Source organism: Salvelinus namaycush, chromosome 8 (genome assembly GCF_016432855.1).
Source record: "Salvelinus namaycush isolate Seneca chromosome 8, SaNama_1.0, whole genome shotgun sequence".
Classification (NCBI taxonomy): domain Eukaryota; kingdom Metazoa; phylum Chordata; class Actinopteri; order Salmoniformes; family Salmonidae; genus Salvelinus; species Salvelinus namaycush.
The window spans coordinates 25,948,162-26,092,340 of record NC_052314.1 but is presented as its reverse complement, the minus strand read 5'-3'; the positions used below and the strand labels follow the sequence as shown (position 1 = coordinate 26,092,340).

Below are 144,179 nucleotides of genomic sequence, written 5' to 3'. Positions count from 1 at the left end.
TGGTGTATCTCTGGAGGCTACTTCAACAAACTAACATGTAAGGCAACTTTCAAATAGCTTTAAACAAGTTAGCTAAGATTCAGTCACTTGCAGGATATCATAACTGTTAACTTACTTGCAGTAAAATAAATGACGTAGTTACTGCGTTTTGACTTTGTAGGGCAGTGTACCTATTTTTTATCTTATTTTTGTGCTACATTGATATTGATTACTGCATTGTTGGGTTTGGAGCTTGCAAGAAAGGCATTTTACTGTACCTGTGCACGTTACATAAACACTTTACATTTGAAACTATATTCTGACCTCAGTTATCCCTCTGAAGTGTGCATGGATAGCAATTGTTGTATCGTCATTTTGTCCAAAATATGCCGTTCTCTAAATATAAATGGTTGCATTTTAGCTTTCCGTCTTCCCGACATGGTATGTTCACCCGGACATTATTTCCAGCTGTACACAACAACATTCCGATTGGATAGTGCTGAATAGGCGGAGTTCCTGGCCTTACCCTGATTTGCTAGGATTCTTGGCAGTGGCCTGTCATTGGCTGATGCAGTGCCGGATGTCTTTGCGGTGCGGCGTGTTCTGGTCCGTTCGTGATTATCTTCCAGACATCAAGAGGCCTCAGCATGGCTATTCCAGCGGGGAGATCCGTTGTCTTCGTGACTGGAAACGCAAAGAAACTAGAAGAGGTGGGGAATGCTTCCGATCAATGCTTATTCCCTGTAGAAATGGCCCGGAATGAACATTGAAACGTTCCAAAGTGAGCTGTTTATTAGAGGCTCCAGCCGACTCCTGACAGAATGGAATGTCTGGCAGGGGTAAATGTGGTGGCCAAGTTTTAGATTACACCTGCTGAGTTCAAATGTTTTGATATATAATTCATCTAATTTTAGAGGCTACGTCAATAGGTTGTACACATTAACTGTATAACATGAACTGGGTTATTGGAGTCCTGCATGTTTAACAGTAAAGCACCATACCAGCAGGTGGCATCCAAGCCTTACACCAGGGATGGGCAACGTTGATGGGGGTGGGTGCCACAAAATATCAGAACTCCTTATTTTATTTAACTAGGAAAGTCAGTTAAGAACATATTCTTATTTTACAATGACTGCCTACACCGGCCAAAACCTCCCCTAACCCGGACGGCGCTGGGCCAATTGTGCGCCGCCCTATGGGACGCCCGATCACGGCCAGTTGTGATATAGCAGGATCGAACCAGTAGGAGCTGCAGTGGATTGCGGGTCTGCATACCCACATCCATGCCTTAGCCTTATCGGGGCCCTACGCAAAATGTTGTTGGGGGGGGCACATCCCCAACTTGCGAGCAAAACATTAACATTTCCTGCAATTGTACTCATTTCGTCATTGGGCGAAGAGAAAAATGTGCCGTTTTACAGCTAATTTCCTGCAATTGTACACATTTTGCTATAGGGTCGATATAAATGTTTGCAGTTTTTAATATGATATCTGAGTGAAAGTGACTAACAAAATCAACGAGTCTGTAATCGACCATGATTACTTCAAGTATAAATAGCTGGACGCTAGACTAATTTACCAATCTAAAAAATTTTCACTGACATGGACTAATTGAGTGACTGACATAAAGAAAAACTGCTGATGCACAAATCCATTTGTTTTATTGCACCTTGTGTATTCTACTATGCTAACTCTAAACAGTAAGTTGAGACCCCAGCTGGGTTCATAAAAAATCATCATCATTTTGAGGGGGTGGGGTGGAATTGATCTGCGGGGGGCGGCAGCTGCCAGTTGCCGGTCCCTGCCTTACAAATAACGCTGCAGACCAACTCACAAGTTCATGTCATCATAAAAGACTGCTGTTCTTTGTCCAACCAGGTGATTCAGATCTTGGGGGACAAGTTTCCCTACAAACTAGTGTCCAAGAAGATTGACTGTGAGTTAACTTTCTCAATGGAATGACGAGATAGATGTATACCTAATCAATACATCTCTGTTATGTCTTCACATGGGACTAAATTACTGTCCATCTTTCTCAGTGCCTGAATACCAGGGGGAACCAGACGAGATCTCTATACAGAAGTGTAAGGAAGCAGCAAAACAGGTGTGTCATTGTGGACTGTTCTTTTCCATGTGCTGTTGTAATGAGGTCTGGATAAGAGATACGTGTATAAATGCTCATCTGACCTGGTTTGTCCGTGTCAATTCTCTCAGGTTGATGGACCAGTCATAGTGGAGGACACCTGTCTCTGTTTCAGAGCATTGGGAGGTCTACCAGGACCCTACATGTGAGTAGGCCTCTATAACCTCTCTGTAGAGCTTGTGGTCGGATTCTCTAATATGACAATTCATTTATTGAAAATGTATCGTTTTTTTTGTGTGTGTGTAGAAAATGGTTCCTGGATAAACTTAGGCCTGAAGGTAAATCATGTTTCATCTGTGAATGAATGAGTACTGTTACTTAAATGTAATGTTTGAGTGTGCAGTGGAGGCTTCTGAGGGGAGGAAGGCTCATGATAATTGCTGGAACGGAGCTAATGGAATGGTATCAAACCATGTGTTTGATGTATTTGATACCATTCCGCTCCAGCTATTACCACGAGCCAGTCCTCCCCAATTAAGGTGCCGCCAACTTCCTGGGTTTGAGTTTGTGTAACCGTCCCTCCCTCTATCCAGGTCTGTATAAGATGTTGGCTGGGTTTGAAGATAAGTCAGCCTGGGCTCTGTGTACCTTTGCCTTCTGTCCAGGGAAAGAGGAGCCAGTACAACTCTTCAGAGGGATAACTGAGGTCAGAATATAGTTTCAAATGTAAAGTGTTTATGTAACGTGCACAGGTACAGTAAAATGCCTTTCTTGCAAGCTCCAAACCCAACAATGCAGTAATCAATATCAATGTAGCACAAAAAATAAGATAAAAAATAGGTACACTGCCCTACAAAGTCAAAACGCAGTAACTACGTCATTTATTTTACTGCAAAATCTGACTTCAAAGTATTTTTCTGTCTAGACAGACAGCCATTTCTGATACTCCATGGTATATTCTGATCAACTGGCTTGTTCTTGTGTCAGGAAAACTAAATAGCACATTAATCAGATAATATACCTTGCCATTACAACAGATGAAAGATTTTTGACCAAATTTCAGCAGTCTTATTTTTTATTTTATTTCACCTTTATTTAACCAGGTTGGCCAGTTGAGAACAAGTTCTCATTTACAACTGCGACCTGGCCAAGATAAAGCAAAGCAGTTCGACACATACAACAACACAGTTACACATAGAATAAACAAACATACAGTCAATAATACAGTAGAAAAAGTCTATATACAGTGTGTGCAAATGAGGTAGGATAACGGAGGTAAGGCAATAAATAGGCCATGGTGGCGAAATAATTACAATATAGCAATTTAACACTGGAATGGTAGATGTGCAGAAGATGAATGTGCAAAGGAGCAAGATAAATAAATAAATACAGTATGGGGATGAGGTAGTTGGATGGGCTATGGATAGACGCTGTTCAGGAGCCTGTTGGTGTCAGACTTTTATGCTCCGGTACCGCCTGCCATGCGGAAGCAAAGAGAACACTCTATGGCTTGGATGGCTGGAGTCTTTAACGATTTTCCAGGCCTTCCTTTCTCACTGCTTGATGGCAGGTCCTGGATGGCTGGGAACTCGGCCCCAGTGATGTACCGCAACACCCATTGTAGCACCAAGCAATCAAGGGTGGTGCTGTTGCCATACCAAGTAGTGATGCAGCCAGTCAAGATGCTCTCTATGGTGCAGCGTGTTCATCCCCCCCCGTTTCCTGTAGTCCACAATCAGCTCCTTGGTCTTACTGACGTTACCCAGAGCGACTGCATACTTTTCCGTAATTCTTCGTACTGGTCCCCGTGGGAATCGAACCCACAACCCTGGCATTGCAAGCACCATGCTCTACAACTGAGCCACACTAACTCTGCATGCTTGCTTTGATAAACATGTATTTTTCCCCTAACTGTTTAGGGGCACATTGTAGAGCCTAGAGGCCCCAGAGACTTTGGATGGGATCCCTGTTTCCAGCCAGACGGATTTGACAAAACGTAAGCAGGACTTTTATTTTACTCTCAGGAGTCTGTTTTTACGTATCACACTTTATTACTCCTTTATTACTCTCCTACTATACCACTGGGGGGCAGTAGATGTCTATTTTATGTATTGACAACATCAGTATGAAGAAAAGGAATGAAAGTGATTATTGCCAGCTCATTTATTGTTGCGTCTCTCACTCTCTTTCTGGTCCCTGTAGTTATGCTGAGCTACCTAAGGAGGTGAAGAACACAATATCCCATCGGTACCGAGCCCTGGCAGCCATGTGCGAACACTTCTCCTCTCAGGCCAACGACAATGGCATGCCAGACACCAAGAAGAAGAAACAGAACGACTAACCATGGATCTATGGTCAGACAACCCTACCCCCATTCTTAACCTTTACCATCAGGGGGATACAAAACCTATCTGACTCTGTATCCGTGGTTAGGGGCAACTTCTACCTACTCTGACCAATCGCTCAACAAACAGTCAGGACTCAGCTAACCAATCAGACTGGGACAAACTGGTGCAGATTAGACAGTTCCACACTGGTCAGCAAGTTCTAACCTCATCTGCCAATGGTTTAGACCACACTCCGTCCTCCATCATTTGTATTAAATAAGTCGTTTTTGTACCTTATCAAAAAATAAGGATTTGGTTTATTCTCTGTTCAGAGTCAAGTCGCTTGTATTGAACACTGAATCTGCTTTTCTCAAACTGAAAGAGCTCATCAAATCTGGATTATGTGGGTTTTATGCACCAAAATGTGGTTCTAGTTCAAGACTTTCTGCTTTCTAAAGTACAGTCCCCAAGCCAAGACTACAGTATTTGTGATTTGTGAGAGGCAGGCTCTGTGAGTGTGTGGAGTGCCCCAAGAGGAGTGTATAATAAACCACAAATATTCTGTCTTTCTGAGTATGATCTCTTTTTAAAGTAGTAACTCAATGTTTTCTCTCCTGTTTGTCACATTTCCACTCCCCTTTTCTTAGTCTTTTGCCATTATCACCCCCCCCCCCCCCCCTCAACGAAGGTCTCAGGAGTGGAAGTGTGGACAAGCAATCATGAATGCAGCTGATGGCGAAAACAACTTAACTAACAAGTCAACCTACACCTCCACTAAAATCAGTCAACATTGACCTGTGAAGGAATGTTCTTAAAATGGGCCTCTATGGTCCAAGGCCTTAGCTCTGTTTTCACATAAAGTACCTGAAAGACCTGAATGGATGGAGGGCTAGTTGGTGACTGATATGGAAGGAATTCCATTTCTTCCCCTTATGAGAGTAAGAGGGTATCAGACTGAGTGATCATCATCCTCCTAGCATATATATATACAGTACCAGTCAAACGTTTGGACACACTTACTCATTCAAGGGTTTTTCTTTATTTTCTACTATTTTCTACATGGCAGAATAATAGTGAAGACATCAAAACTTTGAAATAACACATGGAAACCTGTAGTAACCAAAAAGTATTAAACAAATCAAAATAGATTTTAGATTTTAGATTCTTCAATGTTGCCACCCTTTGCCTTGATGACAGCTTTGCACACTCTTGGCATTCTCTCAACCAGCTTCATGAGGAATGCTTTTCCAACAGTCTTGGACTTTCCACATATGCTGAGCACTTGTTGGCTGCTTTTACTTCATTCTGCAGTCTAACTCATCCCAAACTATCTCAATTGGGTTGAGGTCGGGTGATTGTGGAGGCCAGGTCATCTGATGCACCACTCCATCACTCTCCTTCTTGGTCAAATAGCCCTTACACCGCCTGGAGGTGTGTTTTGGGTCATTATCCTGTTGAAAAACAAATGATAGTCCCACTAAGTGCAAACCAGATGAGATGGTGTATCGCTGCAGAATGCTGTGGTAGCCATGCTGGTTACGTGTGCAGACAGTGTCAGTGTCACCAGCAAATCACCACCATACCATCACACCTCCTCCTCCATGCATCACGTGGGAACCAAACATGTGGAGATAATCCATTCACCTACTCTGCGTCTCACTAAAACACAGCGGTTGGAACCAAAAATCTCAAATTTGGACTCATGACCAAAGGACAGATTTACACTGGTCTAATGTCCATTGCTCGTGTTTCTTGGCCCAAGCAAGTCTCTTCTTCTTATTGGTGTCCTTTAGTATTGGTTTCTTTGCAGCAATTCGACCATGAAGCCCTGATTCACGCAGATGTTGAGATGTGTTTGTTACTTGAACTCTGTGAAGCATTTATTTGGGCTGCAATCTGAGGTGCAGTTAACTCTATCCTCTAACTTCTCCTCTGCAGCAGAGGTAACTCTAGGTCTTCCTTTCCTGTGGTGGTCCTCATGAGAGACAGTTTCATCATAGCGCTTTATGGTTTTTGCGACTACACTTTTGCGACTACACAAAGTTATTGAAATTTTCCAGATTGACTGACCTTGACTGACCCATGTCTTAAAGTAATGATGGACTGTCGTTTCTCTTTGCTTATTTGAGCTGTTCTTGCCATAATATGGACTTGGTCTCTTACCAAATAGAGCTATCTTCTGTATACCACCCCTACCTTGTCACAACTCAACTGATTGGCTCCAGAGCATTAAGAAGGAAAGAAATTCCACAATTTAACTTTTAGTAATGCACACCTGTTAATTGAAATGCATTCCAGGTGACTACCTCATGAAGCTGGTTGAGAGAATGCCAAGCGTGTGCAAAGCTGTCATCAAGGCAAAGGGTGGCTACTTTGAAGAATCTCAAATATAACATACATTTGATGTGGTTACTACATGATTCCATGTGTTATTTCAAAGTTTTCATGTGTTATTTCATAGTTTTGACTTATTCACTATTATTCTACAATGTAGAAAATTGTAAAAATAAAGAAAAAACCCTTGAATGAGTAGGTGTCCAAACTTTTGACTGGTACTGTATATACTGTATATATATATGCCATTTAGCAGACACTTTTATCAGTCACGTGTGCCTACTAGAAGTCATTGATTTTTATACAAAAATAAACAAGTCATTGTTATTTAGAATGGATAACTTTTATTTGACCTTTGTATGAATTTGTACATAATGTAATAGTGGTGTACAATGCACAGGTCAGAAGGAGTTTTATACACAATACAGTTTGTATGATGACCAATGATACAGTATGCAAGGAGTAAACTTCATTATTTATTCTTTGACCCCTCACCTCCCTTTCAACACTATACATCAAAACACAATAAAAGCCGATCTCTGACAACCAAACAGTAGAAAAATAATTCCTCTATAAACATGTTTGTGGACTGTGCCACAGCAAAAGCCTTCCCACTGAAACAACATACCTGCAGGGGGTTTAATTCATAACACAATTTGCTTGAAAAAGCTTCATCTCAATCACTGCTGTGGCCAGTTTTGGTAACTACTAAACCTTCGCATTGACGAAGGTGGTAAATAATAGCATTCTAACCACTGACTACCACACTAACTGCTCTAAAGACAAGAGAAAGTCTTTTGAAAGGTTTTTGTTGTGAGTTCCTCTACTGGTGACCCAGCCTGACGTCGTAGGAGACAATGTGGAAGTTGTCCCAGGCGTGTAGCTTCCTTTGGGCAGGGTTATAATCCACCATGCTGTTGTAGCGGTACTTATTCCTGAAGGGTAGCGCCACCTGCTTCCCCTGGCCAGTAGCTGTGTCGAACATAAAGTTGATGGTGGTGTTAGGAGCAGTGTAGCTGGCAACCGTGTAGAGACGGCCACAGATGACGAAAGCGTTAGCCACACTGTTCTTCCTGATGCTGGTCTCCCAGCTCCTCTTCACCGCCAGGTTGTGTGGGTTCAGCTGGGACACCACGATGGCTCCTTTAGCCTTGTTGGTGCTGTAGACGGCCCACAGGCCCTGCTCGTCCACCCCAAGATCCACATCGGTGTAGCCGCCCCAGGAGTAGGGGAACTGGCCGTGGAAGCCGGCGTGGGGCAGGTCTCGGCGGGCGGCGATGCTCTCAGATGCCAGGTCGTACCTCAGCAGGGTGCGGCTGCGGCGGCGCTGGTAGTACAGAGAGCCGCGGTACAGAGTCGCTCCTGTACTCTCCACTGGCTCCGGCAACAGCAACACCTTGTAATAAATAATGATAATACAGTCTGGTCATGGTTACAGACTTTACATTATACATCAATATGTTATCATCCCTTAATGGTTAAGGTGGGGTTGGTTAGGGGTAAGGTCATTTGATCTTAGATCTATGGTTAAGGTTAGCCTCTAGGTCTATCCCATGCCAGTCAGTCCAGTCACCCACCTTTGAGGGGTAGCCTTTAGAGAGCTGGTCCATGTCCTCGTAACCAAACAGCTGTCTGACCTCTGACCCCACTGTATCGATGCGCCACACCATCTTCCCTCCGTAGGGCGCCACAGCCTCCGGATCCTGCATCCACACCCCATATTTACCAGCTATACTATCAGCCTTACGATGGGACACTGGCTCTCCTATTGATATCAACTCCCCACAGCCTGGGAGAGAGGAGGGGGGAAGGGAGAGAGAGAGCAGTTAGAGAGATGAAAAGAGAGATGGGTAGATGGTGGGGGGGCAGTTATAGGGACAGGTCATTAGATGTCAGGGGTGATGATGCTATTTTATACTATTGCGATGCACCCTGGAAGAGAGAGAGAGAGAGAGAGAGGAGAGAGGTGTGTGTAGAGATAATCAGTGGTAAATCCTGTTTTTGGATAGGGGTATGGAGGGAAGAGGTAACGGCTGCTAAAAGATCTGAGAGATGATAATTTCTCATAATGGAGACAGATAGCAGGTTTACAACAGTTTGGCATCTCTGCTAATTAACAAGCCCTATGAGTGTGTGTGTGGTACCGAGTTAGTAGAAGAGCAGCTAAGCTGAGAGTCATCAGATACAGGAAGGAATCCTCCACCACTTCAAGCCTCTCACTGAGAAAATGATCAGGCTGCTGTATATTTACCTCTTCCTAAAATACCTTTAGGATATTCACGACAGAGTGGTGTGTGTAAGGGCGAGGGGTTATGTAATTATATACAGGCACGGTCATCAACGATATGAATAACTCCAGCACAAACATGAATCTCAACTTGTTAATTTTGTCGACGTTTCAGTCTTTTTCTAGATGTGACAGAAACTGCAGAGGAAATGTGCAGAGGTAAACGTGTATGGTGGAGATGATCTTATCATAGATGTGCCTCTCAGTATGTTCAGTAGAGCTTCAGTGGATCTCTCCCTGTCAGGCACTTAACATATACAAACACATGCAGTCCCTCATGTTCTGATGTTGGTATTTGCCCTGGTATTTAGTGTTATTCTTACCTGTGTATTAATAGCAATATTTGTTTTGGGGCTGTCAGCAGGGGGAAGCGTCGTGTTTGCAGGGTCAGCTGTGCAGGGGTGGAGAGGGGGTAACTGTGTAATAGTATTGGGACTGTTGGGACCGCATCAGGATAATGACCAATTTGATATATCCAGGTGTGTGTCTCACCTGTGCTGTCCTCAGTACTAGGAGCAGGAACCTCAGTCACCTCAGCCTTCAACTCCTGGAACCCTGCATTGCCATCATACCGCCATGCTGGGTCTGGAGGGGGGAGGAGACAGACAAACAGACAGACAGAAAACAACCGGTGATACAACGTTGAGAAGCTCTGATTGAGACACAGGCTTTAGGGTGTCGAGTTCTGCCTCCGTCAATGAATCAATCTTCAATTGCAGTGCTCTTCAACCCTGGACCTAGAGAGAGAGCTACAGAGTGGGAACTGTGCAGGCTTTAGTTCCAGCCCCGCACTAACATACATCACCTCCACAATGTAGAGCTTTGTGAGTAGATGTGTTTTACTCATGTTTATTAAGACTATGATTAGAAAGATAGGCATATGCACATTTTGTGGTTTTCATTCGTTTTTCATCATTACATCTCAAACAACCAGCCTAGTTTGGTCATTGCTCATGAAAAAAGTATACTCATTGCAAGTGATTGTAGCAAAACAATACAGTCACGATTAAAGGAACTGTGCAACTGTAACTGTGGGTGTGCAAATGAGCTGCACCTAATAGTTTGCACATGCTAATTCTGTTTTGATTATGTGACCAAGCTATATATCTACCGGAATGGGCACATAACGCCAACTGAATGGGCTCGGGCGCATCTGATCGTGCACTAAACAGTTGAATGCAAATATCTGCTGCTAAACGATTCTCCAATAAAAATAATGTTTTTTTTGTTGTTGCCTGAGTAAGCCCTGGGCTTTAGAAAAAGAGGACCTACTGAACATCCAAGTGCCCCTGTACCGACCCTCTACAACCTGCTCATCCCTGAGAGCTACCATGGCACAGCGAGTGGAGAGCTATTCCTCCAGCATGACAGCGGACCAGGAAAAGACAGGTTTCTCATCTTCACAACGACACGTAACTTGAATTTCCTGTGCCAGTCCGTGTCCTGGTGTGTACTGCCCTACAAAGGCAAAGTGCAGTAACTACCGTACGTAAAAAAATGTACTGCAAAATATCTAGACAGACATCAATTTCTGGTACTTCATGATATATCCTAATCGACTGGCTTGTTCTTATGTCAGAAAAATAAATACCACATTAATCACATTATAATATTACATTTAAAAAAATATATATATATGTAGTTACTGCACTTTGCCTACGTAGGGCAGTGTAGATAGATCATTCAAAGCGGCCCCACCCTTGTTACGGCAGTTGTACACCATTTTGGGACTGCGACAGTCGACCGTGATTCCAGCAGCCTATATTTTACTGCCCTATAAGTCTGAGGAAAGCATCAACAAGTAGCATACTATTGATGTTGTATTAAGGGTTCATTTTCAAAATGACAGCAATGTCGAGTTGAACATGCAATTCATCTAATGTCTATATATGAAATGTTTTTTAGGAGATACAGTATATACAGTACAATCATGCGTTGGAGGCAGTGTTGGGGAAGCTACTCTGAAAATACTTTTACTTCACACTGGAAGAAGTTAAGCTACCCTTAAGAAAAACATAGTTTACTTAGCTAAAGTTACTTTGAAAAAGTAGTTCACTACATCTAAACTATTTCTAAATCTGAAATTTCATAGACTACAAATTGTAGGAACAGATCACTCTCGAGTCAGCCTATTAAACACAAAAACGATGTTTCAAGTGAGAATTGGGCAGGTCTGATGCCGAAAAATAAAGGAAATTCTTGCTTACTTCAACCATATTTTATTTTTGCAAAAAAAATTGTGTAGTTCTAGTAGTTAGCGATAACGCTACATGGCAAAAAATGTATTAACTACTACCACCAAGATTTGAATTTAGTTCAACTACCACTAAGCCACTGCAAAATGTAATTCAATTACTAGTTGAATTACATGTAGTACACTAGTACCCGGCACTGGTTGGAGGCAATGAGGAATTTGCCCCAAGACAGCTGGCATCAATGTACTGCAGCGACCCCAATTTCACCCTCCACCTCAAAATGCTCCCTGCGCTCTTGTTCATTCTACCCGCTGATGTAGAGAGATGCTATGGAGATCTGGAGAAGCTGATATTCCCCACATCCTCTGAGGAACAGGAGCTGCGCAAAGTTGTGAGCCACTTTGAGGGACATACATTGGGCACTGGAGATCACTTTGAGGAGTCTTCACCAAAAGAGCACCGGCATTTGCCATAGGTATGTTTATTTCCGAAATGTGGAACTACTACGATGCTGTCGAGCAGCAAGATTTTGTGGAGATCAATAAAGCAGTGAAGGATTGGCATCGGGCCTTCAGGGCACTTGCTGGTCCCACAAACCCAACGGTTTTGGAGTTAATCGATGCCCTGCGACAACAACATGCTCTGACTGAACCTGACCTGGAGCAGTACCTCGCTGGCAACCTACCACCACCACAGAGTCCGCAGTAGCTTGAAGAAGGCAAAGCGGCTTGTGGAGGACTACCACGATCTACCCCTAATGTATTACCTGAGACCCAATGCCTACACATTCCAGCTGCAGGTGTGATGACTGCAACACAGCAACCCTCAGGAGCAGATTGAGCACCTCCTAGCACATCTGTCCATGACACTGGACTGGACACTGGACTGGACACTACCCACTGGACAAAGACTGGTTGAATCAACGTTGTTTCCACGTCTTTTCAACAAAAAAATTCAACATGATGACGTTGATTCAAAGAAGGAAAAGTGATTGGATTTGCAAAAAGTCATCAACGGAAGGGAATGTTGTATTTCTTTCACCCAACTTTGAACCTAAACCCAATGACATGGTGACATTTTTTGTTGAATTCACATTAGTTGACAACTCAACCAAAACAAGATGTTGAAATTACTTCATGGCCTAACTAGTCTGCTTTTATTTGAAATGTATTTTATGGCATATTTTTGTAATTATACTAATTTTGTGGTAATACTGGGATATTCGTGAATTAATAATAATTCAGAATTATTTGTTCATTATTCATTCTGTTGAAATTAGATTTGTACACACACATGCAAACACATACTCAGTGGTACCACAGAAGCTTACCTCTCAAACTGCCAGTGTCCCCTTGTCTTCCAGCACTGGATACCAGGTGAGAGAGAACACCAGCATCTGCAAACACATCATGGATGTAGAATCACACACACTTTTTAACATCACAGTACAATGACAGCACCAACCCTGACCATGCAGTGACCATCAAGCCCAGAGCGGCCTACATCAGCCAGCTGTCGGGTCTCTGAGTGTGTGTTGGGAGTGGTGAGGGGGTCTCTGGCAGCACTACTGACAGCAGGGAATGTAAGAGGAGAAAACAAACACTCCTGAGTGGATTCCCAGCTGCTGTGGAGTCTGCCGGACTGTTGAACACACATGCAACCTTTAGTCTTGAAGCCCCCGACCTGCCTTGCTACCACAGTTAGCCATTCCTCATACCAGTTTAGTTCAACTGGAACAAGGCCAAAATTTCCCCCAAGGCTCACCCATCCCTCCCCCTCTCCTCTGCCCCCCCCCCCCACTTCCCTTCAGCCCCTCAGAGAACCATTACAGTTGAGAGTTTCTAAACTAAACACTTCACCCGTGTTGATAAACAGCAGCAGTGACTGGGTCTATAACAGTGATGGATGCTAACATGTTAACGTGTTAACAGCCTCATAATTATGCAATGTGTGTGTGTGTGTGTGTGTGTGTGTGTGTGTGTGTGTGTGTGTGTGTGTGTGTGTGTGTGTGTGTGTGTGTGTGTGTGTGTGTGTGTGTGTGTGTGTGTGTCTGAAGAGTTTACTGGCTCCTAATGAGCCATAATGATGCAGAACATGTTAGTCTTAGCCTCTGGAAACTGATGTTGATTTCCTATTTTGACGGAGACCCACATGAAAAAATACTATAGTATTCACTGTAGTGTTTTTGTAGACTTTACTGTAGCATTCACTGTAGCATACTGTAGTATTACAGTTAACTATAGTATAAATACCATATTAAAGGAAAACTGTAGATTATACTGTAATAATGAATGTAGTGGTTTTGTGGATTGTAGTACACTGAAGTATTTACTGCAGTGTTTTTGCAGACTGTAGTATACTGTAATATTTACTGTAGTGTCTTTGCGGACATCACTGTCGTATTTACTATAGTGTTTTTGTTTTTATTATCTTTGACATAGAAGTGGAGGCTTTCTCCTTCAGGAAACCTACTGGAGAAATACTAAAAGAGCACATTTTCCAAAACCTGTAAGTAGGTAGGTAAGTAGATAAGACTGGGGTCTGAACGAATATTTCAGAACTTGTGGTCTTTTCTATAAACTGTAGGGAACACAATATATGGTCTATACTTGGCATGTAGGTTTCTCACTTATGGGTGGCACAAATTGCGATATTGGGGAGGGGAATGGACAGAGTAAAATGCAAATTTAATAAAGTAGTATTTAATATAGTTTAAAAAGTGTAGTGTTTTTGCAGACATTACTGTATGGTGTTTTTGTTGTGGATACTACTTCAGTATTTACTATAGTATTCTATAGCAGGGTTTCCCATTTGGGTTTTGTCCCAGCACTACACAGCTGATTCAAATAACCAACTCATCATCAAGCTTTGATTATTTGAATCAGTTGTGTAGTGCTAGGGCAAAAATGTGGCCCCAGGACCGAGTTTGGGAAACACTGTTCTACAGTATACTACAACATTCTATAGTAAGTACTACACATGTGGGGAGAAGGGGTGAGTTTGGGGTAAAGTTGGGGGAGAAGGAGGAGGAGAAGTGTGAGGGGTCAAGGTTGGGAGACCAGAGTCACGTTCAACAGGCGTAAACAGAAGAAAAGAGTTGTACTGCCTGAACTTGCTCAATAAGAATGGTTATTTACATTTGCTTCTGTTTATGTCTTGTATGACCTGGGTCAATGGATGCTGTCTAGGCAGAAGGGTATGGGAAGAGGAGGGTGGTGGGGTGAGGAGGGCTGAGGGAGGGTGAGGGGAAAGAGTCTCGCTTCCCTGAACTACAAAACAGTTCCCAGGGGGCAAGGTCATTCATCATCTCAGGTGTTTGTGTGTGTGTGCGTGTCTGTGTGTGTGTTTGATGGATATAAGGGCAAATCTGGCAGAACATCATGACCACAGCAAGTTCTCACAGACTGAAACACCAAAACACTCATACCCATGCTCCCTGAGGATGGCCCAATCAAGCCTTCTAACCCTGTGCTATTAGAGTTATTAGAGCTGAGAGGAGATAAAAGGCTCATATTTGGCTGAAGGTCTCCCTCAGTCTCAATCTCTCGGCACAGTCCACCTTCATGTTGCTGTGTAGCAGAGCTGTTGTTCTTGGATGCAGCCATACTCACCATGGGTCTCTTGGCTTGGCTGTTGTTGATAGCATTTATTCTACAACAACATTGCCTTTTCCTAAGCCATTAGAAAACTTGCGTAACATAATCTATTTAGGGGGAGGTGAGTCAGTAACTAAACATTAGTAAACTAAACAAAAAGAAGAAGAAACTATACTATGGAACAAAGATAAATTATACAAAGAATGATAGTAAAAAGCTCTGGAGGACCTTTAATGAAATTCTAGGCAGAAAAGCTAACTCAGCTCCATCCTTCACTGAGGCTGATGGCTCATTCATTTAAAAAAAAATTGATATTGCCAACCACTTCAATAACTTTTTTTGTTGACAAGATTAGACAACTTAGGCATGACATGCAAACAACAAATGCTGAGCCTTCATATTCATGTATAATGGACCAAATAATGAAAGACAAGCACTGTAGCTTTGAATTCTGCAAAGTTAGTGTGGAGGAGGTGAAAAAATTACTACTATCTATAAAAACCACCTGTAACTGACAACATGGATGGTAAATTATTGAGGTTGGTAGCGTAACACATTGCAACTCCTATTTGCCACATCTTCAATCTAAGCCTAGAAGATGGAGTGTGCCCTCAGGCTTGAAGGGAGGCAAGTGGCATTCAGCTGACCAAAAATAGCAAAACAGCCTTTAATAGTTCCAACAGCAGACCAATCAGCCTGTTACTGGTGCTTAGCAAACTTTTGGAAAAAATCTTGTTCGACCAAATACAATGTTATTTTACAGAAAACAAATTAGCATCAGACTTTCAGCATGCTTATAGGGAAGGGCACTCAACATGCTCGGCACTGACACAAATGACTGATGATTGGATGAAAGAAACTGATAATAAGATTGTGGGAGCTGTTTTGTTAGACCTCAGTGCAGCCTTTGACATCGTTGATCGTAACATATTACTGAAAAACATAGGTGTTATGGATTAACATCCTCTGCCTTATCATGGATGGACAATTACCTATCCAATAGAACACAGAGGGTTTTCTTTAATGGAAGTTGAATGTTGAGTGTGGTGTACCACAGGGCAGCCGGCTTGGACCATTATTGTTTTCTGTGTTTACTAATGACCTTCCACTGACCTGCGTGTCCATGTACACTGACGACTCAACAGTATACAGTACACGTCGGCTACAACAGTAAAATAAATAACGGACACCCTTAACATAGATCTCCAATCAGTTTTAGAATGGGTAACTAGCAATAGGCTGGTGCTAAATATAAAACAATACTAAAAGTATCATTTTTCGGACAAATCACTCACTCAACCCTAAACCTCATATGGATCTATTATTGAATAATGTGGCTATTGAGCAAGTTGAAGAGACTAAACTGCTGGGTGCCATGCTAGATAGCATGCTGTCATGGCCAAAACATATAGACTCAATGGTTACTAAAATGGGAAGAGGTCTGTACATGATAAGGCTTTGCTGTGCTTTCTTGATATCTCAGTGAACCAGACAAGTCTTACAGGCCCTAGTTTTGTCGCACTTGGTCTACTGTCTAGTTGTGTGTTCAGGTGCGGCAAAGAAGGACATTGGCAAATTGCAGTTGGTCAAAAACAGAGCAGCACGTATTGCACATAGATGTACACTAAGGGTGAATGTCAATGACATGCATCACTATATGTCTTTGTGCAAGGTGTTGATGTTATGAAGGTACCGAACTGTCTGTTCAAGCAGTTGGCACTCAGTTCAGACACTCATCGGTATCACACAAGACATGCAACCAGAGGTCTCTTCACAGTTATTTATAGGAAGAAGTTTGGTCCAAATCAGAAATAATTTCTTAACAATCTAAAATGGTTGGTGTCAAAATCCTTGTTCTTGCGCTCTTGAGTTGGAACAATCCTCTGTATGTTTTAGCCTGCAAGTGCTAACATGAGGATCAAACCAGATGCCACAGAGCCATGCAGGGAAATAATGAACTTCTTTTTAGGTTTAGAGTGTGTAGAAGGGCAGCACTGGGATAGGGGATGGGGAGGTAGTGGATGGGGAGTTGGGGAAGGAGGATTTATGTGGTGGTGGGCAATGTCAGCTTTACGAGACAACATAAACCCCCCCCCCCCCCCCCCCCTACCCACACAAACACCCTTGATGGTCTGAGTCAAACATCAGCAAAGCCTTAAGGTAAGATGGAAATGGGACTCTAACATGTCCTGCTTGTCTTTTCTCACGTCGGCATCACGCCCCCCCCCCCCCCCCCCCCCATCATAAAGAAGGCTCTGGTTGTAAATAAAAGACTAACCCTGGCTGTCCTCTAGAACCTTCTGCCTCCCTCCACTCTTTAAACAAATAATTGAGAAACCTGACACTACTTCGACCGCCTTGTGTTGCCCAAACACAGACATGCACAAGAACACACCCACCATTATCCACACAAACAGTTCTGTGGAATCCTCTATGTTACAGGAAAGCGCCTCATCATTGAGTGTGTGCGTCACATTTTTACTCAGGTCTTCCAGTTAACACAGAATCTCCTGACTCTCCTACAAAACCACAAGACACTTGATGTACAGCAAACACACAGTTGAAGTCGGAAGTTTACATACACCTTAGCCAAATATATTTAAACTCAGTTCTTCACAATTCCTGACATTTAATCCTAGTAATAATTCCATGTCTTAGGTCAGTTAGGATCACCACTTTATTTTGAGAATGTGAAATGTCAGAATAATATTAGAGAGAATGATTTATTTCAGCTTTTATTTCTTTCATCACATTCCCAGTGGGTCAGAAGTTTACATACACTAAATTAGTATTTGGTAGCATTGCTTTAAATTGTTTAACTTGGGTCAAACGTTTCAGATAGCCTTCCACCAGCTTCCCACAATAAGTTGGGTGAATTTTAGCCCATTCCTCCTGACAGAGCTGGTGTAACTGAGTCAGGTTTGTCGGCCTCCTTGCTCACACACGCTTTTTCAGTTCTGTCCACAAATTTTCTAAAGGATTGAGGCCAGGGCTTTGTGATGGCCACTCCAATACCTTGACTTTGTTGTCCTTAAGCCATTTTGCCACAACTTTGGAAGTATGCTTGGGGTCATTGTCCATTTGGAAGACCCATTTGCGACCAAGCTTTAACTTCCTGACTGATGTGTTGAGATGTTGCTTCAATATATCCACATAAATTTCCATCCTCCATGATGCCATCTATTTTGTGAAGTGCACCAGTACCTCCTACAGCTAAGCACCCCAACAACATGATGCTGCCACCCCATGCTTCACTGTTGGGATGGTGTTCTTCGGCTTGCAAGCATCCCCCTTTTTCCTCCAAACATAACAATGGTCATTATGGCCAAACAGTTCTATTTTCTTTCATCAGACCAGAGGACATTTCTCCAAAAAAGTACGATCCTCGGTCCCATGTGCAGTTGCAAACCGTAGTCTGGCTTTTTTTTGGCGGTTTTGGAGCAGTGGCTTCTTCCTTGCTTAGCGGCCTTTAAGGTTTTGTCGATATAGGACTTGTTTTACTGTGGATATAGATACTTTTGTACCCGTTTCCTCCAGCATCTTCACAAGGTCCTTTGCTGTTGTTCTGGGATTGATTTGCACTTTTCACACCAAAGTACGTTCATATCTAGGAGACAGAACGCATCTCCTTCCTGAGCGGTATGACGGCTCCATGGTCCCATGGTGTTTATACTTGTGTACTATTGTTTGTACAGATGAACTTGGTACCTTCAGGTGTTTGGAAATTGTTCCCAATGATGAACCAGACTTGTGGAGGTCTACAACGTTTTTTCTGAGGTCTTGGCTGATTTCTTTTGATTTTCCCATGATGTCAAGCAAAGAGGCACTGAGTTTGAAGGTAGGCCTTGAAATACATCCACAGGTACACCTCCAATTGACTCAAATGATGTCAATTAGCCTATCAGAAGCTTCTAAAGCCATGACATCATTTTCTGGAATTTTCCAAGCTGTTTAAAGGCACAGTGAACTTAGTGTATGTAAACTTCTGACCCACTGGAATTGTGATACAGTGAATTATAAGTGAAATAATCTGTCTGTAAACAGTTGTTGGAAAAATTACTTGTGTCTTACACAAAGTAGATGTCCTAACCGACTTGCCAAAACTATAGTTTGTTAACAAGAAAGTTGTGGAGTGGTTGAAAAACGAGTTTTAATGACTCCAACCTAAGTGTATGTAAACTTCCGACTTCAACTGTATGTCTCCGAGCCAGACTGGAGAACACCTCCACATGCCACAGTCTGTCTATAAGTGGTGTAGGTCTTAATCAGGAATCATATGAGCTTTCTCTCTCCAGTAGGAGAGAAGAAGGAGGAGAGAAACAGATGTTGTTACTTACCTCCGGCAAGTCGCAGACCACTGTCCTGCGGTGGGACGCTGGGAGGCACCAGAGGGGCTTGCGGGTAGCAGGGTCTGCTCTTCAGGCTCTCCGTCTCTCTCCTCATCTCCTCCACCCTCCTCTGCAGCCCCTCCACATCTCTCTCCAGATGCTCCTTCTCTCCCTGCAACAGGCTCCTCTCTCCCATGGCCTGGGTCAGAGCCTCCTGCAGACCAGCCTGGGACCCAGCCCCAAGCCCAGGACCCCTTGTCTCCCCTCCAGTCAGCCTGGCCACCAATACCTCCAGCAGGCTTAGTCTAGTCTTGAGCCCCTCCATCTCTGGTCCTCCGGAGGCTGTAGGGGGACAGCTGGTCTCGCTGGGGCTGGGCACGGTGAAGGTGTACTGGCAGTGCCCGCTACGGTCGTTCCCTCTCCAGAGAGTGGCCCGGTCCTGCCCCTCACCATATTGCAGCAGACAGAACACACAAACACTAAGCAGCAGCCACATGGTGGATACAAACACAACCACACAAGTGGGCTACACACAGATGTAGACTAGACACGGTTCTTCTGGTCTCTCTCACTCTCTTTGTCTCATCAATGTCTCTCCTATTTCACTCTGTGTTTCAGCTCTTCTTTCTCTGTCTTGCTGTGGTGATTGCCCCTTTATCACTTCACTTAGTTCTGGCCCAAATGTTCTCTGTCTCCTTATTTCTTATTGTTATTTATCTTACTTTATTTCCCTAATGTGTTACTGCTGATTCTTGTTCTTATTCTCGTATTATTCTGTCTGTTGTCTTGCTGTCTGCCTCTCTCTCTCTCCTCTCTGTTCTGGTCTGTTTGTTTCTCAGGTCAGGGTCCTCAGGTCTCTGAGTCCCTCTCAACAGCTCAGGGATATTTATACAATCTGGGAGGGAGGGAAAGAGAGAGAGGAAAGTGAGGAGAGGTGAGAGGGGGGCAGGAAGAGAGGGAGGGAGGAGAAGAAAGAGAAAGAGGGGGAGGAAGAAAAGGCAGGAGAGTGTGTTTTTCTGGGATTGTCTCAACAACAAATACATTCCAGCGCCCTAGGAGTGTTTGTATGTATTTGTGTTTGCACGTGCTTGCTGATGTGTGCATGCATGTGCAAAGAGGGTAAGCAAGGAGAGGGTGGCTCTCAGTTTCCTTTGCCCTCATCCTTTTGAAATCTGTTGATGTTTCTATATCCAGTAGCCCTCTCTGCCAGCAACCACAGGGCTGGGTTATCTGTAGCTATATGTGGTGTTTGATTCAGGGGGGTAGGGGGGCTTGGCAGGGGAGTCTCCCCAGGGAAACGAGGGGTAGGTGGGCCTTGGGGGATTGAGTTACCTCCCCCCAGAGACGGAGAGCTCCATGGATGGCAGGGTGTTCCCTTATGGTGCAAGAAGACGATTGGTTCGTAATGAGAAATACTGATCGCTTACAGGACACCTGACCTATGCTGTCCAGATTCCTACCACCATTAGGAAGGGCTGGAGGTATGAGTCAATCAATAGCTGGATTAATTGTGAGTGTGTGTGTGCATGTATGTGCATGTGTGTATGTGTGTGTTCACAAGGTGATTTTCCACTCAGCCACTGGGGTTTAAATCTCTAGTTTAATATAACATGAGTCACACGCCATAAAACCACACCTGCTTTAGACCCTTTTATCCCTCTCTCACTCATATACTCTCTCCCTCTCAATCCCTCTGTCTTTCACACAATAACAAAAAAACATTTTTTTTTCTTTGTATATGGTATCTATGTATTTATGTATATTATTTTACTGCTCTAGGGATGTAATTATTGTTTGGATAAACTTATTTACTATTGTCTTTTTTTTCACTCTTTATGCGATGCGCAATGCAGAGAAGACTGGAAGAAGAATGATCATTGAATTACCATAGTGAATTATTGTAATGTTTGTTTGTGTCAATTTTTCCCATAAGGGATGGATTGCCAATTGGCGATTTGACACGAAAATAAATAAATAAATTAATTCATTCAACAGGCACGCACAACCACTGCCCACCAGACAGAATTCTATCTCTCCCTCCTATCTCTCACGCGTTGCATAGTTTTATGATCCCTTGTTTATTTCCAGAGAGGGATGAAAGGGTAGCATGTTCACTCAGAGCCCAGAGAGTTGAAGGGGAGAGAGGGGGAGAGAGGAAGTGGGAGGGAGTGGGGGAGAGAGGGAAAGGGAAAGAGTAGGGAAGTGTGGGAGAGGTGGGGTCAAAGTTTAGAATGGTGAGAGAAGTTAAGAATGGCAAAGGGTGGGAGGTCAAAACATTGAGCTAGCTCACCAACTCTCTCGGAGGGCCCTCCATGTTGATGACGAAACTCCAAGAGTGACTTCCATAGAGTGGCGATGGGATCAATAAACCCATCAACTGCGGGACACACTCTTGACTTGAATGATCCAATTCATGTTCCACTTTTAAATAATGAAACAAGCATGACATTTAAATGAACAAATCTCCCCTATTGTTCTACAATCTATAAACCTCAGTAACAGTTAAACATTTAATTTGGGAGGTATTTCATCTGTTACATGTGTCAAGTCTCGAGATCAGACATAAACAAATGCAGGTGACATATAATTAGGCGCGCCTCTCCATTCTTTTGTAAGAAATTGAGCAAACTCCAAACATATCGCAGTGTATGTCGGGATAGCATTTCGCTCTGAAGCCTGGCTAGCTCAGTCGAAGTGGCTTTCTGAGGGTCTAATTTGCCTCTACACCCTCGATAATCTTCACTCCCTCAGCTTTTACATTTAAGTCATTTAGCAGATGCTCTTATCCAGAGCGACTTACAAATTGGAAAGTTCATACATATTCATCCTGGTCCCCCCGTGGGGAATGAACCCACAACCCTGGCGTTGCAAGCGCCATGCTCTACCAACTGAGCCACATGGGACACTTGTGCAAATGGCAGAGGTGCGCATGAATACACAAATGGAGGGCCGAGGGGATTGGTACAGGCCAGCTCTGTTTCCAACGGCACGATTTTTGTTAGCTGGCACAGCTTCAACAACACCTCTGATTGGATGACAGAGGAACTTGGCAGTAACACAACCCCTGATTGGTCGGAAGATTGGTGGGGTATGTGTCTGATTAAGGAAACCAGCCATTTTGGATCAGTATTATTAGCCTGGGCATGTCTTTACAGAACCCATTACAAATGGGCAAGGGAATAAGGGGAGGAGAGAGATGAGGGAGAGAGGAGAAGGAATGGAGGGAGTACAGTAGTTAAACCACAAACAAGTACTTTGTTTGTCTGTGTAAATCCTGGCTGGTGTTTCCTCCATGTTGTCACCCTGCTGAATATGTACGTAGTGCTACTGCTTAAGCCAACAGTATGAGTAGTGAATATCGAGTACAGAGTAGACTGGGTTGTTGTGATGCTTATTTATTCTCTACTACTTCCTCCAGGTAGCCACATCCACCTCCCCCAACTGTCTGACCCCTTCTGTGACTGGTAGTGTGTGTGTCTGCTTCCCTGGTCCCTCAATAGGCTCATGTGTCCTGTAGTGAAAAACAGGAGGTTGGCAGAGCAGAGAGCTCTCCCAGCTACCATGCATCTCTATGTTTCTCTCTTTACCGGTATGACTGCTCCTATGTCTGGAATCTGACATCATCCATCCGTAATTGGACCAACACACACTGTCCTGCCAAGGCGTGATAGTAGCCCACTAAAGGACAAAAATCTCTCTCTCCCGGAGTGATGAAGATTAAGGATGAAGAAGAGCCTGCGAGTGTCTCACAGAACTGTAACCTTTATAACCAGCAGTAAACTATACCAGGGGTTTTCAAAGTTTGGGGTCACTTAGAAATGTACTTGTTTTTGAAAGAAAAGCAAATGTTTTGTCCATTAAAATAACATCAAATTGATCAGAAATACAGTGTAGACATAGTTAAATGTTGTAAATGACTATTGTAGCTGGAAACAGCTGATTTTGAATGGAATATCTACATAGACATACAGAGGTCCATTATGAGCAACCATCACTCCTGTGTTCCAATGGCACGTTGTGTTAGCTAATCCAAGTTTATAATTTTAAAAGGTTAATTGATCATTAGAAAACCCTTTTGCAATTATGTTAGCACAGCTGAAAACTGTTGTGCTGATTAAAGAAGCAAGAAAACTGGCCTTCTTTAGACTAGTTGAGTATCTGGAGCATCAGCATTTGTGGGTTCGATTACAGGCTCAAAATGGCCAGAAACAAAGACTCTTTCTGAAACTCGTCAGTCTATTCTTGTTCTGAGAAATGAAGGCTATTCCATGCAAGAAATTGCCAAGCAACTGGATATCTCGTACAACGCTGTGTACTACTCCCTTCACAGAACAGCGCAAACTGGCTCTAACCAGAATAGAAAGAGGAGTGGGAGGCCCCGGTGTACAACTGAGCAAGAGGACAAGTACATTAGAGTGTCTAGTTTGTTTTGTACACTCAGTGTATTCAGTCACTTTCACTTTTTCCACATTTTGTTACGTTGAAGCCTTATTCTAAAATGGATTAAATAAAAAATGTTCCTCAGCAATCTACACACAATAGTCCATAAAGACGAAGAGAAAACAGGTTTTTAGAAACAGAAACACCTTAATTTACATATGTTTCCAGACACTTTGCTATAATACTCAAAATTGAGTACAAGTACATCCTGTTTCCATTGATCATCCTTGAGATGTTTCTACAACTTGGAGTCCACCTGTGGTAAATTCAATTAATTGGACATGATTTGGAAAGGCACACACCTCTCGATATAAGGTTCCACAGTTGACAGTGCATGTCAGAGCAAAAACCAAGCCATGAGGTAGAAGGAATTGTCCTTAGAGCTCCGAGACCGGATTGTGTCGAGGCACAGATCTGGAGAAGGGTAACAAAAAATGGCTGCAGCCTTGTAGCTCAAATAAACAGCAAACCTGGTTTCAAAAAGGGAAGGCTGCCTTCTGAGAATTTGAAGGCGATCGAATAAACCCCCACTTCCTTCCATTCTGCTAGCAAACGTTCAATCTTTGGAGAATAAAATCGATGACCTACGCGCAAGATTAAACTACCAACGGGACATTCAAAACTGCAATATCTTATGGAGTCGTGACTGAACGATGACACTATCAACATACAGCTGGCTGGTTATACGCTGTACCGGCAGGATAGAACAGTGACATCTGGTAAGACAAAGGGTGGCGGACTATATATTTTTTGTAAATAAACAGCTGGTGCACAATATCTAAGGAAGTCTCGAGCAATTGCTCGCCTGAAGTAGAGTATCTCATGATAAGCTGTAGACCACACTATCTACCTAGAGTTTTCAGCTGTATTTTTCCTAGTTGTTTACATACCACCACAGTCAGAGGCTGGCACTAAGACAGCATTGAATGAGCTGTATTCCGTCATAAGTAAACAAGAAAACGCTTACCCTAAGGCGGCGCTCCTAGTAGCCCGGGGACTTTAATGCAAGGAAACTTAAATCCGTTTTACCAAATTTCTATCAGCATGTTAAATGTGCAACCAGAGAGAAAAAAGCTCTGGACCACCTTTACTCCACACACAGAGACGCATACAAAGCTCTCCCTCGCCCTCCATTTGGCAAATCTGACCATAATTCTATCCTCCTGAGTCCTGCTTAACAAGCAAAAATGAAAGCAGGAAGAACCAGTGACTAGATCAATAGAAAAGTGGTCAGATGAAGCACATGCTAAGCTACAGGACTGTTTTGCTAGCACAGACTGGAATATGTTCCGGGATTCCTCCGATGGCATGAGGAGTACACCACATCGGTCTTTGGCTTCATCAATAAGTGTATCGATGACGTCGTCCCCACAGTGACCATACGTACATACCCCAACCAGAAGCCATGGATTAAAGGAAACATCTGCACTGAGCTAAAGGCTAGAGCTGCCGCTTCCAAGGAGCAGGACTCTAACCCGGAAGCTTATAAGAAATCCCTCCGACGAACCATCAAACAGGCAAAGCGTCAATACAGGACTAAGATCGAATCGTACTACATCGGCTCTGACGCTCATCAGATGTGGCAGGGCTTGCAAACATTATAGACTACAAAGCGAAGAACAGCCGAGAGCTGCCCAGTGACACGAGCCTACCAGACGAGCTAAACTACTTCTATGCTTCGAGGCAAATAACACTGAAACATGCATGAGAGCACCAGCTGTTCCGGAAGACTTTGTGATCACGCTCTCCGCAGCCAATGTGAGTAAGACCTTTAAACAAGTCAACATTCACAAGGCCGCAGATTACCAGGATGTGTACTGCGAGCATGCGCTGACCAACTGGCAAATGTCTTCACTGACATTTTTTAAATCTCCCTGTCCGAGTCTGTAATACCAACATGTTTTAAGCAGACCACCATAGTGTCTGTGCCCAAGAACACTAAGGTAATCTGCCTAAATGACTACTGACCTATTGCACACGTTTGTAGCCATGAAGTGCTCTGAAAGGCTGATCAAGGCTCACATCAACACCATTATCCCAGAAACCCTAGACCCACTCCAATTGGCATAACGCCCCAACAGATCTACAGATGATGCAATCTCTATTGCACTCCACACTGCCTTTTCCCACCTGGACAAAAGGAACACCTTTTGAGGTGTGAGAATACTATTCATTGACTACAGCTCAGCATTCAACACCATAGTGCCCTCAAAGCTCATCAATAAGCTAAGGACCCTGGGACTAAACACCTCCCTCTGCAACTGGATCCTGGACTTCCTGACGGGCCGCCCCCAGGTGGTAAGGGTAGGTAACAACACATCTGCCACGCTGACCCTTAACACAGGGGCCCCTCAGGGGTGTGTGCTCAGTCCCCTCCTGTACTCCCTGTTCACTCATGACTGCACGGCCAGGCATGACTCCAACACCGTCATTAAGTTTGCCAATGACACAACAGTGGTAGGCCTGATCACCGACAACGACAAGGCAGTTTATAGGGAGGAGGTCATAGACCTGGCCGTGTGGTTCCAGGACAACAACCTCTCCCTCAATGTCATCAAGACAAAGGAGATGATTGTGGACTACAGGAAAAAGAGGACCGAGCACGCTCCCATTCTCTCATCGAGAGCATCCTGACTGGTTGCATCACTGCCTGGTATGGCAACTGCTCGGCCTCCGACCGCAAGGCACTACAGAGGGTAGTGCGAACGGCCCAGTACATCACTGGGGACAAGCTCCCTGCCATCCAGGACCTCTATACCAGGCGGTGTCAGAGGAAGGCCCTAAAAATTGTCAAAGACTCCAGCCACCCTAGTCATAGACTAGTCTGCTACCACATGGCAAGCGGTACCGGAGCGCCAAGTCTAGGTCCAAGAGGCTTCTAAACAGCTTCTACCCCCAAGCCATAAGACTTCTGAACAACTAATCAAATGGCTACCCAGACTATTTGCATTGCCCCCCTCCCTCTTTTACATCGCTGCTACTCTCTGTTGTTATCATCTAAGCCTAGTCACTTTAATAACTCTACCACATGTAGATATTACCTTAACTAACCGGTGCCCCCGCACCGGTACCCCCTGTATATAGTCTCGCTATTGTTATTTTACTGCTGCTCTTTAATTACTTGTTACTTTTATTTCTTATTCTTATCCGTATTTTTTAAAACTGCATTGTTGGTTAGGGTCTCGTAAGTAAGCATTTCACTGTTGTATTCGGCGCATGTGACTAATACAATTTGACTTGAAAAAAACATATAAAGCAACACCTTACAGCACAACGCCTCTCCCCTAATTAACTGAAGGTTCCCAATAACACAGTGACCTCCATCATTCTTAAATGGAATAAGTTAGGATTCACCAAGACTCTTTAGTCGCCTGGCTAAACTGAGCAATCGGGGGAGAAGGGTCTTGGTCAGGGAGGTGACCCTTAACACAGGGGCCCCTCAGCCCCTTGGAGTATGCCAAAAGGCATCTAAAGACTCTCATACCATGAGAAACAAGAATTTCTGGCCTGATGAAACCAAGATTGAACTCTTTGGCCTGAATGCCAAGTGTCACGATTGGAGGAAACCTGGCACCATCCCTACGGTGAAGCATAGTGGTGGCAGCATTATGCTGTGGGGATGTTTTTCAGCGGCAGGGACTGGGAGACTAGTCAAGGTCGAGGCAAAGATGAATAGAGCAAAGTAGAGTGATCCTTGATGAAAACCTGCTCCAGAGCGCTCAGGACCTCACACTGGGGCGAAGGTTCACCTTCAAACACAATAACCACCCTAAGCACACAGCCAAGACAACGCAGGAGTAGCTTCGGAACAAGTCTCTGAATGTCCTTGAGTGGCCTAGCCAGAGCCCGGACTTGAATCCAATCGAACATCTCTGGAGAGACCTGAAAATAGCTGTTCAGCAACGCTCCCCATCCAACCTGACAGAGCTTGAGAGGATCTTCAGAGAATACAGGTGTGCCAAGCTTGTAGAGTCAAACCCAAGAAGACTCAATGCTGTAGTCACTGCCAAAGGTGCTTCAACAAAGTACTAGGTAAAGGGTCTGAATACTAATGTAAATGCGATATTTCAGTTTTTTACTTTTAAGAAATTAGCTTAAATTTCGAAAACCTGTTTTTGCTTTGTCATTATGGGGTATTGTGTGTAGATTTATCAAGGGAAAAAAAGACTTAATCAATTTTAGAAAAAGGCTGTAAAGTAACAAAATGTAGAACAAGTCAAGGAGTCTGAATACTTTCCGAAGGCACTGTATATATGGTACCAGTCAAAAGTTTGGACACACCTACTCATTCAAGGGTTTTTCTTTATTTTTTACTATGTTCTATATTGTAGAATAGTAGTGAAGACATCAAAACTATGAAACAACACATGGAATCATGTAGTAACCAAAAAAGTGTACAACAAATTAAAATATAATTTATTTTTCAGATTCTTCAAAGTAGCCACCCTTTCCTTCTTAATGGGTTTGAGCAATAAGTTGTGTTGTGACAAGGTAGGGTTGGTAAAAAACCAAGTCCATATTAAGGCAAGAACAGCTCAAATAAGCAGAGGGAGACAACAGTCCATCATTACTTTAAGACATGAAGGTCAGTCCATGTGGAAAATTTCAAGAACTTTTAAAGTTTCTTCAAGTGTAGTCGCAAAAACCATCAAGCACTATGATGAAACTGGCTCTCATGAAGATCGCCACAGGAAATTAAGACCCAGAGTTACCTCTGCTGCAGAGGATAAGTTCATTAGAGCTACCAGCCTCAGAATTTGCAGCTCAAATAAATGCTTCACAGAGTTCAAGTAACAGACACATCTCAACATCAACTGTTCAGAGGAGACTGTGTGAATCAGGCCTGCAAAGAAATCAATACTAAAGGACACCAATAATAAGAAGAGACTTGCTTGGGCCAAGAAACACGAGCAACGGATATTAGATCGATGGAAATCTGTCCTTTGGTCTGATGAGTCCAAATTTGAGATTTTTGGTTCCAACCGCCATGTCTTTGTGAGACGCAGAGTAGGTGAACGGATGATATCCGCATGTGTGGTTCCCACCGTGAAGCATGGAGGAGGAGGTGTGATGGTGTGGGGGTGCTTTGCTGGTGACACTGTCTGTGATTTATTTAGAATTCAAAGCACACTTAACCAGCATGGCTACCACAGCATTCTGCAGCGACACACCATCCCATCTGGTTTGTGCTTAGTGGGACTATCATTTGTTTTTCAACAGGACAAATGACCTAAAACACACCTCCAGGCTGTGTAAGGGATATTTTACCAAGAAGGAGAGTGATGGAGTGCTGCATCAGATGACCTGGCCTCCACAATCACCCAACCTCAACCCAATTGAGATGGTTTGGGATGAGTTGGACCGCAGAGTGAAGGAAAAGCAGCCAACAAGTGCTCACATACATTATGTGGTAACCCCTTCATGGCTGTTGGAAAAGCATTCCAGGTGAATCTAGTTGAGAGAATGCCAAGAGTGTGCAAAGCTGTCATCAAGTCAAAGGGTGGAAGAATCTCAAATATAAAATAAACAAATCAATCTAACACTTTAGTTACTACATGTGTTATTTTATAGTTTTGATGTCTTCACTATTATTCTACAATGTAGAAACTAGTAATAATAAAGTCCAAACTTTTGACTGGTACTGTATATATATTTGTTTTTTGTATTGGATAGAGAATGTCACTGACCAATAACCTGCATTATAAAGGGAATCCACGACATTTTAGTCACTATGCAAGCACCAATAATGTCACTCTCTCATCTTTGCAACAATACAGGACAGGTTCATGCGGGAAGCATCAAAGGGGAAAGGATAGGAGAGGAAAGAGGAACATGAGGGATTTGTTTTTTATATTTTCTTGTGAATATATGCCTACTACGAAGCTTGTGGATTGATCAGCACTATTTCCCCCCCGATTGCTCAGTTTGGCTGGGCAGCCAGCTCTAGGTAGAGTCTTGGTGGTTCCAAACTTCTTCCATTTAAGAATGATAGAGGCCACTGTGTTCTTGGGGACCTTCAATGCTGCAGCCCACCCTTTTTGAAACCAGGTTTGCTATTTATTTGAGCTACAAGGCTGCAGACATTTTTTGTTATCCTTCCCCAGATCTGTGCCTCGACACAATCCTGTCTCAGAGCTCTACGGACAATTCCTTCTACCTCATGGCTTGGTTTTTGCTCTGACATGCACTGTCAACTGTGGGACCTAATATAGACAGGTGTGTGCCTTTCCAAATCATGTCCGATCAATTGAATTTACCAAAAGGTGGACTCCAAGTTGGAGAAACATGTCAAGGATAATCAATGGAAACAGGATGCACCGAAGCTCAATTTCGAGACTGATAGCAAAGGGTCTGAATATTTATGTACATAAAGGTATTTCTGTTTTTTTATTTTAATAATAAAAACCTGTTTTCGCTTTGTTATTATGGGGTACTGTGTGTAGATTGATGAGGAACATTTTTTATTTAATCCATTTTAGAATAAGGCTGTAACGTAACCAAATGTGGAAAAAGTCAAGTGGTCTGAATTCTTTCCGAATGCACTGTATGAGAAGTTGTATCATGGCTCACTCTTCACATAAGAAAACCCATAAAGAATTAGAAATACTACAACAGAAAATCAACGACTTAGAAAGAAAACACAGTTTAAATAGAAATGCTGACAATAACAAACTGGAGGACTGAACTATCTAGTTACATCCATTAAGATTTGGTATATTATAGTGAAACAAAAGCCAGAAATATTTGATAGGCGTTTAGTTTGACATTTTTGTGTTTGTAGAGAAAAAAAAAACATGCAGAAAAGATATTGAACTATATATTTTTTTAAGTAATACCATCTTAGGGAACTAACAATCAAATAAAAGCCAGTCAGGGAGAATCAACAATTAAAAAAAAAATTGCACTCAGGGCCACATGCCATTTGATTTTATTATAATGTTTAAGCAGAGGAACACCACATTAGCCATGAAAAAAATTATAGAATTGCAGCAAATTAGCTTAACAGCAGCAACATTTTCTTTATGCCGCCAAGATACAACACCTTCACATTTCCAGCTAATACACTGTAGACTATATGTTAGACTTTACACTTCCTCTTCCAATGAAATGTGTGGGGATATAAAAAATTATGAAACTGTCTACCAAATGTAGTCATTTTAAAATGTTGATTACTTCTACTTGCCATTACCATTCATCCGGTAAGACATGAATTTGTTGCTAAAATAACATGGGGGTCTCTGGCTCACCGGTTTGCCTGGGCGGATGTCCCTGGGCATGAAAAGTTTGAAAACCCCTGAACTATACAATGACTGTACAACTTTCCACTCTGTCATTGTCTCTACCTTTATAAGTGTGTGCCAGGTACTGTAGTAAATAGTAATGGTAGCAGTGAAATGAGAGGAGCAGCAGGGACAGTATTATAACTCAGTCTGGGTTCTAACCCCAGGGACTTAGTTCTGCCCATTAAATCAAAGGGCTTTGAACGCCACCAATAAAAAGGGCAGATAATGAGATGTGAGAGAGGAATACCAGCAGGCCTTATTGGCTTGCTGAACGGGAAACCAGGCACCCATATGGTGTCACGTACCGTCTATATATATATACACACACACGTCTCTGACATGCCAGCCCAGAGGGGTAAGATGGCACACACAAACCACTCTTATGCCCCAACGATCACCCCCCCCCTCCTCCCCTATCCACCCATCACTTTATCATCCCTCTTCTCTCTTCCCATCCCCACTAAAACGTGTCACATCAACAAGACCAAACTAGTCCCTTCCAGTCAAATCCAGATCAATGCAAATACTCTTTCAAATAATTTTATTACGTCAGATTAACATTACAGTATTTCACAGTTTTCCAATGTAATGACAGAGTATAGTACATCATTACAGATCAATATTTACACCTCAAATAAATTACATTAAAAAAAAGGAATGATGATGTAGGGGTTATTGTATACAGATATGCTAGACACTGTGCTTTCATGACACTAGGCAGTGTTACACCCAGGGTCTTGCATAGACCTTTCAGGGGGAAGGTACTCAAAATTTAAAAAAAAACATACTATCTGCCTCTGTAGCAATTTTTTAGCATAGGACTATTTATTTCTGCAACAACTCACTCATCACAAATTATAAGCAAGCAAGTTACAGTGCCTCGTATTGGGAAAATAAGGTAGGTTATCAGCTGATAATTGATGTAAATATACTAGTTAGCTAGCTAGCTATATAAAATCACAATCGGTACAAAAATTATCTTCAATGTTAATAAATAATAAATTAACAATACAGCCTATATTCATAATCTTCTAACTCATGTTATACTGCATGGCTGACTGGCTAGTGGCTTGTGTGAGTATTTTTAGTAGGACTATATGGTGTTTAGCTGGAGTCTAGACTATGTTCAGTGCTTAATTTGTAAATCGGGAGGTGCAGGAACAAAAAGTGAGCGCGAGAGGGGAGTGACCTGGGGAGCTCTGAGGTACCAGAACGCATGGCAAAAAATATTTTAATGCTGAATAAAAATATAAAACGTAACATGTAAAAGTTCCATATGCACAAAAAGCTTATTTCTCTCAAATTCAAATCAAATTTAATTTGTCACATGCGCCGAATACAACAGGTATTGTATTACCATGAAATGCTTACTTACAAGCCCTTAACCAACAATGCAGTTTAAGAAATAGTTAATTTACTAAATTGTGCACAAATGTGTTTACATCCCTGTTAGTGAGCATTTCTCCCTTGCTAAGATAATCAATCTATGTGACAGGTGTGGCATATCAAGAAGCTGATTAAACAGCATGATCATTACACAGGTACACCTTGTGCTGGGGACAATAAAAGGCCAGTTTTGTCACACAACACAATGCCACAGTCTCAAGTTTTGAGGGAGAGTACAATTGGCTTGCTGACTGCAGGAATGTCTACCAGAGCTGTTGCCAGAGAATTGAATGTTCATTTCTCTACCATAAGCAGCATCCAAAGTCATTTTAGAGAATTTAGTAGTACGTCCAACCGGCCTCACAACCGCAAACCACGTGTAACCATGCCAGCCCAGAACCGTTTGCACAACCGAAGAATGTCTGCACAAACTGGCAGAAAGCTCATCTGCGTGCTCGTTGTCCTCATCAGGGTTTTGACATGACTGCAGTTCGGTGTCGTAACTGACTTCAGTGGGTAAATGCTCACCTTCGATGGCCACTGGCACGCTGAAGAAGTGTGCTCTTCACAGATTAATCGCGTTTTCATCTGTACCGGGCAGATGGAAAACAGCGTGTATGGCGTCGTATGGGCGAGCGGTTTACGGATGTCAACGTTGTGAACAGAGTGCCCCATGGTGGTGGGGTTATGATAAGGGCAGGCATAAGCTACGCACAACAAACACAATTACATTTGATCGATGGCAAATTGAATGCAGAGATACCTTGACGAGATCCTGAGGACCATTTTCGTGCCATTCATCCACCACCATCACCTCATGTTTCAGCATTATACTGCACAGCCCCATGTCACAAGGATCTGTACACAATTATTGGAAGCTGAAAATGTCCCAGTTCTTCCATGGCCTGCATACTCACCAGACATGTCACCCATTGAGCATGTTTGGGATGCTCTGGATCAACTTGTACAACAGCGTCTTCCAGTTCCAGCCAATATCCAGCAAATTTGCGCAGCCATTGAAGTGGGACGAAATTCCACAGGCCACAATCAACAGCCTGATCAACTCTATGTGAAGAAGATGTGTCGAGCTGCATGAGGCAAATAGTGGTCACACCAGATACTGACTGGTTTTCTGATCCACGTCCCCCCCCCGAGGTATCTGGTATCTGTGGGGTCCTCCCGAGTGGCGCAGCGGTCTAAGGCACTGCATTGCAGTGTTGCGGCGTCTCTACAGCCTGGGGTTCGATGTGTCATTACCGGCCGTGACCGGGAGTCCCATAGGGCGGCGCACAATTGGCCCAGCGTTGTCCGGGTTAGGGTAGGGTTTGGCCGGGGGGGGACTATATGTAACGGATGTGAAATGGCTAGCTAGTTAGCGGGTACGCGCTACTAGCGTTTCAATCTGTTACGTCACTTGCTCTGAAACCTAGATGTAGTGTTGCCCCTTGCTCTGCAAGGGCCGCGGCTTTTGTGGAGCGATGGGTAACGACGCTTCGTGGGCGACCGTTGTTGATGTGTGCAGAAGGTCCCTGGTTCGCGCCCGTGTCGGGGACGGTTTAAAGTTATACTGTTACATATACTTGACTCATCGTGCTCTAGCGATTCCTTGTGGTGGGCCGGGCGCCTGCAGGCTGACTCGGTCGTCAGTTGACGTTGGCGATGTTTCCTCCGACACATTAGTGCAGCTGGCTTCCGGGCTAAGCGGGCGGGTGTTAAGAAGCGCGGTTTGGCGGGTCACGTTTCAGGGGACACATGCCTCGACCTTCGCCTCTCCCGAACCCATTGGGGAGTTGCAGCGATGAGATACGTTTGTAATCATGACAATTGGGCAGAAAAAGGGGGGTAAATAAAACAAAATGTATACATTTTTTTTTTTTAAAGGTATCTGTGACCAACAGATGCATATCTATATTCCCGGTCATGTGAAATCCATAGATTAGGGCCTAATGAATTTATTTAAATTGACTGATTTCCTTATGTGAACTATGAACTGAAATTTCTGCATGTTGAATTTATATTTTTGTTCAGTGTAATAAAGCATTGCATGCATATCATCGCATTTGCGTAGTGGAATAGAGCAGTAGAGGCGGGAGAAATTGGGCCTTGTGTAAACGCATTTCATGCAATTCTACGTCATTTTACATGACTGCAGACTTTGGCAGAATCTTTTTAAGGACCGCAAAAATGATCGAAATGACAGTCTACTTTGACACTGAAATCATTAAAAACGTCTTGAATCCATCAATAGCCTAGGTCTAGGTGTGTGGAGACACACATATTGTACAATATGAAGAAATGAGTCTTAAAAAAGCTTTCCAGTTTCACTGACTTACCCAATGAGAAATAATGCACAGCTCACTAGTCGCAATGGCTGATGCTGTCATGCCGAAAGCCTATCTCTAACCTGTAAACAATGGTCACTTGATCGCCTTTTTGGAAGTTGCTAAACTATTTTGGTTTCCTACAGCAGACAGATTAGTCTTCTCTTTTCAGCAGGAGCCATTTGCTATCCAATCCAAGCAGTTTTCCTGCGACTATTTTAAATATTGCGAAAGGCCTGTTGTCTGCATGCTGTTTACTGGCAGATTTGCAGCACATTCCTGGCTGTAGCCTATACCTTGTTATTGGGCTACAATCCACAGCTAGGCTATTAAAATATATATATAGTGATCCTCTGTGGCTAAATTATAGGCCTACTATGATTTTATAAGGAAATAAGCAAACCAGATTGAATATTTCTGATTTAAATCAAGTGTTAATCAAATGTTATGCTGCTGTGGTGTGGCAGTACTGGTGACCTGCATCACAAGCCGTGCATGTTTGGATACCGAGGGCACGCAATCTCAGTACAGGGCAGACTAGGAAAATCACACATGCGCACTTACGCACACACACACACACACACACAGAATAAACAAGTGGTACCAGACGCCTCCAGCATTTGCAGTGGAATGAACAGTGTCTGTCCCTTAGCTCCTCAGGGGTAATGGGAATAGCAGCAGACATTCATAAGCTTCACGTTAACCTTCCAACAGAACTCAATATCAGAGAAACAGTAAAATTCAACCATCTGGAGAGAGACAGCTAGCATAGTGTTACTAACAGGAAATGAGATCAGCAGTGGCCAAGCAGTAACACATGTCCCAATACTCCACAGTGGCTTCCTCTCACTGGCTTGAACCAGTCCCGCTAGTGTCAGATCAAACTGGGTGAAGAAAATGAAACAAGTAGAGGAGGCCACTGTAGTGTATTAAGATTTAGCCATTGCCTCATTTTCAGTTTTGGCTTGAAAGCATTCTAAACATGTGAGATGGGAGGTGGTGCTAGTAGGGGTTCCATTCTTAATCTCCAAATATTTTGGTGTGCTGCAAGTCCTGTATAACCGGTTTCTAAGCTGCTGATGGACTGACTGGAGCAGACAGATTGACTGAAAGTCTCACTATCATTAGAATCAGTCTGACTACATAATATGAAACTTAACCTTAATGACTAGCTGATATGTATTATGTACTGAATGGAGTTCTCCTTTAGTTTGATTAGGTGTCTGAGACACAGGCAGCATCTCAAATGACACCCTATTCCCTAAATAAGATATCATTTGGGACGCAAACCCAACCCTTATGTAACACCAACGTAATGCTTCCTGTGTCACCCTTGCCCCTGGCTCACAGAGTAGGATGAAGTGGTCCCTAGTAAACACTGATCTTAGGTCAGTTTTGTGTTTTCCATCCTAACGGTAAAGGTTAGCATTGGGAGAGGGTGAGCTGATCCTAGATCTGTGGTTATGGGCAGATGGTGCCCCCTAGCTGGTGTGGAGGACTTTGTGCAGGAGAATGGGAGGAAGAGAAGGAGAAGGATTGAGAGATTCTTCCTCATCCTGGTGAAACACTAGCGATACCGCAAGATCACTGGAACTGAGAGTAAGAGAGAGAGAGAGAGAGAAAGAGAGGGAGAGGGAAAGAGAGAGAGGGAGAGAGAGAGATGTGTGTTTAGTGCTATGAGTTGAATCAGTGTGGTTATATTCTTGACCAATACAATAACGTGTTGTTCAGGCTTATACTCACTGATGATGATAAGTAGCAGAACGACCACCACCAGAGCTATGATGGCCTTCATCTGTGGAAGACAGATACAAGCATTACACAAGCAATACATGGATACAGACACTGACGCACGCGCACACACACACACACACACACACACACACACACACACACACACACACACACACACACACACACACACACACACACACACACACACACACACACACACACACACACACACACACACACACACACACACACACACACACACACGTTGACTCACCTTCATGTCTCTCCACCACATCCTCCTGTGCAGCTGCTTGGCTCGGCTGCTGAAGGCTGACGCGTTGTCTGATAGGCTCTCTGGAAGGTCATATGACCACAGGACACACACATGTGCAGGGAGATAAGATGAGAAGAGAGAGGGGATGTGGGGGACAGACAGGGAAGAGGGGGGCAGGGAGACACAGAAGGAAACAGAAGGAAACGTGTAAACAACATGTGATAGGAGCTGTCTGTGTGTTGTATTCTCTGTTTCTATGACTTAACGGCGGTTTATACTTGGTCTAATGACATGTCTGTAGACAAATAGAATGCGACAAGTATTGCTGGTCAAAAGGACATTTAATTTATACTCCGGTGGAAAGTCTGTAGACTGTTGGTTTCTTTGTTGCACAGACAAAAAAGTAAATGTCTCTGCAACTGTCGCAATATCCATTGTCGTGGTTACTGGGCTGCTACAGCAACAAGACCAAATTCATCTGTGACAAGACGGTGCAGGAGTTCTCAGATTCTCAGAATGACCTACTTTTATTTCATCACACTAAGCTATTTTGAGTAAGCTCGCCATCATTACCTTGTAAATAATGTTGTTGTGGTGGGTTTATTTTCCTGTAACAATGAATAAAAAGTAGCTAAGACTAAGACGTTGTCAGCTATACTCTGGTCATTATTTGAACAAGCTAGCAACTAACCAAAACATTGTTTAGAAAGTTGCTTTCAGTTGCCCGACTTGCTAGGTTGACATTTACTAAATTCATTTTGAAACAGTTGGTTTGATTGGTAAATCAGATTGAGAAAATATGCTATTTTGAACACAGGGTGATGTCAGATGACAATAGAATGTTCATGAGGTCACTGCGACAACTGTATACAGACATTTTGATAGACCAACTGTAAACCAGCCTTTATAACTACCAATATTATTACCTAAGAGCAAACCAATCTTTGTAGGGGCTCTGTATAGACCTTCAGACCAGAGTGACTTTTATGAGATCCTTGAAAATGTGTGTACTGCCTACTGTGACTTTCTAAACTCTGAAGTGATTCTACTGGGTGATGCAAATACTGATGTACTGAAAACGAGCTGCCCCCTGTATAAGGCCTTGTCTAACTTTTGCAAAACATTATTTGGCTCAGTTGATAAATGAGCCCACAAGAATCTGTGACACCAGTCATACTGCCATTGATCTCATTATGGTATCAGATAATCACAAGATATCCCAAAGTGGTGTAATTGCATATGGAATGAGTGACTATTTCTTAATAACCTGCACTAGGAAAATTAACATAAAATATGACAAAGGCTGGTTGACGAAGCGAAACAGTCCTTCTATAAGAGCAAGATCCATAAAAAAACGACCCAAGGGAGCTCTGGAAGACTTGAACTGGACCTAGGCACTAGCAACAAGCGAAAAACAAAGTCAAACAGCATTGAACTAAACATCAATGTTACTGTAACCTTTGACAGAGCACAAGTGGCTGATAATTTCAACCTCGTTGACCAACTCTCAGAGTGCTCTGGCAACTTTGGAAAGCATCATATTGAAATCTATTATTCAGCCAAGGGCATCTCTGAAGGACAGTTTGCATTTTCCCAGGTTTCAACTTCAGATGTTACAAAGATGCTTAAAGAGCTAAACAAACGAAACAGAAAGCCACAGGACTGGATAACATGCCAGCTAGATTCCTGAGCGATGCTGCTGATCGTATCCGACCTTACGTAAAAAATATCATCAATGTTTCCATTCAACATGGAAAAGGTACTACGAGAGTTGAAACATGCAAAAGTTGTTCCTTTGTACAAAAAAGGAAGCGAAGTTGAACAAGGGAACTACAAACCAGTGTCAATCTTGACCGTGTTGTCAAAGGTTTTAGAAAAAGCACTCCATGAACAGATCATAATGTACATTGATGACCAAGACATTTCATAATGACCTTCAGTCCGGTTGAAGACAATCCTATTCTACCAACACTTGTTTACGATACTTTATCAAGCAAGAAATTGACACGGGCAACTTCTGTGGGATGGTCATGCTTGAACTACAAAAAACATTTGGTACTGTGAAGCATGATATGTTGTTGTACAAACTGAAAGCAATTGGTTTTTGCACCATCTTCTTATTATGGGTAAAGTCATACCTAACAGATAGGGTCCAAAGAGTGGATATGGGCGGGACACTGTCTGATGCTAAGGAGATTAAATATGGTGTCCCCCAGGGGACTATTTTGGGGGCTTTTTTGCTCTACATCAAAGACATGGATTCTGCCGGTTCGTGCTCTCTGTTCCTGTATGCGCATGATTCTGCCCTCCTGGTTTCACATAAGAATAAGAAGACCGATGAAAAGACCCTAAGCAGCGAACTGACTAAAGTCAGTATGTGGTTATCCGACAACAAACTCTCTGCATTTAGGCAAGACAGAATTTATCCTGTTTGGTTCCAAACACAAAGTGAGAAGGAAAAATGCTCTGTTACATACTTGTTATGTGAACTAGACCAACACATGACAGATAAACTCAGGAGCCAGTGTTGCCAATATCAGACCTGGAAAAAGTTATTTCCTTAACATTGGTGCTGAGGAATGGAATGGTGTACCAAACCATATAAAATCCATCCCTACACTGAGGAGATTTGAGAGAAACCTTAAGAAATGGTTTATGGGCAAAATGCTTTAACACTGCACAGGCTTAAAGAACTGTTTTCATTTCAATGAATGTTACATGCTAATATATTGTATTCCTTTTACGGTTTCGTCCCTACTGATGAGATGTATTTGAGATGTATTTTGTTTTCATGTTATAATCTTGAGTATATTTTGTTTTCATGGATTTTCATGAACACCACAATGGAAATACGTTTTTAAACTTTTGTTTGTCATCCTCAATGATTTAATGGCTTTGTACTGTATCAAATCAAATAAACTCAAACCTCACTCACTCAGATTCAAAACAAACTTTGGTATGACAGGGGCAACCTAATCTCTCTTTCTATTTGGAGTCAGACAGTTGTTTGACATTCTGTGTGTTGGCAGGGACATGAACGCTGCTAAGCGGAGCGTGCAGAGATCTCCTGTTCTCGTGGCGAACCACTCTCCTCTAATGCAAGAAAGGCATTTCACTGTACTTGTGCACGTGACAATAAAAACTTGATGTCATGTGACGGACAAATCTGGGTTTGGCGAATGCCAGGAGAAACCTACCAGCCCCAATGCATAGTGCTAACTGTAAAGTCTGGTGGAGGAGGAATAATGGTCTGGGGCTGTTTTTCATGGTTTGGTTAGGCCCCTTAGTTAAAGTGAAGGGGAATCTTAATGCAACAGTGAAATTCTAGACGATTCTGTGCTTCCAACTTTGTGGCAACAGTTTGGGGAAGGCCCTTTCCTATTTCAGCATGACAATTTCCCCATGCACAAAGCAAGGTCCATACAGAAATGTTTTTTTCCCGAGATCGGTGTGGATGAACTTGACTGGCCTGCACAGAGCCCTGACCTCAACCCCAACGAACACCTTTGGGATGAATTGGAACGCCGACTGCGAGTCAAGCCTAATCACACAACATCAATGCCCGACCTCTTGTGGCTGAATGGAAGCAAGTCCCTGGAGCAATGTTCCAACATCTAGTGGAAAGGCTGTTATAATAATCAAATGAAATTGTATGTCACATGCGCCGAATACAACCGTGAAAAGCTTACTTACAAGCCCTTAACCAACAATGCAGTTTTAAGAAAAATAAGATTTAAGAAAATATTTACTAAATAAACTAAAGTTTAAAAAAATTAACAATAACGTGGCTATATACACTGTTCCGAGTCAATGTGCGGGGGGTACAGGTTAGGTCTCTGACCTCCTCCCTATAGGCCATCTCATTGTTGTCAGTGATCAGGCCAACCACCGTTGTGCCGTCGGCAAACTTAATGATTGTGTTTGAGTCGTGCTTGGCCACACAGTTGTAGGTGAACAGGGAGTACAGGAGGGGACAAGGCACTCACCCCTGAGGGGCCCCCGTGTTGAGGATTAGCGTGGCAGTTGTGTTGTTGCCTACCCTTACCACCTGGGGTCAGGAATTCCAGGATCCAGTTGCAGAGGGAGGTGTTTAGTCCCAGGGTCCTTAGCTTAGTGACAAGCTTTGCGGGCACTATGGGGTTGAACGCTGAGCTGTACTCAATGAACAGCATTCTCACATAGGTGTTCCTTTTGTCCAGGTGGGGAAGGGCACTGTGGAGTGCAATAGAGATTGCATCATCTGTGGATCTGTTGGGGTGGTATGCGAAATGGAGTGGGTATAGGGTTTCTGGGATGATGGTGTTGATGTGAGCCATGACCAGCCTTTCAAAGCATTTCATGGCTACAGAGGTGAGTGCTACGGGTAGTCATTTAGGCAGGTTACCTTGGCGTTCTTGGGCATAAGTTTGTCTGCTTGAAACATGTAGGTATTACAGACTCTGTGATGGAGAGGTTGAAAATGTCAGTGAAGACACTTGCCAGTTTGTCAACGCATGCTCTGAGTACACGTCCTGGTAATCCGTCTGGCCCTGCGGCCTTGTGACCTGTTTAACCGGTGTCGTCTTAAGGGTCAAAAATAATATGTTTAACAGCGGAGAAAACCCCCTAAATGATATTTTTTCAACTGAAATTTTATGACTTTTCCTAGTGACTCTACCATTAGAAAAAGTGAAACATCGCCTTCGTTCATATTTCCATGAAAGCTGTACACCACCAGGCTAAAGATTATCTTAAGAGTCATTTTTGACACGGCAGTTATAAAATCATTAACAAAACAAACAAACCACACAAACAAACACACACAGATTATATGGCCTACTGATTGAACAGACAAAATAAAAATTTCAGACAAAATAAACATTTCTTGAAAGCATTGTTTACTAATGGGCAATGCAGTCAGAGACTATAAAGGTGCTGCACTATAGTTCTCTCTTTGCTGAAGCCATGCGTACATGTTTCAGTACTCAACAGGTCTGACTTTTTCAGATGTCCAGGAGGAACAAGAGCACAATGATTTAGAAGAGGAGGTATCTGAAGAAGAAGATGGGGAAGAATACAACTCAGAGCACGATGCATCATCTTCAGATGAAGAAATCCCCCAAGCTGAAAGAGACATTTTTGTCAAAGAACAGAAAATAACATGGTCCTTCTCACCATATGACAACCAGGATGGCAGCACAACATGTCATAAGGATGACCCCAGGGCCCACAAGACATGCAGTTGCCCAGGACATCGCCTCAACATTCTACATGTTCATCAAACCAGCCATAAAAAAAATCATCCTGGAGATGACTGATTTGGAGGGTTTCCGTAAATATGGAGACAACTTGAAAAGGATGGATGAGATTGACCTGCATGCCTACATAGGGCTGCTAATCTTAGCGGGTGTGTATAGGTCCCGAGGCGAGGCTACATGTAGTCTCTGGGATGCAGAGAGTGGAAGGGCGATTTTCCATGCCACGATGCCACTGAAAGTCTTTCACACTTTCTCAAGAATGCTACGATTTGATAACCTTGAGTCAAGACCTGCAAGACGTGTGAGAGACAAACTGGCGGCCATAAGAGAGGTCTGGGAGAAGTGGGTGGAGCGTCTGCCATACCTCTACAGCCCTGGGCCTGAAGTAACAGTAGCTGAGCAACTGGCTCCATTCAGGGGTACATTTTTTTTCTTCATATCTGTAATGAGTGATTTTCACAGTTAATTTTATTATGTATTGCTGTAATATCATTGATTTATGTGATTGTTTTCTGTGACACTGATACTAATTACGGATTGTAATCTCTTTTGTCAAAAGGTCGCTGTCCTTTCCGGCAGTATATGCCCAGCAAGCCAGCAAAGTATGGCATCAAGATATGGGTGGCCTGTGACGCACAATCCAGCTACGCTTGGAAGATGCAAGTCTACACAGGGAAGCCGACCAGCGGAGGCCCGGAGAAGAACCAGAGGATGCGGGTTGTGCTTGATGTGACAGATGGACTGAGGGGGCACAATGTCACGTGTGACAATTTCTTTACCTCTTATAAACTCAGCCAGCAGCTCCTGAAGAGGAAGATCACCATGGTTGGCACAGTTAGAAATAACAAGACAACCTGGACAAGGTGATTGGAACTTACAGCTGCAGGAGGATGACTGCCCGCTGGCCCCTGGTCATCTTCCATAATGTCATTGATGTGTCCTCAAACAATGCCTTTGTGATATGGAACAAGATCAACCCTACCTGGATGCCTGATAAGCGTAACAAGAGGAGGGTGTTCCTGGAGCAGCTGGGAAAGGCACTTGTAACCCCACACATTCAAAGAAGTGAGCGCCTCCCCAGCACAGCACCCTCTGCAGTGCTTGTGAAAGCTGGTCAAGGGGCTGAATCTTGTCTTAATCCACCTGAGGCTGCAGCTGGGGCAGGCAAGAGGAGGAGATTCCAATTCTGCCCCCCAAAGAAGGACTGTAAAACAAATACTATGTGCTGCACATGTAGAAATTGATCTGCAAAGTCCATGCACACACACTTGCTTACTGTCCTACATATACTAATTAGAGTTGATTGATTTATGTTCTTCACGCTTTTGTTTTGTATCTATTATCTTATTTTATTCTTATTTATTGTTGTTGTTTATACACCTTGTGGGTGGGGGCAATGGTTCAAAAAATGGGAGAAGACTTGTATTTTGTAGTTGAATTCCTCATTGTACAGTATATAACAATATATCAATATGTTGCCAAAAAAGTACAAGACTTGTTTCCTTTCAATAAAATGCATTCAAACCTACGTTCTGCACATTTCTGCTACTTTCTTAGGCTATACAAGTGAAATCTCTTGCTAAAAAAATTGTTTACACCTATACAGTACCTTTAGCAATAGTAATAATAATAATAAACCTATACTTTAGTAAATAAAACAATTATGACAGGTGTGTTGTAAATGAAACGAGTGATGTCCACTGATTAAATGCAGTCTTTCTGCATTGTGAAGAGGGAAAACCCAGATATTCACAAAGTTTGTGATGAATGACAGGTTGTTTCTTCATTCAAAATAGATTTGGTGTTTAAAATTCAATTAAGCTGATTTATTTGAGGGGTTTGGTGAATGCGGGTCATTTTTTACCCTTAGGACAAGTGGAGTATACAGAATGTTAATACTACACAAGGGTTAAGGTCTTACTTACATCGGCTACGGAGAGCGTGATCACACAGTTGTCCTGGAACAACTGGTGCCCTCATGTATGCTTCAATGTTGCTTGCCTCGAAGCGCGCATAGAAGTCATTTTGCTTGTCTGGTAGGCTCGTGTTACTGGGCAGCTCACGGCTGGGCTTCCTTTTGTAGTCCGTGATAGTTTGCAAGCCCTGCCACATCCGATGAGCGTCAGAAGCGGTGTAGTAGGATTCAATCTTAGTCCTGTATTGACGCTTTGCCTGTTTGATGGTTCGTCAGAGGGCATAGCAGGATTTCTTATAAGCGTCCGGGTTAGTGTCCCGCTCCTTGAAATTGTCAGCTCTACTGTTTAGCTCAGTGCGGATGTTGCCTGTAATCCATGGCTTCTGGTTGGGGTATGTACGTACGGTCACTGTGGGGACGCGTCATCAGTGCACTTATTGATGAAGCTGGTGAATGATGTAGTATAGTCCTCAATGCCAGCGGATGAATCCCGGAACATATTCCAGTCTGTGCTAGCAAAACAATCCTGTAGTTTAGCATCTGTGTAATCTGACCACTACCGCTTTAGTTTTTGCTTGTAAGCCGGAATCAGAAAGATAGAATTATGGTCAGATTTGCCAAATGGAGGGCGAGGGAGAGCTTTGTACGCATCTCTGTGTTTGGAGTAGAGGTGGTCTAGAGTTTTTTTTCTCCTCTTGTTGCATGTGACATGCCGGTAGAAATGAGGTAAAACAGATTGAAGTTTTCCTGCTCAGTATTGTTCCGTTCCTCCAAACATCAAAATGTCAAAGTTTCTCCAAACGTCAAATTTAGAAGGTTAAGGATTAAGGTTTGGGATAGGATTAAAACCCCCCAAAAAAGACTAGAGTCCATCACTGGGATCGAACGCACAACCTTCTGATCCAGAGTCTTCAACACTAACAAAACCCAAGCCTACTTGACGCTAATAGCGCTCACTGTTGCTCCTAGTGGCCGGTTTTGAAGGCATTTCCCAACGTCCTGGAAATTAGCGATCAGCCAGGGCACATCCTCTAACACCTCCTTAATGCCCCAGCTGAAAAACATCCTTACTAAAGACAGCTCTAATAATAATCACTATTACCACAGTACAGACTAGACTCCATTTACTTCCTTTATAGTTGCCACACCTGCCCGTCTAAACCCTGCATCTGGTGTGTGTTCTGCATGCCATCGCCACATTTGGCTCCGATCCATGATAACCAGAGAAGAGCAGTCAGGAGTGAGAGTAGGCCTTGTCTTATTCCCATTCTGGAGTGACTGAGTAGAATTCCCAGCGGGATATGAGCGCCTGTAGAGGGTGACTAATGGCCCAGTCAGAATTCCAGGTCATGGAATTTCAGGAATGGTTTCTTCCTTGTACAAACTTCCGGCTGGGGACACTGAGGAATTTCCCTTTCCCTTCCTATCAGACCTGTTTATGTAAGATAGGAGTCTAGAGTGTTTTTATAATAGTCTCTAGAGATGGTGGTGTGTCAGAGTAAGTAAGTAGCCTATGTCCTGTTTCTGTAGCGTGAGGAAATTTGATGTACAAGTACACCGCCGGAACGCAAGTCTATTTATTGCAGGGCTTTAACACCAATCTATCTCCTAATGCTGAATGCCAAGCAGAGATGCATTGGGTCCCATTTCTACTCCCCAATTATTTTTTTAACCTTTATTTAACTTCTTATGGCTGCAGGGGCAGTATTGAGTAGCTTGGATGAAAGGTGCACAGAGGTGCCCATAGTAAACTGCCTGCTCCTCAGTCCCAGTTGCTAATATATGCATATTATTATTCGTATTGGATAGAAAACACTCTGAAGTTTCTAAAACTGTTTGAATTATGTCTGTGAGTATAAGAGAACTCATATGGCAGGCAAAAACCTGAGAAGTTCCACTTCCTGTTTGAATTGTTTCTGAGGTGGCAGATTTTCAACCAAGCTCTCATTGAAATTACAGTGAGATATTGATGAGTTTCCACTCCCTACGGCTTCCACTAGATGTCAACAGTCAATACAACTTTGTCTGATGACTCTAATGTGAAGGGGGGGCCGAAGGAGACAGGAATTAGTAATCACTGCCATGAGGTGACCACGCATTGAACACGCGCCTTCACATGAGGAGGACCTCCGTTCCACGGCTCTTCTGAAGTCAATCTAATTCTCCGGTTGGAACGTTATTCAAGATGTTAACAACATTCTAAAGATTGATTCAGTACATCGTTTGACATGTTTCTACTGACTGTTACGGAACTTTTGGACATTTCGTCACATTATAGTGGATGCGCTTTGTGACTTTGGAATTGTTTACCGCTAACGCGCTAACCAAAGTAGCTAATTGGACATAAATAACAGACATTATCGAACAAATCAAGCATTTATTGTGGACCTGGGATTCCTAGGACTGCATTCTGATGAAGTTCATCAAAGGTAAGGAAACATTTATCATGTATTTTCTGGTTTCTTTTGACCCCAACATGGCGGCTAATTTGGCTATTGTTCTGAGCTCCGTCTCAGATTGCATGATTTGCTTTTTCCGTAAAGTTTTTTTGAAATCTGACACAGCGGTTACATTAAGGAGAGGTATATCTATAATTCCATGTGTATAACTTGTATTATCATCTACATTTATGATGAGTATTTCTGTTGAAACGATGTGGCTATGCAAAATCACTTGATGTTTTTGGAACTAGTGAATGTAACGCGCCAATGTAAACTCAGATTTTTTGTTATAAATATGAACTTTATCAAACAAAACATGCATGTATTGTGTAACATGAAGTCCTATGAGTGTCATCTGATGAAGATAATAAAAGGTTAGTGATTAATTGTATCTCTATTTCTGCTTTTTGTGACTACTATATTTCGCTGGAAAAATGGCTGTGCTTATTGTGGTTTGGTGGTGACCTAACATAATCGTTTGTAGTGCTTTCGCTGAAAAGCATATTTGAAAATCGGACACTTTGGTGGGATTAACAACAAGATTACCTTTAAAATGATATAAGACACATGTATGTTTGAAGAATTTTAATTATGAGATTTCTGTTGTTTGAATTTGGCGCCCTGCACTTTCACTGGCTGCTGTCATATCGATCCCGGTAGCGGGATGCAGCCATAAGAAGTTTTAACTAGGCAAGTCAGTTAAGAACAAATTCTTATTTACAATGATGTACTAGGAACAGCCCAACCTTCCAATCTCAGGGCGGACACTAACCACAAGGCCCCTTAGTTCTGCAGATATTAATATATAGATCTGAAAATGACTTGAGTCTCACCTGACTTGTCCTGCAGGTCCTCCAGTCGCTCTCCCCTGTCGATCACCTTGGAGATGTTCTCCTGCATCACATCGATGACCTCATCAACCTGCGACTGAACTCTGAGGGAGGGGAGAGAAAGAAAAAAAACAAGTGAATGTCAACACACAAACAGAATGTGAACTCTGTTGAAGGTGGGGCAGTTCGTTGGCTGGTACTGCTGTTCTTACTGATACATTCACAAGCCCACACACAGAGCTTGTTTCAACTTAGTGCACACACACCCTATTCTCTGGACTGATACATGGTATCCAGCAGAGCAGGCAAGGACTAGTCTGATTTTTTGTTTGTCCTGAGTGTCCTGCCCTGGTAATCTCTCCATCACACCTGGCTGTAGTTCTAGCATCCTCACCTGGCTGCCAACACTTTTCTCCCACACACACACCTGGTACTGGACCACACCCCTCACCTGGACCCAACTGAGCCTGGCATGGCATGTCCTGACACAAACCTCACACAGACAACTGGCACAGACAGGATGAGAAAGAAGAGAGGGAGGGGGGGAGAAAGAGGGTATGTGTTGCTGTGCAGAGGAATGCAGTCACGTATTCTTCTCTGCCAGCGATTGGAACCAAGTGGCTCTGAAAACACATCTACTCTAATAAAAACCTCTCTCGGCTCTCTTTTGGAAAAGTGAAAATCAAAAACCAGGTGGATAATTATTCAAGATCCTTACATCACATATTAAACTATGTTACATAATACCAAGACAGTCTGTGGGCTGGGCTCGTTCTGAACTCTGCCACTGCTGGGGTGTATGGGGAGCACGCACACGCACACACTCCATTGCCATATTACAAGAAGTTGATGTACAATGTGTTCTATGATTTCATTGGGTAGAGTAACACGTTTCCGCTCAAGGAAATGTACTGTGTTTAAATAAACTCAGCAAAAAAAGAAATGTCCTCTCACTGTCAACATGTGTATATATTTGTATGAACTTAAGATTCAACAACTGAGACATAAACTGAACAAGTTCCACAGACATGTGGAACAGAAATGGAATAATGTGTCCCTGAACAAAGGGGGGGTCAAAATCAAAAGTATCAGTCAGTATCTGGTGTGACCAACAGCTGCATTAAGTACTGCAGTGCATCTCCTCCTTATGGACTGCACCAGATTTGCCAGTTCTTGCTGTGAGATGTTACCCCACTCTTCCACCAAGGCACCTGCAAGTTCCCAGACGTTTCTGGGGGGGGGGAATGGCCCTAGCCCTCACCCTCCGATCCAACAGGTCCCAGACGTGCTCAATGGGATTGAAATCCGGGCTCTTCGCTGGCCATGGCAAAACACTAACATTACTGTCTTGCAGGAAATCACACACAGAACGAACAGTATGGCTGGTGGCATTGTCATGCTGGAGGGTCATGTCAGGATGAGCCTACAGGAAGGTTACGACATGAGGGAGGAGGATGTCTTCCCTGTAACGCACAGCGTTGAGATTGCCTGCAATGACAACAAGCTCAGTACGATGATGCTGTGACACACCGCCCCAGACCACGACGGACCCTCCACCTCCAAATCGATCCCGCTCCAGAGTACAGGCCTCGGTATAACGCTCATTCCTTTGACGATAAACGCGAATCCGACCATCACCCCTGGTGAGACAAAACCGTGACTCGTCAGTGAAGAGCACTTTTTGCCAGCCCTGTCTGGTCCAGCGACGGTGGGTTTGTGCCCATAGGCGACATTGTTGCCGGTGATGTCTGGTGAGGACCTGCTTTAAAACAGGCCTACAAGCCCTCAGTCCAGCCTCTCCCAGCCTATTGCGGACAGTCTGAGCACTGATGGAGGGATTGTGCGTTCCTGGTGTAACTCGAGCAGTTGTTGTTGCCATCCTGTACCTGTCCCGCAGGTGTGATGTTCGGATGTTCCGATCCTGTGCAGGTGTTGTTACACGTGGTCTGTCACTGCAAAGACGATCAGCTGTCCGTCCTGTCTCCCTGTAGCGCCATCTTAGCCGTCTCACAGTACGGACATTGCAATTTATTGCCCTGGCCACATCTGCAGTCCTCATGCCTCCTTGCAGCATGCCTAAGGCACGTTCACGCAGATGAGCCGGGACCCTGGTCATTTTTCTTTTGGTGTTTTTCAGAGTCAGTAGAAAGGCCTCTTTAGTGTCCTACGTTTTCACAACTTTGACCTTAATTGCCTACCGTCTGTAAGCTGTTAGTGTCTTAACGACCGTTCCACAGGTGCATGTTCATTAATTGTTTCTGGTTCATTGAACAAGCATGGGAAACAGTGTTTAAAACCTTTACAATGAAGATCTGTGAAGTTATTTGGATTTTTACGAATTATCTTTGAAAGACAGGGTCCTGAAAAGGGGAGGTTTCATTTTTTCCTCAGTTTATGAGATGAGGGCAAGCAGTTCAACACAGGTATGTCACATTGTTCATCACTGGTGGTATAAAGCATTGGAATTGAATCATTTGTTTTGATGCAATTTCCCCCTGCTGCAAATAAAACATATGTTTATTTGTTTAGTTTTTGGGGCTCTGGCTATACCAACAAAGGGATACTGTGAGATTCTGACAATTAAAATTGTACATTTTAGTCATTTAGCAGACGTTCTTATCCAGTGCGACTTACAGGAGCAATAAGAGTTAAGTGCCTTGCTCAAGGGCACATCGACAGATTTTTCACCTAATCAGTGCAGGGATTCAAACCAGGGACCGTTGTGTTACTGGCCCAACACTCTTAACCACTAGGCTACCTGCTGCTCTTAAGAGGAAGTTAGAATTAAGACATTTTTCTACTTACCCAGAGTCAGATGAACTGGTGGATAACATTTTGGGGTAACCCCCCCCCCCCCCCCCCCCCCCAAAAAAAACTGCCTTTTGCATTCCTTCGATATTTTAAGTAGAAATTGTGCACCAAAATTGAATTTTAAAAGCCTGTTATTCCATTTAGTGCCATTTAATTTAGACCACAGTGGTAATTCAATCAGATTTTTATATGAATAAAGGCTTGCTAAAGTGCCAAAATGCATCAACCTTGTGTAATTTAAACCCACTTAATCCCCAAGTTTTGGCATGTTTCAACATCATTTTAAAGCCCTAGTTAATTTTGTTGCTTTGACAAAAGTAATTTCTGAAGACGATTACTTATTTAATGTAATTAGGGATTAATTTACGTCTGTCCCTCATTTTAAGGTCAACCCTGTTATGTGAATTGAACTCTTGTTATAATATGGTGAAACTATTCCTTTTTAAATATATTTTTTCAAAAGAAACACTGAACATCTAATAGCCAAATCATAGAGTAGAAGAAGGTGAGCTGGTTCTACTCTTTTTGGCCATTTTCTGGTGTTTTGTGGTGTAAAAACTGAACGAGTAGAGCATAACACATCAACACTGTTACACATAGACAAGCTAGAAATGTTTTAACATTTTTTTTTTTGTGACACTTGCATTCAATTGCCACTCCCTGTTGCACACAACAAGCTTCCATTCCCCCTGTCGCAAGGGGATTTATGTCTTATTTAAGAAGAAATGTTACAGTCAACGCTGTCACTTTATTTGGCACTTCATATTGTCTTTTTTACCTTCTTGAGATGGGAAAACTAGTTTTTTAAGGAGAGAATGTTAAAATTAGGTGAAATCAAACTTTTGTGGTACCAAGTTACACTTCTCAAAATGCATCGACCCTTTTATGTCTCTGTGTGCAGTATGAAGGAAATTAGCATTGGCTTGCGAAACCACCTAACTAGCGTTAGCGCAATGACTGGAAGTCTACAGGTACGCTAGCGTATATTTAATGCCAGAATCTCACAGTATCCCTTTAACTCAGAAGCATTAAAATAACTTTCCTGTGGGATCATGGCACTTGCATTCTCTTTAAAAATGTAATGTTGTGATAGGCTTACCATGAACCCATGTTATCCATTTAACAGTATAGGAAGGCTCCAGACTAACTTTTCCCCACTGCCACCAACATTTTCAGTGTGTGGCGCCAGCCCAAGATTGGGTCCGACCAAAATTGTGTTACGGCTTCACACAATAGAAGAAATTAGGAATAATGTATGGCCTCCCGGGTGGCGCAGTGGTCTAGGGCACTGCATCGCAGTGCTAGCTGCGCCACCAGAGTCTCTGGGTTCGCGCCCAGGCTGGGCTGGGTTCGCGCCCAGGCTCTGTCGCAGCCGGCCGCAACCGGGAGGTCCGTGGGGCGACGCACAATTGGCATAGCGTCGTCCGGGTTAGGGAGGGTTTGGCCGGTAGGGATATCCTTGTCTCAGTATGTAAAATGTAATGAAAAAATGTAAAAAATGTAATAAAATGTATGCACTCTACTGTAAGTCGCTCTGGATAAGAGCGTCTGCTAAATGACTAAAATGTAAATGTATGTAATTCACAGTGCTATTGAGATGGTCTGATTTAAGAACAACTTTTAGATTGGATGTGTTAAATTTAGGCCCATCAGTGATTGGCTTGAATTTTGGCTTGACTATAGCCTAATTTCACTGTCAAAATAGGGCTCCAGAATTGCAGATTTACTTTGCTAAAGAGAGATTAATTTGCTTACATCTTTTTTCAAATCAAATCAAAGTTTGTCACGTACACAGATAATAAGGTGTGGCATATCTAAAAGCTTATTAATCAGCCTGATCATTACACAGGTTCACCTTGTGCTGGGGACAATAAAAGGCCACTCTAAAATGTGCAGTTTTGTCACACAACACAATGCCACATATGTCTCAAGTTGAGGGAGCATGCAATTGGGATGCTGACTGCAGGAATGTCCACCAGAGCTGTTGTCAGAGAATTGAATGTTAATTTCTCTACCATAAGCTGCCTCCAACGTCGTTTTAGAGAACGTCCATCCGGCCTCACAACCGCAGACCACGTGTAACCACACCAGCCCATGACCTCCACATCCGGCTTCTTCACCTGCGGGATCATGCAATGTCTAAATCTGGCTTCTTAATGGTCTCAGCATGATGAATCAACGCTCAGGGTGGGGACAGACAGCCCATCTCAGTATGGGCATAGCCTATGCTACAGCAATATAAAGACCGAATGCCTGTCTAATTTACCCATCTCTAGCTGCCTTTTGGTGTCACCTTGTTTTTTAATTGTAAAGATAAAACAATTATTGCAGCTGCAGAGTCACTTGAATATCGTTGCTTTAAAATCAGTGCACACGCAAACACTCTCTCGCAGTCACTCTCTCTCCATTCAAATTGCATCCAAAATAGATTATCCTGTTCTAGATTGACAGCATAATATATATATATATATATATATATATATATATATTCTAGCCTCTCTCTTTTAGGTAATAGATTCTAGTGAATATTAGCCTTATATTTTAACTAATTAATGATGGGTTATGCATAATATGCTTCTAACTTATAGCCTTTGTCTCTTGCGCAATACGCAAGTACCTGTGCTCCGCTGGCCTCTCGTTAAAAAAACGCTCCTTAGCTCTTGGAGTCCCATGCAAGAAAAGCTAGACTAGAATAGCTTGCTGGACATATACAGTGGGGAGAACAAGTTTTGGATAACCTGCAAAATCGTCAGTGTTTCCTACTTACAAAGCATGTAGAGGTCTGTAATTTTTTTTATCATAGGTACACTTCAACTGTGAGAGACGGAATCTAAAACAAAAAGCCAGAAAATCACATTATGATTTTTAAGTAATTAATTTGCATTTTATTGCATGACATAAGTATTTGATACATCAGAAAAGCAGAACTTAATATTTGGTACAGAAACCTTTGTTTGCAATTACAGAGATCATACGTTTCCTGTAGTTCTTGACCAGGTTTGCACACACTGCAGCAGGGATTTTGGCCCACTCCTCCATACAGACCTTCAGGTTTCGGGGCTGTCGCTGGGCAATACGGACTTTCAGCTCCCTCCAAAGATTTTCTATTGGGTTCAGGTCTGGAGACTGGCTAGGCCACTCCAGGACCTTGAGATGCTTCTTACGGAGCCACTCCTTAGTTGCCCTGGCTGTGTGTTTCGGGTCGTTGTCATGCTGGAAGACCCAGTCACGACCCATCTTCAATGCTCTTACTGAGGGAAGGAGGTTGTTGGCCAAGATCTCGCGATACATGGCCCCATCCATCCTCCCCTCAATACGGTGCAGTAGTCCTGTCCCCTTTGCAGAAAAGCATCCCCAAAGAATGATGTTTCCACCTCCATGATTCACGGTTGGGATGGTGTTCTTGGGGTTGTACTCATCCTTCTTCTTCCTCCAAACACGGCGAGTGGAGTTTAAGAACAAAAAGCTCTATTTTTGTCTCATCAGACTACATGACCTTCTCCCATTCCTCCTCTGGATCATCCAGATGGTCATTGGCAAACTTCAGACGGGCCTGGACATGCGCTGGCTTGAGCAGGGGGACCTTGCGTGCGCTGCAGGATTTTAATCCATGACGGCATAGTGTGTTACTAATGGTTTTCTTTGAGACTGTGGTCCCAGCTCTCTTCAGGTCATTGACCAGGTCCTGCCGTGTAGTTCTGGGCTGATCTCTCACCTTCCTCATGATCATTGATGCCCCACGAGGTGAGATCTTACATGGAGCCCCAGACCGAGGGTGATTGACCGTCATTTTGAACTTCTTCCATTTTCTAATAATTGCGCCAACAGTTGTTGCCTTCTCACCAAGCTGCTTGCCTATTGTCCTGTAGCCCATCCCAGCCTTGTGCAGGTCTATAATTTTATCCCTGATGTCCTTACACAGCTCTCTGGTCTTGGCCATTGTGGAGAGGTTGGAGTCTGTTTGATTGAGTGTGTGGACAGGTGTCTTTTATACAGGTAACGAGTTCAAACAGGCGCAGTTAATACAGGTAATGAGTGGAGAACAGGAGGGCTTCTTAAAGAAAAACTAACAGGTCTGTGAGAGCCGGAATTCTTACTGATTGGTAGGTGATCAAATACTTATGTCATGCAATAAAATGCAAATTAATTACTTAAAAATCATAATGTGATTTTCTGGATTTTTGTTTTAGATTCCGTCTCTCACAGTTGAAGTGTACCTATGATAAAAATTACAGACCTCTACATGCTTTGTAAGTAGGAAAACCTGCAAAATCGGCAGTGTGTCAAATACTTGTTCTCCCCACTGTATACAGTGGGGCAAAAAAGTATTTAGTCAGCCACCAATTGTGCAAGTTCTCCCACTTAAAAAGATGAGAGGCCTGTAATTGTCATCATAGGTACACTTCAACTATGACAGACAAAATTAGGAAAAGAAATCCAGAAAATCACATTGTAGGATTTTTTATGAATTTATTTGCAAATTATGGTGGAAAATAAGTATTTGGTCAATAACAAAAGTTTCTCAATAATTTGTTATATACCCTTTGTTGGCAATGACAGAGGTCAAACGTTTTCTGTAAGTCTTCACAAGGTTTTCACACACTGTTGCTGGTATTTTGGCCCATTCCTCCATGCAGATCTCCTCTAGAGCAGTGATGTTTTGGGACTGTTGCTGGGCAACACGGACTTTCAACTCCCTCCAAAGATTTTCTATGGGGTTGAGATCTGGAGACTGGCTAGGCCACTCCAGGACCTTGAAATGCTTCTTACGAAGCCACTCCGTTGCCCGGGCGGTGTGTTTGGGATCATTGTCATGCTGAAAGACCCAGCCACGTTTCATCTTCAATGCCCTTGCTGATGGTAGGCTTTGTTACTTTGGTCCCAGCTCTCTGCAGGTCATTCACTAGGTTCCCCCGTGTGGTTCTGGGATTTTTGCTCACCGTTCTTGTGATCATTTTGACCCCACGGGGTGAGATCTTGCGTGGAGCCCCAGATCGAGGGAGATTATCAGTGGTCTTGTATGTCTTCCATTTCCTAATAATTGCTCCCACAGTTGATTTCTTCAAACCAAGCTGCTTACCTATTGCAGATTCAGTCTTCCCAGCCTGGTGCAGGTCTACAATTTTGTTTCTGGTGTCCTTTGACAGCTCTTTGGTCTTGGCCATAGTGGAGTTTGGAGTGTGACTGTTTGAGGTTGTGGGCAGGTGGCTTTTATACTGATAACAAGTTCAAACAGGTGCCATTAATACAGGTAACGAGTGGAGGACAGAGGAGCCTCTTAAAGAAGAAGTTACAGGTCTGTGAGAGCCAGAAATCTTGCTTGTTTGTAGGTGACCAAATACTTATTTTCCACCATAATTTGCAAATAAATTCATTAAAAATCCTACAATGTGATTTTCTGGATTTTTTTTCCTCATTTTGTCTGTCATAGTTGAAGTGTACCTATGATGACAATTACAGGCCTCTCATCTTTTTAAGTGGGAGAACTTGCACAATTGGTGGCTGACTAAATACTTTTTTGCCTCACTGTATGTTTATTTGTTTAGTTTTTTGGGCTCTGGCTATACCAACATTAAAGGGATACTGTGAGATTACAGCATCCAATATACAGTCCATTCGGAAAGTATTCAGACACCTTCACTTTTCCACATTTTGTTACAGCCTTATTCTAAAATTGACTGAATAGTTTTTTCCCCTCAATCTACAAACAATATCCCATAAAGACAAAGCAAAAACTGTTTTAGAATTTTTTGCAAATGTGTTATGTAAATAACATATTTCTGTTTTTTATTTAAGTATTCAGACCCTTTGCTATCAGACTCAAAATTGAGCTCAGGTGCATCCTGTTTCCATTGATCATCCTTGATGTTTCTACAACTTGATTGGAGTTCACCTGTGGTAAATTCAATTGATTGGACATGATTTGGAAAGGCACACACCTGTCGATAAGGTGACAGTGCATGTCAGAGCAAAAACCAAGCAATGAGGTCGAAGGAATTGTCCGTAGAGCTCCGGGACTGGATTGTGTCTAGGCACATATCTGGGGAAGGGTACTAAAAAATGTCTGCAGCATTGAAGGTCCCCAAGAACACAGTGGCTTCCATCATTCTTAAATGGAAGAAGTTTGGAACCACCAAGACTCTGAGCTGGCCGCCCTTCCATACTGAGCAATCAGGGAAGAAGGGCCTTGGTCAGGGAGATGACCAAGAACCTGATGGTCACTCTGACAGAGCTTCAGAGTTCCTCTGTGGAGATGGGAGAACCTACCAGAAGGACAACCATCTCTGCAGCACTCCACTAATCAGGCCTTTATGGTAGAATGGCCAGACGGAAGCCACTCCTCAGTAAAAGACATACGACAGCCCACTTGGAGTTTGCCAAGAGGCACCTAAAGGTCTCTCAGACAATGAGAAACAAGATTCTCTGGTCTGATAAAAACAAGATTGGAATCTTTGGCCTGAATGCCAAGAGTCAAGTCTGGAGGAAACCTGGCACCACCTCTACGGTGAAGAATGGTGGTGGCAGCATCATGCTGTGGGGATGTTTTTCAGCAGCAGGGACTGGGAGACTAGTCAGGATCGAGGGAAAGATGAACGGAGCAAAGTACAGAGAGATCCTTGATGAAAAGCTACTCCAGAGCGCTCGGGACCTCAGACTGGGGCGAAGGTTCAACTTCCAACAGGACAACGACCCAAAGCACACAGCCAAAACACAGGAGTGGCTTCGGGACAAGTTTCTGAATGTCCTCGAGTTGCCCAGCCAGAGCTCGGACTTGAACCTGATCAAACATCTCTGGGTAGCTCTGAAAATAGCTGTGCAGCGACACTCCTCATCCAACCTGACAGAGCTTGAGAGGATCTACAGAGAAGAATGGGAGAAAATCCCAAAATACAGGTGTGCCAAGCTAGTAGTGTCATACCCAAGATGAATTGAGGCTGTAAACACTGCCAAAGGTGCTTCAACAAAGTACTGAGTAAAGGGTCTGAATCCTTATGTAAATGTGATAATTACTTTTATAGAATTTTTTATAGATTTGTAAAAAATTATAAAAACCTGTTTTTGCTTTGTCATTGAGGTATTGTGTGTGGATTGATGAGGGAAAAAATAATTGAATCAATTTTAGAATAAGGCTGTAACGTAACAAAATGAGAACATATAGCTAGCTATATCTACGGGCTTTTTCTGTTGTGCGTAATGTGCAGTAAGTAGCCTGTATGATACATGTACTGGATAAGGGCACAATAATTTTGGCTTGGGCTCATTAAATGTAATTAATAAAATCTATTTAATATATGGCTCATCAGGCTCAGGTAGCATCAGGTTAGAATTTATGCTGATCAAAGCTCTAATCAAATACAGACATATTTATATGCTTTATAATACTTTTGAAGGACACTTCTGGTTTTGGCGGGAAATACCGGGTTACCGGGGAGAAAAGTTATTTCTCGGGATGGGAAAATATTAAACCCTAGTCCTGCATGTCTGTGCACACCAAACATCCATACTGGGAGAGTAATTTCCACATGTGCAGTGTGAGTTGACTAATCTACCAGCTCACGTTTGTTGCCTATGTTTTAGTCCTAGTGCATCTGACTAATTATGTACATTGCTTTATTTGAAAGGATTTGAGGGTTAGTTTGAGTTAGGGGAAAAAAAGAGCAGCGGGTCATGAGAACTGCAGTGCAGTTGATACTGTCCCTTCTATACCGTGGATTGCTGCATGTTGCATAAATTAATATTACTATTGTGATGGATAACAGCCATGGTAATTTGAAATGTCCAGTCAATGTGCATTATGGCTAATGTAGTCAATTTACAGATTCAAAATTGGCCTACAAACGCTTACATCAAATGCTTTCGGACAGCGTCATCTCCCATAGTAACATTGACATTCTAAACATAAAAACAGGGAAAATAAACAAAAATACAAAACACAGTGGCCTATAAGAGAACGAAGCGCTTCTTTTGTGCCTAAAATCGAGAAAACCGGCGCAAAATTGTAAGAGTAGCCCGTCCCACAGCTGAGTCATCACTCTTCACTAAGCTCAGGATCCTAGGACTGAACAGCTCCCTCTGCAACTGGATCCTGGATTTCCTGACGGGCCGACCCCAGGTGGTGAGATTAAGCAACAACACATCTGCCACGCTGACTCTCAATACAGGGGTCCCTTAGGGGCGGCGTGCTTAGTCCCCTCCTGTACTCCCTGTTTACCCACAATTGTGTGGCCTTGCACGACTCCAACACCATCATTAAGTTTGCTGACGACACGACGTTGGTAGGCCTGAGCACCGACGACGATGAGACAGCCAATAGGGAGGTCAGTGACCTGGCAGTGTGGTGCCAGCCCAACAATCTCTCCCTCAACGTCAGTAAGACAAAGGAGCTGATCATGGACTACAGAAAACGAAAGGGCCAAGCACGCCCCTATCCAAATCGACAGGGGCTGTAGTGGAGCGCGTAGAGAGCTTAAAGCCACACACACCAACAAAGTCGTGAAGAGGGCACGACAACGCCTCTTCCCCCTCAGGAGGCTGAAAAGATTTAGCAAGGGCCACAGACATTAAAAAGTTATACAGCTGCACCACTGAGAGCATCTTTAATTTGACCTTGACTGGTCTGGCAACTGCTTGGCATCCGACTGAAAGACGCTACAGAGTGTAGCGCATACGGCTCAGTGCATCACTGGGGTCAAGCTCCCTGCCATCCAGGACCTCTATACAAGGCGGTGTCAGAGGAAGGCCCTAAAAATTGTCAAAGACTCCAGCCACCCAAGTCATAGACTGCTCTCTCTGCTACCGCACGGCAAGCGGTACCGATGCACCAAGTCTGGAACCAACAATACCCTGAACAGCTTCTATCCCCCAAGCCATTAGACTGTTAAATAGTTAACCAAATAGATACCCGGACTATCTGCATTGACTCTTTTTGCATTAACTCTTTTGACTCATCACATACGCTGCTGCTGTTTATTATCTATCCTGTTGCCTAGTCACTTTACACCTACCTATATGTACAGATCCACCTAAATTACCTCGTACCCCTGCATATCGACTCTGTACTGGTACCCCGTGTATATAGCCAAGTTATCGTTACTCATTGTGTATTTATTCCTTGTGTTATTATCTCTCCCTCTGCAATGTTGGGAAGGGCCCGTAAGTAAGCATTTCACTGTTAGTCCTACACCTGTTGTTAACGAAACATGTGACAAATAATTGATTTGAGTCTTACAGTATTGCTTTTGGGCAGTATTGATCCATTATGACATCACAACTATATAAACACGTGAGCCCATAGAATTAGAATGTCATGTGTGAACCAGCCATGATGTCACAACTGATCAATACATTCCAAAAACATTCCATTTGAACATTCTGGTGACTGACTACTGACATAGAAGATGAGTATCAAGAAGACCATCTAGCAGATTCCTCCTGAGTTATTACAGTAGATCATCATAAAATATAGAATGTGCTACTAGACAAAAACTTGGTTGTGGAAAAAGGTGCCTAAACTGCCTCTGTCAATCTCCTTGATGGTGAGGAGATTCCTGCAGCTGCTACAGGAAGATAATGCTAAAACAGGCAACCTTGGTGCTGCCACCACCAACTCCCGTCAGCCTGCCACCACCAACTCCCGTCAGCCTGCCACCACCAACTCCCGTCAGCCTGCCACCACCAACTCCCGTCAGCCTGCCACCGAGAGGTTTCCTGAGCTCAACCAGAAGGTTCATCACACCTTACATCCTTCCTCTAGAATCCCAGTACTGGAGTTGACTGAAGAAAGAGTGCTCTGCAATGACTTGCCAGTTTGAAGGCTGTGGAACAAATTAAGAATGAGGAAAAGAAGCCACATCCCTCTTCTAGAATCCCAGTACTGCAAAAGAAAAGTGCCATCTGCAATGGGAAGAGTCAATGCAGCTCCAACATCTCAGCAGAGAGGGAAGGCTACTTTTCCTCACATCTGGAAGCCACTGTGACCTATCCAGACCAAGAGGGATCAAACCTGCGTGGTGAAAGACATCTACCTCTATAGCGCCAAGCCATTGGAAGGCAGTCCATGGAGCCAAATTGGTAGCCAAGTGTCCCACTAGAGCCAGTGTCACTGTGCCAAACAATGATGCCAAAAAGAAGCTATTCCGGCCTGTCAGACCAGAGGACAAGTCACGAAGAAACACATTCAGTTTAACTCAGACCTTAAATGTACAGGATCTACCGCCATGCCCCAATGAGATGGTATGGGATCTCTTCAACCTGGAGGCTGACCAGTTGACAAAATATCTGAAGCCCAAGCTGATCAGTGTCAGGCACGAATGGAACCTGATGAAGAGTGAGGCCAAGATGGATGCCCAGACTTTGGAGGAGAAGAAAGCAAAGGAACAGTTCAAGATGAAGAAGTACATCCAGGAGATCTGCCAAATGAAGGTGGATTCTGACCTATGGGTGATAAGAGATAACGAAGAGGAGGAAAGAGGCGATGAAAAACAAAGAAGAGGGCAGCATGGAGAGTAAGCCAAAGCAGATGTAAGATAAAAAAAATAATATATACAGTACCAGTCAAACATTTGGACACACCTACTCATCCAGGGTTTTTATTTTTACTATTTTCTACATTGTACTGTAGACTAATAGTGAAGACATCAAAAATATGAAATAACACATATGGAATTTATTTAGAATATTCAAGGCACACTTAACCAGCATGGCTACCACAGCATTCTGCAGCGAACACCATCCCATCTGGTTTGTGCTTAGTGGGACTATCATTTGTTTTTCAACAAGACAATGACTCAAAAAAACACACCTCCAGGCTGTGTAAGGGCTATTTGACAAAGAAGGAGAGTGATGGAGTGCTGCATCAGATGACTTGGCCTCTACAATCACCCGATCTCAACCAAACTGAGATGGTTTGGATGAGTTGGACCGCAGAGTGAAGGAAAAACAGCCAACAAGTGCTCAGCATATGTGGGAACTCCTTCAAGACTGTTGGAAAAGCATTCCTCATGAAGATGGTTGAGAAAATGCCAAGAGTGTGCAAAGATGTCATCAAAGCAAAGGGTGGCTACTTTGAAGAATCTCAAATATAAAATATATTTTGATTTGTTTAACACTTTTTTGGTTAATACATGATTCCATGTGTTATTTCATAGTTTTGATGTCTTCACTATTATTCTTCAATGAGTAGATGCGTCCAAACTTTGACTGGTACTGTATATATATGTAAAATGTAAAGATAGGTGAACAAGGAGTGGGTCCAAGTCAAGAAGAGTGTAAATGAAGAGAATAAGAAAAACAGAGAGGTGAATTAGTCTATTGATGATATAATTCAGTGTTGTGATCATAAGTAGGCCTATTTGTATAATGTATTTTTTTCCTTCAGTTTAATAAAATGTAAAGTGCCTTTAGAGTGCTCACTACAGAGTCTTGCCTGAGCTGTGCGTACCTTTGCCCATCAAATAACGAGGAGGACCACAATGGAAATCATTTGGTTGACTGATTTTTATCCTTGACCATTTTAATCTGTGTAGTGTTGTATTCATAAGGAAAACGCAATGTATTTTAAATTTGCCAAACTAATAAACTAAATTAGGCTAATTCCTTCATTCAGGTGGAGACGAAACGTTGATTTGGGATGAGTGCTACCAACTTCAAGCTGAAGCCGTGTGAGCACTGCAGCCGGTGCATTGATCGCAGCCGCATGGAGAAACATAACGAGTTCTGTGCCAAGTTGTTCTCCAAGAGCTCCAGGAGAAGGATCTTTGACTATACCAAGCACCGGCTCAAAGGCACCGACCTGACCGGATACATCAAATAATCTGCGATGCACCAAGGGACCTCTGTCTGTCTGGAAATTACCGCTCAAACAGACAGGCAGACAGACAGAGATAGACAGGACAGCAGAAGGGCTGTGATTGGAGAACAGACATGCAGTCGATGTGCTGTGGGCATCGGCGGTGACTACTAGACCAACCGCTAGACCACCTGCTGCCCAAAAGACAAGGTCTACCTTGGAATCAGAGAGGGTTCCAGTAAGAGGCAGTACTACTAGGAGGCAGTATTGTATCCAGAACCATCAAAATCAACTGTGTTCAGCAGTTCCACAGAAACATGTAGTTCTTTTCAGTCAGATTTGTTAATGGTGCAGGAAATTCAATATTAAGAAAAAAGGGAATTACATCTTTCATTCATAATTTCTAATATGACCCCCCTCCCAAAGATACACACACACACACACACATGCGCAGACACACACCAAACGCACGCACGCACATACACACACACACACACTTACTGTCTGATTTTGTCATTTCCGGCTCCAAATCTGGGTCCAGTTGGTCCCCTCCTGAAAGACAAGCATACAGAAAATCTGTTGGCTCCAGATACACAGCCTTACAGCCCAATATGGGCTCTATTCGAAAGCAGAAATAGGCAGAAATAAGTAGTCATTTCAGACACAAACAATGTATGTGGGATTATTACTCACAGGAAGAAGTCCTCCTCTTCATCAGAGTCTTCCTCCAACAGGTTCCTCTGTGAGGGGGCAGAGGTCAGAGGTCAAGGGTCAGACAAATCTCTCCCATTAGGCCCCTCTCCCAAACAGTCCTAGCAAAATTCTTGTTCGAGAAATTGCATTTCGCTAAGAAGCTATTTTGGTTTCTTTTTGATCATTTTAATTGAAAATTGTTACCCAGAAATGATTTGATATTGAGATAAAAACAGCTGCATTGGACCTTTAATGATATAAATATATTTCCTGCTGCATATAAAGACACCACCAGACCAAACTGGGGGATTGTAATCCATATGATAAAGGCTTAAATCCTTTTTTATCTGAGGAGTGGTTCAAACGCCCTTTCTGCCTCTCCACTACCCATGTTCCATCCTCGCCATCTGACTGCGTGTCACTGCTCTGCTCTGCCCACTCCTGGATGTGGTCCCGGGACCCAGAAGAGGACTAGGAGCTATTATCAGAGAAGAGGGGATGGTGAGGGGGGTGTGTGTCTGTTTCTCTTTGATCTTAGCTGAAGACAATAACAATGTTGAGAGAGTAGGAATGGGTCCTCTCTGAACCTCAGAGAAGGGTTTCCGTCTCCCTGCAATGTCCCTCCCGCAAAATCTCTCCCCTTGTTTTTAATTCCGAGCTTAAATGAGTTTGCACTGGGGAAACAAATGTTTTTGTAAATAGAATAGAAACCATTGAACCTGACTCCCTCCACCAGTGTCTCACCCTCTCGCTGCGTATGGATCCAGTGACCTCTTCATCGTTGAGGTGTCGTTTAAACTTGGGAGGCATGTTGGCGTCGTCAGGCTGCTCCTCCCGCTCTGGTTCCTTCTGTAGGACAGGAGGAGAAACACACCTGTTAGAGACCTCACACACACACACACACACACACACACACACACACACACACACACACACACACACACACAAAATACTGTCTGCTACAGTACAGCAGCAACCCTGGTCCTACTGGGGGGTGAAGGCTTTAGCTCCAGCCAGCAATAACACATCCAATAATCAACCATGATAAGTAGAATCAGGTGTGCTGGGCTGGAAACGAAAGCCTGCAAACTGTTAGCGAGTCCTCCAGGTGACCACTGCTGCTACAGTCATCATACCAACGCCAGACACTCACTCACTCAACACCAGCTTACTGTCCAGATGGTTATCACGTCACAGATATAGTGTGGCATAGCTGGCCTGCCTGCTTGAGTCTTTACACACTTCTGGTCCAACACAACCTCTTATGTTCAGAATAATGATTGAGTCTGGTTCCTCTCAATGTTCCCTGAGTCTTTACGCCACTGCTAAATCTATAAACTAAGTATGCCAAACATTAGGAATGCTGGCCCATGTTGACTCCAATGCTTCCCATAGATGTGTCAGTGTTGGCTGGTTGTCATTTGGGTGGTGGACCGTACTTTATACACACACAACTGTTGAGCGTGAACGTTCTTGACACAAACCGGTGTGCCTGGCACCTACTACCATACCCAGTTCAAAGGCACTTACATGTTTTGTCTTGCCCATTCACCCTCTGAACGGCACTCAAAGACAATCCATCTCAATTGTCCCAAGACTTAAAAATCCTTCTTTAACCGGTCTCCTCCCCTTCATCGACACTGATTGAGTTGGAGTTAACAAGTAACATCAATAAGGGATCATAGCTTTCACCTGGATTCACCTGGTCAGTCTATGTCATGGAAAGAGCAGCTGTTCTTAATGTTTTGTACACAGTGTTTCTGGAAAACACTGGTCATGTTTCGTCAAACACATATTTAAGTGTAACAGCAGACAGAGCAGTCAAGAAAGGAGTGGGGTTTGTGTGTGTGAGGCCTGCAGTCCTCACCATGTAAAGTGAGAGCAGAGAAGAACACTTCACCTAAATCTTCAAAACATATAGAACTCATTTAGAGTTTTTAAACAAGCATATTCAGTAACAGAACCATTCTGGTTTTAAAACCATTTCCCCTAACCCCTAGGCCTAGAGGGATTATTTCAGGCTTGCCAGGATGTGATGTAGGAGAGTTAGGACTACTTATGAGTGGGTGGTGCTGTTGGACAGATTTTTAAACACTAAAATGTTCCATTTCAGCAGAGTGGCCTTAGTTGTTGTTCAAAGGTGCTCCTCTCTCCTGCCTGTTCCCTGTTAAGGGGTGGTACGTGGGAGCAGTTTTATTGGGGAGCAGGGTTTGATTTAAAACCTCTTGCTGGCTATGCTGTGGTACCAAGCTCACTCAGGGGAGGGCTCCTGTGTCTGTTCTCTGCTGCCTGTACCTCTTCATTGAGTGTCTGACTCTCCTCCCTCTGTCTCCTCCCTGGTTCCTCCCTCAGTCTCCTCCCTGGTTCCTCCTCTCCGCTCTCCTCCCTAGGCCCCGTCTCTTTCTCTGAACCCCGGAGTAGAAAACATGTTGTTCCTCCAGCTAGCCTCAACCATTCCTGTTCCCAGATCAGTTGAGTACCTGGGTGTGCATCAAACCCAGCCCCAGGTCCATAAAACTCAACCCCTGCTTCTCAGTGGAACAAAGGCCTCCTGTGTAGCCTCCGAGTTGTACAACCAAACATCAAATTGTTCCACTGAAACTGAAGTCAAATGCATTTAGGTGAGGAGAGACAGCGCAAGGAAGAGTAAATACCTCCTTTTCCCACTCCAAACCCATCGCCTTTTCATACTTTTATGCTGCACATGAATTGGGGACAAAGATTTATTGAATTGAACTCTGTCTAAACACATCCCACCTCTCCTGTCTTCACAGCTTCCACCCCAAGCCCTTCTCTCCTGCCCCAGCCCCTCCTGCCCCAGCCCCTCCACCCAAGTTCCTCCAGTCCCTCTGGTACCATTGAATCCAGCTCAGACTCTGAAACTGTTGCTTTTCTCAGCGTCTCCTTCTGGCAGTGCAGTTGGAAAAGGGCCGTTCCGTGGCCAGGAGCGGAGTAGAACTTTCTGGTAAACAGAGAAGGAGATAGTGGCAGGGGACAGGGGCTCTATCTCACGCAACTACAGAGAAAAGAGAGAGAGAGATGCACAGAAAGAAGAGAAAAGCCAAATCTAGCAGAGCTGGGTTGCATATATGTAAGTATGCAGCTTTGAAATAAGCACTTTAAAGGCACAATCTGTAACGTCAAGTTGTGGTAAGAAGTTTTGGTCATCCCAAAATCTATGAAGAAAAGAGGGATGATGGGAAGAGAGAGATGGAGAGGAGAGTGTTTGTGTGTGTTTAATTGCACCCTTGAGTGTATGTCCCAATGCCACAGGGGACTGTGAAACTACAGATTGTGCATTTAAAAATCAAGTGAGGAAAAAGCAGTTATCAGCTGAGAAGGTGTAGCCTATTCCTAGTATCTAAATGGCAGAAGGTCATCAGCTATAAGGGGAATGATGAAATGACAGAGAGCCTCATATCTGGTAAGAAAGTAAACAACCAGTTTAGGCAGCCATAATCAAAGGTTTATCTGAAGGAAGTAAAACTCTGATATTTCTGTTTGGCTGAGAGCATAGTTCACACTTCACATAGCCTAGTGTATGATACAGGAGTTGGTTAAAGCAGGTAAAGACTAGCAATAATATATGCAAGACCTCGCCGACGTTCCTATATCAGCTGTCCCTTGGACAACTAAGTCACGTACATTTGTATTGACGAAATCCTTACAACATTCTGGCTTGTAAGGAAACTTTCCACGTTTAAGTGCTTTAGTTCAGTCTGTATACCAGAAAGCTGGTATGACAGCGACTTATTAGGCAATGCAAGGCCCTGCCCGGGGCATCGCTGAGCTGCAGTTTACCATGGCATTTGATGATTACAATATTCAATGGATTAGCTAGCACTCTACATAAAATCCAGTTGACACACTGATACATCTCCTCTGATCTGATGACATAACCAGTAACATTAATCATTTGACACCAATTAATCATTTGACATCAACAACACTGATTGTGTAACAATAGCCAGCTAACGTTCGTTAGCTACAGTAGCTATCCTCAGCAATTCGTCATCAAGAATAGAGTGAGCTATATCATATTGCAGTCACGCCACACAGCCAGCTAAATCTGAAATCGAGAATGCCAGACAGTCATTGTCTTCTGTGAATGGAAAATGTACGTCAGCTAGCAGAGCTGGTTTAGCTAGCCAGTTGGTTAATAATTGGCTAGCTAACACAATCAGGACTAGCTATTTGAAGTCAACAAATACAATGTCATTATTTTAGTTAAGAGTATAGTCTAGCGTGTGGCTAAAATGAATATGCAGACAGGCCGCTGGCGACGACGTTCATTTCATAGCCACAGAGAAAACACACAGCTGTAATGTTAGCTAGCCAGCAAGCTAATGCTAACGTTACCTGCTGTTTTCGTTGAATCCACTCTCGCTCTTGACACAGACGACCAAACAAGCTTTGTTTATAAATACAGGATCACAATGTTCTGTTTAGCTTTCTAAAATAAATCAATGCATTTTCTTCCAGCTGAGGACGGTCGCTACAGAGATGCTCTCCCAATTCTTCCTGCTTTCTCTGATCAGCTGGAGAATACCCTTAGCGCCTGCCCAGTCTCTCTCCCTGATTTGTGGCAGCGTCAATCTGAAGATTGGCACAATCAAGTAAATACAATTGGTGGAAGACTGAAATGCTGAAAATGAAAATAGAGAGAAATGGCTATGATTGGGAACCTTCATAGGTGTAAGTGCTGTGGGGGTGACCATGGCTCAGACATGCCTACTGGTAGTTCATTTTTATGCCATGCCTTAGATGAGTTCTTCAGTTCAACCAGCAGTTTCAAGGGTATCTGTCTAGTCCAGACCTACTACACTACTGTAACAGCCCTGAAATAGTCTGTTCTGGTGTTTGTAAACATGGGAAAGAATCAATGAAAGACTGAAGAGAATTTGTTGAATGGCACACCAGAGGCCCTAATGAGAGCAACAGATGACCCCGCGTCTGAGAGTGGCTCCAAGCAAGGCGGATGAAGGAATGGAGATGGGTATGCTAGAGGATGAGGAGAGGATGAAGGAGGTTGGATGGTGAGAGGAAGATGTAGAGAGTGTGGTGAAGATGGTGAGAGATTCCTAAAGAGTAAAAGTAATATATGGCCATATATATACTTTGCTGTTTCTTGTATCTACTGTAGATGATACTTGCCATCTCGTTTTGAGATTAGATTGAGATGGTGTAGATTATTGTAGGTTTATCATTTGAAATGTACAAATGTTGAAAACGCACAGAAACCTATCGAAGTATGAGTGTTTATTTTTGTACAATATAGATGTGGTTGCCCATAAATTTATGGAATCACATTGTATTTATCAAATCAAATTTTATTGGTCACATACACATGGTTAGCAGATGTTAATGCAAGTGTAGCGAAATGCTTGAGCTTCTAGTTCTGACCGTGCAGTAATATCTAACAAGTAATCTAACCTAACAATTTCACAACAACTACCTTATACACACAAGTGTAAAGGAATGAATAAGAATATGTACATAAATATATATGAATGAGTGATGGCCGAACGGCATAGGCAAGATGCAGTAGATGGTATAGAGTACAGTATATACATATGAGATGAGTAATGTAGGGTATGTAAACATTATATAAAGTGGCATTGTTTAAAGTGGCTAGTGATACATTTATAACTATTTAATATTATTATTTATAAAACATGGTTTAGATTTTGTTGTTGTAATCAATGACTGTATATGGTATATAATCTCCCAAGTGGCGCAGCGGTCTAAGGCACTGCATCTCAGTGCAAGAGGCGTCACTACAGTTCCTGGATCAAATCCAGGCTGTATCACATCCAGCCGTGATTGGGAGTCCCATAGGGCGGCACACAATTGGCCCAGCGTCGTCCGGTGTTTGGCCAGGGTAGGCCGTCATTGTAAATAAGAATTTGTTCTTAACTGACTTTCCTAGTTAAATAAAGGTTACATTTAAATAAATAAAAAATAATCCACTATTATTTTAGGCTAAATCCTCCAAGGATTTCCATTGGGAATTCCTTAGGCTGTTGCCACCAGCAGGGGGCGAGAGAGCACAGCGTTTTGCGTCTACCCTCAACAACAGACGCCTGTGACTACAACTTTAACCGTTTCTTCTCCTGTCTCGTTGTTCTCATAAACAGGTATGTGGTGTACACAAGCACATTATCTATAGAACATGTTAGAGTTTAAATGGTTATCAGAGTGATACTTACCTTTTATGTTGAAATAGTAAAGTTTAAATGTGTAAATTGATCAAGTGAAAACTGTTAGTGATCTTGACATATAGAGATGACTGGATTTGCAGATATACAAGGCTAGCCCATGGAATAACATAAGAATAAATGGCGCCAGATAATATTCTGGTTTGAACTTATTGATTTATAGCACCTCTGAGATAATATTGTGGTTTATTATCTACTCTGTTTACATGGTCTAGGCCCTGACATCTCCCCGCCCAAGTGTTATATGTTACAGAGTTGTATTTTTAGAGAAAAACTGTATACGGTAACGCTAAGCTAATGCTAGCCTGTCAAGCATATAGGGTTGCTATTAGCTTAGTAGCTACCGTTAGCTGGCTTACACCTCGATCACACCGACAGTGTCATTGCATCCAGAAGTACGTTCATTTCCAATGGAACACGGAATTTTCTCTGCAGCATTTTGTTGCAGAGGCAGTTGAAGTGCGTTCTGTGTGGTGCGTACGTTGGATTTATCAGACGTACGTGTCAAACTGTATGCATAGACGGCTTGACAAAAATGGTAGCAGATGGTGAAAGATAAATTTTTGTTGCACACATATCCAGATTATGCTGAGTACCATTTTGCGCAAAGACACTGTCGGTGTGATCAAGGCATTACACCTTTTTTTTCTCCAAATGCGGATGCAGCCTAATTCAATGTCTCACATACACAAATAATATAGTGCACCCTCTGTTGAACTCTTTTTGTCTTGCCCATTCACTCTTCCTGGTAAAAGCGGAACGAGGGAGAGCTCTGTTTATTGCTCTGGAAATATTATTGTTTTAAAAGTGTATTGAAAAGTTTCTTAGTAGCTAGCTAACTTTTGAGTTTGGATCCCGCGACGCAGTTGGCATCAGTTGCTGGGACTACTACTCTCTGTCCGGTGAGCCTGCCGACCAAGGCCGGATCTGAAGAGCTATTTGGCGTATTAGCTAGCACGCACACACACACACACACACACTAATTGATTAATGGACTGCTGAATGTATATTTCTTCCCCCTCACTTTGTTTGCTCTTTTCCAAATTATGTCCATCTCTGATAAGCTACCCAGGAAAGGTCTGAAAATAGCCCATATTAATATATGTAGCCTTACAAATAAGGTTCATGAAATCAATAACTTGCTAACATCAGATAACATTCATATATTAGCCATTTCTGAGACTTAGATAATTCATTTGATGATACAGCAGTAGCAATACAAGGATATAACACCTATTGAAGAGAATGAAATGCTTATGACGGAGGTGTTGCTGTATACACTACTAGTTTTAGAACACCTAGTCATTCAAGGGTTTTTCTTTATTTTTACTATTTTTTACATTGTAGAATAATAGTGAAGACATCAAAACTATGAAATAACACATATGGAATCATGTAGTAACCAAAAAAGTGTTAAAACAAATCAAAATATATTTTATATTTGAGATTCTTCAAATAGCCACCCTTTGCTTTGATGACAGCTTTGCACACTCTTCGCATTCTCTCAACCAGCTTCATCTGGAATGCTTTTCCAACAGTCGTGAAGGAGTTCCCACATATGCTGAGCACTTGTTGGCTGGTTTTCCTTAAGTCTGCGGTCCGACTCATCCCAAACCATCTCAATTTGGTTGAGGTCGGGTGATTGTGGAGGCCAGGTTATCTGATGCAGCACTCCATCACTCTCCTTCTTGGTCAAATAGCCCTTACACAGCCTGGAGGTGTGTTGGGTCATTGTCCTGTTGAAAAACAAATGATAGTCCCACTAAGCACAAACCAGATGGGATGGCGTATCGCTGCAGAATGCTGTGGTAGCCATGCTGGTTAAGTATGCCTTGAATTCTAAATAAATCACAGACAGTGTCACCAGCAAAGCACCCACACACGATAACACCTCCTCCTCCATGCTTTACGGTGGGAAATACACATGCAGATATCATCCGTTCACACACAGCGTCTCTCACAGACACGGCAGTTGGAACCAAAAATCTCAAATTTTCCACCGGTCTAATGTCCATTGCTTGTGTTTCTTGGCCCAAGCAAGTCTCTTCTTTTTATTGGTGTCCTTTAGTAGTGGTTTCTTTGCAGAAATTCGACCATGAAGGCCTGATTCACACAGTCTTCTCTGAACAGTTGATGTTGAGATGTCTGTTACTTGAACTCTGTAAAGCGTTTATTTGGCCATTTCTGAGGCTGGTAACTCTAATGAACTTATCCTCTGCAGCAGAGGTAACTCTGGGTCTTCCATTCCTGTGGCAGTCCTCATGAGAGCCAGATTCATCGTAGTGCTTGATGGTTTTTGCGACTGCACTTGAAGAAACTTCCAAAGTTTTTGAAAGTTTCCGTATTGACTGACCTTCCTGTCTTAAAGTAATGATGGACTGTCTTTCTCTTTGCTTATTTGATCTGTTCTTGCCATAATATGGACTTGGTCTTTTACCAAATAGGGCTATCTTCTGTAACCCCCCCCCCTCCCCCCCACATTGTCACAACACAACTAATTGGCTCAAATGCATTAAGTTAAGAAAATACACAAATTAACTTTTCAGGCACACCTGTTAATTGAAATACATTCCAGACTACCTCATGAAGCTGGTTGAGAGAATGCCCAAGAGTGTGCAAAGCTGTCATCAAGGCAAAGGGTGGCTATTTGAGGAATCTCAAATATAAAATATATTTTGATTTATTTCACACTTTTTTGGTTACTACATGATTCTGTATGTGTTATTTCATCGTTGTGATGTCTTCACTATTATTCTACAATGTAGAAAATAGTAAAAATAAAGAAAAAAACCTTGAATGAGTAGGTGTGTCCAAATATATATATATATACACACACACACACACACTACCGTTCAAAGGTTTGGGGTCAAAAGGGGGTAAAAGTACATCTATCTATCTTTATATATATACACACTACCGTTCAAAGGTTTGGGGTCACTTAGAAATGTCCTTGTTTTTGAAAGAAAAACAATTTTTTTGTCCATTAAAATAACATCAAATTGATCAGAAATACAGTGTAGACATTGTTAATGTTGTAAATGACTATTGTAGATGGAAAATCTACATAGGCGTACAGAGGCCTATTATCAGCAACCATCACTCCAGTGTTTCAATGGCACGTTGTGTTAGCTAATCCAAGTTAGGCTAATTAATCATTAGAAAACCCTTTTGCAATTATGTTAGCACAGCTGAAAACTGCTGTTCTGATTAACGAAGCAATAAAACTGGCCTTTAAACTAGTTGAGTATCTGGAGCATCAGCATTTGTGGGTTCGATTACAGGCACAAAATGTCCAGAAACAAAGCACTTTCTTGTGAAACTCGTCAGTCTATTCTGAGAAATGAAGGCTATTCCATGTGAGAAAGTAGATTTACTTTTACCCCCTTTTCTCCCCAATTTCATGATATCCAATTGGTAGTTACATTCTTGTCCCATCACTGCAACTCCCCTACGGACTCAGGAGAGGCGAAGGTCGAGGGCCACGTGTCCTCCGAAACACGACACTGCTGAGCCGCACTGCTTATCCCGGAAGCCAGCCGCACCAATGTGTCGGAGGAAACACCGTCCAGCTGGCAACCGAAGTCAGCTTGCATGCAACCGGCCCGCCATAAGGAGTTGCTGGAGCGCGATGGGACAAGGTAATCCCGGCTGGCCATACCCTCCTCTAACCCGGACAATTGAGCGCCACCTCATGGGTCTCCCGGTCACGGCCGGCTGTGACACAGCCTGAGATCGAACCTGGGTCTGTAGTGACACCTCATGCACTGCAATACAGTACCTTAAACCACTTAGTACCACTCGGGAGGCTAAACAGACAGATTTTATGGGGATTTTTAAATTATATTAATTCGATTTCCGCGGGTGTGCGGAAATTGTAGGCTAAGGGTTTAACCATTCAGAGTCAAACTCAGGAGACAGAAAAGGGAGCATGCCTCCATCCACATAGACGGGACAGCAGTGGAGAGGGTGTAAAACTTCAAGTTCCTCGGCATACACATCACTGACAATCTGAAATGGTCCACCCACACAGAAAGTGTGGTGAAGAAGGTGCAACAGCATCTCTTCAATCTCAGGAGGCTGAAGAAATTCGCCTTGGCCCCTAAGACCCTCACAAACGTTTACAGATGTACCATTGAGAGCATCCTGTCGGGCTGTATCACCGCCTGGTACGGCAACTGCACTTCCCGCAACCGCAGGGCTCTCCAGAGGGTGGTGCAGTCTGCCCAACACATCACCGGGGGCACACTGTCTGCCATCCAGGACACCTACAGCAAGCAATGTCACAGGAAGGCCAAAAAGATAATCAAGGACGAGCCACGGCCTGTTTACCCCGCTATCATCCAGAAAGCGAGGTAAGTACAGGTGCATCAAAGCTGGGACCGAGAGAGAAACAGCTTCTATCTCAAGGCCATCAGACTGTTAAATAGCCATCACAAGCCAGCCTCCACCCAGTACCCTACTCTGAACTTAGCCACTGTCACTCGCCAGCCTCCACCTAGTTCCCTGCCCTGAACTAGCCACTGTCACTCGCCAGCCTTCACCCAGTACCCTGCCCTGAACTTAGTCACTGTCACTAGCCAGCCTCCACCCAGTACCCTGCCCTGAACTTAGTCACTGTCACTAGCCAGCCTCCACCCAGTACCCTGCCCTGAACTTAGCCACTGTCACTAGCCAGCCTCCAACCAGTACCCTGCCCTGAACTTAGCCACTGTCACTAGCCGTCTACCACCCGGGTACTCAACCCTGCACCTTAGAGGCTGCTGCCCCATGTACTGTACATAGACATGGAATCACTGGTCACTAATGTTTACATACTGTTTTACTAATTTCATATGTATATACTGTATTCTAGTCAATGCCACTCCGACATTGCTCATCCTAATATTTCTTAATTCCATTTACTTTTAGATTTGTGCATTGTTGTGAATTGTTAGATACTACTGCACTGTTGGAACTAGGAACAAAAGCATTTTGCTACACCTGCAATACCATTTGCTAAATAGGTGTATGTGACCAATAACATTTAATTTGAACTAATTAGTCTAATATAAATTGAGGAAAATCTGAGTCAGATGATATCATGGATACAGGTAGTTTAGTTTATTGTATCTACTTTGAGAAACGTTGTCTTGCATCTTCTAAAGTAGACAAGATGGAGCTGTATCTGTCTTTATCCCAGCCAACAAAGTGTGGCAAATGGCTTGTCCTTCATGTGAATCGCTCCTGATCTGCTGTGTGTTTAGTGTCAGAGAGGCCTCGGTACTCCTAACAAACACACCAGATGGTTGGTCCTATAACTTTTCAAATCAGATTTTTGTTGTCACATGCGGCAAGTGTAGACCTTACCGTGAAATGTGTGTGTGTTGGAGTGTCAGTGTAATATGTGTGAGTGTGTGGTTAGTCCAGTGAGTGTACATCGAGCCTGTGCAAGAAAGTCAGTGCAAAAAATAAGAATAAAATAAGGGGGTCAATGGAAATAGTCCAGGTGGCCATTTGATTAACTGTTCAGCAGTCTTATGGCTTAGGGGTAGAAGCTGTTAAGGAGTCTTTTAGTCCCAGACTTCGTGCTTCGGTACCGCTTGCCATGCAGTAGCAGAGAGAACAGACCATGACTTGGGTGGCTGGAGAATTTGACACCGCCTGGTATAGAGGTCCTGGATGGCAGGAAGCTCAGCCCCAGTGATATACTGGGCCGCACACACTACCCTCTGTAGCACCTTGCGGTCGGTTGCCGAGCAGTTGCCATACCAAGCTGTGATGCAACCAGTCATTATGCTCCCAATAGTGTAGCTGTAGATCTGAGGTCCTTTTTTTTGGTCTTTTCAGCTTCTTGAAAGGGAATAGGCGTTGTCGTGCTCCCTTCACAACTGTCTTGGTGTGTTTGGAACATGATAGGTCCTTCGTGATTTGGACACCAAGGAAGTTGAAGCTCTTAACCCGCTTCACTACAGCCCTGTCGATGTGAATGGGGGCATGCTTGTCCCTTCTTTTCCTGTAGTCCACGATCAGCTCTTTGTCTTGCTAACGAGGAGGGAGATGTTGTTGCCCTGGCACCACACTGCCAGGTCTCTGACCTCCTCCCTATAGGCTGTCTCATCGTTGTCGGTGATCAGGCCTACCACTGTCTTGTTGTCGGCAAACTTAATAATGGTGTTGGAGTCATGCATGGCCATGCAGTCGTGGGTGACAGGGAGTACAGAAAGGGACTAAGCACGCACCCCTGAGGAGCCCCCGTGTTAAGGGTCAGTGTGGCGGATGTGTTGTTGCCTACCCTTCATCACCTAGTGGTGACCCTTCAGGAAGTCCAGGATCCAGTTGCAGAGGGAGGTGTTCAGTCTCAGGGTCCTTAGCTTAGTGATGAACTTGGAGGGCACTATGGTGTTGAACGCTGAGCTGTTGTCAAAGAACAGCATTCTCACGTAGGTGTTCCTTTTGTCCAGGTGGGAAAGGGCAGTGTGGAGTACAATATAGATTGCGTTATCTGTGGATCTGTTGGGGCGGTATGCGAATTGGAGTGGGTCTAGGGTTTCCGGGCTGATGGTTTTGATGTGAGCCATGACCAGCCTTTCAAAGCATTTCATGGCTACAGGCATGAGTGCTATAGGGCGGTAGTCATTTAGGCAGGTTATCTTGGCGTTCTTTGGCACAGGGACTATGGTGGTCTGCTTGAAACATGTAGGTATTACAGACTGGGTGTGGGAGAGGTTGAAAATGTCAGTGAAGACACTTGCCAGCTGGTCAGCGCATGCTCTGAGTACGCATCCTGGTAATCTGTCTTGCCTTGTGAATGTTAACCTGTTCAAAGGTCTTACTCACATCGGCTTCGGAGAGCGTGATCACACAGTCGTCTGGAACAGCTGGTGCTCTCATGTATGGTTCAGTGTTGCTTGCCTCGAAGCGAGCATAGAAGTTATTTAGCTCGTCTTGTAGGCTCGTGTCACTGGTCAACTCGCGGCTGGTTTTCCCTTTGTAATCTGTGATAGTCACATCCAACAAGCGTCAGAGCTGGTGTACTAGGATTCGATCTCAGTCTGGAGTAAAGGTGGTCTAGAGTTTTTTTCCCTCTGGTTGAACATGTGACATGCTGGTAGAAATGAGGTAAAACGGATTTAAGTTTTAAATTGAGGAAAATCTGAGTCAGATGATATCATGGATACTGGTAGTTTAGTTTATTGTATCTACTTTGGGAAACTGTGTCTTGCATCTCCTGAAGTAGACAACTCTGGATTTCGGTGTTCCGAAACATGGTGAAACCCCAAATTGCCCTCCCTGGAGCCTGTGTTTCAGACATAAGGAAGTGGATGGAGCACATTTTTTACTTTTGAACTTAGACAAAACAGAGATGCTAGTTCTAGGTCCCAAGAAACAAAGAAATCTTCTGTTGGATCTGACAATCTTGATGGTTGTCTCAAATAAAACTGTGAAGGACCTCGGCGTTACTCTGGACCTTGAGCTCTCTGTTGACGAACATATCAAAACTGTTTCAAGGACAGCTTTTTTTTCATCTACGTAACATTGCAAAAATGTTGAAACTGAAACTCTGTCCAAAAAGAATGCAGAAAACTGTATCCATACTTTTGTCACTTCTAGATTACATTACTGCAATGTTCTACTTTCCGGCTACCCGGATAAAGCACTAAATAAACTTCAGTTAGTGCTAAACACTGCTGCTAGAATCTTGACTAGAACCAAAAATGTGATCATATTACTCCAGTGCTAGCCTCTCTACAATGGCTTCCTGTTAAGGCTAGGGCTGATTTCAAGGTTTTACTGCTAACCTACAAAGCATTACATGGGCTTGCTCCTACCTATCTTTTCGGTCCTGCCGTACATACCTACACATACGCTACGTCACAAGACGCAGGCCTCCTTATTGTCCCTAGAATTCTAAGCAAACAGCTGGAGGCAGGGCTTTCTCCTATAGAGCTACATTTTTATGGAATGGTCTGCCTATCCATGTAAGAGACACAGACTTGGTCTCGACCTTTAAGTCTTTATTGAAGACTCATCTCTTCAGTAGGTCCTATGACTGAGTGTAGTCTGGGCCAGGGGTTTGAAGGCACTGGAGCGACGAACCGCCCTTGTTGTCTCCTCTAAACCTATTACAGGGGCTGAGTCACTGGCTTACTGGTGCTCTTCCATGCCGTCCCTAGGAGGGGTGCGTCACTTGAGTGGGTTGAGTCACTGACGTGATCTTCCTGTCCGGGTTGGCGCCCCCCTCGGGTTCGTGCCATGGGGGAGATCTTCGTGGGCTATACTCTGCCTTGTCTCAGGGTAGTAAATTGGTGGTTCGAAGATATCCCTCTAGTGGTGTGGGGGCGGTGCTTTGGCAAAGTGGTTGGGGTTATATCCTGCCTGGTTGGCCCTATCCGGGGGTATCTTTGGACGAGGCCACAGTGTCACCAAACCCCTCCTGTCTCAGCCTCCAGTATTTATGCTGCAATAGTTTGTGTCGGATCAGTCTGTTATATCTGGAGTATTTCTCCTGTCTTATCTGGTGTCCTGTGTGAATTTAAGTATGCTCCCTCTAACTCTCTCTCTCTTCTCTCGGAGGACCTGAGCCCTAGGACCATGCCTCAGGACTACCTGGCCTGATGACTCCTTGCTGTTCCCAGTCTACCTGGTTGTGCTGCTGCTCCAGTTTCAACTGTTCTGCCTGCGGCTATGGAACCCTAACCTGTTCACCGGATGTGCTACCTTGTCCCGGACCTGCTCTCTCTCTACCGCACCTGCTGTCTCTAACTCTGAATGATCGGCTATGAAAAGCCAACTGACATTTACTCCTGAAGTGCTGACCTGTTGCACCCTCTACAACCACTGTGATTATTATGATTTGACCCTGCTGGTCATCTATGAACATTTGAACATCTTGTCCATCTTCTGTTATAATCTCCACCCGGCACAGCCAGAAGAGGACTGGCCACCCCTCAGAGCCTGGTTCCTCTCTAGTTTTCTTCCAAGGTTCCTTCCTTCCTAGGGAGTTTTTCCTAGCCACCGTGCTTCTACATCTGCATTGCTTGCTGTTTGGGGTTTTTGGCTGGGTTTCTGTATAGCACTTTGTGACATCGGCTGATGTAATAAGGGCTTTATAAATACATTTGATTGATTGGATGGAGCTGTATTTGTCTTTATCCCAGCCCACAGAGTGACAAATGGCTTGTCCTTCGTGTGAAGGGTCATGTATCGCTCCTGATCTGCTGTTTTTTTAGTGTCATAGAGGCCTCAGTACTCCTAACAAACACACCAGATGGTTGGTCCTATAACTTTTTAGTTGTCACACGCGCCGAATCAACAGGTGTAGACCTTACCGTGAAATGCCTAATTACGAGCCCTTATTAATTAACCAATTATGCAGTTTTTAAAAAAGTAGGTAAGAAAAATGTGCTAAATAAACTAAAGGAAATATAGTAACACAATAAAATAACATCAACGAGGCTATATACAATGGGTAACCATACCAAGTCAATGTTTAAAGGTACGGGTTTGTCTGTGTGTGTGAGAGAGAGATCCTTCTTCATATCCAAGGCCTCACCGGTCAGCTATGGTCTTTACAAGATAACTGGGACATTTCCTCCAGACCTGGAGGTCAGCAGAGGTCAAAGCCATATCGCTCTGAAGCGCACTTTATCACTAGCCCTCCTATCTCTCCCTCAGCCCTGTTATATACCTAGCCCCTCTCCCAGTGGTGTTATACCCCTAGCCCCCTATCAATTCAAGGGGCTTTATTGGCATGGGAAACATGATAACCCCCCTATCTCCCATCAGCCGTTATGGCCCCAGTGTGTGAGGCTAAGACCGATGCTAGAGCACTCACAGGGCCTCTCACAGCCTAGCGGCTCTGAGTAGGATACTCAATATGAAATGATGTCCTTAAGACTGCTATGTACCAAAACACATTCCGATTCTAAATCTGAAAAAAAAAGTCTGTCAATGATAATCACAAACAGTAAAATGGAAGGTGTTGAGGGAAATAAAACTTTCCATTTTACTTTTTTCATCATGGGTCTATGTCTGCTAATTAATTTATCCGGTGGTGTGTTTTTCCAGTCACTACATGGCTGTAAACAGATCGTCTCCTCTCCTCAATGGGAGAAGTAGTCATATATTCTACTCTATGCCAAAACACACACCAAACAAAACAATGTACTGTATATATTTTTACAGTCTATGATAAACACACAGTAAACAACGTTTAAAGTAATTGTCCAGTGAAATTCTCACTTTTAAAAGTTCATAAATGCTTCATTTCCTTAGAGTATGATGTCATACTCCTTTAGGAGGATGAGCTGGCCAATCAGCGGTCTACTCACATTCATATTTTTAATGAACTGTATACGCCCACACCATTCCAACATAGAAAAGCTGTTTTCTAATAAACTTACATTTAAAAAATTGGAAGAAAACTATTTCACTCATAATGTAATTAATTATAAGTCATATTCCATAGAAATCTGGAAATGCTGGACAGTTACTTTACTTTCAGGTATTTATGTAGACAGGCAGATGTGACACACTCACTCAAGCATGCACGTGCGCACACACACAGATGTTTACATAGACTGGATGTGTCTGTGGCCTGCCTAATGTAAGTCCAGTGATTACAATGTGTTTAACAGGATTCTCTACCTTTACTAGCCTCCTCACAGAGATATTTCTATGGACTGAGGCTCGTAATGTTTACAGAGTTCCATGAAAGCCATTGCCCTCCCAATTCCTAGAATGTTCTCTCCACATAGCAGTACCTGGATAGATGCTGTGTAACTAACTTGACTGGAGCATTTTCTCAATTATTGTTGACTGACAGCTGAATCAATGCATGGTGTTATAACAGTGTTATCATCATCACTCATCTTTGTCGTAGCTGTTTAACAGCAGGGAATGGGATGCAGTGTGAAAGTCCCTCCAGTCAGTCATTCCTGGTATGTGTAAGTGCCCAGACTGGTGTGTCTGATGGCTGGTTCCTCATCAGGAAGGAGACGCATGATTTCTCATCAATAACATGTTTACCGGTACCTCTCCAAACATACACATGATGTGGGTGGACGGGAGACAGAAGTATTTCCACTGAATCAGGAAATGAGGAACGCTGTTTAATTGTAGGGAGGGAGGTAGAGGAATGAGAGCGATACCACCCGTCTTCATGGTTTCTCTTCATTGTTAGCCCACCGGGGGTGCAGAGAGGGTTTGATGTGGTGTAGAGGTGACAGTCTGTCATAGCCTCCTGAATACTTCCCCTCTTTCTGGGGTTGGCTTCCTAACATACCAGACCTCACCCTGCCTGCTGCTAATTTACACCGGACTCTTACAATGGCGCTTTCTCAAATTACACCCTATTCCCTAGTGCACTACTTATGTCCAGAGCCCTTTGAGTAAAATGGTTTTAATTGACAGCTTCAAAAATATTGTGATGAATAAAAGCTTTGGTTTAACCCAACATTTTGTCTCAAACCTCATGTTTTAGTAAAAGGGACTCCTGAATGAAGCGGGTCCAAGGTCCATACTGTTGGAGAATCACTTCAACATGAGGCAATATTAGGACTGAAATGGGGAAAAACAGTTGAGATCATCCACATTCCTACTAAATCCTGGCCTCTGGGGTTTCCTCCCTCCCTGGATGCAAAGTGTATGTGAGCAGTGTTGTTTCTGCCTGAGAAAGAGGATGAAGTCCTCAACCAACCTGGTCTCAGAGCATTTCGTATTATTCGGTACATAAAACCAATCCACTCCTCATACACAGTATGATATGTTACGTTTCGCATGTTATGTATTAATTTGTGGATGACGAAGATTTACAATTCATATGACATGTTACGAATTGCAATTCGTACAATATGTTATAAATTTGCGAAACGTACAATATGTTACAAATTTGAAAAACGTATATGTTACGTTACTTATTCCAATTTGTTGTCGCTAACGTTGGCTAGGTGGCTAATGTAAGCTAGTTGGCTAATGTTAACTAGACTAGGGGTTAGCTAAAAGGTTAAGGTTAGCTAACATGCTAATTACCTTTGGGTTCCTAGGCATTCACGTTATACAACCAACCATCCTCCTTTCGTTTTTGCCTTAAGTAACCATACCAAACGTAACATATACTAATTTGAGTGTCCCGGATTTACATTTACTATGTTACGTCTAGGCTATTTTTTATTTAACCTTTATTTAACTAGGCAAGTCGGTTAAGAACAAATTCTTATTTACAACGGCCTACCGGAGAAAAGTGGATTAATTGCCTTGTTCAGGGGCAGAACGACAGATTTTTACCTTGTCAGCTCGGGGATTTGATCAAGCAACCTTTCGGTTACTGGCCCAACGCTCTAACCACTAGGCTACCTGCCGCTATGAGATAAGGCTGTCTCAACAGTCCACATTGATCTTCGGTAACTCAAAGATACTGGTAACTATCCTAAGATATCTCATTGGTGTTGTTTCCAATGGTAGCAAATGAAGCATAGTGGCAGAACAAGCAAGGAGGGCAGAGACGGGTACAAGCTAGTGAGATCCTGTTAGCATGTATTTGCATATTTCCGTCAGGGGACGCATTCTCTGTGAAGTGCGCACGTGCAATACAAATTTCCCTTGCACTCCTAAACAATTTTTTGGGGGAAACTTTGGCAAAGGGTAAAGTCTACAAAACTGTGTGCAGTGTCCTTAACAAACTCTAGTTTGGGGAACTATTGATGAGAAAATGTGTTGAATGTCGGGAAGTTTTATCTAGCTCCATTCTTCTCCCACTTCCCACCACTGGACTTCCCCTCCTCACTATATTTGGTGGTGAGTGGAAGTTCTAAACATATGCTTCAGATTTATACATCCTGAGAGACATTTGGCTCCCATCTGTGGGTAAATGTTGCGTTTTCCCTCCTACGGTATTAATCTTGATATTCACATCTTGATACTGACATCTAGTGGTGCCATCTGCAACCACACGTTGGTTCTTTGGACTGAATTATGAGTTAAGACTGAAGAATAAACTACCAGTCACAGGTTCACTTTTTAACAGCATATTATTTTATTAGTTTCTTTAACCAAACCAAGAATGTAAATAAGACCGTACATATTTTAATACAGCGATGTACCCCCTGTACAAGTAAAACTAAACTAATTATCATCATGATCACACTCTCCACCACTCCCTCCTACACAATTCTCATTCCATGTTCTGGTTAGAGTGGGCCAACTGGCTCCATAGGCCCCTACCCACTAGGGGAGCATACTACTGTACATTTCTGAAGGACCCTTCTCACCATGGTAAACCCGAGATGAGTGAGCGGTGTAGGCTTGAGTGAGACTGAGTGAGCTGGAGAGACAGGAGAAGACAGGGACGATCTCTCCTCTCAACACTAACACCTGTCCTTCTGCCCCGGAACACAGCAGAACCATAGACTACAGTTCAAATCTGGAGGCTTTTTTCTTATGCTGTTCTCTTCCTCCCCCTCTCGGTCAGTCTCTTTTCCTTTTGGTGAGGGTTAACAGAATGCCACACTGAATGATTTTCTGTTTCTACAGTTTTTAAAATTAAACCCTCCACCACTCTCTAGCCCTCTCCTGCTGTGTGTCCTGGCTAAGGGCACCAGTACTCACTTTCTCTTTCTGTCAGTAGCAGCAGGGTAGGGTGCCCTACAGTAAAGTGTGTGTATGAGAGACACCGAGGATGGGTGTGTGAACGGTGGTGGAGGAGTGTATTATAGGTGTATTCTACTCTCCTTACTCTTGAGGGAGGCTGGGAGGGAAATGTAAGAGGGGAGTGTGTGAGACTTATCCCTAGACTGGATTCAGGGTTTACCGACAACCCATAATAACTCCCCTTCCACTCTGCTGCCATAGCAACGGGGATTTCCAAAGGCTCTGTGACATCTTTGCGCTGCTCAACCTTTGGCTAAAGATACAGAGAACCGGGCAATAGCCTGCCCACGTGTGCAACACGCAACACGCAAAACACAAAAACACACACACACCCATACACCACCATGTCAGGCAAAGAAATGAGAGCAGAAAGCAGGAGGGAAGGCAGACTTATCAATAAATCAATCGATCAACTGCTGCATCTTACATTTCCTCTCTAGAAAAGAAAAAAAAACTGAATTACTTCAGTTTCTCTTTAAGTAATATTGGTGAAACCTTTGAGCACTAGGGGGAAGGTGTGTGTGGTGATCATGCAGAGATTGTACACACTCACATAGCTCTGTGTTAGTAATGATGGGAGGAGGACAGGCAGGGGAATAGAACGTGTCTGTGCTTCACTAAAAGACATCGCTTTAAATAAGATTGTTTGTTCAACTACAAAAACAAAAGATTGATACATTCTTTTGTTAACAAAAAGAAGAGCCCTGTCTTCATGTGATTCAACTGAGAAAAGGAAAGGAACCGAAATCATAGAGCTATAAAAATGGCAAACTCAGCAGCGAATCTCATATCTTTTCTTTTTTCGCTTCCTCTTTTTCTACCATCGCGGTAGACATTTGAAGTACAGCTTACGGCGCAGCCTTCCGCCGAAAACACACAGACCCCCAATAGTGGAGGACAGGAGAGAAGGAGAGGGGGAGAGAGGTGGGAGGTTGGAGCACACACAGTAGCCCTCTCATTCAGACTTACACACCCCACCTCTCCTCCCTTTCTCCCCCCCCCTCTCCAACAACAGCACAGGTGATGTGTGAGAGCGAGTGATTGTGTGAATGAGTGGAGCAGCTGGATTATTTCTCCACCTCGCCTTCTGTGGAGAATGTTGAGGCTCTACTTCCCCTCCTCTGGTTTGATGGCCTGGGGCTTGATAGGGCCGGTCCGGATGGGCTTGCCCACCGACAGAGAGGATTTGTCGGGCTCAGGGCGCTCCACGACTCCTACGGTCTGGTGGTTGGGGGGCAGGATGTCGAGGGGGGATATTCCTCCCCCCTGGTCAAGACGAGAGGGTTTGGAGACTGACGGAGCCTTGAGTTGCTGCTCTGAGAAGAATTTATGAGTCGACTGGAGCACCTCGGCTCGCTGCTTCGCCTGAGGAACCGACAGGAGATCAACCAGTTAATACAGCTATCAAATCAATCACGTCGTACTGCTGGGTTCATTTAGGATACATCAGGATTTCACCACCAGGCACATTCTAGTTCAACCAGTCAACTAATCAGCAAGCAGGACTAGAGCAAAAATGTGTCACATTGGGGGTACTCAAGGGCCGAAGTAGAGAAACACTCCTGTACAGAGATCACCACACATGTAGAGCTCACCAAAGACATGTGCACTACAGTACCCATAACCCTTCAGTACTATACCTTGAGGTCCTGCTCTGCCTGGTTGCCTCTGGGACCTGGTGGGCCTCGAGGTGCGAGGGGGGGAGGAGGCCCTCTGGGGGGGTGGGAGAGGTGCTGCTGGGGGAACTGCTGCTGCTGCGGTAGCGGCCGGGGGTGAGGCATCAGCCCTCCTCCCAGAGAGGGAGACATGGGTGGTGGGCCCATTGGCGAACGCTGCATCCCTCCACCAAATGAGTTAGCATGTTGGGTGTGGGGGGGAGGGCGCACCAGAGGAGAGACCATGTTGGGCTGAGACAGAATCTGAAAGGAGAGAAGGAGAAAGTGTTCGTCAAGCACTTTTTCCTTGGATTTCTTTCTAATAAAAAGGATCAGTGTTAGGCTCTGGTCTATCCCTCTCCAGTGTGTGTGTGTGTGTGTGTGTGTGTATTACCTGTGGGTTGAACTGTCCAGGGAAGTGCTGTGTGACCCTCATGGCAGCAGAGCTGGGCTGGAACTGTTTCTGGTACAGCATGCTGTTCATCTTACTGGACTGGCTGCTGGGAGATGTAGAGCTGGCCCTGACCAGACAACAAAACATCAGCTCTTGGCACACTCAACAGGTAGAAGGTGTGCGTATTAGCAGTAAGGACTAGAGGGGAGTGTGTGTGAGAGTGTTACCTGTAAGGACTAGATGTAGGAGTAGTGTGTGTGTGTGTTTGTGTGTGTTACCTGTAAGGACTAGATGTAGGAGTAGTGTGTGTGTGTGTGTGTGTTACCTGTAAGAACTAGATGTAGGAGTAGTGTGTGTGTGTGTGTGTGTGTGTTTGAGAGAGAGAGAGAGGTGTGTGTGTTACCTGTAAGGACTAGATGTAGGAGTAGTGTGTGTGTGTGTGTGTGTGTGTGTGTAAGAGAGAGAGAGGTGTGTGTGTGTTACCTGTAAGGACTAGATGTAGGGGTAGTGTGTGTGTTACCTGTAAGGACTAGATGTAGGGGTAGTGTGTGTGTTACCTGTAAGGACTAGATGTAGGGGTAGTGTGTGTGTTACCTGTAAGGACTAGATGTAGGGGTAGTGTGTGTGTTACCTGTAAGGACTAGATGTAGGGGTAGTGTGTGTGTTACCTGTAAGGACTAGATGTAGGGGTAGTGTGTGTGTTACCTGTAAGGACAAGATGTAGGGGTAGTGTGTGTGTTACCTGTAAGGACTAGATGTAGGGGTAGTGTGTGTGTTACCTGTAAGGACTAGATGTAGGGGTAGTGTGTGTGTTACCTGTAAGGACTAGATGTAGGGGTAGTGTGTGTGTTACCTGTAAGGACTAGATGTAGGGGTAGTGTGTGTGTTACCTGTAAGGACTAGATGTAGGGGTAGTGCTCCTAGCGCTGTGAGGAGGAGTTCCAGGCTTCATGTCCATCCCACTGCCAAACAGCTTCAGGTCCATCTCACACATCTGGATAGAAACACACAGAGCAGAGACACATTACGTCATGTTCTGCTCGCATCTCACCAACACAATGCTCACACACAGAGCACAGGCAGCTACAATATAATAAGGCTTGAAGACATACAAACGTCTCTCTCTCACATACGCAGAGCTTTTGATTGGTTCCCTGGTGTACCTTGCTGGAGGGAGGCTGCATCATGCTGTGTGTGGGTCCGGGTCCAAAGGGACCCCTGTAGGGCTGAGAGACAGGGGGCTGGCGGCTGAGGCTGGGGGGCTGAGCCTGGGGAGGGGTGGGGGGCAGCGCCAGGAGGGGTTGGCCACCCCCAGAACCATAGTTAGGAAGACCTAGCTGGGAGCCCGGCAGAGGGACTTGCACCTAGAGAGGAGAGAGCGAGAGAGATGAGTTAGTTCCAATGTCATGATTGTCGGTTTTGACAATCATCTGTTTGAAAGTGTGTAAATAATGTGTATACCTGCTGCATGGCAGAGCTAGGAGACTGTGTGTTACTATAGTAACTGCTCTGTCCGTGTTGCTGCACCTGCCCCGAGTACAGGTTAGAATGCTGACTCATCCCCTGACGCTGGAGAGGGAACGGGGGGGGGGGGGGGGGGGTTGTTAAGACAATATTCCTTACAAAGCTCTTGTATAGTCACATAGAACTGGAGCATTTACCAGGATAACATGAGTTCTCCCACTCAACAGTTATAAGAACGTTGCTGCTACGTTGTGTGTACCTTATCCCATACCTGCAGTAGGTGTGTGTCTATCAGCTGGGATCCTCCCATGCCAGAGGGCTGGTTGAGCTGTGGTTCAAACAGGATGGGGATGTGTGTGTTGGAGGGCTGCTGGTAGGCCAGGCTGGACTGAGGCTTGCCCAGGTCAGGGCCCCCAACCCCGGGGTAGCTGTGGAGAGACGGCCCTGATAACATCATGGGGCTGGTCTGGGACAGGCTGCTCTGCATAAAGGCCTGCTGAGACCTACAGGACAGAGGAGTGAGTTGAAATAGTGTGTGATCAAACACACACACCTCTTACCGGTCAGAGTGACTACACATCACCCAAACAGCATTGTTGGATAAATACACAAACATCAACATATCCTGCCACATATCATAATGAGTGTGTGTTACCTGTAAGGCTGCAGTGAGGAGCTGAAGAGGTCCTGTGGCTGGGAGACGGGAGGTCCGGTGTTGAGGCCTAGCTGGGCCTGGTGAGAGTGTGTGTGTTGGTGTGTGTGTTGGTGCTGGCCCTGCAGGGGAGCATAGATGGGGATTGGAATCTGCTGCACCGCTGCCTGCTGGAGGGGAGAAAATAAGGCCTTATAAGGCTTCACAAGGGAAGAATAAGGTTTTATAAGGGGAGAGTAAGGCTACATAAGGGCAGTTTAAGCTTTAAGACAAATTAAAGAGATCCTTGTAGTGTTTACCTGTGAGAGTCTAGGCTGGTAGCCCTGCTGCTGTGCCAGAGAGGGAGGTGCCAGGCGGGGGTTGCTGAACAGGTGACTGGTGTCCATGTAGAACGCTGGAATCTGGGCTGCAGAACGAGAGAGACAGAACGAGAACGAGAAGAGAGACAGAACGAGAAGAGAGGGAGAACGAGAAGAGAGGGAGAACGAGAGAGAGAGAGAGGGAGAACGAGAGAGAGAGAGAGGGAGAACGAGAGAGAGAGAGAGAGAGGGAGAACGAGAGAGAGAGAGAGGGAGAACGAGAGAGAGAGAGGGAGAACGAGAGAGAGAGAGGGAGAACGAGAGAGGGAGAACGAGAGAGGGAGAACGAGAGAGAGAGAGGGAGAACGAGAGAGAGAGAGAGGGAGAACGAGAGAGAGAGAGAGGGAGAACGAGAGAGAGAGAGAGGGAGAACGAGAGAGGGAGAACGAGAGAGGGAGAACGAGAGAGAGAGAGGGAGAACGAGAGAGAGAGAGAGGGAGAACGAGAGAGAGAGAGGGAGAACGAGAGAGAGAGAGGGAGAACGAGAGAGACAGAGAGAGCAACAGAACGAGAGAGAACGAGAGCGACAGAACAAGAGAGAACGAGAGCGACAGAGAACAAGAACGAGAGAATGAGAGCGAGAGAGAACGAGAGAGAACAAGAACGAGAGAACGAGAGCGAGAGAGTGATAGAACAAGAGAGAAAACAAGAGAGAGAAAACAAGAGCGAGCGAGAGAAAACAAGAGCGAGAAAACAAGAGCGAGAGAGAGAAAACAAGAGCGAGAGAGAGAAAACGAGAGAGAGAGAGAAAACGAGAGAGAGAGAACAAGAGAGAGAGAACAAGAGAGAGAGAGAAGGAGAGAGAGAATGAGAGAACAAGAGAGAGAGAGAACGAGAACGAGAGAGAGAACGAGAGAGAGAGAGAACAAGAGAGAGAGAACAAGAGAGAGAACAAGAGAGAGAGAGAACGAGAGAGAGAATGAGAGAACAAGAGAGAGAGAGAACGAGAACGAGAGAGAGAACGAGAGAGAGAGAGAACAAGAGAGAGAGAACAAGAGAGAGAACAAAAGAGAGAGAGAGAGAGAACAAGAGAGAGAACAAGAGAGAGAACGAGAGAGAGAGAGAAGTTTTTAGTACCTGATGTACTAAAAGTTTACTTGTTCAATGAATGGGAATATATATATATATATAATATAATAATATAATCATATTCCCATATAACAGAAAAAATGTTAGCTGTTATCCTGTTTCTCTCACTCTTAACTTATTTGTTACTGTATTTCTGACTGCTGTTCTGTCCTTTTGCAACATGAAATCACCATCAGTTAGCATATGGAACATTCAGGGACTAAACTCATCAACCTTTGGACTGAAGAGTTTAGCACTGGAATTCAACAAAAATCTTAAAGATGTTGACGTCATCATTCTGCAGGAGACAAGGTGTAAGGCTGACATTGTCACTCACTGCCCCACAGGCTACAGAGAGGTAATTGTGCCATCACAGAAACACAGCTCTGTCAATAGAGGCAGAGACTCTGGAGGACTGATCATTTGGTACAAATCCGAACTACAAAATCTAATTGACCCTCCCAAAATTGGTGAATATCACATTTGGTTCAAACTAAAAAAAATAACTTGTACTGACAGAAAAATATGTGTTGCTTTGCGCAATATATATCCCCCTCAGAATCCCCATATTACTCAGAGGAGATCTTCCCCACCCTTGAGGAAGAGACGTGCCATTTCCAGAACCAGGGAAATGTGCTCATCTGTGGGGACACAAATGCCCGCACAGGAACACTACCTGATCTAACGACCACACGAGGAGACAGAAACAGTATGGCCTGTAATAAAGCTAACTGTCTTCATCTCCCCCATAGAAACAACAGTGACAGCACCGTCAACAAAAACGGAAGGGATCTGTTGCAGCACTGTAGAAGCTGTACAACATCAGACATTCATACAGATGGGCCCAAAACAGCACAGATACCAGAAAGCAACCTGTAACCAAAATATCCAAACACTCTTAGATAACTTTCTGGATACCACATTCACTCACAGTAAAGAAGGCATCAATCTAGCAGTAAAAAACATCAACTATATATTCAGGCAAACGGCAAAAGAAGCACAATTGAAATTGATAAAAATAAAATAAGACCACAGATGACAACTTGTTTGATGCCGATTGTAAAATTATAAGGAAAAAACGTACAACGCTATCCAACCAAAAGCACAGAGACCCAAATAATGGTGAATTACGCCTTCATTACTGTGAGACTTAAACTCTAGAAACGTACACTCAGAACCAAAAAAGTACAGTACAACAGCAAGCAGCTGACACTAATTGAGGAATCCATAAACACAAACAAATTCAGGCAAAATTGAAAAAAAAAAAAAAAATCGAAACAAGAGGAATTAGCGATACAAAATGGTGACATATGGACAAGCCATTTTAAAACACTCTACAACACTGTTCAAATTGACACAAACGCAGAACAACGCCAAATTCATGCGAAGTTGAATAGACTAGAAAAAGCTATAAAGGACAATCAAAATCCACTGGACTCCTCAATTACTGACCAGGAGCTCTATAAGAGACTTCAGGCCTTCAAATTTAAAAATACATGTGGACCTGATGGCATCCTAAATGAGATGCTCAAACTCACTAGCGCAAAATTTCAATTGGCTATATTAAAACTGTTTAATTTGATCCTGAGTGTAGGTTATTTCCCTGACATCTGGAATCAAGGACTCATAACCCCAATCTTTAAGAACGGAGACAAATTTGACCCTAACAATTAGAGGCATTTGTGTGAACAGTAACCTGGGGAAGGTTTTCTGTAGTATTATAAATGTAAAAGTTCTAAAAACTTCCTTAATAAGCACAAAATCTTGAGTAAAAGACAAACTGGATTTATACCAAAACATCGCACGACTGATCATATTTACACCCAACACACCCTGATAGATAAACATGTCCACCAAAATATACGCTTGCTTTATCGACTTCCAAAAAGCATTTGATTCTATTTGGCATACAGGACTGTTCTACAAAGTTATTGAAAGTGGTGTAGGGGGTAAAACATAACATAATTCAATCAATGTATACTGGAAATACGTTTAAAAATAAGCTCAACTGGACACCTTAATGAGGCAGTGAATGAACTGAGAGAGAAAGCACGCAGAGCATTCGACGCCATTAAAATACCTATTGAAATTTGGCTAAAACTAATTGAATGTGTCATTGAACCAATTGCACTTTATGGCAGCGAGGTGTGGGGTCCACTTGCAAAACAATATTTCATCAAATGGGACAAACACGCCATTGAAACCCTGCATGCTGAGTTCTGTAAGATTATCCTACGTGTCCAGAAGAAAACTACAAACAATGCATGCAGGGCAGAATTAGGCCAATATCCACTAATAATAATAAACTCAAAAAAGCAATTAAGTTTTGGAAACATCTAAAATACATTGACCCCCTCTCATATCATTACCACGCCCTGCAATGCCAAGAGCTGAACAAAGAAAAGAGTCCCCTCATCCAGCTGGTCCTGGGGCTGAGTTCACAAACTTGTTCTACTAACACACTTAAGCCTCAGGACCAGAACATCCAATCAATCAGAATAAACCAAATTACAACACAGTCAAAACAAAACTACATTGCTTATTGGGAAACACAAGCACAAAGCAAAACGCAGTGCTATCTGGCCCTAAATCAACAGTACACCGTGGCTAACTATTTGACCATGGTTACTGATCTAAACCTTAGAAAAACCTTGACAAAGTACAGGCTCGGTGAGCACAGCCTTGCCATTGAGAAGAGTAGACACAGGAAAACCTGGCTCCCTGTAGAGGAAAGGCTATGCAACCACTGCACAACAGCAGAACTTGAGACGGAGCTGCATTTCCTGACAAAATGTAAAAAATATAAAACAATTAGAGTGTGTCATTTCCCTAAATTTGAAACTCTGATGAGAGTAGGCTACCGTACTGTTGGGGGAGGACGCAGGGAACTGTGGGTTGGCAGCACACTACATTGCTGCCTGCCATAAGTTGAGGGACAATGTCTGACAGACCAATCAACTTGCACATGTCCTCTACTGTATGCTTATTGTTCAATGTATAGTTATTTTGACCCTTGGTTATTATTGTTACTGTTGTCCCGTTGACAATTTTAATTCTTATTATTTTCATATTGTAAATATCCCAAGTAAGCTTTGGCAATATGTATATTGTTACATCATGCCAATAAAGCAAATTGAATTGAGAAGAGAGAACGAGACATAACGAGAGCGAGAGAGAGCGCGAGAGAGAGAACGAGAACGAGAGAGAACGAGCACGAGAGAGAACAAGAGAGAGAGAACAACAGAGAGAGAACGAGAGAGAGAGAACGAGAGAGAACGAGAACAAGAGAGAACGAGAGAGAGCGAGAGAGAACGAGAGAGAGCGAGAGAGAGCGAGAGAGAGCGAGAGAGAACGGGAACGAGAGAGAGAGAACGAACGAGAGAGAATGAACGAGAGAGAACGAGAAGAGAGAACGAGAAGAGAGCGAGAGAGGGCGAGAGAGAGCGAGAGAGGGCGAGAGAACGAACGAGAGAGAGAGAACGAACGAGAGAGAACGAGAGAGAGCGAGAGAGAATGAACGAGAGAGAGCAAAGAACGAGAGAGCAAAGAACGAGAGAGAGAGCGAGAGAGAGCGAGAGAGAGCAAAGAACGAGAGCGAGAGCGAACGAGAGCGAACGAGAGCGAGAGCGAACGAGAGCGAACGAGAACGAGAGCGAACGAGAACGAGAGCGAACGAGAACGAGAGCGAACGAGAGCGAACGAGAACGAGAGCGAACGAGAGCGAGAGCGAACGAGAGCGAACGAGAGCGAACGAGTGAGAACGAGAGAGAGAACGAGAAAAGGGATCAAAACTCCTAAATTCACAAACTCACCACGATCCTGACAAATGCATGACTATTGTGTGTCCAGAGAACATTTGAATCACTAGCATTACCTTCAGTAATAGCACAGCTGTCTCCATCTCAGATCACATAAGGATTGTGAATGCACTGACCTTTCTCTGTTCCTGTGGGCTCAGCTCTCTCTCTGATAGACGCTAATAGCTGACCTCCCTATGGGGCCTACTGTACGGCACTGTAGTCAGTTCTATAGCTAGCATACCAATGGGAGGGTCACTCAGCAGTCACCGATACGACACAAGAGAGGAGCACAACACTAAATGGCTGTCTCATCATAAAAGCTAATAAGCCTCCATACCCATTCAACAGAACTGTTTTCATTCATGTTTAGTAGTATCTGCTACACTAACTAACTAGGTACACACTTTTTCCTGGTGAGGTCACCTAGTTAGGTAAGATTACCTCTAAGTGCATAAAAGCTTCAGATGTGTTGGAGGTCTCACCTGCTGCAGACTGGGAGACGTAGACCTGTGGAGTCTGTTTCTGCTGGGGCAGCAAGGGGGCCACACAGCCCAGCTGGGAGAAGCTGGTCCCGCTCATGGATCCAGTCTGCAGCTGCTGGGGTTTCACCTTGCAGATGTTGGGGGGGTCAGAGGCCGTGGTGGTCTTAGTGCTCAGAGAGGACGTGGTGTAGGTCCCAGCACCTGGGCGGGGGGGGGGGGGGGGGGGGGGGGGATGTCACTACACCCGGTTTCTGTTGCAGTTTATGTGGATGATGTTGCCCACCAATCCATTTATTAGACGGAAAACTATTTTTGTTTAAAAAAGTATTAATGTAACAAATACTTGTAAAAGCATTGTATAAAAAGCATTAAATCGGACAGAAAAATAAATACAGTACCTGTCAGAGAGGTGCTTGGCGTAACGGAAGCCACTGGTATCTGAGGCATGGAGGCAGAGGAGAAGGAGGAGTAGGAGGAGGACGTGCAGGAGGTGATGGGAGAAGAGGAGGTGACAGGAGAGCTCTTCTCTACCAGGCTGGGGGAGTTCTCCCACGCTTTACGAGCTGACTCCATCTAAACAGAGAGAGTCAAATTAATTCATTAGAAGACCTTCTGTCTGAGGTGTGGTTCAATGTTTCCTCCGTTTTCCATGACTGAAACGTAAGTCGATCTCAGATCAGCGGGGAAACTTTTTGGCTCGAGCGCCACACATTTTTTTAATGACTGATTTGTCAAAAACTATTTGCGGGCATGAAAAAGGGCAGTTATTTGGAAATATATAGGTCCATTATAAATTCAACACACTTTCTAGCTAGTTTTAGACGTTCATAGTGTGGCCTGGAGTGTTTTTTTAACCAATTTACTCAAACCTCACATGTTATCCATGAGGGAAATCCGTTGCAGTGACAGAACTTCAACCTCTGCCATCTGAATATGCACCACTACACTGTGCGGAGATGGGGAGAAAGTGATAGCCGTGTGCTCGTGGCTATCATTTGCGCGTCACTGCTCGCTCTGTTTGATACCAATACACATGGTAAATCACAGGTTCCTAAACCTTTTTGGCTCGTGACCCCATTTCAATAAAAAAAAAATCATAATAATGAATCACGACCCCACCATGTAAACAAAAGTGATGTCAATGAACAGCCAATGTTATCTTTCTTATTTGCAGCAAGGACAGTCTATTACTAATCAGTCTGACAGTACTTCAAGCTGAAGCGAGTATGGTTTGAAGTGAGTGAAACTGCAACCGAACAAAATTGTGAAGTTCAGAAAACCAGGCAATAATTGTGTATGATGTTTTTTCCCACCCAGTCTGATTTGGTGATGGGTCCTGTCCACTCTGTTCTAATGAGTCCTGCACAGCTGGTGAGCACAGCTTGTCTCATTTATGAGACCAAGCATATAAACCCCCACCAGTCCCGATACGAGACCAAGTATATAAACCCCCACCAGTCCCGATACGAGACCAAGTATATAAACCCCCACCAGTCCCGATACGAGACCAAGCGTATAAACCCCCACCAGTCCCGATACGAGACCAAGTATATAAACCCCCACCAGTCCCGATACGAGACCAAGCGTATAAACCCCCACCAGTCCCAATACGAGACCAAGCGTATAAACCCCCACCAGTCCCGATACGAGACCAAGCGTATAAACCCCCACTAGTCCCAATACGAGACCAAGCGTATAAACCCCCACCAGTCCCGATACGAGACCAAGCATATAAACCCCCACCAGTCCCGATACGAGACCAAGCATATAAACCCCCACCAGTCCCGATACGAGACCAAGCATTGAAAACCCCCACCAGTCCCGATACGAGACCAAGCATATAAACCCCCACCAGTCCCGATACGAGACCAAGCGTATAAACCCCCACCAGTCCCGATACGAGACCAAGCATATAAACCCCCACTAGTCCCGATATGAAACCAAGCATACAAACCCCCACTAGTCCCGATACGAGACCAAGCATATAAACCCCACTAGATCATGTAGAAGATATGGAAGGTTACTATTTTGATTATTTACAGATGGTTGGACGTCTATGAACACGCTGTCATACATCACCGCAACGAGCCATCACATTGATGAGAAATGGGACATGAAGTCCCATGTACTGACAACTGAGAACATGGAGAAGCACACAACAGAGACCCTAAAACAACATGACTAACATCGTTGCTGAGTTGGTGGGGGACAGCAGTAAGGTGAGTACCGTCTGGTAGGTTGCCAGGACTGCAGCAGACTGAACTGCATTGCCCCATAGTAATCACACGCAGGAGCATGTCTGAATTACCTCATTTTATGATATCCTTTAAACAATACATTTTTTGGCGGTTTAAAAGTTAATACATTTTTACATTTGTCACATCCCTAGTAACTAAGCCTTGGACCCCTAGTGAGCGCAACATTATCCGTAGGCTAGTTATGGTTTTCGCAACATTACCTTCAGTGTGAGGTCAACGCTAGCAGGAGAGACAGTACTGAGGCTGGAGCTCTGCTGTAGCGCCTCTCTACGAGGGAGAGGCAGAGAGTGGGGCAGGGGCACGTTGGCTACCAGGCTCTCCTCCATCTTACTCCCTCCAGTAGGAACGCTGTCAGCCAGAGACGACGAAGGGGTGGTGTAGTCAGTCACTGACTCCTGACGGGGGGTGAGAAACAACATTTCGTCAATATAATCGCAATTAATGGAACACAGGTAACTGCCAAAATAATGGAAACCCTTGATTATTTGAGGGATACACAGTATATTGAAAGCAGGTGCTTCCACACCGGTTAAGCAATCAACATCCCATCATGTATACAAATGCTGGGCAGGCCGTTATTTTGGCTATGGTAATTATGCCCCCATTGGACGACAAAGCCCCCATCCACAGGGCACGAGTGGTCACTGAATGGTTTGATAAACATGAAAACGAAGGAAACCATATGCCTCTGTCACCAGATCTCACAACCCAGTTGAACACTTAGGGGAGATTCTGCAGCGGTGCCTGAGACGGCATTTTCCACCACCATCAACAAAACACCAAATTATGGAAATTCTCAAGGAAGAATGGTGTCACATCCCTCCTATAGAGTTCCAGACTCTTGTAGAATCTCTGCCAAGGTGCATTGAAGCTGTTCTGGCTCATGGTGGCCCAACACTCTATTAAGACACTTTATGTTGGTATTTCCTACATTTTGCCAGTTACATGTACATTCCTATTTAAATATCGGGTATACTATTTCAACCAACCAACACCATCCCCTCTCACCTTGGAACTGCTGGCATACTCTGCAGAGGCTATGGTGATCATCCCCTCGATGTCACCCCCCAGCTCAGGAACAGAGGTGTCGGTGTTGGTAGGGCTGGAGTCCACCGCTCTGCTGGCCCCTCCTCCTGGTGCTATCCCCCCATCCAGACCCTCTCCCTCCCCCCCATGGATGTCCTTAGCCTTGCGGTTACGGAGGGAACGTTCTTTACCGATAGGGCCAGGCTTGTACTCCTTAGGCTCCATGTCAGGGATCTGGGGAGGGAGAGGGGAGAGATAGTTAGAGTTTATAAAAAACTATGAAGAACCATAACGTATCAATCTATTGATTTTCTGAGGATTTCAGTCAGTGTGTGTGTGCGCACACATGTAGTACCCTACCTTCTGTGTTTTGATGGGCCCCGCACGGGGCTGTTTCTGTCTCTGTTCTTTAGGAGCAGGTAGTTTGTTGTCAGGTCCAGTCTCTAGCATGGCTGGTACACCATCGCTGTCTGTACTGCCAGCTGAGGACGGGGCTCCAAACTGGATCCTGTCCATCCCCAGATCCACACTGCCTTCTGAGCCAGGTTTGACTCCCTACAATACACAATACTTTCTTTAGAGCCACAATGAAACAGAACAGACCCATAGCTGGTCAGTCTGTTGTACAAAAGGTTGTGAAACACTGTGCAAGATGGCTACCAGGCAAAGAAAGAGAGAGGTTTGTACCTCAGGAGTGACGGCACCAGTGAAGGTGGTGAGAGGTTTGTTCCAGGCACTGACTGAAGGAGGCTGAGGAGGGCTGATAGGTCCAACTGAAACACATACAACATATATAACACCAAGTCTATATATGAAAAACTAGCCTACCAAGTCATAAGTTGGAACGTTTTCACTAATAAAATGCCATCTCTGGTGAAATATGACTGTGTCTTGAGGTTGTTTGACTCACGTTTCTTGATGTCGGGCAGGACGGTGGATCCGGCCACCTTGTTTTCCCAGAGTTCCGTACCCAGAGTGCTGTGGGGCTGCGTGGCTAGGGCCACAGGTGGCAGGGAGGTCTTAGAGCTGAAGTCCACAATGGTGGGGGTCAGGGCGGAGGGTAGAGGGGTTAAAGAGCCCTCCAGAGTCTGGGGAGAGGCAGCAGGCTGGGAAGGGGGAGGGAACTGGGGGGCAGAGAGATGGGGCTTGTTTTTTTTGGGGGGGGGTGGGGGCTGTGGCAGTGAGGCTTGCTGTTGTTGCGATGCTTGTTGCTGCTGCTGCTTTTTGGCGAATCTGGGAGGCAGCTTGCCTCCTCCTCCTCTCCCCTTCTCCCCTGATCCTTTCTTCCCATAGTGCTGTAAACAGACACACAATGCAGCATACAGGTTAGGGATGTCAGATGTTATGGTCCTCAGTTTGAATAGGCGTCTTGTGTCAATGTGTCCCTAGTCAATAAAGGAGCAACTGCTTCCCAGTGGTGAAGTGCACACTCCCTCTCTCCCTCCTCCTTCTCACCTGTGTAGTCTGTTCTTCTTTCTTCCTCCTCTCCTCGTCCTGTAGTCGTTTCTGTTGTTTACGTGAGACCACCTCAGTGAAGCCGTCGTCTGCAGTGTTAGACTGGGTGTCCTCTAAGGTAGTCACCTCTGGATGGTCATCTATGATCACCACACCTACAGGACAGCACACAGGAAGTGACATCACATCAATTCCACGGACATGGTACGAGTTCTAGAACAATAGAATCTGAAGAATTCTGTATTGGGCCAATATGACATTACAGTACTCGTGGCATATTGGGGGAAAAAACATTTCAAGATGGACACTAGATAGCCTCAATGGGTATGAGCAGGTGTGTGTGATAGGTGTGTATAGGAGACGTGTGTGTGTGTCTCTCACTGGCGTAGTTGTTGAGGTCAAACTGCAACAAAGCATTCTCCTTGGGTTTCTGTTTGGTCTGTTTGGCATCGTCCTTCCTGCGTCCAGATGGATCTTTACCCTCAGGGCGCACTGCTCCCCCACCTGGGGCTGAGTCTGGGTTAGGGGCAGCTCTGGAGGAGAAGAGAGAAATGTTAGACACACACAAGGCCACTGTACAGAGAAGAAGCAGCTTCATAAAAAAAAGGTGGTCTAAAGACTACAGGATCATCAGTGGTCTACAGTCCAGGACATAGTGATGTAATGGAGGACATTGCTTTCACATCAGTGCACGTGAAGGAGAGGAAAGGAAACCACTTTAGACTACTGTGATGCAACCAGAAAGGGAGCGATGATGAGTACCCAGTGTATTCTCCTCCAGAGGCCACAGTAGAGTGGTAGCAGACTGAAAATACACCCTGACTCGCTTCAACAATTAAAACAGGACACGAAAGGAGATGAAACATTTGTCCTTCAGGAAGATCATGTTTCCACACCTCTCACTCTCTCCTACAATCTCTCGCTCACACACACACACACACACACACACACACACACACACACACACACACACGGCATATGGGTTGTTTAATATGATATTGTTTATTATGTTAACCGTGAGTAGATCTAACATGCAAACAGTCAAGGCATAAGACTTAAGGCCAAACCAAATCACTGTGTATGACTCACCCTCTGCGTCCAGCCTTGGTCCCTCCTCTCCTCTCTCCCTTCCCCCCAGTGTAGCCACGGCCTGGTTTGGGTCCGCTGTTCCCCCTGCGATTCTGCCTCTCCACCGGACGCTGACTGGAGAAACTCCTCCTGGCCCAGGCAGGCCCCGCTGCTTCGCGTTTGGGCGTCATCCCTCCCTCAGTGGGGGTCCTACTGGGGGGTGCTGAGCCTTGAGGGGGTAGGGGGGCTGGGGCCGAGGGCTGGGTAGCTGCGTTAGCAGCCTCCAGCGCTCCCCTCCTCTCCTCTCGTTCTCTCCGTTCGTTAAAGTCACTGCTCTCTGACGCCGTCTCCCACTCCTCGTTGGCCTGGTCAGAAGAGTTCTGGTTGGAAAAGTCAGGTGACTTGGTGCCCATGGCAGAGGTGGTGGGAGCGGTGGCATCAGGCAGGGCTGGGTCAGAGGTCAGGTGCAGGTCAGCGGCTGTGGGTCCCCCCTCTACAGGCATGGTGACAGGGGTCCCTGAAGCTCTGGAGAGGGTAGGGGACAGGGAGACAGGGCCAGGCCCAGAGGCACGCACTAAGGCTGGGAGGGAGGCAGTGGAGGTGGGTACAGGTCCTGTCTCTCCTCCAGCTAAGACGGCAGCCTCTCTCTCCTTCAGCCTCCGGAAGCGGGGGGGTTTGTCCTGTCTGGGGGGTCGGGCTGGACGAGGACGACGGGGCCTCTCTCTGTCTCTGCTACTCTGTGGTCCCCCCTCACCAAACTTCTTCACCTCGAAAGGACGGTCTCTGTCCCCTCGTACAGGCCGTCGGTCAGAGTGGGTGTCCCGATTGTCGTAGCGTGATGAGGGTTCTGTGTCCTCAGGGCGGAAGGTCTCCATGGGTCTTGAGGGCCACTGGGAGGACAACTCTCTGGTTCCTGGTCGTCTGAGAGGAGCTGACCTAGGACCTCCTCTCTCCCTGGTTCCCCCTCGCCTGCTGTACAGGCCCCCTCTCCCCCGCCGTGACGGCTCTCCTTTGGGCAGGAAGCCTGGCTTGGGCCTACCCTCCTCGTCTCCTCCCCTGAGCCCTCCTTTCTCTCCCAGGTGAGGGGGTCCAAAGCCAGGTTTGTGTGGTCCGGAGCGGGGCTCTCCTGGTAGTTCCCTGCGGAGCGGCCGGGGTGGTTTAGCGCTGGGCTCACGGTCTGAAGCCCCCGTGTCGCTAGCGGACTCCCGTCCTCCTTCACTCTCTGATTCGGTATTGGAGCCACGGCGCCTCCTGCGTTTGGGCATCACCTCGAAGTCGGAGCTCTCGCTGCGCGTCTCGCTCTCTTCACGACAGCAGCGGAAGGCAATGCCGCCACCGGCGGCTGGGAGGTCTGAGCGCGAGCGTGGCTCCCGGTAAAGGTACTCCCCTCGACTACGACCCCGGCCACCTCTATTTCGACCACTGTAAGTCCCCCGGAAACTCCGTCCTCGCGAGTAGTACTCCCCTCTGCCTCTGGCTCGAAAACCATCAGCCGGCCAGTCTCTCTCTCTGTCCCGCTCCATCTCTCTTTCCCGATCCCTTTCCCTTTCTCTCTCTCTCTCCCTCTCCTCACGGCGGTAGGCCCTTGGAGGTAGGTTGGACTCCTTCCTACAGGATAGTTTAGGTTCAGGGTGTTTATCATTGGTTGTTGGTTTGTCTGTCTTGTTGTCCTGGGAGGCTGGTGTCTGTGCTCCTGATAGGGCCTGTGTGTCTCTGGATCTCTGGGGGCCATTCATAGACCCCTCCTCAGTCTCAGGGGACTCCCTCTTCCCATCCCTCTCCCTGTCCCTCTCTCTTTCTCCCTGGGGCCTGTCCCTGGGGGCCCCAGACACAGCAGCAGCTGCGAAGGCAGCTTTTGCTCCTCCTCGCTCCTCCTTCTTGGGTCTCTCCCCTCTCTCTCTGTGTCGTTCTCTCTCCTCCCGCTGCTCTCTCTCTTCCTTCATGTCTCGGAGTACAGGTTTCTTAATGGGTCCAGACCTGCGTACAGGCCTCTCACCCCCTGTCCCTTCCCTCCGGCCGGCCACTGACCTCCCTCCCAAACGCAACTCAGCCTTCTGCTTGCTAGGGGCTGACAAGGGCAGCTTCTCTGGCTTGTGGAGGCTGTCGGATGGAGGGTTGGGCCTGTTGTTGGCCACAGCAGCCTGGGAGAAAGGCTCTTTCCTAGGATTCAGTTCGTCTGGGCCTGGCCTCTCCCCTGCATCCTGGAGCTCAAGTGTCTTTGTGCCCAAGGGGAGGCTGTCGAACCTAGGCTCGTCCAGTTTGAGTGAGTGGCTGGAGCCCTGGGAGATGGTCCTCTGTAGCATGGCCTGTCCCAGAGCCTCAACCTCCTCTCCAGTGGGCAGGCAAGGCTCCTCTGGCTCAAAGGGGGACTCACCAGGCCCTCTCTCTGTCTGCAGGGATCCTGGAGCCTCCTCGGGGCCCGGACCAAACCCTGACAGGGGCTCTGTGGGGTTTCTGAAGAAGTCAGTCTTGCTGCGGGGCTCAAGAGGACTGATATCCTGGCTGGGGTAAATAACTGGTGAACCTCGGTCCAGCTCCAACCCAGAGTCCAACCTGGGGAAAAGCAAGAGAGATGTTTTAATCAAAAACTCTGCAAACAACAGAAGTGGCTGCCTCTCATCCATATGCCCTGTGGAGGTGAGGAAACCAGGTGTGTACTGAGATGCAGCCTGCTTGGTGTGTTGTCCACTCACCTGGTGTCCTTGTCCTCCCATCCTTTAGGGGGAGTGACAGAGGTTAGGGGATCAGTTTGTGCGTACGGGTCAGACCCCCACACCGTACGTGGTTCAGAGGGGAGACTGTGGTCCCGTATTGGCCTGGTCAGGTGGTCAAAGGAGTCAGAACTGGAGCTGGACTTGTCCCCTGCTTCTCTACGAACTATCTGCTTAGGACCCATCCGCCCTGGAGACAAGATAGATAAGGGGACGGCCAGTCAAAAATATTACCTTTTACAGTTTATATACAGTATAGGCTACTATAAATATATGTCTATTTACATCAAAACACACACAGGGCAACAACACCCACAGAAGACAAGCAAAACTAAAACTCTGAAAACACACACGTATCAGTATATCATTATCTCCGTACCAGGTCCAGGGTGCATGTTTGGCATGTCGAGCGGTGGTCTTCCAGACATTATGCGGGGGTCCATGTATGACTGCATCATGAGCCAGCGGGGGTCAAAGCCCATGTTAGCCAGGTGCTGCTGATGGTGAGGGGGGCCAATGGGCTGGTACAGGGAGCGGTGCTGCTGCTGCTGGGGGGTAGCTACACTTCCTCCTCCACCCGCACCTCCTCCTGATGGGGACACAGTCCCACCACCACCTCCTCCTCCTCCACCACCCTGCTGCTGTTGCTGCTGCCACTGCTGCTGCTTCATCTGCTCCTGCAAGGAAAGAGAGGTAAGAGTTGGATTCAGGGCATTTCTCTTCAAAATAACATGGACAACATTAAAAGTTCAGGATTCCATAGTCCAGAGATGGAATTTAACTTTATTTGGTAACTTGACTTTTCCCAAGAGGAACTTTGGATGTGTCATTGGGTATAAAAAAAATCTAAGCAACACCAATCCAATACCTGCTGCCTGAGGAAGCGTGGGGGCAGAGACTTCTGGAATTGTTTGGAGTATCCCGAGGTGAGAGAGGGGCGTATGGCAGCCCCTGCCTCTACCTCCAGGTCTGGGGGGGCCACCGGGATGTCCTCTCCAATGGGGGGGTCCATACGGTGCAGAGACAGGGGCACACGCTCCTCCACTAGAGAGAGAGAGACAGTAGTCAGTCACACTGTAAACCTTCATTGAAATATATAGAAAGTGTTGCTTTGCTGGGAGTGAAACTGTGGGAGGTAAAGCAACTGGTTCATTTATGTTGGTGCAAACACAGGGCTCTGCCAGGGGGCTCACCTCTACTCTCATCGGTGCTGAAGTACTCTCGGATAGGCATGGGAATCAGTCTCTCAGTCTGGCTCTCATCCACCAGGGGGCTTACCTCGCTCAGGTGGCTTACCTCGCTCAGGGGGCCCACCTCACCTAGGGGGCCCACCTCACCTAGGGGGCCCACCTCACCTAGGGGGCCCTCTCCGAGCTGAGGCTCTGGGGGTATGGACTCTGGTCTTTGAACTGGAGGGCTGGGCTGGCGAGGCACAAACTGACTCTCCTCCGCACTAGGCTCTACTCTTTCCATCCTCTCTCTTGCCATCCTCTCTCTTTCCATCCTCTCTCTTTCCATCCTCTCTCTTTCCATCCTCTCTCTTTCCATCCTCTCTCTTTCCATCCTCTCTCTGTCTTGGAGAGGGGCTGGTATGGTCAGGGGCTGTGGGAGAGGGCCAGCCTGAGAAGGTGCAGGGCTGGAGATGGGGGGAGGAACAGACAAAGGGGGTGTGTCTTCACACACAGCTCTCATCTCTTCATTGGTTGTCTCTGGGGCAGGGACGGACGTGGCCTCTGTTGCTGGGCGGAGTTTCTCGTTAAGGCGCTTGAGTTTCTCTGCGCAGGCGGCGAGTCTCTGCTCTTCCATCCTCTTCTCCTCCTCTTCTCTCCTCCGCCTGGCTCTTTCTACTGCTTCCGACAGGTCCTGCTTCTTGCGTTGCTGGCGCCAGGCCTCTGAATCCTCCTCGCCAGAGGGAGCTGCGGTGGGGGGTTTGACCACGCGAGGGGCTCTGCTGCCTACCAAGCGCCCACCTGGCTGACCCTGGAGAGACGGAAAGAGATATGACATAAGTTCTCTAACATCCAAAAGGAACTCGTATAGTAAAGCTCTTGATGGCGCGCATCAGTCCAGGACTCCCTCATCAAGCCAAAGATACTCAGCCTCACCTGGTAGTCCTGTGGTGGGCCGGTCTTGTACTGCCCCATAGTGCCTGGGGAGGGCGCCCTGGGGTCCCTTCCATCTACCCATGAGCCTTTGCTGCCCTCCTGGCCATCTGAGGGGCGTGGCGGCCTCATCCGCTTCACTTTACCGATCCACTCCCTGAGAGAGCGAGCATGATGGTTAGTCGTTTGTTAGCGCTACATGGTAATGCCTAGGCTTAAGCTCAGCGGGCTAACAGTCTCAAGGAGTACAGATAACCCAGGTCAAACCCAGTCTGTCACATCCAGATAGTGAGGCAGAACAGGAAGCACCTTCCTCAGTGAGACTCACCAGTTTTCTCCTTTCCCCTTGGCGGCTTGGTTCTCCTCATCGTCACTGAAGTTGAGTTTCTCTGTGTAGTCTACCTCCATCTGAGCTCCTGGATAACAGACAGGGAGAGATGAGGGTTACCATTACATGGCGTTTAAATGAAATGCTAATAAAACTTCATGTAAAAAATGGTTATGTATAAATACAGATGAGTATTACCAGCCCAGCCCTCGTCAGCTTCAGTGTCCAGGTTGTCAAGCTCTTTGAGCTCTGTGGCGCTGATGATGGAGGGTCTGTCTGGATCCTTGAGCCAGGCCTGGGGGGGGCCCTGCTGGGGACGGACCCTCCTGGGAACACAACACACACAGGAGCGTCAGTCCACTGGGGACTGTATGAAGAGAGGTCTATGAACTCAAAGTGATGTGGTAATAATGATGAGTGTGTAGGGATGTAGCAGTGTGTGTGTGTTTATGAGTGTGTGTGTACTCACCTGGCTCCATCCTGTGGAACAGGGTATCTTATGTTCCCTGGCACTGGAGCAAAGGGCATTCTGGGGTACGCGTGGAACATCTAGAACAGGAACACAAGGCCATTACCAGGCGAATCCTACTCTGCAAAGTCATAGAAATTTCTGGCAAACTAACAACTATACTTCTAGCAACAAGACAACATCCCATATCAGGTAAGTAATTCCATGTCTCTTTATACCCCAAATAAAATCAATAACCCTAGAAATCAATACACCATTCATTCCATCACTTACATAAGGTGGCATCATGCCCCTGAACTGTGGGTGGAACTGGGGAGGCACCCCGGCAGAGGCCTGCTGGCCCCCGTTGAGTTTAGGCTGGGCAGGCACAGAGGAGGATGATTGTAGCTGGGACTGGGAGGAGAGGGTTGCAGGCTGGACAGACAGGGGCGGCCTCTCCCTGACTTCTCCCTTCTCATTAGGGGGCACCCTGCCCCCCTCCTCCGCCTCCCCAGGGGGTGAGGGGGTGCTGAAAGCCGACCCTCCCTCCTCTGGCCCACGGCTGTCCATCTCAGAAGGGCTGGCTCCTGTGGTCAGATTCCTGCCCCCGCCCTCTCGCCAACTACCAACATCTAGAAGAGGAGAGCACGGTGGAAAATTAACTTTTTGTTCCACCAGCCACTCAGATATTTTACAAGGTAAAATAGTAAATATTTCTCGCCATAATTACGCACAACAAAAAAACACAAAATCGATGGATGACGACGCTTTGTAATATTTTTTTGGTTCGTTTATGCTTTAGAATGTTCCTAAAACAGGAAATGTATTACTAGTAAGAAGTAATGTGGTATATAGCTCAATTCAATAAAATGTTTGTTACCCAAGTCTTTTAACCCATAACAGTCTAAGCCGGGGTAGAGTTTTAGCCGGGTCTAAGCCGGGGTAGAGCTACATGGAATTGTTTTAAGGTTATACCAAGGCTCATTCACCCATTTGATTTTGAATTTTAAGACCCCTTGAAGTACAAAAAAAAATAAAAATAAAATAAAATAAAATTGATAAAGACCTTACTGCTATTAGCCCATTCAAAAAGCATTGAATAACAGATTCACTGCAATGGAACAACTGATAGTTTCCCCCCCAAAAAAATCTGAAGTGTCTGTCCTATATCTGAGACCGTGTCTAGACTTGACAGCTCATGCAGCTTTAGTATTTTGATCATAGAGTTCTGATCATGGAATTTCAAACGCGTCATGCATCTACACCTACTTTTAAATGTGTCTACAGTGTGTCCGGATTCCCTATTCCCACACTATATTCAAATGCTTGTAGGTATTCTACAAATGGTGGAATATGCTAAATATGATAACACAACTGATGGTAGTAGCTAACTAGCCAGCTAATCTCTGTAGCTAGCAAGCAATGCTAAAGGGATTGCAAACGGGTTAGCATAACTCTAGCCAAACCTCAATTATTATTTTGTAAATTAGCTAGCTGGCTAGCATTTATGAGGAGGCCAGCAAACACGTTCCTCACACACTAGGAACACATTTCCTCCAACGTTATAATGAAAAGGTGCTTCTCGGTCCCAAAACACAAGTTTTCTGGAGACTGGTGGAAGGAGTGCTGATGACGTAGCCCGATTGATCCAAACTGAGGAGAAATCCGCACAATGCATCCCTGAACACCTTCTGAAGTGGTCAGCCAGATCTGAACACAATAAGACAGCAAAGCGACTTTTGTGCGTATAGACCCGTCTTTTCAATTTGATCTTTGTAATTTTGATAGCAGAAGTCGCATGTACATGTCAAGTGTAGACAACCTGTGAGGTATAAGAAAGACTGGGAAACGTTTGATGAAACATTTAAATTTGGCCTTACTGCTATTAGCCCATTCAAATGCATTGAATAACAGATTCACTACATGGAACAAAAAGATAATCCCCCCCCAAAAATCTAAAGGTAGTCTGTTCTGAAGTGTCTGTCCTACTGTCCTATATCTGAAAGATAAGAAATATCAGGAAAACACATACATATCAATTTTTTTTTTTCTTATACATGTATTGAACCCCTTATTTTTGGCACTTAGTCTCCACATATACTTCCATTAATTTTTTCAACTGGTACCGGGGGCCCTTCAGATAAGTCGCGAGGCCTGTGGCCTCCTAGAGCAATGTCTCACCTTTCCACAGAGGGGTCATAATAGTTTGTAGGCCAAACAGATGCTACAGACGATTCTGTGAGAAGACCGATTTTCGGGATGTCTCATAGTCTGACAAACAACGCTCTAGCTCTGTCACCTTTCAACGCAGATACGGAAGTGCGACGTCGGCGGATGCGATGGATTGAGACTCATCCAATGCAAAAAAACATTTCTTAAACTGGCAGCTTTCAATGGGGATTACTCTAGGGCAGCTATTCCCAAACGGGGGTACACCAAATAAAAACGTGATTCAGATTTTTAAAAAATAAATAAAAAACAGAAAAAAATAAAAACGTTTCTTCACATTTTCAAACAGTCCATTTATATTTTACAACAGGGCTATACATTTGGGTGAGTTTTTTTCCCACTCGCCTGAGTAGCCTTGTTTCACTGCCAAAAATAAAATCCATCTAGTGTTCAGCGAAATAACAACACAATGTCAAATACAGGTAGCCTAGTCAAATAATGAACATCCAATCACAGTAACCGTTACTCTCTCGTGGGAATTCCACTAACGGTCCGTATGTAGCCAAACGTAGCTGCTGCTCATTCAGTTTGCTCGAAAATTGATAAATGGTAAAAAAAAGGGCCCGCCTCCATAGACACATACCAGCTCTACTGGTAGTACTGCTACTACCAGCAGTACTACACCTGCACCTGTCGACGACACACGTTGTTCCGCTTCCACAAGCACATCCAATGCTAGCATCAGTAATTCTACATTTGTTTTTAGCCCAGCTAGCATGGACAATGACAGCTGTGAATCTGATGGAGCCGAAGAGCTACTGCCCCTTTACCCGGGATAACACTGAACAGACAGGGACGTTGGACCATCGAGGAGGTGCAAATATGATGAGAACTACATTGATTTGGGGTTCACTTATATTGGTAGTGCCTTTCCTCAGCCACAGTGTGTTATATGTGCAAAAGTACTCCCTCAACTCGATGAAACCTTCATTCGTGCGCAGACATTTAGAAACAAAAACATGCCAATTTGAAAAATAAGCCACAGGAGTTTTTTGAGCGAGAATTAAGACAACTTTCGAGTAGTAAGACATGTATAAGAGCAACAGATACTATTAATAAGAAGGGTCTAGAAACGTCTTATATGGTGAGCTACCGAGTGGCTAGGACAGGCAAGCCCCTAACTATTGTGGAGGACTTAATTCTTCCTGTAGCCGCGGATATGGCTGGGACAATGCTGGGGGAAAAGGCCAAAGAAAAACTACACAGACAATGCCTTCATCAAACAACACTGTTTCACGACACATCAGTGACATGGCAGGAGATGTTTTGAAACAATTACTGCTTTGCATACAAGTCAGTGAATTCTATGCGTTACAGCTGGCTAAGTCAGACGTGGCGGGCCTGGCACAGCTCCTGGTAAATGTCTGTTACGTTTATGGGGGGTCAATTAAGGAAGACATCCTCTCTGCAAACCACTGGAAATCAGGTCAACAGGAGAGGATATGTTTTAAGTACTAGACAGCTTTGTGACATCAAATGGACTTTGGTGGTCAAGATGTGTTGGTATCTGTACTGATGGTGCAAAAGCCATGAGAGGGAGACATAGTGGCGTGGTAACGCGCTTCCAAGCAGTTTCTCCCGTCTCTACTTGGGTACACTGCAGCATCCACCGAGAGGCTCTTGCTGCCAAGGGAATGCCTGACAGCTTGAAAGACGTTTTGCATACTACAGTGAAAATGGTTAACTTTGTTAAAGCAAGGCCCCTGAACTCTTGTATATTTTCTTCATTATGCAGTGATATGGGCAGTGACCATGTAACACTTTTACAACATACAGAAGTGCGCTGGTTATCAACTGGATTCTTTATCCCTTTCATGCCCTGCCTCCAGTCCATTTACCGATATCTGAACAAGAAAGCCTCATCGAAATTGCAACAAGCGGATCTGTGAAAACGGAATATAATCAGAAGTCACTGCCAGATTTCTGGATTGGGCTGCGTTCAGAGTATCCTGCCTTGGCAAAACGCAGTGTTCAGACACTGAAGCCCTTTGCAACCACGTTCCTGTGTGAGAGTGGATTCTCGGCCCTCACTAGCATGAAAACTAAATAGGCACAGGCTGTGTGTGGAAAATTATTTAAGACAGACTCTCTCCAATACAACCCAACATTGCAGAGTTATGTGCATCCTTTCAAGCACACCATTCTCATGAACCTGTGTTGAGTTACACAATTTTCGATGAACAAATCAAGTTTTATATGTATGATGAATAAATAAAGAACAAAATTATTGACTATTATTTGTGCCCTGGTCCTATAAGAGCTCTTTGTCACTTCCCACGAGCCGGGTTGTGACAAAAACTCACACATGCGCACTCACAATAAATGTATCGTATGGTGTATGTGTGTGGCAGACTTACAATGATGGCAAAAAAACAACATTTGAGAGTGCGCTGACCCTGGTGCTTGAGGGGGTACGCAGCTGGAGGTTGAATGTTTGAAGGGGTACGGAACTATAAAAACTTTGGGAACCACTGCTCTAAGGGGTTAACCCATGTATGTTAAAATAAACAATTCAGATACAATAGTAACAATAGTAAAAACAGATAAACAGTTCTACAACTAAACATCAAGAATCAGAAAAATTGCCTGACAAAATGCTGAGTGATACGGCTTTTTATAATTATTATTATAGCTTTGGGCTCTACACTGACATTTTTTGAATTTATTTTTTTACAAGAAGTACATGTGCTCCTAAGTTGAAATTTAGGAGAACACAAATACATTTAGGAGAACAATAAAAGTGTTTGAGTGTTTTAATGATAATAAATAACTAACTAAAAGTTCATGAATTAAAGGTTTTTGGAGTGTTCCATGCTCAACAAGACAAAGACCCTAAGCACACAGCCAAGACGACACAGGAGTGGCTTCTGGACAAGTCTCAATGTCCTTGAGTGGCCAAGCCAGAGCCCGGACTTGAACCAGATAAAACATCTCTGGAAAGACCTGAAAATAGCTGTGCAACTTCCTGTTTCCATCACAGCTGTCACGACTTTACTGGCATAAAAACTGAGGATGGAAACGTGGTTTGAGTGAGGGAAATGCTGTAAATTAAGAGGACTACAGTGCATTTGAAAAGTATTCAGACTTCCCCACATTTTGTTACATTACAGCCTTATTCTAAAATGGATTCAATAAATGTTTTTCCTCAATCTACACACACACACACACACACACACACAATACCGCATAATGACAAAGCGAAAACAGGTTTTTTAGAAATGTTTTCAAATTTATTCAAATTAAAAACAGAAATACCTCAAATAAATATTCAGACCCTTCGCTAACATACTCAGATTTGAGCTCAGGCACATCCTGTTTCCATTGATCCTCTTTGAGATGTTTCTACAACTTGAAGTCCACCTGTGGTAAATTCAATTGATTGGACATGATTTGGAAAGGCACACACCTGTCTATGTCAGAGCAAAAACCATGCAATGAGTTCGAAGGAATTGTCCATAGAGGCACAGATCTGGGGAAGGTTACCAATAGAATTCTGCAGCATTGAAGGTCCTCAATAACATAGTTGCTCCAGAGTTCCTCTGTGGGGATGGGAGAATATTCCGGAAGGACAACCATCTCTGCAGCACTACACCAATCAAGCCTTTATGGTAGAGTGGCCAGACGGAAGCCACTCCTCGAAAAAGGAACGACAGCCCGCCTGAAGTTTGCCAAAGGCACCTAAAGGACTCTCAGACCAAGATAAACAAGATTCTTTGGTCTGATGAAACCAAGATTGAACTCTTTGGCCTGAATGCCAAGCATCACATCTGTACCAGGAAACCTGGTACCATCCCTACAGTGAAGCATGGTGGTGGCAGCATCATGCTGTGGGGATGTTTTTCAGAGACATTGACTAGAAGACTAGTCAGGATTGAGGGAAAGATGAACGGAGCAAAGTACAGTGAAATCCTAGATGAAAAGCGCTCTGGAGCAGGTTAGGAGCTCAGACCGGGGCAAAGGTTCACCTTCCAACTGGACAACAACCCTAAGCACACAGCCAAGACAACGCAGGAGTGGCTTTGGGACAAGTCTTGGAATGTCCTTGAGTGGCCCAGCCAGAGCCCGGACTTGAACCCCTTCAATGCTTCCCATCCAACCAGACAGAGCTTGAGAGGATCTGCAGAGAAGAATGGGAGAAACTGCCCAAATACTGGTGTGCCAAGCTTGTAGCGTCATACCCAAGAAAACTCGAGTCTGGAATCGGTGCCAAAAGTGTTTCAACAAAGTACTGAGTAAAAGGGTCTGAATACTTATGTAAATGTGATCAGTTTTTATTTATTTTTTATAATTTTGTAAAAATGTCTAAAAACCTGTTTTTGCTTTGTCATTATGGGTATTGTGCATAGACTGATGAGGGGGGAAAAAACAATTAAATACATTTTAGAATAAGGCTGTAACGTAACAAAATGTGGAAAGAGTCAAGGGGTCGAAATACTTTCCAAATGCACTGTATGTATTTTGAAAGGTGAGATGTTGAGGATTATAAATACCGCGTAGATGTCATACAAGCAAACAACCGTGAGTCCAAATGTGCACTTCACATTTCCATATCATAAACTCATGTCATATACAGTGTCAACGCTAATGATCACTATTCTTGATGTACAGTTTAAAAAATGACATGTCATATCCTGGGTTGTTTTGAACAAAATGAGCCTGTGCTTGTCTATTGTTGGAAAAAATTTACAACGGCACACGTACCTGAATGCACTCAAGACTCCTTTCTATGCGCACCAAATGATCAGTTTCCCTGAATTGCACTGTGAAAGCCTAACATTAATACCGTATTTTATCATTTGGCTAGTCATGTTGGCAAAATAACAGGTTTCCAAATGATGCCCACCTGCTCCAGATTGCAATTTATAATGGACTGTTTTTGGATTGCGTAAACAGTAATTGTGTGATGGTGGGAAAGCAGGGTTGTGTTCCAAACAAAAGAAAAACAAGTGTACTTGCGCTAGTTTTCTCAATGGCACAGCTAGGAGAGCTAAAAAATAAATAAAAGAGACTGACCAGGTGAATCCAGGTGAAAGCTATAATCCAAAATTGATGTCACTTGTTAAACCCACTTCAAATAGGTGTAGATGAAGGGGAGGAGACAGGTTAAAGAATGATTTTTAAGCCTTGAGACATGGATTGTGTATGTGTGTGTGTGTGCGTGCCAAACAGAGGGTGAATGGTCAAAACAAAATATTTAAGTGTGGAACGCTTTTGACACCTTGTGGAGTCCATGCCCTGGCGATTTGAGGCTGTTTTGAGGGGCAAAGGGGGATGCAACTCAATATTAGGAAGGTGTTCTTAATGTTTTGTACACTCAGTGTAGTTGAATCTTATTTGAGTCAAAAGTGCATTGAAATTACTTAGGAACTGTGCACACGAGGTGTGTGGCCACTTACAGATACCAATTAGTACGCTCACTCAAACCATTGTAATTTATTTGTCTAATGTTGCACTTAATATTCCAGGAAATATTATGTTACTGAATGTATCCAGAGTATATGAATGTATCCAGAAAACATATTTAGTTTTCAACAAATGAGGCGAAAAGTTAAAATGCACATCAAATCAACAGTATAATGTTTGGATTCAGACTTGTGTCAGGTAAAGTGTTGTGTCCTCACCTTGGTCTAATCATTCTCCCATTATCTCCAAACTGTTCCCTTTCAATTACTACTATTGTTATGCATATTTCTTCTGTAAGAAACATTTCAATTTTACCCTAACTATTTAGGCCAATTTCCAGGAGTGTAAAGTGCTAACTTCCGGCGCCGACAGAGATGGCTGCCTCGCTTCGCGATCCTAGGAAACTATGCAGTATTTAGTTTTTTTATGTGTTATTTCTTACATTGTTACCCCAGGTAATCGTAGGTTTTATTACATACAGTCGGGAGGAACTATTGGATATAAGAGCAACGTCAACTCACCAACATTACGACCAGGAATACAACTTTCCCGAAGCGGATCCTCTGTTTGGCCTGATCCCAGCCGGCGACCCAAAACAACGGCGCCGTAGAAGGGGCAGACGGAGCGGTCTTCTGGTCAGGCTCCGTAGACGGGCACATTGCGCACCGCTCCCGAGCATACTACTCGCCAATGGCCAGTCTCTTGACAACAAGGTAGACGAAATCCGAGCAAGGGTTGCCTTCCAGAGAGACATCAGAGACTGTAACGTTCTTTGTTTCACGGAAACATGGCTCACTCGAGACACGCTATCTGAGTCGGTACAGCCACCTGGTTTCTTAACGCATCGCTCCGACAGAAACAAGCATCTCTCTGGTAAGTAGAAGGGCGGGGGTGTATGCCTTATGATTAACGAGACGTGGTATGATCATAACAACATACAGGAACTCAAGTCCTTTTGTTCACCTGACTTAGAATTCCTCACAATCAAATGCCGACCGCATTATCTACCAAGAGAATTCTCTTCGATCATAATCACAGTCGTGTAGATTCCCCCCCCCAAGCAGACACATTGACGGCCCTGAAAGAACTTCATGGGACTCTATGTAAACTGGAAACCACATATCCCGAGGCTGCATTTATTGTAGCCAGGGATTTTAACAAGGCTAATCTGAAAACAAGACTCCCCAAATTCTATCAGCATATCGATTGTGCTACCAGGGCTGGCAAAACCCTAGACCACTGTTATTCTAACTTCCGTGACGCATATAAGGCCCTCCCCCGCCCTCCCTTCGGAAAAGCTGACCACGACTCCATTTTGTTGCTCAGGTCTGTTCAACGCTGGTCCGACCAATCGGATTCCACGCTTCAAGATTGCTTCGATCACGTGGACTGGGATATGTTACGCATTGCGGCGAACAACACTGACGAATACGCTGATTTGGTGTGCGAGTTTATTAACAAGTGCATCGGTGATGTTGTACCCACAGCGTCTATTAAAACATTCCCCAACCAGAAAACGTGGATTGATGGCAGCATTCGCGCGAAACTGAACGCGCGAACCACTGCTTATAATCAGGGCAAGGTGACCGGAAACATGACCGAATACAAACAGTGTAGCTATTCCCTCCGCAAGGCAATCAAACTAGCTAAGCGTCAGTACAGAGAAAGTGGAGTCGCAATTCAACGGCTCAGACACGAGAGGTATGTGGCAGGGTCTACAGTCAATCACGGACTACAAAAGAAAAACCAGCCGCGTCGCGGATCACGATGCCTTGCTCCCAGACAGACTAAACAACTTTTTTGCTCGCTTTGAGGACAATAAAGTGCCACTGACATGGCCAGCTACCAAAACCTGCGGGCTCTCCTTCACTGTAGCCAACGTGAGTAAAACATTTAAACATGTTAACCCTCGCAAGGCTGCAGGCCCAGATGGCATCCCCGGCCGTGTGCTCAGAGCATGTGCAGACCAGCTGGCTGGCGTGTTTACAGACATATTCAATCAATCCTTATCCCAGTCTGCTGTCCCCACATGCTTCATGAGGGCCACCATTGTTCCTGTTCCCAAGAAAGCTAAGGTAACTGAGCTAAATGACTACCGCCCCGTAGCACTCACTTCCGTCATCATGAAGTGCTTTGAGAGACTAGTCAAGGATCATATCACCTCCACCCTACCTGACACCCTAGACCCACACCAATTTGCTTACCGCCGCAATAGGTCCACAGACAACGCAATCGCCATCACACTGCATACTGCCCTAACCCATCTGGACAAGAGGAATACCTATGTAAGAATGCTGTTCATCGATTACAGCTCAGCATTTAACACCATAGAACCCTCCAAACTCGTCATTAAGCTCGAGACCCTGGGTCTCGACCCCGCCCTGTGCAACTGGGTCCTGGACTTCCTGACGGGCCGCCCCCAGGTGGTGGGGGTAGGTAACAACATCTCCACCCCGCTGATCCTCAACACTGGGTCCCCACAAGGGTGCGTTCTCAGCCCTCTCCTGTACTCCCTGTTCACCCACGACTGCGTGGCCATGCACGCCTCCAACTCAATCATCAAGTTTGCTACAGTGGTAGGCTTGATTACCACGACACTACAGTGAGGAGGTGAGGGCCCTTGGAGTGTGGTGTCAGGAAATAACCTCACTCAATGTCAACAAAACAAAGGATATGATCGTGGACTTCAGGAAACAGCAGAGGGAGCAGCCCCCTATCTACATTGACGGGACAGTAGTGGAGAGGGTGGAGAGTTAAGTTCCTCGGCGTACATATCATGGACAAACTGAAATGGTCCACCCACACAGACAGCGTGGTGAAGAAGGCGCAGCAGCGCCTCTTCAACCTCAGGAGGCTGAAGAAATTCGGCTTGTCACCAAAAACACTCAAACTTTTACAGATGCACAATCGAGAGCATCCTGTCGGGCTGTATCACCGCCTGGTACGGCAGCTGCTCCGCCAATAACCGGAAGGCTCTCCAGAGGGTAGTGAGGTCTGCACAACGCATCACCGGGTGCAAACTACCTGCCCTCCAGGACACCTACACCACCCGATGTCACAGGAAGTCCAAAAAGATCATCAAAGACAACAACCACCCGAGCCACTGCCTGTTCACCCCGCTATCATCCAGAAGGCGAGGTCAGTACAGGTGCATCAAAGCAGGGACCGAGAGACTGAAAAACAGCTTCTATCTCAAGGCCATCAGACTGTTAAACAGCCATCACTAACATTGAGTGGCTGCTGCCAACATAGTGCCTCAACTCCAGCCACTTTAATAATGGAAAAATGTATATAATCAACTTATCACTAGCCACTTTATATAATGTTTACATACCCTACATTACTCATCTCATATGTATATACTGTACACTATACCATCTACTGCATCTTGATGTAATTAGATGTATCACTAGCCACTTTAAACAATGCCACTTTATATAATGTTCTCATACCCTACATTACTCATCTCATATGTATATACTGTACTCTATACCATCCACTGCATCTTGCCTATGCCGTTCGGCCATCACTCATTTATATATTTTATGTACATATTCGTATTCATTCCTTTACACTTGTGTGTATAAGGTAGTTGTTGTGGAATTGTTAGGTTAGATTACTTGTTCGATATTACTGCATGGTCGGAACTAGAAGCACAAGCATTTTGCTACACTTGCATTAACATCTGCTAACCATGTGTATGTGACAAATAAATTTGATTTGATTAAGTATCCTTTTGGGTCAATTAAATTGATAAAGACTGTTCCCAAATGCTCTGTGTGACCACGCGCCAACATGGCTGGTGAAATAGACATTCTTACCCACCAACGCCAAAATCTACCTGCATTTTGCAGGTGGTGGGTGTTAATTTCCCACCCTGGATGAGAGACAACACAAGACAACACAGGTGAGTCATTTCTGTTGTAGAGTAACAACCTTAGGGTGAGGAAGTTTGGTCCATGAGTAGCAGGTAGAAAGGAGTAATGCTCATGTTCTGAGGACTGAAACTGGGGAATGTGCGTGTGTGATTATGTGAGTGTTCATACTCTGAGGTCTGAGGCTGGGTCCAGGTCCATAAGGCTCCTCCTCCTGCCCCTCCCCTTTCTCCGCCTCCCCAGCCGCCTGCAAACTGGGGAACTCCTGGTGGAACTGGCTGCTCACACGAGGGGCTCCTCCTTCTAGCTGTGGTGGTGGCTTGCTGTTGGCCCAGGATCTGCTGCCCCCTATAGATGACGAGACCTCTGGGGGTTGGGGGGCAGCGGGCTTAGGCTGGGGAGGGGGGGTCTCAGACTGCCTGATACACACAACAAAGAGGAGGAGAGAGAAAGAGATAGTGGAGAGAAGTAGTTTTTTATTATTATTATCATCATTAGGGCTGAGAAACAACCTGAGGACAGGCATGGTAATAGTGTGTGTAGATTTCTTTCAGGGGCAGCCCTGGTGTCTCACCTATCGTCTCCTCCCTCAGGTCTGGAGGCCCAGCCACTGCCGTCCTTGGGGACGATGTTAACGTTGGGGTCGTTGCCCTTATTCTCTGCCTTCAAACTGGGCAGGTTGGCAGGGGGGGGCATGCGTCGACTGACGGCAACCTTTCCCAAACTCTGGAGCCCATGTCTGGCAGCAACTGGACCGAGGGAGAGGAGAGGGCGTAGAACTATTAGACATTAAGCTAGAAGCAGAATTTATTATAGCAATCCCAAATCGACCCCTAGCCCCTGGACAAGTTGAGGCAGACATGAAGTGTGTATGTGAGTGAGTGTGTTTAGCATACCTGCAGTTTTCTGGGTCTCCAGAGACTTGCCCTTGTATGTGTTGAAGAGGCTAAGGGTTGCATACTTGGTCTTGCCATCCTTTGCCTTGGTGCTCTGCCCTGACTTCTCTGACATTTCGCTGGAAACTCATTGAGTCTGGTCCTCCGGTCTCACCTCCAGAACCAGCCTCCTGCAATAAAATATCAAAAACTTTATTTAAACATTGATGAGTCTGGTTTTATTATTACTCATTGCAGATTGATGGGGCATGTCGTGTTCTCATGCCAACCTCCCACAAGACAACAGGGTTAACCAATGATGTGTATAAACCCTGGATGACCCGGCGGGAGGGGGGCGTATTGAAGACACCGCACAGCAATCTTGGCACTCCACCTCCATTGTAAAATAGATTTGAAGCTATAGAAATGCTTTTATTATTGTCTACATTCGTTGACACGTATTCTATTACAGACTCCTTAATACATACTTTTAAATGTGAGCTAAACATAAAATTGAAAATATAAAAACAATACTGCTACATTATGATGTAGTCAATGCCCAAATGGTAATTCAGGAACCACTAATTGTTGTAGCAGATATCTTGAATCCAAAACTTAAAAAAATAATGATCTACTGAAATTGAATGGACATCTCCTCTAGGCGTTGAGCAAACTCAGTGTATAGGAGCAAAAGCAAACTCGCATAAACACACAACTTCCTAGCCACCCTAAGATAGCAGACGTCTGCCAGCTGAGAATGCAGAGGAGCTGGGAGAGGGATGGGGTGAGTGAGAGATAAGAAAGAGCCACTTCCTCCACAAGGCAGGCCGGCCAGACCCTCAGCCCCTGTGTGTGCCAGAGCCACAGTGGGAGGTGCCCCAGAGAGGGACAGTCAATCAAGGACACAGAAAGCAGCCTTAAGACATTATTTTCCTCTCCTACTGTCATTTCCAGTCCCCCTCTCCCTAGGATTTTCTGACAAGGTGGTATTGGTGTAGATCGAAGCAGTGGTGGAAAAAGAACCCAACTGTCACACTTGAGTAAAAGTAAAGATACCTTAATAGAAAATTACTCAAGTAAAAGTCAGTAAAAGTCTAAAAGTGTTGGGTTTAAAACGTACTTAAGTACCAAAACTAAAAGTATAAATAATTTTAAAAATTCCTTTTAAGCAAACCAGACAGCACCATTTTCTATTTTATTTTTTTACAGAAAGACAGGGGCACACTCCAACACAGACATAATTTACAAACAAAGCATGTGTGTTTAGTGAGTCTGCCAGATCAGAGGCAATAGGGATGACCAGGGATGTTCGGTTGATAAGCGCGTGAATTTTGATTATTTTCCTGTCCTGCTAAGCATTCAAAATGTAACGAGTACTTTTGGGTGTCAAGGAAAATGTAAGGAGTAAAAAAGTACAATATTTTCTTAAGGAATGTAGTGAAGCAAAAGTAAAAGTAGTAAAAAAATTGAAATAGAAAGTACAGATACCGCAAAAAAACTACTTAAGAAGTACTTTAAAGTATTTTTACAGAAGTACTTTACACCACTGGGCCTAAGGAAGTAGGATAAAAAAAATAGTTTTTCCTGTAACTGCGATTTCCTAAATCCTAGAGTATTAAATTACATCAAACAATATAGCCAACACAAAACATTTCTCTAGGTAAATTAAGGGGTAATGATTATTCTAATTAAAATAGGTGTCTATGTGGACATTCTGGTGAAAATGTAAACTGTCAAAATGTTGTTTAAGAAGCAATTCTGAAGAATAATTCAATTACTGGCATTGAACGTTTCTGCAGACTTTTATCCCCCCATAACTGGCTACGTGACTATTGCAGCTCCTGGGAAGAAACGCTTGTTTTATAAGGAGGATGGGATCCACCCAAATCATTTGGGGTACTGGATCCTTTCACAGATTATAAGGCTGAGTTGAGACAATGACCCAAGCCTAGCTCAGTTAATCCCTACCATTGTGTCGCTGAGTTGTCATAACGCTTCAGCAAATGTACATTATCCCAGGGGCGTTGGAAGACAACGTAAGTAACCTAATTTATGTCTCTCTGCTGATCCTACAGCTATTGTATGCAGTAATCATGTGCCTATGAAACACAGTTATACTGTTAGCACTGAGGCGGTGTGCCCTAGTAGGACATCCACTGTGAGTAGCTCACCCTGCACTAACATAAATAGCATGAGCACATCTACTTCTGCTAAGCTTTCCAGTAAAGCGGCAGATAGCCTAGCGGTTAGAGCATTCGGCCAGTAACCGAAAGGTTGTCAGATCAAATCCCAGAGCTGACAAAGTAAAAATATGTAATTCTGCCCTGAACAAGGCAGTTAGCCTAGGAACAGTAGGTTGTCATTGTAAATAAAAATTTGTTCTTAACTAAATAGCCTAGTTATATATATATATTTTTTTTTTAAAGCAATGAAAACAATCAAACATCCCAGAAAAAAGTGCTAAAAATAGCTAACACAGTACCAGTCAAACATTTGAACACACCTACTCATTCAAGGGTTTTTCTTTATTTGTACTATTTTCTACATTGTAGAATAATAGTTTAAACATGAAAACTATGAAATAACACATGTAGTAACCAAAAAAGTCTTGAACAAATCAAAATATATTTTACATTTGAGATTCTTCAAAGTAGCCAACCCTTGCCTTGATGACAGCTTTGCACACTCTTGGCATTCTCTCAAGCAGCTTCACCTGGAATGCTTTTCAATAGTTTTGAAGGAGTTCCACATTTGCTGAGCACTTGTTGGCTGCTTTTCCTTCACTCTGCGGTCCAACTCATCCCAAACCATCTCAATTGGGTTGAGGTCGGGTGATTGTGGAGGCCAGCTAATCTGATGCAGCACTCCATCACTGTCCTTGGTCAAATAGCCCTTACACAGCCTGAAGGTGTGTTGGGTCATTGTACTGTTGAAAAACAAATGATAGTGGGACTAAGCTCAAACCACTTCGAAGAAACACTTTAACTTCTCTAGGGTAGGGGGCAGCATTCGGATTTTTGGATGAAATGCATGCCCAGATTAAACTGCCTGCTTCTCGGCCCAGAAGATATGATATGCATATAACTGTTAGATTTAGATAGAAAACACTCTAAAGTTTCCAAAACTGTTGAAATAGTGTCTGTGAGTATAACAGAACTGATTTGCCAGGCGAAAACCTGAGAAAAATCCATTCAGGAAGTTGTTTTTTGGGGGGTTTTGTAGTTTTCTATTCAATGCCATTAGAGTATCCATTGACTTAGGACTCAAATTTCAGTTTCTATGCCTTCCACTAGATGTCAACAGTGTTTAGAAATTGTTTCAGGCTTGTATTCTGAAAAATGAAGAAGTAAGAGCAGTCTGAATGAGTGGACCCTAAAGTGTCACAGAGCTTTTTCATGCGCGAGACCGAGATAGTGCGTTTCTTGTTTACCTTTTAAATTGACGCCGTTATTGTCCGGTTGAAATATTATCGATTATTTAGGCTAAAAACAACCTGAGGATTGAATATAAACATTGTCTGACATGTTTCTATGAACTTTACGGAAACAATTTGGATTTTTTTTTTCTTCCTGTTTTGACTGCGTTTGAGCCTGTGGATTACTGAAGAAAACGTGAACAAAATTGAGTTTTTTGGATATAAAGAGACTTTATCGAACAAAAGGAACATTTATTGAGTAAATGAATGTCTGCTGAGTGCAACCATATGAAGATCATCAAAGGTAAGGGATTACTTTTATCTCTATTTCTGACTTGTGTAACTGTTCTACTTGGCTGGTTACTGTTTGTAATGATTTGTCTAGCGGGCTATGTTCTCAAATAATCGTACGGTATGCGTTCGCCGTAAAGCATTTTTTTTTTTTTTTAATCTGACACCGTGGTTGGATTCACAAGAAGTTCATCTTTAAACCTATGTAAAATATGTTTTGTTTTCTGTCTTTTTATAATGAGTATTTCTGTATTTGAATTTGGCACCCAGCAGTTTCACTAGCTGTTGATGAGGTGGGACGCTACCGTCTCACGTGCCCAAGAGAGGTTAACACTTTTTTCGTTACTACATGATTCCATATGTGTTATTTCATAGTTGAAGCTTCACTATTATTCTACAATGTTTAAAAATAAAATAAAACCCATGAATGAGGTGTGGCCACTTTTGACTGGCACTGTATGTAACTTAAGAAACATGGTTCATGAAATAAAAATTGTGCTAGTAACAGATGACATTCATATTCTGACAATCTCTGAAACGCACTTAGATAATACCTTTGATGATACAGTGGAAGCAATACATGGTTATAAGATCTACACAAAAGACAAATGCCAAATGGTAGAGGTATTGTCGTTTATATTCAGAACCACATTCCTGTAAAGCTTAGAGAGGATCTCATGTTAAATACTGTTGAAGTAATATGGCTACAGGTTCATCTGCCTCACCTAAAGCCCATTCTTGTGGGAAGCTGCTATAGACCAAGTGCTAACAGTCAGTATCTGGATAACATTTGTGAAATACATATGATATCAACAGAGAGGTATATTTTCTGGGTGATTGAAATATTTGCTGGCTATCATCAAGCTGCCCACTCAAGAAAATGTTTCAAACTAACTCATTCCTGCAACCTGGTTCAGGTCAACATACCAGGTTAGCAACAAAATGCACAATAATGAAGTAATCAACATGTATTGATCACATCTTTAATAATGCTGCAGAAATTCTGTTTAAAAGCAGTATCCAAATCCATCAGATGTAGTGATCACAATATAGTAGCCATATCTAGGAAAACCAAAGTTCCAAAGGCTGGACCTAATATAGTGTACAAGAGGTTATATAATAAGTATTGTAGTGATTCCTATGTTGTTGATGTAAAGAATATTGGTTGGCCTGTGGTTTGTAATGAGGAGCAACCAGATGCTGCACTTGACACATTTACAGTGCATACGGAAAGTATTCAGACCCCTTCACTTTACAGCACAATTCTAAAATGTATTATTTCATTTTTTTTCTCAACAATCTACACACAATACCCCATAAAGACAAAGCAAAAACAGGTTTAGAAATGTACTACAAATAAAAAATGAAATATTACATTTACATAAGCATTCAGACCCTTTACTCAGTACTTTGTTGAAACACCCTTGGCAGCGATTACAGCCTTGTGTCTTCTTGTGTATGACGCTACACGTGTCGCACACCTGTATTTGGGGAGTTTCTCCCATTCTTCTCTGCAGATCCTCTTAACCTCGGTCAGGTTGGATGGGGAGCGTCGCTGCACAGCTATTTTCAGGTCTCTCCAGAGATGTTTGACCGGGTTCAAGTCCAGGCTCTGGCTGGGCCACTCAAGGACATTCAGAAACTTGTCCCAAGCCACTCCTGCTTTATCTTGGCTGTGTGCTTAGGTTCGTTGTCCTGTTGGAAGGTGAACCTTCGCCCCAGTCGGAGGTCCTGAGTGCTCTAGAGCAGGTTATCATCACAGCTCTCTGTACATTGCTCTGTTCAGCTTTCCCTCGATCCTGACTAGACTCCCAGTGCCTGCCGCTAGAAAACATCCCGACCGCTAGAAAACATCCCCACAGCATGATGCTGCCACCACCATGCTTCACCATAGGGATGGTGCCAGGTTTCCTCCAGATGTGACGCTTGGCATACAGGCCAAGAGTTCAATCTTGGTTACATCACACCAGAGAATCTTGTTTCTCGTGGTCAGAGTCCTTTAGGTGTTTTTGGCAAACTCCAAGAGGACTGTCATGTTCCTTTTACTGAGCACTTCACCGCCTGATTGGTGGAGTGCTGCAGAGATGGTTGTCTTTCTGGAAGGTTCTCTTATCTCCACAGAGGAACTCCGGAGCTTTGTCAGTGACCATCAAGTTCTTGGTCATCTCCCTGACCAAGGCCCTTCTCCCCCGATTGCTCAGTTTGGTCAGGCGGCCAGATCTAGGAACAGTCTTGGTGGTTCTAAACTTCTTCCATTTAAGAATGATTGAGGTCATTGTATTCTTGGGGACCTTCAATGCTGCAGAATTGTTTTGGGCACCCTTCCCCAGATCTGTGCTTCAAAACAATCCCGTCTCGGAGCTCTACGGACAATTCCCTTCGACCTCCTGGCTTGGTTTTTGCTCTGACATGCACTGTCAACTGTGGGACCTTCTATAGACAGATGTGTGCATCTCGAAATCATCAATTTAATTTACTACAGGTGGACTCCAATCAAGTTGAAGAAACATCTCAAGGATGATCAATGGAAAAAGGATGCACCTGAGCTCAATTTCAAGTCTCATAGCAAAGGGTATGAATACTTACGTTAATCAGGCATCTGTATTTTTTACTTTTTTAATATATATATATATACAGTGGGGCAAAAAAGTATTTAGTCAGCCACCAATTGTGCAAGTTCTCCCACTTAAAAAGATGAGGCCTGTAATTTTCATCATAGGTACACTTCAACTATGACAGACAAAATGAGAAAAAAAATCCAGAAAATCACATTGTAGGATTTTTAATGAATTTATTTGCAAATTATGGTGGAAAATAAGTATTTGGTCAATAACAAAAGTTTCTCAATACTTTGTTATATACCCTTTGTTGGCAATGACAGAGGTCAAACGTTTTCTGTAAGTCTTCACAAGGTTTTCACACACTGTTGCTGGTATTTTGGCCCATTCCTCCATGGAGATCTCCTCTAGAGCAGTGGTGTTTTGGGGCTGTTGCTGGGCAACACGGACTTTCAACTCCCTCCAAAGATTTTCTATGGGGTTGAGATCTGGAGACTGGCTAGGCCACTCCAGGACCTTGAAATGCTTCTTACGAAGCCACTCCTTCGTTGCCCGGGCGGTGTGTTTGGGATCATTGTCATGCTGAAAGACCCAGCCACGTTTCATCTTCAATGCCCTTGCTGATGGTAGGCTTTGTTACTTTGGTCCCAGCTCTCTGCAGGTCATTCACTAGGTCCCCCCGTGTGGTTCTGGGATTTTTGCTCACCGTTCTTGTGATCATTTTGACCCCACTGGGTGAGATCATGCGTGGAGCCCCAGATCGAGGGAGATTATCAGTGGTCTTGTATGTCTTCCATTTCCTAATAATTGCTCCCACAGTTGATTTCTTCAAACCAAGCTGCTTACCTATTGCAGATTCAGTCTTCCCAGCCTGGTGCAGGTCTACAATTTTGTTTCTGGTGTCCTTTGACAGCTCTTTGGTCTTGGCCATAGTGGAGTTTGGAGTGTGACTGTTTGAGGTTGTGGGCAGGTGGCTTTTATACTGATAACAAGTTCAAACAGGTGCCATTAATACAGGTAACGAGTGGAGGACAGAGGAGCCTCTTAACTTCTTGAGCCTATGGGGGCGCCATTTCGACTTTGTTAAAATGAGTTCCCAAATTAAACTGCCTCGTACTCAATTCTTGCTCGTACAATATGCATATTATTATTACTATTGGATAGAAAACACTCTCTAGTTTCTAAAACCGTTTGAATTATTTCTCTGAGTGAAACAGAACTCATTCTGCAGCACATTTCCTGTCAGGGAGTGAGATTTCAGAAATCGAGGTCCCTGTTCTGGGGTCAGTTTATAAGTCCCAATGTAAGCTATGGGGCTACATGCACTGCATACGTCTTCCTCTAGATGTCACTAAGCGGGGAGAATTTGAATGGAGTGGATTGCGCAATCTGGGCCCTATATATAGACCGTGGAACGGAAGTACCGTCCTTTTCAACGGTGCGCTTGACGCATGAAGACATCACAATGGCGTCCTGCAAACGCTTTCGTTTTAGTAGTTCTATATCTCCGGTCATGTTTTTATTCGTTATAGGTGTTAAAGACATCATAAGGTAGTTAATTTAAACCGACTTAGCAGTTTATAGCAGTTTATTGCGATTTTCTGGGATTTCTTTGCCATGCGCTTTCACGAGTTGGACACCACTCCAGTTGGCGGCTAACATTAGCGGCTATTTCGACCGGACAAGAGGACATCTTTCAACCCAAAGACGATTGTTCTGGAGAAAGGACACTTTGCCCAAGATTCTGATGGAAGCTCAGCTAATAGTAAGCAGTCTTTATGCTGTTAATTCGTACTTATGTTGACAAATGTCAGATAATAATTCCGCCATGAATTATGGTGCGGTCTCGCTTTAGCGCACGCTGTATGCTTGAAGTAACGTTAATTTTAAAAATGTAACCCAGCGATTGCATTAAGAACTAATTTGTCTTTCAATTGCTGTCCAACCTGTATTTTTTTGTCAAGTTTTGGAATAGTTACTGATTAGAATAGGTGCCTCTTCAAAGATTTCTCCTGCCATTTTCTGGGCAGCTTTGCTACTTTTCTCATTGTATAACCACGATTTGTGCCGCTAAATATGCACATTTTCGAACAAACTCTATATGCATTGTGTAATATGATGTTATAGGACTGTCATCTGAAGAATTCTGAGAAGGTTAGTGAAAAAATTAATATCTTTTGGTGGTTTATACGTAATCGCTATGTTTGGCTTGAATCAATGCGATTGTGATGTTTGCTATTGTGGTATGCTAATATAACGCTATATTGTGTTTTCGCTGTAAAACACTTAGAAAATCTGAAATATTGTCTGGATTCACAAGATCTGTGTCTTTCAATTGCTGTACGCTGTGTATTTTTAAGAAATGTTTTATGATGAGTAATTAGGTAATACACGTTGCTCTCTGTAGTTATTCTAGTCGAGTTGTGATGGTGGCTGCAATGGTAAACTATGATTTATACCTGAAAAATGCACATTTTTCTAACAAAACATATGCTATACAATAAATATGTTATCAGACTGTCATCTGATGAATTTGTTTCTTGGTTAGTGGCTATTTATATCTTTATTTGGTCGAATTTGTGATAGCTACTGATGGAGTAAAAAACTGGTGGAGTAAAAAAAGTGGTGTCTTTTGCTAACGTGGTTAGCTAATAGATTTACATATTGTGTCTTCCCTGTAAAACATTTTAAAAATCAGAAATGATGGCTGGATTCACAAGATGTGTATCTTTCATCTGGTGTCTTGGACTTGTGATTTAATGATATTTAGATGCTAGTATTTACTTGTGACGCTATGCTAGGCTATGCTAGTAGCTTTTCTACTGATGGGGGTGCTCCCGGATCCGGGTTTGGGAGGTGTTAGAGGTTAAAGAAGAAGTTACAGGTCTGTGAGAGCCAGAAATCTTGCTTGTTTGTAGGTGACCAAATACTTATTTTCCACCATAATTTGCAAATAAATTCATTAAAAATCCTACAATGTGATTTTCTGGATTTTTTTCTCTCATTTTGTCTGTCATAGTTGAAGTGTACCTATGATGAAAATTACAGGCCTCTCTCATCTTTTTAAGTGGGAGAACTTGCACAATTGGGGGCTGACTAAATACTTTTTTGCCCCACTGTATACATTTGAAGGGGAAAAAATCTCTTTGTCATTATGGGGCATTGTGAGTAGAATGATGGACTTTAAAAAAAAATCCATTTTAGAATAAGGCTGTAAAGTAACAAAATGTGGAAAAAGGAAAGAAATTGCTTATTCCAGTTACTAATAAGCATGGACCCATTACAAAAATGACAAAAAACTTAAATTCCTGTGGATTGATGAGGAATTGAAAAACTGTATGGTTGAGAGGGATGAGGCAAAATTCTGGCTGCACAACCGATTGGCAAACGTACTGAAAATTTAATAATCATGTGACTAAACTGAATGAAAAGAACTTCACTATGAAACAAATAAATTATATGAAGAATGACAGTAAAAAGATTAAGCACCTTAAATGGAATTCTGGGCAAAAAGGCAAATTCCACTTCATCATTGATTGAATCAGATGACTCCATTCATCACAAAACCCACTGATAATGCCAATTACTTTAATGATTCTTTCATTGGAAAGATTAACGAATTTAGGCATGAGACGCCAGCAACAAATGCTGACACTACACATCCAAGTACAACTGATCAAATTATGAAAGACAAGCATTGTAATTTTCAATTCTGTAAAGTGTGGAAGAGGTGAAAAAATGATTGTTGTCTACCAACAATGACAAGCCACCGGGGTCTGACAACTTGGATGGAAAATTACTGAGGATAATAGCGGACGATATTGCCACTCTTAACTTCTTATGGCTGCAGGGGCAGTATTGAGTAGCTTGGATGAAAGGTGCACAGAGGTGCCCAGAGTAAACGGCCTGCTCCTCAGTCATAGTTGCTAATATTTGCATATTATTATTAGTATTGGATAGAAAACACTCTGAAGTTTCTAAAACTGTTTGAATTATGTCTGTGAGTATAACAAAACTCATATGGCAGGCAAAAACCTGAGAAGTTCCACTTCCTGTTTGGATTTTTTATGAGGTGGCAGATTTTCAACCAAGCTCTCATTGAAATTACAGCGAGATATTGATGAGTTTTCACTTCCTACGGCTTCCACTAGATGTCAACAGTCAATAGAACTTTGTCTGATGACTCTAATGTGATGGGGGGCCGAAGGAGACAGGAATTAGTCACCACTGCCACGAGCTGACCATGCTTTGACCACGCGCGTTCACGTGATAGGCAGCTCCGTTCCATCGCTCAACTGAAGTCAATCTAATTCTCCGGTTGGAACGTTATTCAAGATGTATGTTAACAACACTCTAAAGATTGACTCAGTACATCGTTTGACATGTTTCTACTGACTGTTATGGAACTTTTGGACATTTCGTCACGTTATAGTGGACGCGCTATGTGACTTTGGAATTGTTTACCAAACACGCTAACCAAAGTAGCTAATTGGACAAATAACGGACATTATCGAACAAATCAAGCATTTATTGTGGACCTGGGATTCCTAGGACTGCATTCTGATGAAGTTCATCAAAGGTAAGGAAACATTTATCATGTATTTTCTGGTTTCTGTTGACTCCAACATGGCGGCTAATTTGGCTATTGTTCTGAGCGCCGTCTCAGATTATTGCATGATTTGCTTTTTCCGTAAAGTCTTTTTGAAATCTGACACAGCGGTTGCATTAAGGAGAGGTATATCTATAATTCCCTTTGTATAACTTGTATAATCATCTACATTTATGATGAGTGTTTCTGTTGAAACGATGTGGCTATGCAAAATCACTTGATGTTTTTGGAACTAGTGAATGTAACGCGCCAATGTAAACTCAGATTTTTTGTTATAAATATGAACTTTATCAAACAAAACATGCATGTATTGTGTAACATGAAGTCCTTTGAGTGTCATCTGATGAAGATCATCAAAGGTTAGTGATTAATTTTATCTCTATTTCTGCTTTTTGTAACTGCTATATTTCGCTGGAAAAATGGCTGTGCTTATTGTGGTTTGGTGGTGACCTAACATAATCGTTTGTAGTGCTTTCGCTGAAAAGCATATTTGAAATCGGACACTTTGGTGGGATTAACAACAAGATTACCTTTAAAATGATATAAAACACATTAAGTTTCCCCATTACAAGTGATTTCAATGGGTCTTTCTCCATTCTGTTTGTGTTATACTATTCAATCAAAAGTCAGCATTTTCATCAATTTCTGCACTCATTTGAGATCACTTCCACGTAGGGCTGCACAATATGGGCAAGCAATCTAGGGCTTATTTTTTACCAAATGTTGCAATTGCGATTTGACTTGTGATTTAGAGCAAAACCCTTGGGTGAACTGGTCCAATAATCATTTGATTTCCATGATTCCAATTCTATAGTTTGAATACAGCGTTGTTTGACATGACATCGGATTAAAATGCCGGGGAGGAGTTGTTGTGAGAGGATAGGAACCAAAGTGATGATACGTGTTTCTTAGGGAACTGTTTAATCTTTGGCTGCATGTAATGTTCTCTTAGCTACTTCATGTAGCTAACATATTCATACTTTGCATATTTCTCATTGGCAGCTTCATTAAATAGTACCCGCAAAACACCAGTCTCAAGGTCAACAGTGAAGAGGCGACTCGGCAGAGTTGCAAAGAAAAACCCATATCTCAGACTGGCCAATAAAAAGAAAAGATTGAGATGGGCAAAAGAACACAGACACTGGACAGAGGAACTTTACCTAGAAGGCCAGCATCCCGGAGTCGCCTCTTCACTGTTTTTTTATTTCACCTTTATTTATCCAGGTAGGCTAGTTAAAACTTCTTATGGCTGCAAGGGGCAGCACTGAGTAACCTGAAAATAGGTGGCCATTTCAAACGGCCTCCTACTCAATTCTTGCTCGTACAATATGCATATTATCATTTCTATTGGATAGAAAACACTCTCTAGTTTCTTAAACCGTTTGAATTATTTCTCTAAGTGAACCAGAACTTTTTCTGCAGCCCATTTCCTATCCGGAAGTGAGATTTCCAAATGCGAGGTCTCTTTTCAAGAGCTTGTCTATAAAAGGGCATGTCACTTGGGACCATAGAAACACGTCATACGCCTTCCCCTGGGTGTCATGCGGAAGTGAGAGCAGAAAGGACTTGAATATCTCATTCAGGGATTGAATACAGCCTCTTGGAGTGAGAGGACCGCCATAATTTTTTTTCTCCAAGGCGCGAAGTTGGACCTTGTATTGCCTCCTGGAAAACTGTCGTTATAGGTGAATATATTCTCCGGCTTCGATTTTACTTGATACATGTCACAATATCATCCTAAAGTATGTTTTTTCAATATAGTTTAATTATATTATTGAAATTTATTCTGGACTTTAGACGTGATGCGACGCAAGAATTTTGTCAAGATGGAGAGGTTAGTGTCGCACTGCCAGTGTGCTTGCTAATTCAAGAGGGAAATCGTTCGTTCTGGATCGAAATAAAGACGTTTCTGAACAAAGGACCCCTTGGAGAACATTCTGATGGAAGATCAACAAAGATAAGGACCCAATTTGGGATGCTTTTTCATATATCTGTCGAACTGTGCTATGCTACCGTTTGACTAGAATCAATGCTGCTGTGTGCTAGCTAATGTAGTAAGCTAATATAACGATATATTGTGTTTTCGCTGTAAAACACTTCAAAAATCGGAAATATTGGCTTTATTCACAAGATCTTTGTCTTTCATTAGCTATCCACCATATATTTTTCTGAAATGTTTTATGATGTGTAATTAGTAGTTGACGTTGGTGTCTGTATTTTCTCTGGCTACTCCCGTGCGATTTCTGACTGTAGCTATGATGGTAGCAGTAATGTAAAACTGATTTATAGCTAAAATATGCACATTTTTTGAACAAAACATAGATTTATTGTGTAACATGTTATAGGACTGTCATCTGAGGTAGTTTTTTCTAGGTTATTTAGGTTGGTTCTAGGTTAGTTAGGTTGGCTTGTGCATGCTACTTGCATCCTACTTGTGCTGTGAAAAATGTCTGTCCTCTTTTTTTATTTGGTGGTGAGCTAACATAAATATATGTGGTGTTTTCTCTGTAAAACATTTAAAAAATCGGACATGTTGGCTGGATTGACAAGATGTTTATCTTTCAAATGCTGTATTGGACTTGTTAATGTGTGAAAGTTAAATATTTTAAAAAAATAGATTTTGAATTTCGCGCTCTGCACTTGAGCTGGATGTTGTCATAAGTGTACCGATGTCGGGACAGCCCGCCTAACAGGTTAAGAACAAGTTCTCATTTGCAACTGCGACCTGGCCAAGATAAAGCATAGCAATTCGACACATACAACACAGAGTTACACATGGAATAAACAAAACATAGTCAATAATACAGTAGAACAAAAGAAAACAAAAAGTCTAAATACAGTGAGTGCAAATGAGGTAAGATAAGGGAGTTAAGGCAATAAATAGGCCATGGTGGCGAAGGAATTACAATATAGCAATTAAACACTGGAATGGTAGATGTGCAGAAGATGAATGTGCAAGTAGAGATACTGGGGTGCAAAGGAGCAAGATAAATAAATACAGTATGGGGATGAGGTAGGTAGATAGATGGGCTGTTTACAGATGGGCTATGTACAGGTGCAGTGATCTGTGAGCTGCTCTGACAGCTGGTGCTTAAAGCTAGTGAGGGAGATATGAGTCTCCAGCTTCAGAGATTTTTGCAGTTCGTTCCAATCCTTGGCAGCAGAGAACTGGAAGAAAAGACGACCAAAGGAGGAATTGTCTTTGGGGGTGACCAGTGAGATATACCTGCTGGAGCGCGTGCTACGAGTGGGTGCTGCTATGGTGACCAGTGAGCTGAGATAAGTTGGGGCTTTACCTAGCAGAGACTTGTAGATAACCTGTAGCCAGTGGGTTTGGCGACGAGTATGAAGCGAGGGCCAACCAACGAGAGCGTACAGGTCGCAATAGTGGGTAGTGTATGCGGCTTTGGTGACAAAACGGATGGCACTGTAATAGAAGTGTTGACGTTGAGACTGGTGTTTTGCGGGTACTATTTAATGAAGCTGCCAGTTGAGGACTTGTGAGGTGTCTGTTTCTCAAACTAGACACTAATGTACTTGTCCTCTTGCTCAGTTGTGCACCAGGGCCTCCCACTCCTCTTTATATTCTGGTTAGAGCCAGTTGGCACTGTTCTGTGAAGGGAGTAGTACACAGCGTTGTACGAGATCTTCACAACCGGCCGTGACCGGCCGTGATTGGGAGTCCCATAGGGCGTCTCACAATTGGCCCGGCGTCGTTAGGGTTTGGCCAGGGTAGGCCGTCATTGTAAATAAGAATTTGTTCTTAACTGATTTACCTAGTTAAATATAATTTTTTTAAACTGTCTCGCGGTTGACGAACAACACATGCGCTCAAGTGACAGGGAGCGGGGATAGGTCTGTGTGGAAAGCAGCATGGAGAGAGAGCGCGGTGAGAAATTACTCAAGTAGCGAAGTAAACTATAAAAATAGACGTTACACACGCCGTATCACATTTAACCAAACATTCAAATACCATTGTAGAAGGTAAAGTAAAAACCCAAACCGGTCCGTGCAGCAATACAGGTATATCATAAAATATGGTATACTGCCCCCAGCCCTAATCAGTAGTAACAGACAAAGAGGAGAGCTTTGATTTGATTAGGATCCCCGTTAGCGACAGCTACTCTTACTGGGGAACGACACAACGATCTATCTGCAATATTAAAGCTGATCTACCCCTAATAAAAAAATTAATGAAAAAAAAAAACACTGCCTTATTCTGTCAAGTCCCACATAACCCAGCCATGCCCCCAGAGGTCGTTGCCCACCTGCTCAATACAGCCACAAACCCAGCTTCAGTTCAAATCATGTCCAGTCGTTTCTCTCTGCAATCCAGTCTCCAGCCTTACCTTGCCTTATATTTGGATTGATGTTTTTATCCAAATTGACAACACATACACTGAGTGTACAAAACATTAGGAACAACTTCCTAATATTGAGTTGCACTTCCTTTTGCCCTCAGAACAGCCTCAATTCATCAGGCCATGGACTACAAGGTGTCAAATGGTTCCACAGGGATACTGGCCCATGTTGACTCCAATGCTTCCCACAGTTGTGTGAAGTTGGTTGGATGTACTTCGGGTGGTGGACCATTCTTGATATGCTCAACAGTTTCTTGTGTGTAAGAAACACAGCAGCGTTGCAGTTCTTGACACACTCAAACCGGTGTGCATGGCACCTACTACCATACCTCGTTCAAAGGCACTTAAATCTTTTGTCTTGCCCATTCACCCTCTGAATGGCACACACACACACAATACATATCTTAACTGTCTAGGCTTAAAAATCTTTCTTTAACCTGTCTCTTCCCCATCATATACACTGATTGAAGTGGATTTAACATCAATAAGGGATCATAGATATCACCTGGTCAGCGTCATGGAAAGAGAAGGTATTCCTAATGTTTTGTACACTCAGTGTATAGCCCTTATAACAGTAACCCTGTCCCTTTGCCTCCAGGGAGAGCTGAGAAAGGAGAGGACAGATGAGGAGCAGAAGGAAGGAATGGGATGACACCTCCAGGCAGTAAGCAGATAGATGTCCTGAATTATTCCTTTGTTATTTGCCTTCACTAAGTTCTTTCAGATTGCTGTAAATGATGGAAATAAAACAAGGACACCTTTTTAGACTATTGAGATGGGCCCTATGGCAGGAAGCTACAGATGGACACAAAACTGTGTGCAGTGCACTGTGCCAGTTGAGGAGGTGGATATCAGCTGAGTCACCACTCACTGCCTCACAGTGATACAACAGCAGTCAGATGATAGAGATGTGCACCTTTCCCTTTCGAGACAATTAAATATGCATCTAAATACATGGGCTCTGATACAGGAACGATACGTTTTAGTTTGAAACAATACAATTGAATTAGAGAACGAATCGATACACTAACATTTGTTGCATAAACACATTCATTTTCCATTCTAAATTAAAATCTGCTGCTGAGCTGGATCTGTCTGAGCTGACTGGTGTGTAAATTATGTATGTCTATGGTGTATGTAGGCACCTGAGCTGAGCCATATCAGATTAGGGGGGGCAATGTAGCCTGTTTTTTGTCGCCCTATTTTGGTTCTGAAATCACCATAACCCACTACTTGTCATTTTCCTGGTTTAGTGTTTACTAGTAATGTATCAATATTCATAATTTACAAATTAGCTATGACATAGCCAATGAATATAACGAACAACTTTGGATTTTACCCTTTTGGAAGTTTACGAAGTAATCTCTTCTCGCTTCGGCCATGCGCCTCGCAAAAGTGATTGCTGTCCTGGTTATGAAATTATCGACTTTACCCTATATATAAAAACATGAGCATATACACTGTTTAAATTAGGAGGGAGCTTTAAAAGGTAAAACGAAATTTGGAGCCTTGGAAATCCCTAACTTAAAAAATAAATTATTCACAAAATATGACACAAACAAGTCCCGATCATCACCGGAAAATAAAAATTATACGAATTCCTTTGCCACACAGGCTCTAGTTTTATGACTGTAGCCTAGTGCTGGTTTGATGACTTGTCATTAGACAACAGCAAGCTACACGCATCACTCGTGAAAAGCAAGAGCACCAGCAGCCTAATTTATAAAATTCTCTCTCTCCGCGGGAAGTGCAATGTAGACTATCTGCATTGTGAATTCACATGGAATTTTATATATTTCTGTTATCGCTTTAACGGAAAAATTATTTACTGGCTGTTTAAACATTAAGAAAAGTTGTCCATTTGTTACATCCCTAGTTCAAAGCAAAACTACCAAAACTATTGTTGATGGTTAACTTGTGCAATCAAAATAATTTAAAGCCCCGTTCAGCAGGTACAGTATAGCCAGATGAGAGTTGTGTGTCTGGTAGCTTATTTTTATTCTTGTAAAACAAGTTAACAGCACATTATAACAATGACCTAGGCAAATTACATAAATTGTCACTCAACTAATAATGCCTAATATCACGCAAGCCATATTAGCATTTGAATGCTGAAGGTGCCTCGCAGATGTGCAAGATCAGGAACAGGCCGCCTACCTTGCGTTGGTCAGCATGCAAAGCTGGGCACAGTGCGCAGTTTGACTAGGCTACTAATAATCACATTGGGTTGTTCAGCATGCAAAATCACTTGTAGATCAATTACTGTCAACACAGTTACATGTAGTTTGACACTGAAAGTTCACACAAAATCTGAGGTATTTTCGAAAGGCAAAGAATGTAATATAAGTCACAAAAAAAACTGAACCAGTGATTCGTAACGTTTGAATCGCTTTTCTGACCGATGCATGCTACATTTGGATCGGTTTGGGGTCCGCGGACCCACGCACTTGAATAGGGGATTACCGACATGCCATTACATGCCTACCAGAAAGCCATGCTGAACACACAAACCACACACCTACACTGATATGAAATAACTGGGCTAGTAAGATAGTCCCACAAAGGGCTTAACCAGCAATTTTGATTTGATCCATCTTGGTTTTCAAATCAGTAGACACAAGGGAGAGGAGATGCAGCGATGTAAGCCACTTTATACTATTATTGCGATGCAGCCCATTCATAGTATTGAGCTGAAGCCTCTTGGGAGGAAGTAACATCAATATGTCCCAGTCCGTAGGGTGGAATTAGATGGTGTCTATCTTTCCCAGTAATTAGGGAATAAGGCCTGCAGTCATCTTCATATTACAAATTACAGAAAATATGTCATTAAATATGGACTTCAACCTACTACTTTGGAGCAATAAACAAAGTTGACCTATGGGTGAACTATACACACTTTTAGGGTTTCCAATGTGAGGCTGAAACAATTTACTTTCCTATGAAATGCCTCAACTGACCAACTCTGGAGATTCGGAAAGACACGAACACAAAAAACCTTGGTCAGATAGGGAGGATGAATCACTTCTTTTGACCATCTCCTCTGACACAACAGTCTGCACATTCACAGATGCACTCACTTCCTCATACACCCAAGGCCAGGTCATTTACATACCAGAGTGCTCAATAAATACATCTGCATTGTCAGTCATTGGGATCAATGGTACCTGAGGTTATCAACATACATTGTGGTTTATATAACTTACTAATGGACATGTCCGGCAGTCCCGAAGACAGGATCATTGTCAACACAAAACATGTTAAAACCGGTTTACTGTGTGGTTACCAATTGTCTGGGTGAATGTGTTTGAGTTGTGTATCATCGATGTATAAAGGATAGTCAAAAGGATAATAATTTCTAAACTGGGGGGGACATGGACACAGTCACGTCCAAAGCACAATAGTTAAGGTAATGTCTATGCAACGTGTTCAACCCTCAAACACAAATTTGTAATATCAGCATTGTTCAAGGCTTAGAGATTTTTGTAAAATCTCGGTGCAGCCAAGTAGTGAAATGGTAACTAGTTCACCGGCAGGAAGATGCCTGGCTTCATGGACCATTTTAGGCAGGGTGGGTCACATCGGCCTCTTCTAGCCCAAAGCACCAAACCTAATCGAACACAAATTCACGATATCAAACATGATTCCTCACCCCAGTAACAGTATATTTGGATTGTTAATGGGCTTCAATCGTTCAGATTTAAACTACACACTGCAGTAAGGTGGGTTAACCATCTACCTAGTTGAAAATAGTCAGAACGTTCAGTTTCGGTTTTGAATTCTATTTGCCATCACATCCACATTCGGCTTTCGCTAACCTGGTTTTCACCACGAACTATTTAGCTAGAACATCATTGACATGGCGACCTACCCGTCACCGCCGGTCCCTTTCTTCTAGTCTGTCGTATGCCTCGCCTGGGTTCGGCCTGTTTTGTGCGAGTGTGTGTGTGGCCGGCGGATTACAAAAGCTAGCTTGCTAGTTCGGCTAACGATACTAGCTAGCGTGGAAGCTAACATCCAACAAGCTCCTCTCGACTTGCACGGGCCTGATGCGTTTCTGTTGCCTACACGGTGTCCTTTCTTCTTCCCCGACGTGTCCTCCGTTATTCGGACGTTAACAGGCTCTCGGCTTGTGTTTCTGTCTTCTTGCACACCCGTTGTCTCGTATGAGACAGTATTGAGTGAGTGAAGGCGCCGCGGCCTGTCGCACAATCAAAGATGGCAGAACGCCAGTCCACGATCGTCACTAGTTACCACAGCCACAAACTCATAATTATGTCTAAACTCCACCTTTTTCGACAATTATCTTCTTAAAATCTGATTTTAAACCTTAACCACACTGCTAACCGTATGCCTAACCTTAAATTAACACAAAAAATCTTATTTTTGTTTTCATGAATTTTTACGATATCGCCCATCTTGACTTTGTGACTGTGGTAACTAGTGACAACCCCAGTTCCACGGGTGTCTGACATCATCACCCACCCACAGACGACGGCGGCTGCGGAGCTTCAGTCTTGAAAAATATTATGGGTATATTGACAAGATACATGTCTCTCCGTCCTAACAATGGGAGTCGTTGTCCACAAGGCGGTACTAGCCTCATACCATGAATATTCATGTTCATCTCGAGACAACTCCGATATAAAGATTTTCTTCTAAAAGTGGTTTGTTTTTATCTGATTGTATAACATTTCAAAATGCCATTGCAGGAAAAACACAGCTTTGGAAGCTTTTCCCTGTTGAAGATAGGAGGGTCTCAGCTTTCTGTTGGTATAATTTGTATTTCTCAACTCTCAATATTCAGCTAAATAGCAACTATTTTACAACCAAGATATTTGATATGGCTTTGAGATGTGGAGTTTTTTGTTGGACATTCACTATACTGTTGGATGAATACATGGCTACTAGCAGTGTGTATTATATTTAGAGATAGCAATCAAGTTAATGTGTTTTGAGTTTCCACTTCCTCAGGTGTTGAACCCCAAATTAATTAGCCTATGATATTAATTAGTGCACATAAAGATGTATGTAATTCATCTCTATTTTGACAGTAAAATATAGCAACTATAGTCTAATTGTCAATCCCAAATTCCTGACAATCAGGACTAGGTTGCACATCAAAATATCTTGAATCATACATTCCTGCTTAGACTTTCTAGATTAAACCATTTATTTATTGAATACCTCAGTAGTCTATTTATTATAGTTCTTTATTATAGCACTATGTGTGACTTCACAAATCATGGGCTGGTGCCACCAACTGTAAAAGTTAGTGGCATCAGTGACACCAGGGGAAATGTTAGTGTAGAGCCCTGTAATAGTAATTAACACCTAGGGTAAGTGTTGATTCAGGGGAGCACATATGACAGCCATTAATTTGCAATGTAGCCTAAGTCGTTAGGTTTAATTTTAGAACGTGTATGGCTTAAGCGTACAGACTGACAGAGAACTAGAAGACCGTGTGGATAAAATGCCAGGGCCAAGTTCTTGTCCAAGTCCGCCCATGCCTCCTGTACAGTTAAGGTGGTTGTTTCTAGTGAGGGAATGATTGATACATACAGGAGCTCTTCCTTCTTCTTCTTCCATGGTGCTTTAGAGGTGCTTGATGCCACCTACTGTGTGGACTGTGTCTTGCCTACTGTCCTGGTGTGTAAATTCATTACACTATGTGACACAAAAAGTGGAGGGAAAAAGGAAAGAAAAATTGCCCTACCAACTAACCCTACACCCATTAAAACATCACCACTATTCCACTACTTGGCCCTATTTGATCCTACACCAGACCTGCACACTATCGTTTAACACACCTTGTAACTCTTCTGCAGTAAAATCTTGTACACTCAAGTATTTCTCTGCAGCTGCCACCACAACATCTATTTTCTATAATTGACGTTCCAATTCTGCAGTACAGTTGATAACCATGACTATGAACGCTAAGAAGCCAACCTTACTGAAGCACATTATTATTCCTATCACTCTCTATTGGCCTCTGCCTACTCACAGGGAGCCTCTTAGGATCCCCCACGCTGGACCCATCTTCCTCTACTACTCTCTTCACTGCTTCAGCATACAATACATTTTGTACTACTCTGATCCTTGCAACCTCAACCTGCCTTTCCCTCACCAGACACTTCTGATCTCCAGCAACATGGGTACCCCTACAGTTAACACACACAGCTTTTTCCACCGATACTACACATTCCTTTGCCTCATGTCCTCCTGCATACTTCTCACATCCAGGAATCTCCCTCCTACAAATTGCTGCAATATGCTTGGCACTTAAAACACTGTAATGGGTTCGGGACAAAGCTCTCACGGGATAACTGGCACATCCTAACTTGACTTTGTCAGGTAAAGACACTGCTACAAAACTCAGCAGGACAGACAGTGTCTTCTCTGTTACACCACACTCTCCACCAGGGTCTGCTTCGCACCAAATGGCGGGTGTCACAGACACCGTTAATCTTACATTTCAGTTGGTCCTTCTCAACACTTAACATCACCCCAGTTATCACTTCTTTCAATGGTGCCCTGCTCTGGAGAGCAAACCCAGCTAACAACAAATGTTCCCACAACATTAGAGAACGTTCCCTTAAGAGTCTCAGTAGGTCATAAACTGACATTTTCATAGGAATATTCCCGTGAATTCCAAGGAATATTTCAAAGAGACCATTCACTTTATGCCAAATAGAACTTACCCAGAATGTGGTTACCATGTTCTCAGAACTTAAGATACTCATGTTCTAGACACGTATTATGGGAACATTGCAAGAGCATTCATGTGTCCAGTTTTTTGTGGGTTAGGAGAATATTCCATCAACGTCCCACCTAACATACACAGAATAAGTGTGTAGACATGTGTGATGGAAATGTTGCAAGAATTCATTACACATCACCTATTGTTACTGTTGCCAAGCCAATCAAGGCCCTGCTTGGTAAACCACTGATCCATTCATAGCTTTTTATCTGTTGGCAAGGTTACGGATACTCAACAACATTGTCTCAGAGCATTTCGTATTATTCTGTACGTAATTCCGATGACACTTAATTTATAGTACTACGATATGTTACTCTTCGTATGGTATGTATTAATTTGTGGATGTTCATCACCCATTTAGTTTGATATGTTTCAAATTACAATTCGTATTATAAGTTACAAATTTGCAAACGTATGAAATGTTATGAATTCTAGCTAGGTGGCTAACGTTAGCTAGGCTAGGGGTTAGGGTTAGAATTAAGGTTAGGGTTCAATTTATGAGTTAGGTTAAAGGGTTTTACGGTTAAAGGGTTAGAGGAAGGGTTAGCTAAAAGGGTTAAGATTAGGGGAATGGTTAGATAACATGCTAAGCACTTGCAAATTAGCTAAAAATAAGTAAGTAGTTGAAAAGTTGCTAATTAAACTAAAGTTGTCCGTAATGATTTTCTGACTCACAACCTTTGGGTTGCTAGACATTCGTGATATACATCCACCCAACCACCCTACTTTTGTTTTTGCCTTAAGTAAGCATCTGTCTTATGTAACTATACCAAACTTTACATACTAATTTGAGTGTCCCTGGATTTACATTTACTATCTAGTCTATGACACCAGGTTGTACTCACACAGTGTTATCAACTTACATATTTGATATACATGATCTAATTATGCATGTTCATTTATACAGTCATTATTTTTCAACATGTCCTCATCTGGGAGTTGAACTCACAACTTCTTGGTTCATGACACTCTGATGTTCACGCTACACCACCATGTCCGTGTCAGGTAGCAGAAAATCTGACTATTCTCATCATTGATTTCATTTAGTTATTTCAAAAATTAAAGCGCTTTCTGTATAGTTGCCTAATGTTGGCAGGGCGTATAACCTGTCTTAATGATATTCCTGAATCATTATGATCAATAAAATATTTTCTTGAGTGTACTTTTAACAGAGTTGAGATTTACGTCAACGTGTTCTTGAGTGTACTTTTAACAGAGTTGAGATTTACTTCAAAGTGCCTTCACCCTATTGCTTATACCTATCAAGTTGTTTCATATCTACACTAGCGCCGAGGGAGGGGGGTTTAGGTTTTTTTCTGGGCAGGGCCTAACTATACTGGCCCTATAAGCACATGCCCTAGAGATATCCCTTATTGGGACAGTGGTTAGGGTGTGGTGGCCTGGGTCTGAGACCCGCAAGGGGTGTCAGCCTACTCCCACATTTTTAGCAATATATGTTATTGTCGTTTTGAACTGCCTTTATCAGACATTTCGATTGTTGATATGGAACGTTATTTATAACACTTGGTAATATTATTTATGTTTATTATCATAATCTGTATTTAGATTACTCCTCTCACGCATTTCTGGAACTTTGTGCACGATCTCCAGATGCTTTTTCAGGTTTGATGTGATGTTTCTGGATGAAGAGATCATTCAATGCTACCTTTGCAGAGTTTGCATTTGACTAAAATGTTATCTTTCTCCTCGATTAAGTCAAAATAATGGGAGCATTTAGACAAAGAAAAGGTTACGCGGGGTAACAAAACAGCTGCCATTTTTCTTTGATTTTCGGCTTGATTATATCCTACTGGAAGCGGGTTAGCCTACAGCATGAATTAGCGTGAGACAAGACTTAAAAAAAAATATATATAACACACCGGTAGAGATATGCTTCTGAAAGTAATATACGGGTTACTTGAAAAGATAACTGTAATAATACAACTATATTTTAAGACAGTAACTCGTTATAGTACTCTGTTACTCATACAAGTAATATATACTGAACAAAATATAAAACGCAACATGCAACAATTTCAAAGATTTTACTGAGTTACAGTTCATAAGGAAATAAGTTAATTGAAATAAATTCATTAGGCCCTAATCTACGGATTTCACATCAGTGGGAATACAGATATGCATCTGTTGGTCACATATACCTTAAAAAAAGGTATTAGAAAACCCGTCAGTATCTGGTGTAACCACTATTTGCTTAATGCAGCACAACACATCTCCTTTGCATAGAGTTGATCTGGCTGTAGATTGTGGCCTGTGGAATATTGTCCCACTACTCTTCAATGAAGTTGTTGGATATTGGCGGGAACTGGAACACACTGACATACACGTCGATCCAGAGCATTCCAAATATGCTCAATGGGTGACATGTTTGAAGAGTATGCAGGCCATGGAAGAACTGGGACATTTTCAGCTTCCAGGAATTGTGTACAGATCTTTGAGACATAGGCCGTGCATTATCATACTGAAACATGAGGTGATGGTGGTGGATGAATGGCACAAAAATGGGCCTCAGGATATTGCCACGGTATCTCTGTGCATTCAAATTGCCATTGATAAAATGCAATTGTCTTCGTTGTCCGTAGCTTATATGCCAGCCCATACCATAACCCCACCACCTCCATGGGGCACCCTGTTCACAACGTTGACATCAGCAAACAGCTCACCCACATGATGTCATACACGTGTTCTGCGGTTGTGAGGCCGGTTGTACGCACTGCCAAATTCTCTAAAGCGATGTTGGTGGCGGCTTATGGTAGAGATATGAATATTAAATTCTTTGGCAACATCTCTGGTGGACATTCCTGCAGTCAGCATGCCAATTGCACGCTCCCTCAAAACATATTTTAGAGTGGCCTAATATTGTCCCCAGCACAAGGTGCACCTGATCATGCTGTTTAATCAGCTTCTTGACATGCCACACCTGTCAGGTGGATGGATTATCTCTTGGCTAAGGAGAAATAATCACTAACAGGGATGTAAAGAAATTTGTCCACAAAATTTGAGAGAAATAGCTTTTTGTGCATTTAGAATATGTCTGGGATATTTTATTTCATCTCATGAAACCAACATTTTACATGTTGTGTTGATATTGTTGTTCAGTGTATTGCTATTTTTCCCCATTAAAACTTGGAGATGGAACTCTGTGTTGTGTATTATTTTATATAACTTGCATCATCATTGTTTAAATGGCAAATGTGAGAAAGTTCAGACATGCTACTGTAAATATAGACATTTTTCATATTCTGAGAATATGGCAACCATGTTCTGGGCATGTTTCTGAAGAAACACTACCACCTGGGCCATGTTTCAGCAACAAATTAGGAATGTTACAGATAGAAATGCAATTACAAGAGCTGATGTGATTCCTTATCAGAGACACATGTTTGTGCTACATGATATATGTGGTGAGGATTTCAAAAACAATAGAAAGTTCTCTTTGAGATGCTCAGCAACATTGCCTTCCGAAAGTATTCACACCCCTTGAATTTTTCCACATTTTGTTATGTTACAGCCTGAATTTGTGTGACTGGTTTGTTCACACAATACCCCATAATGTCAAAGTGTAATTATGGTTTGAGAATTTTTTATAAATTAATTTACAATGAAAAGCTGAAATGTCTTGAGTCAATAAGTATTCAACCCATTTGTTATGGCAAGCCTAAATAAGTTCAGGAGTAAATATTTGCTTAACACGTTTCATAATAAGTTGCACTCACTCGGTGTGCAATAATACTGTTTAGTATGATATTTGAATGACTACCTCATCTCTGCACCTCAGACATAATATTATCTGTAAGGTCCCTCAGCCGAGCAGTGAATTTCAAACGCAGATTCAACCACAAAGACCAGGGAGGTTTTCTAATGCCTCGCAAAAAACGGCACCTATTTATGGGTAAAGAAAAGGCAGACATTGAATATCCCTTTGAGCTTAGTAAAGTTATTCATTACACTTTGGATGATGAATCAATACACCCATTCCATTAAAAAGATACAGGCGTCCTTCCTAACTCAGTTGCCAGAGAGGAAGGAAACCGCTCAGGGATTTCACCATGAGGCCAATGGTGACCTTAAAACAGTTATAGAGTTTAATGGCTGTGATAGGACAAAACTGAGGATGGATCAACAACATTGTAGCTACTGCACAATACTAACCTAAATGACAGAGTGAAAAGAAGGAAGCCTGTACAGAATAAAAATATGTATCCTGTTTGCAATAAGGCACTAAACTAAAACTGCAAAAAATGTGGCAAAGAACTTTATGTCCTGGATACAAAGGGTTATGTTTGGGGCAAATCCAAATAACACATCACTGAGTGCCACTTTTCATATTTTCAAGCATGGTGGTGGCTGCATCGCATTATGGGTATGCTTGTCATAGCAAACTGTTCAAAATGGTTCTGGTATCTTAAATTTGAGTCCATGCCGCGTCAACTCAGAAAGCTTTGTGGTGTGGGGGCTGTGCTTTGGCAAAGTGGGTGGGGTTATATCCTTCCTGTTTGGCCCTGTCCGGGGGTATCATCGGATGGGGCCACAGTGTCTCCTGACCCCTCCTGTCTCAGCCTCCAGTATTTATGCTGCAGTAGTTTATGTGTCGGGGGGCTAGGGTCAGTTTGTTATATCTGGAGTACTTCTCCTGTCTTATCCGGTGTCCTGTGTGAATTTAAGTATGCTCTCTCTAATTCTCTCTTTCTCTCTTTCTTTCTCTCTCTCGGAGGACCTGAGCCCTAGGACCATGCGTCAGGACTACCTGGCATGATGACTCCTTGCTGTCCCCAGTCCACCTGGCCGTGCTGCTGCTCCAGTTTCAACTGCTCTGCCTGCGGCTATGGAACCCTGACCTGTTCACCGAACGTGCTACCTGTCCCAGACCTGTTGTTTTCAACTCTCTAGAGACCGCAGGAGCGGTAGAGATACTCTTAATGATCGGCTATGAAAAGCCAACTGACATTTACTCCTGAGGTGCGGACTTGCTGCACCCTCGACAACTACTGTGATTATTATTATTTTACCATGCTGGTCATTTATGAACATTTGAACATCTTGGCCATGTTCTGTTATAATCTCCACCCGGCACAGCCAGAAGAGGACTGGCCACCCCTCATAGCCTGGTTCCTCTCTAGGTTTCTTCCTAGGTTTTGGCCTTTCTAGGGAGTTTTTCCTAGCCACTGTGTTTCTACACCTGCATTGCTTGCTGTTTGGGGTTTTAGGCTGGGTTTCTGTACAGCACTTTGAGATATCAGCTGATGTAAGAAGGGCTATATAAATACATTTGATTTGATATTTTACTATTGTGGTTGTATTCAGTGACTTGCTAGACAAACATCAGATATAGGCATGTGTAGCTAAGTAAATTCTCCAGGGTATGTTGTGCCATTTAGCTAGTATACTGTTAGCTCGATTCGCGTTAGCTAGCTTGGTGTTAGTTAGGACGGTTAGGACACGTGGCCGAATTTGCACTGTGCTGGTTAGTTAAAGTGCATTTAGTTAGCTTGGCGCTAGATAGTACGTGGTCGGAATTGCACGGAAATAGTTTGATAACCTGTATAATAGTACAAAGGAAAGATGTTTGCTAGCCATGCTTCAAATTAGTATTGAGTTTTAAACCCTTCTTCTTTTAATCAAAATATATGATTTAAAAACCTAAGAATATTCTAATGATTAATTAGCCTAATCTTCAAAGTAGTAATGTTGGAATATATTTTGTTATTTTACAATTGTTAGTTTGGGTGTAATGATATGTTAAGTTAAACAAACCATGTTATAAAAAATATTTTTGCAGTTAGTAAACAGGTTTACCTAGACAGCACTTATATCTTGAATTTTTTTTCAATTTCAGAATAATTTGTTAATAATTAACATGAACTAAAGTGAATAAAACATGTTTATGTAAAGATCATTTTTTTACAATCTTGGAAATCCAAAAGCATTATTCCTTCAATGGATGAAGTGTAACTGTAAGTACTGCAGATTTGACACATCAAATCAATGCATCCTTATTAGACATTACAAATTGAAGCGTGGACATTATGCAAGAACCTGTCCATTACCATGTATCCATCGAGACTGTCAGTGCACCTTTAAAACAGAAATAGCACTCAAGAAGCATTGGACTCAACACTGAAATGTTCATGAAACAGTTACTGCTTATATAAAATGTGACCTCTGTAATTTTTATGAGCCCTGTAATGTTAAGCAGTACTTTTCTAATTTGAGAAGTCATTTCAACAATAAGGATTATATGCAAGAAGAGATTCTGAAAATAGGTCCTGACTGGGTAACTGTTGATGCAGCAATGATGACTACTTTCTCATTAAGAAGAAAGGAGATTGTGGAAGATGGGTCCCTTGTGATTGACATCAAATCTAGATGGTCAGCACTGTTCACAGGCAGAC

General features: G+C 43.6%; 4 protein-coding genes and 1 non-coding gene across 6 annotated transcripts; 1 reads left to right on the top strand and 4 right to left on the bottom strand.

Moving 5' to 3' along the window:
• Nucleotides 1-586: 586 nt before the first annotated feature.
• Nucleotides 587-4,955, top strand: LOC120052559 (inosine triphosphate pyrophosphatase). The gene is made up of 8 exons (XM_038999541.1): nucleotides 587-689; nucleotides 1,858-1,915; nucleotides 2,019-2,083; nucleotides 2,194-2,267; nucleotides 2,369-2,400; nucleotides 2,656-2,768; nucleotides 3,982-4,058; nucleotides 4,265-4,955. Exons 1-8 carry the CDS (start codon nucleotides 627-629, stop codon nucleotides 4,401-4,403), a joined length of 621 nt encoding a protein of 206 aa, XP_038855469.1. The 5' UTR covers nucleotides 587-626; the 3' UTR covers nucleotides 4,404-4,955.
• A 2,586-nt stretch (nucleotides 4,956-7,541) lies between these two features.
• Nucleotides 7,542-20,794, bottom strand: LOC120052558 (myocilin-like). Its single transcript, XM_038999539.1, has 5 exons — nucleotides 19,139-20,794; nucleotides 12,536-12,601; nucleotides 9,503-9,595; nucleotides 8,301-8,512; nucleotides 7,542-8,119 (listed from the first exon to the last, which is right to left on the bottom strand). The coding sequence occupies exons 1-5, from the start codon at nucleotides 19,623-19,625 to the stop codon at nucleotides 7,547-7,549; spliced, it is 1,431 nt and encodes a 476-aa protein (XP_038855467.1). The 5' UTR covers nucleotides 19,626-20,794; the 3' UTR covers nucleotides 7,542-7,546.
• On the bottom strand, nucleotides 13,651-13,703 carry LOC120053111. Its single transcript, XR_005477473.1, has one exon. It is a non-coding gene; the product is annotated as a U7 small nuclear RNA (small nuclear RNA).
• Nucleotides 20,795-33,778: 12,984 nt separating the features above from the next.
• LOC120052560 (vesicle-associated membrane protein 4-like) lies at nucleotides 33,779-66,851 on the bottom strand. Its single transcript, XM_038999542.1, has 8 exons — nucleotides 66,642-66,851; nucleotides 63,027-63,131; nucleotides 62,283-62,329; nucleotides 62,091-62,141; nucleotides 46,994-47,094; nucleotides 36,568-36,647; nucleotides 36,303-36,354; nucleotides 33,779-36,152 (listed from the first exon to the last, which is right to left on the bottom strand). The coding sequence occupies exons 2-8, from the start codon at nucleotides 63,090-63,092 to the stop codon at nucleotides 36,127-36,129; spliced, it is 423 nt and encodes a 140-aa protein (XP_038855470.1). The 5' UTR covers nucleotides 63,093-63,131; nucleotides 66,642-66,851; the 3' UTR covers nucleotides 33,779-36,126.
• A 14,637-nt stretch (nucleotides 66,852-81,488) lies between these two features.
• Nucleotides 81,489-135,207, bottom strand: LOC120052557 (protein PRRC2C-like). 2 transcript variants are annotated; one of them, XM_038999537.1, is made up of 32 exons: nucleotides 134,881-135,207; nucleotides 115,800-115,969; nucleotides 115,478-115,652; nucleotides 115,075-115,322; nucleotides 103,691-104,028; nucleotides 103,418-103,497; nucleotides 103,147-103,274; nucleotides 102,949-103,036; nucleotides 102,624-102,777; nucleotides 101,712-102,498; nucleotides 101,387-101,562; nucleotides 100,898-101,195; nucleotides 100,501-100,708; nucleotides 97,829-100,360; nucleotides 97,121-97,272; nucleotides 96,740-96,894; nucleotides 96,195-96,579; nucleotides 95,972-96,057; nucleotides 95,645-95,839; nucleotides 95,267-95,518; nucleotides 94,459-94,653; nucleotides 92,399-92,573; nucleotides 92,001-92,201; nucleotides 86,591-86,697; nucleotides 86,295-86,491; nucleotides 85,911-86,142; nucleotides 85,637-85,744; nucleotides 85,339-85,539; nucleotides 85,066-85,169; nucleotides 84,176-84,302; nucleotides 83,767-84,045; nucleotides 81,489-83,491 (listed from the first exon to the last, which is right to left on the bottom strand). In XM_038999537.1, the coding sequence occupies exons 2-32, from the start codon at nucleotides 115,912-115,914 to the stop codon at nucleotides 83,234-83,236; spliced, it is 8,736 nt and encodes a 2,911-aa protein (XP_038855465.1). In that variant the 5' UTR covers nucleotides 115,915-115,969; nucleotides 134,881-135,207; the 3' UTR covers nucleotides 81,489-83,233. The 2 variants fall into 2 exon arrangements, with proteins under 2 accessions (XP_038855465.1, XP_038855466.1); XM_038999538.1 differs by having other exon boundaries at nucleotides 86,295-86,461.
• Between the last annotated feature and the right edge of the window lie 8,972 nt (nucleotides 135,208-144,179).

Coding starts and splice junctions, on each gene's coding strand:
- LOC120052560 (XM_038999542.1), bottom strand. CDS start 63,092: ATGCCTCCCAAGTTTAAACGACACCTCAACGATGAAGAGGTCACTGGA. Junction 62,142..62,282: donor GAAGAGGAGGACTTCTTCCT/GTGAGTAATAAT, acceptor CTTGTCTTTCAG/GAGGGGACCAACTGGACCCA. Junction 36,648..46,993: donor GGACCTGCAGGACAAGTCAG/GTGAGACTCAAG, acceptor ATGACCTTCCAG/AGAGCCTATCAGACAACGCG.
- LOC120052559 (XM_038999541.1), top strand. CDS start 627: ATGGCTATTCCAGCGGGGAGATCCGTTGTCTTCGTGACTGGAAACGCA. Junction 2,084..2,193: donor GTAAGGAAGCAGCAAAACAG/GTGTGTCATTGT, acceptor CAATTCTCTCAG/GTTGATGGACCAGTCATAGT. Junction 2,268..2,368: donor GGTCTACCAGGACCCTACAT/GTGAGTAGGCCT, acceptor GTGTGTGTGTAG/AAAATGGTTCCTGGATAAAC.
- LOC120052558 (XM_038999539.1), bottom strand. CDS start 19,625: ATGTGGCTGCTGCTTAGTGTTTGTGTGTTCTGTCTGCTGCAATATGGT. Junction 8,513..9,502: donor TAGTACTGAGGACAGCACAG/GTGAGACACACA, acceptor CCTCTCTCCCAG/GCTGTGGGGAGTTGATATCA. Junction 8,120..8,300: donor CTAAAGGCTACCCCTCAAAG/GTGGGTGACTGG, acceptor ATTTATTACAAG/GTGTTGCTGTTGCCGGAGCC.
- LOC120052557 (XM_038999537.1), bottom strand. CDS start 115,914: ATGTCAGAGAAGTCAGGGCAGAGCACCAAGGCAAAGGATGGCAAGACC. Junction 103,037..103,146: donor AGCTGACGAGGGCTGGGCTG/GTAATACTCATC, acceptor TCTGTTATCCAG/GAGCTCAGATGGAGGTAGAC. Junction 86,698..92,000: donor CGTCTCCCAGTCTGCAGCAG/GTGAGACCTCCA, acceptor CTCGTTCTGCAG/CCCAGATTCCAGCGTTCTAC.